This window comes from Thalia democratica, chromosome 3 (assembly GCF_965202585.1).
Source record: "Thalia democratica chromosome 3, ktThaDemo2.hap1.1, whole genome shotgun sequence".
NCBI classification, from domain to species: domain Eukaryota; kingdom Metazoa; phylum Chordata; class Thaliacea; order Salpida; family Salpidae; genus Thalia; species Thalia democratica.
Window position 1 is genome coordinate 37,734,137 of NC_139167.1, and position 144,179 is coordinate 37,878,315.

Genomic DNA, 144,179 nt, shown 5'->3' on the forward strand with positions numbered 1-144,179 from the left:
TGTTTCCACTTTTAATCCCTAATTTTATACTAGTAAAGATTTTAGACATTCTGACAATTTCATGTTATTAAAAAATTAATATTTTTTCCGTTGAAACATAATTTATAATCTTCAATACTTTGTTTGAGCTAATTCATATGAGCCAGTGATTTAAGCAAACTTTTAACTGCTTTTAAATTTTTATTATATTAAAAAAAAATTAATTGCAGTCTAAAACTTATTTTAATTTTTATTGTAATATTTGTTAAAATTAGTTATGTTTCATATAAAATTGTTGAATTATGTTAGATTTATACAGAGTAAATGAAGTTTTATTACAAATAAAAACATCATTTAAATCTCATTTAAATAATAAAAATCTCATGAAACAAAAACACAATTATTTATTAATTGTTAAAATAATTAAATAAAATAATTAGGAACATAAAAACATATTTATCAAATCAAACATTGAAAGTTGTGTTAATACTTACTAGAGAACGAAATAAAGAGTTTTTAGAAGCTTGCCAGATTCATTGTTTACTTTTGTGATCTTTTACATTCTACAATTAGATTAAAAAGTATGATGATTTTTACTTGTAACTTTTGTTTTGATGACCTAAAGTTTTAAAAAATTGAAACTGTTATTAAAGATAACCAGCATATAATTTAAGCTAGGTTTCATTAAATTTCTTATGTATCTTTACTCAAGGGCTTGAAACTTTTTTTTTAAGTACCTAAACTTAAATTTACAGGTGTTTTTTCAAGACTACAAACACGAATATTTTTCAAACGAAGCTGTATTATTGGCTAAAAAGAATTTTAAGCAAGAACTTAACAACATTGAAGAAAAAACTATGAAAAGAAACGAAAGTCTTAAATTCCCATTCACATTTTTGCTACCAAGCAAAATACCAGTATGCACTGATGGTTATACTAACAAAATCCACCCGGTTTTTTTTTTATAATTTATTTTGTATATTTTGTTTTCACCATCATTGTTACCCCAAACCCTTACCCTCGATTGGTAAGCGGTTCTCGAATTTGACTGGGTGGATTTTGAACGTGTCCTGCACTGATGTATAGTTACTACAAAATTCATTATAAACCATTATTTTTTAAATTTCTTTCTGGCGGGCCGCAATTTGCTACCTTTTTTGTACAACAACCTTACTTCTTTTTATATAATTTTAATACAGCTAAGCTTTTAACGTAGTTTGATGGTAAATATAACAATTTGTATATAAAGGTTGTTTTATTCTATACAAATTTTCGAAATCTAACTAAAGTTAACTTTAATACTTTAGACCAGTGATTTTTATAATGTTTACCTGTGAAAAGAATTTATTTTATTGTACAAATGAATTAACACTGATAGAATAAATATAAATAGGTAAATTTTCTTATTTTGATTTTACAAGCTAATTTTTAACACTTACTTTTAAACTTTTATCTTATATATAAATATAGTTGAAAAACTTTAAAATTTCAAAGTAAAATAGATGTATATGAAATTGATTAGGTTTACCTTTTTTTTTTCAGTAATTTACTGTGCACACCTTTTGAACCACTGCAAAAGACCATAATGTTGTAATAGCTAGAAACCAATACTTGTTTATGTCTAAAATTACCACTATCTAGAGATCTAGTCTATGACCTACATACTATTTTTTTTTTTGTTTTAGATGTCAGTTCCCAGGTTTGCATGTCATCGAATGATTGATAACTTTTAGTGAATTTAAGTATTTTCCAAAAGTTTTCCTTATCAATACAGGCTAAGGTTTAGGCCTGCGAGCAAGATTCGGCCTATGATGCAATTCTACAAAAACGTGTAAAATGGTCAAAGTTAAGCTTTTAATATTAAAACAAAACTTATTTTCTTAATCTAAGTTTAAACTCGCATTGGTGCTTACTTAACAAGTGTTTTCTTATACTTAATTAAGAAGTATTGCATTGATTTTAATATTAACTTTTTAAGTACCACGTCCCCCAAAGGACTTTTTATAGTAAGTCTGACCAATAACTTTCAATAGTAAACTAACTCCTGTTTTTTATAAAATATACAACAATAAAAAAAAAGTTTCAACTAAATTAGAAAACTTATCGGTTATTTATCACAAGTTTAAGTTTACAAAAAAAATAATCATTAACTAGTGTTATTTTAGTATTGTTCATTGAACGACAAACAAACGCTCAAAATATTTGGTCCTAGGACCTGGTGTACGTAGTATTTCATACTAATAGGTATTATTTCTTTTACAAAACTCAAATTCAAACCTTACTCACTTCTTTTTTTTCCGTACAAAAAAAGCTAGGTAGTACAACTTTACTAAAAGTTCTAAGTTTATTTAGTTGTTTTTCTAAAAGTAAACTAATTGGATTTGTCTTTTTTAAATAATCAAAATTTACTTAAGAGTACATTTTTGTCTCCATAAAATACAGCTTAAAACAGTATTTAAATATAATTTTGTGGTCAAAACTAGTAAAAATATTTAACAATTTTGTTATATTTTTAAGCAGTCTTAAAATAGGTAGTTTAAAATACGTTACTTTTTTTTGATGTTTTTACAAAAAATATTGAAGAAAACTTTACTTGAGACTGATTTGAAAAACTAAAGAGCTTGAGACAAAAGTCATACAAAATTTTTAAAATTATTTTAATTTCATAAAATAAAGCTCTCTGATAAAAAAGAGTAAAAGTCTAAAATACTACTGTTTACTCAACGTCAATTTTACTTATAAAAGTAAAATAAAAGAATAGTTTTTAAGGCTACGAAACTAAAAAAATCCTTTAAAACCGTTTTAAAAACAGTTCACTCCTAATTTAAAATCTAGCTAAGTTAAGGATCCGTTAAATCAAAATAATCGAACAACAGGAAACTTTTCTGTACACTGTTTATAAAAATAGATTCAACTGAAAAATATAAAAACTACAATAGCATTAATTTACTTCAGTAAAGCTAGTTTTATAAATTTCTTTACTATGTCACACTTATACTTCGACAACTTAATTATTTATTTTTTTAGGCGCTGAATATTTTAGGCAACTAAAAAAAAAGTTTTTAGTGTATATTGTTACTAGTACTAATCACTCAACGTAAATGTTTGCTAGAACAATGTTTTAGTTATTTTAATGTACAAAGTTATTTATTTTTTATTGTTATAACATTCAAAAAACACTTGTTATTACTTTGTATTTATAATGATTAAGCATAAAACTTTTAGAGCATCTATTATACAAAAATAGTTTTATTGGTTACCACTAATTATAAAATAAAATTAAATGTTATCAAAACCTTTACTAAAAGCCAGTTTGCTAAACATTGTTTTACTTAAGAATTGTATTTTATATTAAACTTTTATATTCTGTAATTTCAATTTAAAACTTGTATAACTATATTTTTTACATGGATTAAATTAACAGTGTTTTTTCTTTTTAATGCATGATTCCCCAAAGTGGATCGTACAGCCCATTGCAAAGAGGCTAGAGGGGGCTGTGACACGTAATGCAGCCATAAGAGGGTTATTAGATGATATATGTTCTACCAATTCAAACCGATTTTTAAAATGTATTCATTATTTATTTTAAAATCTTATTTGTTATTATTTCTTTATACTACCACTACTACCCCTAACTCTTACCCTTGGTTAATAAGCGGTTCTTACTTTCTCCAATTTGATCGGGTTAGAGTTGTGCATCTCCCATTTAGATAAATTTCAGGAAAAAGTCTTAATTTACACTATATATTCTAGGATTTATTATGAAGAGCAAAAAAACGTCTTAAACACATTTACAAAAGACTTCAACCTTACACTAGACATTTTTTGGTTTGTATTGAGTGGGAACGGTCTTTTTTTAATTTTCTGAAAAAGGGGCGTTTATGAAAATTCGTTTAAAAAATTCTGAGTAAAAATATTCTTTAAGACAAAAAAAATTATAGTAATAATCCGATAATTGCCACAAAACTACTCACGAATGGTATATTAAATTAAAACCAGCCAACTTCATTTAGTATATTTTTTTTTATACTAGAAACTCTGCTTCAGAAAATGTTGTATCAAAAAGTAATACACTTTGACGAATAAATTTTTGAAAGCTAGTCTTCTCTCGCATAAAATTGTTAACTGCAAAACTTTACTGTACTGCAGTGCTACGCTACAAAATGTAAATAATAGCTAAATAGTAGTTTACAAATAGGGGCTTCCCGTTTTTGTACTTAGTTCCCCTTTTTAATGGAAAGTTTTGTTTTCCCTTCTGCTGCAAATATTGTTGCTACACACTTAATGAAATTAAACACTCAATTTAAAGTTTTTATTCACTAACAACTAAACTGACATAATAAATAAGTTATTACTGTTAGATTTTTAAATTTAATTATTTAATTAAACGAAAATGAGATGAATGTTGTTCAATTTGAGCCCAGTGGACTAAAAAAAGGTTGATCAATAATAGGGGAGTGTTTTATTTAGGACTTCTGGTACTCCCTAAAAAGGTACTAAATAGTGTTTAAAGGGAAAAAATACTTTTTTGTTTGGTTAGCTTATGTCTAAAGCTTGCAGCACTGACCCTTTTGAATAAAAAAGCCTAATGTAAACTGTTTTTGAGTTGAAAACTTCTAATTTTTAGCTTAAAATAGAATTACATAAAGTAATTATCACAATAAGACCCCTATAAATAATATCTAGTGTAATTTCCAAAATATGGCCTTTCTGTGGCCCCTTTGCTGCTTGTGGTCCATAAGGAGGCCATATGGCTAACTATAGGAAACCCTGTTGTAGAAGGAAGAAGAAATATGATGATTTTCTACCATAAAATAATAGATTTTTTTTTTTTTTTTTATAAGGTAGAAAAACATCAGAATTAACTCACTCTCCCCTCTACAACGATAAACGTTTTCTGAAGGTCATGCAAGTGAGTTTGAGCTCATCACGTGTTATTCCACCTGCCCTATCTTTAAATTTACTAAGAAAAAATTTGACCATTTAATTAAAAAATAAAACTAAATCTATAAACAAAAAATGTAGAACTTTTAACTAACCAAAATAAAAAAATCTAATCCTAACCCTTTATTGAAAAAAACCCTGGTGACACGTCATTTGGCAAACACTCACAAGGTTAAAATCTCAACATTAAAAACCACAAAGTGTGGGAAAATCCTGAAGCTCAAATCCCCAAGCAAGTGCTGCCGACGTTCTGTACAAAACAACAATAGCAACAATCCAATTATGATATCACTGCCACCAAGTGATTCCACAATTAGCTGTTGAAAATTTAAGCAGCAATATACCATTAAGCAGTGTAATTCAAAAGCAATAGCTACTAAACTACAAACTCTAAAAGAAAATCTTATGTAATTTATTGCTAGCATTAAGTTAACACAAATCTTGATCAATATTTAAAAACTTGAGAAATAGTTTCTCTCTTAACAAACTTGTATTAGAAAAAATAAAAAACCTTAACACAAATGTTCCTTTATATATTTCAAAGTAAGTTAAATAACATAAAATATCTAACTTAAATTTATACAGAAATCAACGAGGAAAACAAAAAATATAACTAATCTAGTTTTTACACAAATGCACAAAAAAAAAATAAATAAATTAAAACAATAAAACAATATACTCAGGCATGTGATTATAAGCACTCAAGTTTCACTTCTTGTAGCAAGTTAATAGAAAATTTTTATAACCGCATTTAAACTTATCTTTTTTTAATTTTTTTAAATTTTCTGGGACACTAGACCAAAACCTTGGACCCAAATACCTAATGGAGTTTAGGCTAAGTCTTGTTCTAGGTCTTTCAGTAATGAAATTTAATTTTTTTGAAAATCTTGTATTATGTGAGTGAAGAGAACTAACAAGAGTAAAACTTTTATGCTCAACATCAAATCCAGTCATACTATTCTGCATCAATTTACAAACTTGCAATTTAAACACATCATTCAATTTCAGCAGACCAGTTTTCACAAACAGTGGGTTTGTTGGAGTCAAAGCAGGCACACGGCAAACATACCTCACTATCCTTTTTTGCATAGTAACAATTTGTTTCAAATAACATTCAGCAGCACCACCCCAAGCAGATATACAATATTGAATATGCGGATAAAACAAACTATAATACACCATTTTAAGTGTACTCACATCCAAATAGTACCTCAATTTTGACAACACAAAACAACTTTTAGACAGCTTTGATTTGAGAGATCTTAAGTGAGCCCTCCAATTCAGTTTTTCATCTAAAACTACACCTAAATATTTTATACTTTCAGTCTGTTCAAGAGCAAATCCATTTATATTTATTTTAAAATCACATTTTTTAGAAGTATTGTTAAAAAGCAAGAATTTAGTTTTTGAATAGTTAATAAAAAGTTTATTATCACGCAACCATAAATCAACTTTTCTCAGTTCTTCATTAATAACACTGTTCACACAAGCAGGCTCATTATGTTGGTAGCTTAAGCAGGCATCATCAGCAAACAATCTCATATTAATCTTAGTAGAAGAAAAAATGTCATTTATATACACAAGAAACAACAAAGGACCCAAACAAGAACCTTGAGGTATACCAACATTCACAATTTCACGCTCAGACACAACATTATTGATAACAGTCGATTGGCTTCTATTATATAAGTAGCTTTGTAGTAAATTTAACATAGATCCTTTAACTTTATAACCTTTTAATTTTGACAAGAGTATTTCATGATTTACCGTATTGAATGCTTTTGCTAAATCTAAAAAAACAGAACAATTAACTAACTTTTTCTCACCAGCCTCAATCAACTCATCCACAATCTGATTCACAGCAAGCTCAGTTGTACTATTTTTCCTAAAACCATACTGATTTTTATGCAAAACATCATTAGACACAAAAAAATTATTCAACCTCTCACACACCAAGGACTCAAAAATTTTTGAAAAAGGAGACAAAAGAGAAATAGGTCTATAGTTATTAACATCACTTTTTTTACCAGACTTGTAAATTGGTACCACTTCAGCATATTTAAGTGACTCAGGAAACACACCATACTCTACACATTGGTTAAACAGTTTACATAAATAAGGAGCAATAACTTTTGCACTTAGTTTTACAAATCGTATACTTGGAACATCGGATCGCACGCTTTTATTTGGTCTCATATTCCTAATGTACATCTCAATTTCACTATTAGTAAATTCTTTGAATACAAAATCATTACATACTGAACTAGTACAAAACTCAAGATTATTATGAAAGTCATTTTTTCTCTCATTTAACAACTTGTCAGCTATATTAACAAAACTTTTATTCATTAAATCAGTTACTCTTTTCAGGTCACTCACAATCTTACCACTCTCGTCAAGTACACCATTTATTTTACAGTTTGAAGTAGATTTAGTGGAGACAATATTATTTACAATTTTCCATAACTTTTTACTATTACCTTTATTATACTTAACTATTTGTTTAAAGTAAAGTCTTTTGGCTAATTCTATAACTCTATTAAGTAAATTTCTATATTTTTTAAATGAAACAGAAATTTTTTTTTGTTTGTCTTTTATTGCAAATTTGAACATTAAGTTTTTATTATTAATTGAATTAATTATACCCTTTGTTAACCAGGGTTTGGCTTTTAATTTTTGTTCTTTTTTATTTAATACTTTAATTTGAGCATGATGATAAACTGTTCCACTAAAAATAGCTTCAAACTCATCCCAACATTTATTCACACCTTCACAACATTCTGCATACAACCTCATATTTTGCAATTTCATTCTAAGGCTATTTAAGAACACCCCAACATCAAATGAACTAAAATCTTGAACATATTTCTGGTTAAAAGTTACAGTTTTAGGCTTCTCACAAACAATTTCACACACAACTGGCATATGATCGGAGACATTATAGTTCACCACACCAACATTTAAAATTTTGCAATCAAAGTTAGAGTACACATGGTCAATTAATGAATAAGAAGAAAAATCAGCAGAATACCTTGTTGGAGAATTAACAAATTGTTTTACACCTACACTAGAAATACTGTTTAAATAGTTAACAGTACAGCTTTGTTAGATGGTTGTAGTTTATACCTTACCTCCCATAATTTCAACAAAAACATCAGCAAAAGGCAGCAGAGCAGAAGCCTGGACTTTTGTATGCCATGAGACAAGCTCAAGTTTAACATGAGTGTTGATCACACCAATCCAATCATTAGACCACAAGCTTCCGGTAGAGTAAGACTGGTCAAAACCCGTCTTAGTTTGCCAAAAGCTTGTGGTCTGATGATTGAGTTGGTATGATCCACCCTCCCATAATTTCAGAGGGATTTTTTTCCGAAAGGGTTTTGACTACAAGCTCTAGAGGTTAGCCACCTAACCAAAGTTTTTTTGTAATCTTTTAAGACAATTTTAAACCTTTTTGAGGGCTACCAAAATAATTTTTTAATATTCCACTTTATTGATATCTCATTCAACTTAGTTTGAATATTATATACTCAATATTGTATTCAGTAGAGATGTAAATCTTATTAATTTTGAGGCTATATTAATTAATCTTAGTTAAGCTTTTTTTAGCTCAAAAAGGACTGAGCAAACTTATTAAATTAAGTCGCTTTACAGTATCTTTTCAATGTTGTTATACTACTTAACACAGTTTTTAACTCCTGCACACGTACCAATCAAAAGCAGCTTAAAGCGGATATCATCAGGGATGATAAGTTAGATGTTTTGGAACGTGTCCCATTTGGTGAACCTGTAATCTTGTGTCATCAGATGGTTAACACAAGGAAACAAGATGGGTCACCTAGAAGAACTGTAGATCTCTCACCTCCTAACAAGTATTGCAAGAGAGAGACACGTGCTTCAGAAACTTTGTTTAAGTTGGCACTCAGAATTCCAAAAGGAACATTCATGACTGTAACAAATGCTTGGAACGGGTATCATGGAGCTCCTTTGAGAGAAAGTAATAGGCATCTCACAACATTTATCACTCCATTTATTAGGTTTTGTTATACTAGAGCACCTCAAGGCTTTGTTTCTTCTGGTGATGGTTATAATCGTCGGATTTCAAGTATCTTATCTGAATTTGATAAAAAGGAAAGGTGTGTAGATGGTACTTGGTTTTATGATTCTGAATTAGAGTGTCGCTGGTGGAGAACAATAGATTAATTGTCAAAAGTTGGAAAAGCATGCATAACCCTTAATCCAAAGAAGTTCAAATTTTGTCAGAAGTCAGTTGGTTTTGCAGGTTTCAGAATTTCAAATGAACACATAGAACCTTTACCAAAGTATTTGGTGTCAATTCAGAAATTCCCAACACTAAAATCTACCACAGATATACGGAGCTAGTTTGGCCTAATAAATCAAGTATCTAACTATGCCAAACTTTTTAAAGTTATTGCACTTTTTAGTTATAGTAACTTTATCAGCCCAAAACACAAATTCATTTGGACAGAAAACTTGAATTAAGCATTTGATGAGTCAAAACAAATGATTGTTGATGCAATAAGAAACAGTGTACAAATTTTTGATCTAGGAAAGTTGACATGTCTAAGACCTGACTGGTCAAAGCAAGGCTTAGGCTACTTTTTTATGCAGAAACACTTCAATTGCAATCGCCAATTACCAGACTGCGGCACCACTGGTTGGAAGGTGAAACTTGCAGGTTCCAGGTTTTTAAATGGATCAGAAAAGAATTATGCTGCCATTGAAGGAGAGTCGCTTGCCATTGCTTGGTTGTTTGAGCAGACAAATTGTTTTACTAAGGGCTGCAAAGATCTTGTGGTTGTTACAAATCATAAGCCACTAGTAAAGATTTTTGGTGTTTGTGCTTTAAACAAAATACAGTACATAGATTAACAGATTATTTAGACTGAAACAGTGCACACTACCATGGCTTTTTGAAGAACAGTACATGCCTGGTAAAACCTATTTAGCTGCAGACGCTGCATCACGTTATCCTACCTTGTCAAGTGAAATTAATTTTCATGATGATGACTTGACTAATATTTTACTTCTTATTGCTTCATTAAGGGCATAGGGGGGGGGGGGGTAAACACCCTTTTTTGGTTTTTGATCTTATTTTATATAGTTTTTACTAAGTTACAAGATGCTTTTTACAGATTTTAAAAATTCAAAATAATTTTTGAGATATAGCCGGTCAAAGTCGGAGGCAACAATAGGTTTATTATGGGAGGCTCAAACTAAAACGGCAAAAACAGACTATTTCACTAAAAATCTATCTTCTCCTACGTTTTTTGAGATAACTACCTCAAACTTTCAAGAAACAATCCTTGATATATTTAGAAAATTCTGTCGGAAGGAATTTTTAAAAAATTGAAAAATAAAAATTTTATGAAAAAAATAAACAAAAAAAACAGTTTCTTTTTAGTTTTTTTATTATAAAATTTTTATTTGTTTAATTTTTTAAAATTCTGTTCCGACAGAATTTTCTAGATATTGCAAGGAACATTTCCTAAAAATTTGAGGTAGTTATCTCAAAAAATGTAGGAGGAGATAGATTTTTAGTGATTTCTAGTTATTTGCCGTTTTAGTTTGCGCCTCCCATAAGGATCCTATTGTAGCCTCCGACTTTGACCGGCTATATCTAAAAAATTATTTTGAATTTTAAAATCTGTAAAAAGCATCTTGTAGCTTAGTTAAAACTATATAAAATAAGATCAAAAACCAAAAAAGGGTGTTTACCCCCTATGCCCTTAAGTAATGAAGTACGCTGTTTAATTGCAACCACTTGGGAAGAAATTTTAGAAGAAACGCTAAATGACAAACTTATTTCAAGAGTTTTTAAGTGTATCTAAGAAGGTCAAAGTTTAAAACATGATGAATCTTTGTCAGCGTATTTTAGATACAATGGTGCTTTGTACATGAGTGATGGAGTTATACTTTACAAGGACAGAGTAGTGGTACCTTTAAGTTTACAACCTCAAGTTCTCGATATGTTACATTCAGCGCACCACGGTGTAATATCAATGCATGCTTGTGCCCAACAGATGGTCTTTTTGCCTGGCATTTTGGGCCTTTTGAGAAGATATTTACAGATTATCTCCAATTTGCTGGAAACAATTTTCTAGAATTAGGAGACAGATTGTCAGGTTGAACAGAAATACTTTCAACACCTAGCGGACCATCTCAAGCAGGTTCACGTGGTTTGATAAAGTGCCAGCGAGACTTATTTTATAGATTTGGAGTACCTAAGGAGAAATCAAGTGATGGTGGACCAGAGTTTTTGTCTAGTTCAACAAAGGAATTTCTTAAAACTTGGGATGTTACACATTGAGTAGATTCAGCATACTATCAAAGTTCAGATGGAAGAGCAGAGGTCGCTGTTAAGCAAGCATAAAGACTCTTATGGTCCAATGTTACTGAATCAAGTAGCCAAGATAGCGATAGATTTTTAAGTGCAATACTTCAGTTGAGGAACACCCCTGATAGCAACTGTAAAGTATCCCCAGGTGAAATTATACATGGACAACAGCTGCAAGATGGTTTTTCTTATTTAAACTAGCTGGACAAATTTTTTAAACTAGCGGTGCAACCTGTATGGAGGGTAGCATGTAAATTAAAAGAAGAGGCACTGCGTATAAAATTTGTCAAAAATGTAGCTATCAACCACAAAGCTAGGAAGTTGCGACCTTTGTAAGTTGGCAGTAGGTGTCTACTGCAGAACCAGAGCGGCAACCATCCTTGTAAATGGGACAGTAGTGGAGTTGTAATGGAGGTGCTTACACATGATCAATTTGTGGTGAGAATTGATGGCTCAAAGAGATTGACGCGAAGGAATAGAAGGTTTTTGAGGTTGTACAACCCAATCTCAACAAGTATTGATGCAAAGGCATTTTATGATTGGTGTCGATATCAACCTAGCTCATAAGAGGACAATGTAAGTCATAAATCTCCTGATTTGCTTTCAATGTTTTCAGATGGTTTGAATGATGCCAGAAATGACAAGACTAATGAAGCTGATGGGGATCATAAGAATGTTGATGAAAAGCACACTACTGCTCCTATGGTTCCCATAAAAAAGAAAGTACCACTTGCTCTGCGTAGGTCAAAAGACTTCAATGCTTCAAGTCCAGATTGGTGATATTAACAAAGCAAGAATGGATTGACGTTGAATAGGATGTGCTTAATTGTGTAGGATTTAATAGTAATACTTTTTATTTGTAATATTTTTGTTTGTTGTATTACAGTTATACTATTTATTTGATTAAAAAAACAACTTTTTTTTAAAGCTTTTTCTTTGGTTAAAGCCCATTGAAAAGCTTTTTGTTACTTATCTAGATTTCCTCATTTGAGCCTTGTTTTACCTCAAGTTTATTTTTCCTTAAATGAGCTGAAGGGGATGTAGAATTATTAAGCTTATGCTCATTTTAGTTTATATGTTTATACTTGTTTTGTTTCAGATATTTTACATTGTTATTAAATCCACTTAATTTAATAAGAAGTTATTCTTCAGTTGGGGTTGACATTTAGGTAAGTTTAACATTGACTTCAGCACCATAAAAAGTGTTAGGGCACCTTTTAATGGATTTAACATTATTAGTTACTAAAAAGCTAAACCTTTCTTGCTTGCAGATGTTTTTTTATTGCTGTCTAAATGCTCCATATTGCTAAAAGTACTTGACAAACACAGTTCATTAGTGTTGATTGCAAGCCAACCCACATATAGTTTGTATGTCTATCATAAATATATGTTCATTAGGGTGCTTGTAAAAACAGCAACCTTTGAGTTTATGACCATATAAGTTTTTACATTTGGCAAACACTCCAAAAACACCCTGTGCAAAGTTTTTGATGATTTGAAGAAATTTTGATACTCCCAAATTTTTTTTAATGAAAACCCAGGCAATAAAAACTGTATAAGACCCAAAAAATGTGACCTTAGAGTTTATAGCTGGATTTTTTTTACTAGTGGCAATTATCACAAAAACCCATTGTGCACAATTTAATACATTTTTAAGAAAGTTTTATGGAGGTACTTTTTGACATTAAAAAAAAAAAAGTAAAATCAGGAAAACTTACAAAAAAAGAAAAAAAAACATAAAATAAAGAAGTGCATTCTTAATTTTTTTTTTGTTATCTTAAACTGTGCACAACAAGCATTTGTGATAATTTCAGTATGTGAAAAAAGTTCAAGCTAAAAGCTCTAAAGTCTCATTTTTTGGTCTCATACAGTTTGCATTTTAATGATTTTTAGAAAATCAAAATTTTCCAGCATAATTTTTTTTTTAATGATCTAAATTTTCGCACACGATGTTTTTGTGGTATTTGCCAAATGTAAAATAATTTTAAGTTAAAAACTCAAAGGTTGCTGTTTTTATTGGCACCCTACTGTCCATAGTTACTTGAAACCAGAATATTTTACTTGTTTTTACAACTGACTTATTTACACTAACTTCATGTCCATTAAACTTTTTTTACACCTGTCAGTTATATCTCTCTGTCTTAACAGACTCATCAAAATTCTGTGAACTTATCCATCTATCAAAAGTGCATAGTTGAACTGCAATTTTTTACTTTTTAGTAATTTTTTGTCCTTTTTCAGTCTATTTGCCACATTACAACCTATTCTACCTACTTTAGTTTTTTATAGATTTAATTGTTGTTTAAACAGCAAAAACTGACATTGACAAAATTTTGCAGTTTTTTGATCAATTTTTGTTGCATTTTCTTTCTATAAACCAATTCTCTTGTTTATATCTTTGTCATCAAGGCTTTATGATCCTAGTACTTTCTTGCAAATACCTTTATCTACTAGTAAAGAACACCTCACTATAATATTACTCCTGCATGTATTTAAATACTGGCCCTGGCATACAGTTTTCATTATAAGCTATATACTATACAGAGTAGACATAAAAACTGAAAAATCAAACTCTACTCTATAAAAGTAATTTAATTTCTTGATAAAAAAGTACAATTATATCAAAACATAAATAGATATTAAAATTAAGTTATTAAGAGTATGAATCAGTAGCTTTGTTATCTAATACCATCTAACAGATAGTTTTTTAGATAATTATCCCTAGAAAGTTGCTATTTCTCTATGGATTTCCCTAGAATTTTTTCCTGAAATTTTAGTTGGAACCCTGCAAGAATACTACTTTGACTATTGCTACCAATCTCTATTGGCATATCCTTATCAATAAAATATTTTCTTCATTTAATGCTTTCTTTTAAAGGTTGGCTATTTCAAATATTTTTTCTTTGATCATTTTACATACTACTTGCATCACCAATGACTACAAGTTTATCAATATCTTGATGTGCGGCATTAATAATGAAATTGTCAAATTTTTTTTTTAAACTTGTTGTTGTCAGAGGTCCATACTTAATCTCAAGTATGCTTTTAGAAAGGCAATTTGATAGTTTCATCAGTAACTTTTTCCTATACCTCTTTAGCATAGTCAGATACATCTAGCAGAGTTGCAGGTGTGTCATAACAAACACCAACAGATCTTACGTGTTCAAAGTGCGTAATCAATAGGCAGGTTTCTGTACTTATTGTTATTAAAAAATTAAAGATTTATTTTTAACTTTAAAGTGTTTTTTAAGTCTTGGACAATTTGCAAAGGTAAATTTGTTTACAAATGTGTTTGCCATAAACTACTTACAACCATTTTGTAATCATTTTTTAAATCACAGTATTCCATTAATTATTTTTTTCTAGCAGTCTTTTGTAAGTAAACGAAAATTATTATTATAATATATTTAGTAAATTTTAAACATCTGACCATTAGAGTAATTCCTAAGTTGTAACATTGTGAAATGTTTTTCTTGTTCTTTAACTATCCTGTTATTCAAATGTCAATATTTGTTTATGAGCGGAGCTAGGAAGTTATTTTACATTGCAGAATTTTATTTCAATAGTTCACCTTATTAAAAAAAGATATACCAAGTATTTTTTTTCCTTTCAGTTGTAAGTTTCATATTATGAAGAGTTTATATATTTTTTAACATTCAGCTCCTTAAATATAAAAAAAAATTAAAACATTTTTTAAATAAAAGATTACTATGTTTTCATCAATGTTTTAAAATTATAAGTTTAGTCACTTATTTTCAATGCTATTAAAAACCTTTTTTTTTAAATTACTTTGTTAAATATTCCTCATGTTTTATTTTAAGAAAAGTGATTATAGTAATTTATTTGTTGTTCAAACTGTCTGTTGTTTGATTTTTTAATAAGTTAAAAAGTAATACACAAAAAAAGTTCTAATATAAATAACTTTTTTATTATAAAAAAAAAATTTTCACTGTAAATTTCTATAGTTTAAGCAATCAAATTAACTTCATTTTTTAAACAACAATGGACTGTGATGAAAATATCAAAGATTGTGATCAAGTTGAGACAATTGTATTGGATAAAATAGAGCTTGTTGACGAAAGTATTAGTGATAGGTTGTCAGTTGCTACTTTACCTGAAGGGGGTGGAATAATGAGAGCTAAAAAAAGGTAGTCTTCAAGGATCTAATTAGTCTAATATTTTCAATATAAGGACAAATAAATGATTAAGTTAATTTTTGGCACAAAGTGGCCCCAAAGTAAATCACAATAAAAAATAATATTTAAAGTCTTTCAAGAATAGTCTTATATTTCATCAATTATGGGTTTTAAAAATAATATTGTATAGTATTTTCAGTATTACTGCTGTATTAAAAAGTGAATTTTATAAACCACTGAGTAAGCACATTTATAGTTAAAACTATAGAAGTGGCAGATTTTAAATTGTAAAGAATACTCTATAGAGCTATTTGTTATCAGTAAAATACATAAAACTGTATAGCGTGACATAGTTTTAACCTGCTGAAAAAACTGAATAAATAAAGATATATACATTATTAGGTCTACCTATCGGAATACTAGAGATAGCTGTCAATACAAAAGGTCTTTGAAGAGAAAGTTGGACATCAAAGCAAAAAGTGTTGTTGTGGTAAGCATGCAGTTTGTGTTTAATTATTTTTACTTTATTATTTTATAGCCAATTAAATAAAATTCTCTGAAACTATTAAAAATAATATAGCTAATAAAACTATTTGTTCGTTTTTTATTAAACTTACATCTTAACTTTTTCTTTAAGTATAAAATACATATTGCTTTCTAACTAGAGACAATTTTTGTAATAAAAGATGTTTTCAAACTTTTACTTTTAAATTAAGTTTTCAAATGTTATACTAAGTTTTAATTACACAAAACTTAAAAGTTTTCTTTTGTATATAATCAGATTCTTAGTTTGGTTCTATGAATAGTATACACAACACATGTTACGTTTTGTATATTTATTATACTCAAATACATTGTTTTGTTTTATTCAGCATATATCTTCAATCAGTTTAAAATGTTTACATATTTATTTTACCACAAGTAATATTTTTTACACTTTTTAAGAAGTTCTCAAAAATTTACTGTTTGATGTAAAACTTCAAAGTTCTTACAGTCTTTGTTATTCCAGCTATTAATTAGGTTTCAGTAATTACTTAAGCTTTATTCACTTTTTGCATATTGTAAATTAAGATTAATTTTAGCTAATTAGATTTGCTAAAGCGCAATGATTAAGCAAAGGTTTAGAGCTTGAGTTTTATTTGTGTTTTTATTTAATTGATTAATCTAAATTCAAACATTTCTTCAAAGGTAAATTTGGAGTCATACAACAACTTTTCATATATTGAGTACATGCTGAATAAGAATTTTAAAGACGATGATATACAGGTCAGTATTATTTACTAAATTTTACTTTAAAATTTAAACACAAATGTTTTTTTCAAATTTTTTAGTTAAAATATTACTGTTAAGTTTTGGATATAAAACTAAAATATTTCGAGTTTTTAATTTTTATTATAAGGCAACTTTTAATTACATAGTACTTTACACAACTTATAACAGTGTAGTTTTTGAATATGTCAGCAGTTGTTGCTTTCAAAAATGACTGATTAAGTTTATATATAAAAGGCCATAAGGAGGGTTAAACCAAAAATAAACAATCAAGTATTATTGTTTTTTTTTTTATTATTATTTGATTGCAAACTGTATAAGTATAAAAATGTAAAGTCCGAAGTTCAGAATTTTTTTAAGATATAAAAAAACTAATAATGTAAAACTTTATAGAAAACTAGTATGATGTTAATACTAATTCCATTTCTTGAAAAATAACTTAAACTGCATCTTTTGTCAAACTAAAATAAATAAGTTATACTTTTGCCAACAACTTTGTCTACTAAATTCAATTGCAAATCTAGCAATAGCTTGCTGAGATTTCGATTTAAAGAAAATAACCCAGTTCTGGCTAGTTCTATCTAATTTATATTTGATCTCAATTTTAAGTTAAGATTTTCTATACAATCTGGCAATTTGATCTGGTAGACCATTAGTCTTATATAAAAAATATTCTTGATATTATTTTGAAATTTCTTGTTTGAAAAATAATAAATTGAATGTATTTTTTTAACATAAAAAAACAATATAAGCTTGATTTTTTTTTTTAAATTGGGAGAAGAGATGAACGTTTTAAGTATTTAAATATAAAACATTGAGATATGGAACATACAAATTCCTTGATCAAAGTTTTTGTTTAACTAATTATTATGTTAAAGTATGAATTTATACTTTTGGTGTTATTTACTAAGTACTGACAATAATACATTTATAATAATCAGTTTCAATGATGCTATGGTTCTTTTATCCTTCTGAAGTTTTCTGATCTTAAAAAAAATAGTTTGTAAAGTCTCAATTATACAACAAGTTATTATGTTTATAACAGGTGTACAGAGGTCTTAACATATTCGAGCTCTGCGTACTTTGCAGAACGCGCCACCTTGGCAACAGAATTAACTCATACATTTCTACCAAGTTTGATCAGGAAATGTCTTCGAGTTATGTTTTGTTGGAAAACAAGTTTTCAACTTATTTAGACTTTTCTCTAGATACATCAATGTTTGAGGTTTTTTATGTTATCTTTTAGATGTTAATTTAAAGTGAGACTACTTAGAAATGCCTAAGTACAAATAAGTACAATTTTATCACAAAAACTAATTTACTTAGCTTGCACTACTAATAAAGTTTATTTAGTTATTAGACACCAACAGATATTATTTTTGTTAAAAAACCTGATGTTTTTTCAAAAAATTCAAATACCTTTTGCTTTTAAGATTATAAGTGTTTCTTTTGCAATTGTTTTATTACCAGAAACAACTTTACAGGCTAACATACTTCAGTTGTATGACAATAAGAAAATGCTGCACATTTCTCAGTGCTTTATGATGCTGAACTGGAACGTAGGTCAAAATAAAATTGACTTTAATCATCCCTACTTTTTCCACTCTGTGCTCAAGTATATCAAAATGCATTGCTCTGATGTAAGTTGAATTTTTAATAAATTTACGATTAAAATAGTTTTATATTTAGAAAAAAATAATTAGTTTTAAAATATAATAGTTTTCTTTATATTTATTTAATTAATATTAAAATCAATTCAATCATCTTAAACTGTAACTGGTTTTCAGATGGTAAAACTGTCGTGCACAGATCCAGATTTCAAGATGGAACTTTTGAAACACTTAGTAAGAGTTTGTCCCCACATAACTGAAGTTCATTACGTTTTCAAAAAAACTTCTGTGAGTGACTTGTGTGTAATTGTGAATACTATCTGAGCTTTTATTAGAACACTTAGCAAGTCAGTGTTAATCGCTTAACTAAAAAATTGTTCTTATATAATTAAGCGGTAAAGTTTTTACCTACTCGATATTGTTGATTGTGTTTATATTTTCATACAGTTTAAAAAAGTTTTAATTATTAATACATATTGTTGACTTCACGTTAATTTAAAAAATTAAAATTTTTTTAAATTAAAGTTTAAAACTAAAAAATATTTTTGCAAGTTAAGTTTTTGGTATATCAGAAAGTTTGTTATGCTGAAATAGACTATGATGATAAACATCATAACTATTAAATAAAAAAAATATTTTTTAAGTAAAAATATAAGAATAATCAAACAAATTATCAATTTTAAAGTGGATTGCACAAAGTAAGAACGAAATTGAAAGATGCTGTGAAATATTCAAAGGGTTAAATCTGAAAGCTTTAAATGTGACTGGAAAGCAATTTAGTACTGCTGAAACCCTGTTAGAATAACATTTAATTCTTTATTTTTTGCAAGTATTTGTTTTCCATATAAAGCTGGATATATTTGTTTGCGAATACAGTATTTAAATAAAGTTCAAAAGTAAAATTAAATTTACCAAAAATAAGTTCAGCTTATCAGCACTCAATTATATGCGAAAATTAGTAAAATTTTTCAAAATTTAGCCATACATATTATTTTTTAATATTTTGTCGGTTAAAATGAATTTAATAAATAAATGTTAAATGTTATATAGTACCGTGCTGTCATTAAATCTACAAAAGTTAAAGATTGAACAACACGAATCTAATTTTTATTTAGATAAACAAACAATCAAAAATTAGCAAATGTGCGCTTTATAATTCTTAATACTAAGTTTTAATTTAAATAAACTGGTAGATTTCAATTCACATACCTTAAAAAGTTTCGATTATAACATTTATAATTACACGATTTTTTCAGACAATTGCTTCGTTATTTCTCCGAGCTTAAAACACTAGTGAGTTATTGTTTGTCACTTCACTTGCAACAAATTAATTTATTTAATAATAAGTTTTACTAAAAAATAACGAATTTAAAAAAACTCTAAATAAACGATGATGTTTAACTTTTATTTTATAAATACTTATGAGCGAAATACAAAGTTAATTCCGAGTGAATTTTTTATGAAACAACAGAATGGCAAACCTATTACTGATGATGTGCTGTGTCAGCTACCAGCAGATGACAAAAAGTTCAGTGAAAGTTGCAGGAATGACCTCGTCAAGTCCTTTGAAGATGACATGAACTGTAGAACTATTGCAGAGCAAAAGATGTAAGTTATTTGTATTAAATTCATCTTTGTAATTAAACAGATTAAACGAAAACAAAACTACAGTCACTATATCTGTAGTAATAACATTTAAAAACTGCAAGTTTTAAGAAGTAAATTTATCTTTGTTTTCTTAAATTTTAATTTCTACAGTGTCTAAAAAGTTTGAAAAATATTGTATCGGTATTATAAATTAAATGTATAAGTTGTACTTCAATACATTAGTTTTTTTAAATGAAAAATACATTAATAAGAAAATTATGTTAACCACTTATAAATTATCACTGTAAAGTGTAAGTTAATTAAAAAATAGATAAACAAATTTTATTAGTGCATTTTTGTAGTTGTAAAAACGCAATGAATTTTTATATCTTTTACTATGTGTTGTGTGATTTTTTTTAAATGTTGAAATCTGAATAAAATAAAATAATTTTTAAAATAGATAAGTAAAATTTGTTATTTTTTTAAAATTTATTATAAGACATAAAAAAGCAATTATTAATAAATGTCTGACTTAAGTATAACAATTTTAAAGCCAGTTAGTTTGTAACCACGATATTTTTTTTTACTAAATGATATTTCTAAATTTAATTTTTACTTTTCAGAGCTTCAGAAAAGCAATCTGAAGTAAGTGATTGTTAATTTATACTTTGTTAAAAGTAGTATAAAATTTAAGGATATATATATTTATTAATAAACAATGTCTATATTAGTATAACAAAATTGTACACAAGAGAATCAGTATAGGTAATTAAGTTATTTTTCAGTCATTAAATGGTAGCTGTTTTTAACTATAATAAACCTAAAGTTATGTTTTCGATTACTAAATTATACGTAATAGATATAACAAAGCAATTTCTGTCAAATTTTAATTTTGTTTTCAAGTATGGTTTATTACATGCAGAAGCAGTTTACACGTCCATAAAGTTAAAATTAACAATAAGCTACAAAATTTTACTATTTTTACTATCTTTTTTTACTATATTTTTAAAACGAGTATTTACTTACATGAAAATTCAATATAGTTTTAAAAACTTGTAAATTGTTTCTAATGATATAGTTGTTTTTATAAAATTCTCTACTAAATTTCATTATCTACCCGTTTAAAAACCTATTATGTTTAATAAGTTTACAAAAATTGTTTTTAATTTTACAGAACAACTTTTTGCTACAAGTTGAACAGTTGGGTCTCTAAACGAAAATGAAATAGTCTGCCGTGTTGAATACTTATATTTCATTCCATGGTTTCTGAGCAGTTTTTGTGATTTATTTCATTTTTTTATTGATAAAGCGATTGCAGAAGTAAAAAGAAAAATTATGACAAAGTATTGATGAAATGGTACTATTTTTTTTTGCCAATCTTTTTCCATACCTCTGATATAGGGATTGTTTTCATAGCCATCGTTTTTTTTTCAAGTAGCTCTAAACTGCTTTTCTTAATTAAAACGTTGAACGCTTTTCTATTCATTTATGATAACATAATGACTTAAAGTTTTAAGCCAACTACTTTGTTAGTTGTTACAACAAAAAACCTTGAATATAAAATTATGTGAACAGTATAGCACACTTTTAAGTTTTTATCTTTTCGTTTTAAAGATCTAGCTGCTTTTCTACTGTTTTGAAAAACTACTTTTTTTTTTAATTGAAAGTTTTTGAATTATATGTTTTTGAATCATGTTGATTAATTTTATACAAATGGTGAATCACGTCTGATTTTTTTGTTTACAATTTCTAACATTTTTGATGTTTGATTTCAATACTAAAGTGTAAGACAATTCAAAAACAAATCTGATAAGTTTAAGTTTTATTGAAAATAAAGTTGTAATTTAAATTTTTTTTATTTTAACTTAAAATAATCTAAGGCCTATTTTTATAGTGGCCATCAAATATATTGTAAAGATTTTCATTAATTATTATTACCTGAAAAATAATTTTTCTCATTTAGTTCATTTTTTACGAGCTAGTAAAACACTTATAAACCATAATTGAGATGTACTCTTAGAAAAACGTTGAATAAAAAATTTTGCAAACAATTATTAAAAATGCATAATTTTGTTTTTAAAACAATAAAAAGTTCAAGTTACTATCTTACTCATCTTTAAAGCTGCGTTATCAGATTGCACTGCAAATAAAAAGTTAACGTTTAGATCACGGTTTCCGAGTTTTTTTTTTCTACTTTAATTTTTTTTACTTTGGAAAATTCGGTTATAGAAAAAAAACGAGGTCAATTTCTTTTTTACAAAAGACTTGTTAGTTAAAATATATAATAAAAAACAGAATACATAAAAGATTAAAAAGTTATTTTATTACCTCTAACTATTTAAAAACTTATTTTATTATGTATTTTTAACTTTTATATTATAATTAAAATATTTTTTTGTACTATTTAACTCATTTAATGACAAATTCTGTTTGTTTATTTTAGGTGTAGAAAAAAAAAACCTTAAGTAAATTGAAAGTTTAGAAAAGTTTTATATTAATTATACTTGTAATAACTTTATCAATAAACTGAATCTATAATGTTTGTTTGGACTTTTTTTTACTACAAGCGCTGTTGAAAACCAAGCATACTTTCTGCAAGTATAAATGAATTACATTCTCAGGGTTGGCAAAAAACTTGGAAACCTGGAAATTTTACATGTTAAGTAGAAAAATTTTGATTTGACACAAAAAATCTACCATATAGATAAATAATTTTGTCATCATCAAACATTTTTTATCAAAAAACACATTTGAATGTTAAGCTTTACAGCATCTTTTCAATGTTTTAATACTATTTAAAACAGTTTCTTAACTTTAAACTAAAAATAGACCCGAAAACTTGTACTTTTAAAAACCTGGGGGAAATTTTGAAAAACTGGAAAATATTTAGCAACCCTGCATTCTGCAAGTTGTCTTTTAATTAAAACAGTTTTTGTAAACAACATTTTTTCTACAAAAGCCTACAAACTTGTTGTTACTTTAACTGTGGTTACGTAATATTGTTTAACTGATATTATTTCAATTAAATGATTACAAAATTTTTTATGTTGTAAACTTTTTTTCTAATTGACATTGACCCTTATAAATGTACAAACCACGGAAAATTTTGTATTATAAAGATTGTTCATTATTTATAAAAGGTTGCTGACCCGTTATTTGACACTTGTCATAAATAATAGTTATTACAGTGATTGAAAAAACAAACTGTTAATTTAGAAACAAAAAATAAATAAGAAAGTAGTAAAATAAATTATCTACTACTTAGCGGCTTTTTTCGGTTAACAATCAACGTGTCTATTACGTTTTATCACAGTTAATACTTGTTAAAAAACTTATACAAATAAACAATAGGTTTCTAATAAAAATCATTACATCATAAATTAGCCTTAGGTAAAGATATCAGTCTATGAGTTTTTTTCAACCCAGTTGTTAAGTTGTTATAGTGCATTATAATCTATTTTAAATCTTGACAAAGTTAATCTTTTGTTTAATGTGGTAAGGTTTTCTATTAAAACACTTACTTTATTTTTCCTAGTAGAGTCATCTGAACAACTAAGCATTTATTTTTATAGTTTTATACATTTTAAAGTACTAATCATTTCTTAAGCACAAAACTTGTGCACAATGTACATTCAGTTGTATAAACTATACAAGGAGTAAACAAATCAGAGCAACTTTAAGAACTGTTTTTAGATTTTTGTAGCTTTACTTTTAGCAAACCCTGGTTATTATTTTGATAGATATTATTTTATCCACAACAGTTTACTAGCTTATAAAAATAAGTCTTTCAAATGATAATTTTTGATGATTTGTTAGTAGCAGAACTTTTTTTAAATATCTCCAAAATACAGGTTATTTTTCGATATGTTTTAAGGTATTTCTGTAGTAAATAAACATAAAAATAAACTCTGATGCAAGAAGTATTTTTTGTAAATACTTATGTCCTATCACATTTTAGTCATTTAGAAAAAAAAAAGATACTTTATAAACAAGCAGAAAACACGTTTTATGTCATTTCGCTAAAAAAAGACAGATTGCATTCATTTTGTTTCCTACAAACTTACTTTTAGTTTATTTTTTTTATTTTTGGTTTCTTTAGCTATTTATGTTTTTTTTAAGTCATACTTAAAGCATTTTGTGCATTAACTTTCAGTTCATTTGTCAAAAATTTAAATTGCATTTCTATTCAATTTAGTTTTGTGTACAAGTTAAAATATTGAAACTATCTTCGATTAACATTCACTTAATGTTGTGAATTAAACTTTGTTTAGAAATGTTGAGATTTATAACAAGCTCAAAAGAAGTCAAGATATCTATTTACAGTTATGAAAGTAAACAAAGTTGTTTATTAAAATTCATTATATCAAAACAAGCTTAGATGATAAATGAATTATTTAAAGGTTGTTTTTATATACTAATGTGGGTACGTAGAATGTTTTGTGGTTGTTAATCCAAGACAAACCACTACTTACCGTAAAAAAAATCTCATAAAAAAAGTGGTAATGTGCTTACTTTATGTTTTAAGTCTAAAGTGTTACTTTGTTTAACATGAGTGTTGTTTTGATAAAAAATGATGCAAATTTAAAGGTGCTTGTTTAGAAAGCATTATTTTGGTGAAACCTAAGCTTGAGAGTTTTTTTTGTGTTAATAAGCTCAGGCACTTTATTTATATAAATGTTTTTTTGTATAGTAACTTTTAAAAAGTAGTATGATCTACTTTATGGTATTGCAAAAAACAACTTTTATTAGAAATTTAGTTTATGTTAGTAAAAAACATTGATGTTTTCATTAGTTCGCTTGATTTGAGTATGTGAAGCTTAGAAAAATTTGCACTTAATGAGTGGAAACACTTCAAGAACAAAAAGTTTACGCTTAAAGTGTATTTAATGATAAAGAATATAAATAAAACGCAGTTCTTAGCAACACACAAATAATATTGTTGTATAAAAAGGCATATTTTCACTAATACAATGTAATAAATTAATGAAGTATGCTCTTAAAGGTAAATTATTAAAAATACCAATCTCTAGACTCTGTAATCTTGAGAAAGTTTTTATATCAAGGTAGTTAACAATCGTTCAAAGTTATACAAAGTACTATAATACTGGTTGCTTGTGTTTAAAAATTTAAACTATAACTACTTTTCTAAGAACTTAACAAATAAAATCTTAGTTTATAAATAAGTTCAAACTGAGAACTCTTGTTTATTTAAAAGCCTTTTACGTATAAAATGTATTATTTCATATTACAAAAAGTAATATTACTAAAGTTTACCAATTATATAATTTTTCTTTATGCTCCAAGTTTGTTAATCTGTTCTTTCATTTAATAAAACATATATTATTTTGATATACAGTAATTATATTTATCGAATTGGCACGTGCTTACAGAGTAATTTATCTTAAAAACAATTTAATGCAGTTTTGATATATTAGCTAGGCTACGGTAAATTTTTTCAAAAAATTAGTATGCAAATCGTCGTATATACTACCGCTTAAGCATAACTAACATCGATTTACTAAGTGGTTTGTTATAAAAAAAGTTATAAAAGACGATGGACCTAAACAAACTTAAAACGTTGTTAAAAAAGTATAAAGGCGAGGAACACACTTAGTTTTGTTTAAGTGAATGAAATTAAATGTGGCATCTTAATATGTTATATCCTTTTAAAGAGTTCGTTTTACAAAATTAGTACATTTGAATAAAAAAACATGCTTTTTATTTGAAAAAAGTCAATTCATAAACTATTTTAGATAAAAAGTTGTTTTAAAGCGTATATGCTTTCAAGAGGCTACTCATATACTACATTTATATGAATTCAAAGTTGGTTTTCTGAAGCTTAAAAGTTTTTAAATTATTGTATAAAAACAAACTATACGATAAAGATAAAAACAACGTTTTTTACTTTTAGTTTCAATTTTTTTAAACATTTGATTACATAAAATATACTTTTATAAGGAGAAAACTGTTTTTATTAAATTAGTTAAAAATTCAATTAATTAACTTTGTTTCAGTTATTGACTACTTAATATATATTTATATAGAAAGAATATTCTTTTTAGTAAATTGTATAGTATTTCAACTATTCTAAGTAATTCAATTTTTTTTAACAACTAAATTTAGAGAAAATCAAGTTAAGTAAAAAAAAACTCTTAGTTTTCAATAGATTATAAAATTATTATTACTTTAAAAAACATTAACTCTAATATAATGCACGATACACAAAAAAATGTAACTGTTTTGCATACCAGTTAAACTGAGATGGGTAACTTATCTAGTTTTAAATTAGAAAAATTTTATTGTCGACGAGACTTGTTAAAAATAACTTTGCAGGCCGCGTAAGTTTAAAAAAAAATCTATCAAAAAATCTATAAATTTGGCATAAGTGTAAATTTGCAATAAAATAGTTATTTAGAAATATTTTAAAGACCACTAGTATTTAAAGCACTATTGTGTACTAAGATAAAAATTAAAAAAAATTTGAAAATATTTATTGTTTAAAAGCTTAGTTTTTTTCATTTGTATGATATTTTCCAAGCTACAAAATACATCGCGGACCAAATATTTTTTTAGCCGGTCGTACGTTGTTCACCCCTAAGCTAAACCGTGCTATTCTTAGTTTTTCAAACTTTAATAATACAGTAAAAAGTTTTAAAAGTACTATTCAAAGTAAAAAAAAAATAGTAACACCTTTTTTGCAATAATCAGTATGTAAAACCAATATAGACAATAAACAACCTCAATTATTTAGTCTTTTTTTTAATAGTTTTTAATCATATCTTTATTGTATTTTAGTTATCTTATTTTAGTTTGAATAACGCATAAAACACGAGACCACAACAAATGTAGTTTAAAAAAAATACTTTAAAAATTACTTATTTTTTAAATGAAGGTTTTGTTTACTTTGTGTTTATTTGTTTCAATTACTAAAATAAACTTAGCTACTTGAAAAGTATCTGAAAATCAAAATTTTTCTTTAAAAAGTTACTTCAAACTTTTATAGCAGTTTGAGTATTTGAACAACCTTAAATTAACTCATTTGTTTTGAATTGCTAAAACCTACTTTAAAAATTTTGCAAACATATCGCTATTATTCAGAAATGTTCAAAAAATGTTTCATTAATTTTCGAAGTTAGCTTAGTTTACTAAAAAAACTAAGCTGTGCATAGTCAAAATTCTGCGTTTTAAATTATTTGCTATTTTTGAAATGAACTTAGCTATTTAAGACAGTATCTATGATCTTCTACGATGAAATTAAAAGTAATATTTGTTCTGCTATCTTTATGCTTTCGTCCATCAGTAGCGAATGCGTGGCAAAAATTAATACCGAAACCTCATATTATAAAAGTGACGAATGATGTAAAAATTGCGGTTGGGTTCGGTTTTTCAAACATGGTTTTAATAGAAGGTTTGTTTTGAGCAAGTTTTTTTGTTTACTTTCATTTTACTGGTTTTGGTTTTTTACAGGCAATGACGGACTGATTGTTGTTGATACTCTGAGCTATCCAAGCAGAGCACGAGTTGCGTACAATTACTTGAGGGGAAAAAGTAACAAGAAACTCAGTACGATAGTTCTCACACATTTCCATCCGGGTATTAAAAATTTGCATTAAATATTAAGTTTTGCTTATTGCTTATGTAAGATTTATGTTAGAAGTTTTTTAAACATTGTTATAAAAGTAGTTTTGTAATAATGTTTAAAAAACTTCTAACATAAATCTTATATAAGCAATAAGCAAAACAAAACTTTATGTTTTGTTTGTTTGCTGAATAACTATAAAAGTAAAGTTCGTTTACATGTCAATTATTTAGAGCTTTGGCAATTAAAAAAAAACAAGTAAAATTCTTGTATTAATCATTGTTTAAGCTACTATGGAAAATAATTTTAAAAGATGTCTACTAAACTAAAAATACTTTAATATAGTAAAAAATAATTTATAGGAATAATTTCTATTTTACATTAAAACTAGAAAATTTAAAACTATTAGTTGTTTAGACAATAACTAATAATAAGACTATTTAGAAAACAAGATCGGAAATTTGTAAAAAAACATTATAATTTTATAGTAATTTCTATTAATTTGCGGATTTTTAAAATAAATTGCGCGTAACCAAACGAATATAAATTAGTGAGTTCTTTAATTTTATCAATATGTGTTTTATTAATATACTTAATTTTTAGACCACATTGGGGGTGCAAACACATTGAAAAAGGAGTTTGGAGATAGCAGCACTAAAATTTATTCGCATTTTTCAATGGAACCGGAAAGAAGCAAGTATGGTTAGTATTTGTTTGTTTCATTAAACAATTGTTTCAATATTTTTTATACTACAAACGGCATAAACACAAACTGATTGTAATGAAAAAAATTGTTTAAAAAACTTTGTTATGAAAGTCTAATTAAGTAAATAAAAAAAAAAGTTTTAAGAATCTTACAGCTTAAAACTTTTTGACTTTATCATAAAATTTAGCTTTACTTCTGTGACAATTTTTTTAATTTAGTGTGAAGCCTATACTTTGCTTATGTTTAAGATGACTTGCTCCTTTTTTTTACACCAAAAAAAAATATTGATTTAAAAATGACATAGAAACCAAACAGATTGTAAACTTATTTTTTTATATAAAATTTTATAAAAATAATTTATTCTAATCTTTGAATCTATTGATCCAAACATTATTTACCTTAGTAAAACTCCTTTAAAATTTTTATACTTAGATCTTTATATTAAAACAGTGTTGAAAATAAAAGGTAAAAATGAGTCTTGCATTATAGAAAGTAGAACTAAAATAACACCTGTGAATTTATTCACTTAATCATGATTAAACAATGTGTGAAAACGTAACTAACATTATACATTAAATAAAAACATAAGCCGAAAATTTAAATATTCAATTTTAAATCTTACTTTGCTTAATTAACTACCAATATATACTATTAGAGATATTAATAAATCGTCAATTAACATAGAAGAAATTATTTTCTTAATATAACTAATTTAACTTTTTGAAGCTGTTTTCATCTTCAATATTTTAATTTTTTTAAATAGTCTTATAGTTCTTCAACATTTAAAATTCAAAGCTTCAATCAGTACTTAAACATAATGCATAAAATGAATTAAAACTATTCAAAAGAATGATAAATTATAACACTAAGTAATTTTAATCGTTTCAATAAACAACGGAATATTCTATTAAAAAATGAAAAATAGTTTGAGTGTTTTACTTAAAATAACAAGACTGCAGTCTAAACCCGCTTCTGGTAAAAAAACTATGTCAACCGTACATGACTTTTCAGCAACTACAATTTCTAAAAGTAGACAAACAGAATAGAAAAAAAAACATCAAATTTATATGTTATAAATTATAAGCCAACAAGAGAAACAACTAATTTTCCAAAGTAGAGATAAAAAAAAATATTGTTAATTTTCAAAGTAACTTTATTGTTTTTACAGTTGCATTTGTTACAATGATGTAAATTATTTTTGTTTTTATATATTTAAGATAAAAATAAAAATCAACTAGTATTGTTTAGTGGTTTAAAAAACATCAAAGGTTTTGTAATATAAAAGACTTTTAAGAAAATTGACTAAAACTGAGATTTAAGTATTTAATAGAATTAACTGTTTACGAGTATAGTAAGAAAAAAAAGATAAGAGACTTAGAACTTAATTGAAATAAATTTTGTAATTTAAAACTTTTTTCAGCAAGACTAATGGAATTTTACCAGAACAGATTAGTAAAGCACAGTGGTAAACTCATGTATACAAATACGTCAGAATGCAAAACAAAAAACTTGCCTTGTCTGGATGTAGCACAGGTTACAAACTTAATATACGACGGACAAGAGTATACAATAGAAGGTAGTTTAAAACAAAAGCATTTTAACCACATTTTGACTATAAAATTAGTTTAAGAAGTTATATATAGTATTTAAAATAAAAATCGTATAGAATGCTTAATTTTTTTGTTTGACTTTGATTAAAGGTGTATATTGTATAACTTTTAATTTAAAACTCAAAAAGTCTATAAATGTTAAAAAAACAACAGTATTTTTACTTTAACAATAGTATCACTAAACTTTAAGTTTTTTAAAGTTAAAACAAGCATTGTTTAAAGGTCAAATCGCAAAACTTATTTTTTTAAAATTACTTTAGGTAAAAGAATGGTCTTCTTTCGCACGAAAGGAGAAACCGAAGACCACTTGACCGTCTGGCTCCCTGAAGACAAGCTGGTCGTAGTGGGCGACAACGTGTACCGCTCCTTTCCCAACATTTACACATTGCGGGGTTCCCCCAACAGGGACGCAGTACAATGGTACAAGTCGGTGTGGTCCGTCCAAGACCTCAAGCCCGATTACATGCTGATGTGCCACGGACTGCCGGTGCTGGGCCGCGAACAAGTCGAAAAAACCCTGATTGTTTACGGGGACGCGATCAAGTTCGTCCACGACCAGACCGTCAGAAACATGAACCTCGGTAGGAGTTTGGACGCGATCGTGAAAACGGTGAAGCTTCCTGAAATATTCAAGAAGGAACGTTTTCTGAGGCAGATCTACGGCAAGGTTGAGTGGTCGGTGCGGGGGATTTACAATGGGTACGTGGGTTGGTTCGACGGGGAAGTCGGGTCGCTCGCCCCCGTTCCCGAGGAGTTGCGGGCGAAATACACGCAAGAACTCTTGCTCCTGCCCCAAAAGGGCGGCCCGGTCGAGCAGCTGATCGCGCAAGCAAAAGTTCTTCTTGCGCGCTCCGAAAAGAGTCTGGACAGCAAGCACGACCTCGCGTGGGCGATGCACGCGTGCAAAATGGCGGGAAAAATTTCAGATTCCGCGAAAGTGAAAGAAGTTGAAATCGACGTAACAAAGGCTCTGATGAAAACTTCAACCGGCAACGTGGTGCAGTACAACTTGTACTACACCAACTTTGTCCGGCTGACGAAGAACGTCGATTCGACCAAGGAGTACTTGAACCCGGTGAAGCACTTGCCGCTGAATCAGGCGCTGGAGGTTCTGCCGCTGAGGTTCAAGGCTGAAAGCTGCGTTGAAGATAAAAAGCAGAAAGTTTTGGTTGAGATAACAGATAAAAACATGCTCTCGGGATACATTATGAGAAACTGCATTATTGAGCATGAAGTTTTTGTTTCCAGGCCCCTGGATATTGAATCGTACACCGTCATGCCGATGAGTTCTGAACAATTTCGAGAAGTGTTTTCCAAGTCTTCGAACATTAACAGCTTAGGTCTTAAAAAAGAAGCGCATGAAGTTTTGAATTTTTTTATTAAATCTCTTGATTAAGAATTATGTTTATTATTTTTGACAACAAGTTCGTTTAGTTTTTTTGTTTAAAATAAAATTCTAAGTTATGCTTTGATGAATAAAGTTGTTCGTAATTTATTACAAAAAATTGTAGTAAATTAGTAAATAAAATCGGTTACTCTAAAATGATCTGAAAAAATTATTTTAATCAAAATATTAAACTTTTGCTGCTGGTTTTTGCTTGTTTGTGTTCTAAGAATGGTATGTTATTTCAAAGCTATAAATTCTCTTTTCAAAAAATTTCTTGTTAAATGGAAATGTTTACTTTGATTATAAGTAACTTAAGCACAGTTGCTATATATATTTTTTTCTATTAGTTTATAAAAATCTTCAAAGGGATTTAAAAGAGTTATTAATATATAATAGATATTGATTAGGACTCTCAAGAACTACTTATTTGAAATTAAAAAGTATACAGCAAGTAGAAGTAAACTGGTTATTAAAAATATAACTTTACTTTAAAAAAACTACCATACTAACTTGTTACTGAGTAAATGTTTAGTTTCTGTTTAAAATTATTTTTTTCAATAAAAATTTACAGTTAAAAGATGCGACTTACTTAATTATTACCGCTTTATATCTAAATTAAGATCTAAGTAAGAGGTTAGCAGCTATTTATAAGTAACGGGCCAATTACCCTTTAAAAAGTTACTTGCAGGCCGTATTGTAAAGAATAAAGTCGCGCAGCGAATATAATAAATAATTGTAGTTATCAATAAACAACAACTTTTTTTAACCGAAATTGAGGTATAATGTGCAATATAAAGTACTATGCACTACAAATTTATAAACTAAGAGTCTGGTTGTAAGTTTTTAGTAAAAATATACTTATTTTGAACTACTTTTTTAACCAAAATTAAACCAAGCGCCACAAATTTTTGCTTGCGGGTTGTAATTAGAGTTTGCCGAACACTGTAGTTTTCTCTAAGCAGTAATGTAGTAACAAGCTTTTTATTTTATTGTAGCCTATAAAAATAATGTAAAACATTTTATTAAATATTAGTTTAAATTTAGATAAAAAAAAAACGAAGTTTACTGAATCAGTTGTTTTGATATATTTGAGTATTTAATCTAAGAAAATGATCAGTTTAAGATAGAAATAAAGTTTTAGAAATAAGTTTTCAAAAGACACAAAAGTTTATTACAAATTGATGATGTTTTGCTTTAGTAAAAGTTCTAAAGGAAAATTACATCTATAGATCACAAAAGAATATTCCTTGAAAGCTTATTAGAACAAACTTTTAATTAATTATTTATTTCCAACAAAGGTATGTAAAAAAATGAAACTTTGAACTAAAATACGAATGTTTCAAAATCATTGCAAAAATATTTTGTTTGAATAAAAGATAATTAAAAACTAGTTTAAGTCATCATTTAATATAACATGTACTTTTTACTTTATAAATCACAATAAAAGTTAGTTCTCGACTTAATGATAAGGAAAATGATCGATTTAATTTTTAAAATTTTATTAACAAAGCAATGTTTCGCTCGTTTGGTTTAGTTCAAACGGGTTAAACATCGTTTTGGTAATAAAATTTAAACATTTGAATTGATTTAATATATTATGATGAGTCTAGCTATGAAAAAAACTTTAAAGAAACAAAATGCACAACAGCAAACGAGCCAGTATATCGGAAGAAATTTCATCGGAAACTTCAAGCGAAGTGCTACGACGCGCCAACCCCGTCGGTTGCTCACGAAAAATTCCCTCAGGAAAGCAGCGACGACGAAGCGCCCCAACCATCGGCATTGTACGGTGGAAATTTTGGAAAAGGTTTCGGTCCGTGGAGGTCCACGCATGAACCGTCCACAAAACACGTTTTTCAATCGGCCCAGACTGCACCATAATCAGCAGCAAGGAGAAGACCCAAAAAGCCCTCCAGAAGTCCCTTTTGCCGAGATTCCCGCACGTGATTAAATTTTTTTTTTCTATCACTATTACCTCTAAGCCTCACCCTCGGTCGGTATTTTTTGGTTCTTATAATTTGTTTTATAATATTTTATTTGTTTTTTTTTATTTTTTTTGATTAATAAACTTTATCAGGTATATATTTTACACTTTCGTTTTCTATTACTATTACCACTAAACACTAAACCTTACCCTCGATCGGTAACTTTTTTTGTTTTTTGTTTTGCTCGGAGTTTATTTCTTTTAGCTTTCTTTTTTTTTTGACTATCACTGTTACCCCTAACCCTTAGACTCAGTCGGTAACTTTTTTTTTTAATAGTTAATTTTTTATTCATTTTTTTCTTTTTTTTAAACATTTTTTATTCTTTTTACTCTCGTGCAAAAATGACCCTTCGTGCAAAAGTGACCCTCCATGCAAAACTTTCTTCCTGCAATAGTGTCTTCGTGCATATTTGACTCGTTCCCGTTACTTTTACGAATAATAGCTTTAATTTATTAATATTTTGATCGACTTCAAAATTTAGTGCGTATTAAAGTAAGTACAAGTAAACTGTGTCAAGTAACAAAGGTTGTGTTTGTAAACTTAAAATTAGCAATAATATTCTTAAATCAGAATCGTCAATCATGCGCTAGAATAAAATTTAAGAAATAACAGTAATAAAATATGATAAATATTTCTTAATGATTTTATAATGTTTATCAGAAAAATTTTTTAGGCAAAGCAAAACAAATATCAACACATAAAACATAAACATTAACTAAAAATACCAGTAAAAAGAGTTGTTTTAACAAATCAAATTATTTTATTCGGTTTATGAAAAGGAAGTTAGTACGGCTGCCTAAGCTTTAAAAAGTTTTATATATAAGCAACCTTCTCTGAAAAAAAACTTATTTTCTTTTAGATCTTTTTTTACAAAATAAAAAAAAATGATTGAAAATAAAGTAAGATGTCACAATTTCAAAATTAAAAACTCCATTTCTTCTTTAGTATAAGGTTAAATTCATCATTTACAACATGTATAAATGAACAAAGAAGAAAAATGTCATTAAATAGATAATGTTAGCTTACTTTCAGTATGTTGAATTATATGTTTTTGTAATATACTTCCAACTTTTATAGTTTAGTTAGAAAGAAGGTTCGTTGTAATTTAAGAAATAAACAATTATATAATTTAAAAGAATAAACAGTTACAATTAAACAAATTGTTTAAATCAGTCTTAGTTAATAAGCTTCATCTTATAATAAAGCTAAGCTTTAAATAACGGCTTATAGTTATATTTAAAAACAATTTAATTGATATTTGCTTTTACCAAGAAATAATTTAAATAATCAATTATAATAGTACTAAAACTTAGAGTTTTAAACAATATATGTATAATAAAATAGATTCTAAACAAAAATAAAACTGAATAGAAACACATTATGAAGGCTTGAGGTAGAAAAATACATTAACCTCCTATCTTTTTATTTTGTATAAACCAGTAGAAATTAAACCATGCTAAAAGTGTTTATAACTAGTGTTTCTATTCGTACGTCGTATAATTAGAAGATAAAAGTTTATGTACGATGAAACTCATACCAAAAACTTAATTAAAAAAAAAGCGTTTTAAGCAATATACTAAGTGAGTTTAAAGAAATTTTAAGTAAATATTTTAGTTGATAAATAACTCTGTTTCAAATTTTAAAAAGTTTAAGACATATTTTTCTTAAACATTTTAACGAAAATAAATGACAAAGCGATTTAAAATGTAAAACTTTGCAAAACTTGCAAGAATAATTTAAAGTAAATTTAAAAAAAAATTACGTAAAACTATAAAAGTTCCTTTTTGTCTAAGAAAAGTTTAAAGAAGTTTTTTTAGTACTTTACTTTATAAAAGTTACAACGTTGCATTACATATTAAAAAAATGTTTTAAAAACTTAAAACTATTATATTCCTAATAGAATTGATAAGTCTGTATAAAAGACAGATATTTAGACATACAGAAAAAAAAACTATGGGTAGTTTTTTTGAAACAACAAATACAAGCTATATTGAATAAAAAAACTAAAAGTTATATTTGGTGTTTTAAGTATGTAAACTTATTGTATGTATTTTATTTATTCGTCTTTGTTTGAATCTTCAACTTTTGAATTACTGTCTTTTTGTTTTATGTTTACATTTTTAAAATACTTTCTTACAGCAAGTCCAAGAGTACTAGTAAATATTAGTACAGCGCCTACTATGCTGTAAACATTCGGAATATTGCTGAATAACACTACCTAAAAGTTTGTTTAGTGGTTTAGTTTGTTTTGAAAACTTAAAAACGCTGCAATGAAATAAACAAAACAAATTAAAGTATTTTTTACAAAATACTATCTAATTTCTAGTACGCTTTAAAAAAATAACTGAGAAGCACAAAACGTATAAATAACAACTATTTAGAATGAAATTTTTAAAGTGAATGTTAAAGAATGAAAGGAATGATTGTTTACGATTATGACTATCTTTTGTTGATATTTAAAAAGTTTAGACACCGCAAGGCTGTTTTATGGACAGATAAACGAATAAAGTGCTTGAATATAAAAACAGATTTTACTGCAAATTAAATTTACAGCAGTTGTAGTTCATAATTAACACTTAAATTTAAGTATTTAATATGTAATTATTTTAGATAACTAGCTTTAAAATCAAAAGTATACCTTACACTAAGCTTATTGTAAAATTATATATCAATATATATATATATATATATATAATATACCTTACTAAACTTAAATGTAAAGTTTCACTACAGTTTCTTTAACAAAAACAAATTATTAAACATCACTTCAAGAACTAAGAACAATATTTATTAAAACTGTTTATAAAATGCACTTTTGTTATGTTGCTGAAAGTTCAAAATAAACAATATAAATTTTTGTTAAAACATCTGAGAAAACTCGAACTTTGCAAAAAAAAATAACCCACCTGCACAATGTATGTGAGTATGATTTCTATGGACCTCATCACTCCAACTGTGCTCGGTCGCTCGTACTGCAGCGACTTGGTGATTAGAAACTGACACGTGTTGCCCAGCAACCCCAGTGAAAAGAACAGCGGCAGGTCCGCCAAGCAGGGTATTACGTAATCACCTTCGACGTAGAAAGCCACGCCAGCTATGACGCAACAATGCACGACGTAGCTAAAGACGCTTACTAACGGCTCCACCTTGCCGGCGGCTCTGATAATCGTCAGCGAGCATCCGAGAGTTATGGCGCCACCCAGCGTGTAAAGAACACCGCTCAACTGTTCGGGGTTCGGCTCGCTAGAGGTGCCAAACACAAACTCCGGCTGGGCAATCAGCACAACTCCGGCCATGGATATGACTGCAACTGTCACGTCGAACTGTTCAATTTTGAGGTTTGTTTTATTTATTAAAAATTTATTAACTAAAGTTAGTTTCGTTTTTTTTATTATAAAATTTTTCTTTGACGTTCAATAAGTTCTTACCAACGTGTACGACTCCTTGAGAAAAATCCTGGCAAACACTCCTGCGAAAATGGCGGAACAAAAAGAAATCGCGATGCAATCCCCGATTGCGATCCTTTGAATGCCCTGGTACAGGAAAAGGCTGACGGCGGACGAAAATATCCCCCTTCCGATCAGGAGCAGCTGTGTGCGACGCTCGGGCACGAAGATCGAGTAATTTCCCCTCCACTGATTGTAGCTGATGATGGGGAGGAGTGTGAGAAACTGGACGCACGAGCGCGCGAACAGTTTCTCGGCGGCGGGGGTTTTTACCAGCTTGACGGCCGTGTTGGATAGGGTCATGTTGATTGAGAATAACAAGCAAAAGAACAAGCCCTTGTATTTTCTCAGGGGATTTCGGGGTTTTGTTTCATTTTCGAGTGTTGTTTCGGCAGAAGCTGTCGACATGCTTTTGTGGAGTTGTCTATCTGTGAAATTGCATGTAAAATAGTTGAACTGGTTGTTTTTAATGTTCTTAGCTCAAACTTGTTCTAGACCTTTAGTTTACCATTGAGTTGCTTATTTAGTTTTGAACAGTACATGTTTTTTTTTTGATTTTTAAAAACTATGTTTCAAACTATATCTTAAACAGCCTTTTTGTACAAAAGTATATTTAAGCTGTTTTACTTTGAGCTTTCTTAAGTAATTTAGTTAATAAAACTTACTAAAGTTTGTTAAGATAGTTTAAAGTGTTTTTTTCTGTTTCAACTAATTAAAAATATATTCAAATGATAAAAAGCTACAAAAATAGTATCAAAATATAGAATACAAACTATAAGACTTAACAATTAATCATGATTTTACAACTATAAAAGAGACTACATAAGGTATATGTACAACTTTTAACAGCTACAACAGTATCAAGCATCAGTAATTTTTAAGATAATCGTACCTGAACTCATTCTAAATAGCTTTCTTTGTAGTATTTAAACTTTTACTATATAAACCTTCAAAATAGTAAAAAACAGTTATTATTACAAAAAAACTTAACAATAAATTTGTTCTTTATTTTTGAATAAAGAGAGTTATGCTTTTTTAACACTTTAGTTTTTTTTTTGCAGTTATTTTAATCTTTTTATTAAACATACATGCTACAGCAAGTAATGAACTTTATTCTTTGAAAAACAAATACTTATCAAGTCAAACGTTATTAAAACTCACTTAACTAAAAATTTATTGTTCTGCTTTGTTTGTTTATTACAATTAAGCAAAAAACTTAACAACATGTTTTATATTCAAAATAAACAACAAACTTTGTACAAACATTGTGTGATAAGTGTCAAATGTGTAGTGCAATAGCAACAGTAAAAAAACTTTCCAAACTGTAGTTTAGTAAAATTTAAAAAAATATTTACACCAAGTCCAGAATTTTATCTTAGATTTTAGTTCAAAACTGTTAAGTTTATAAAATGTGCAATACTGTTTTTTCTTAGTTCATTTATTGAAAACCACTTCTAATTTAAAAGAAAAATACATATAGCTCGTTTTAAACTGTATAAGAATATTATATTTTATGTAAAATCTAAAAAAAAAATTATTTATTTTTCATAGAAAAATCTTTGTATTAAAATGTATAAAGTATTTTAAAATATAATTTAAACTTATTGCTATGTATAAAACAGATTGTTGAAAAATATTTTGAACTAATTTTAACACAGAAATAAACTCAAAACATGTAATTGTGAATTCAAATTAGTTAATTATTAATCTTTAGTAGACTACAGAAAAATACAGTTTCAAAATACCAATAGCACATATATTAGTTATAAATAACGTTGAGTGTTTTAAATTTTTAAAATAAATTATATTCAAAAAACTAAAATAATCACATTTATAAAAGACCTTAAACAATGCCAACATCTGATCACAAAATGTTTATACATTAAAAAATAAATGTTCAAAATATAGATTTAATCGTTTGCTAACAAAAGATCTATGTGAAAAAAGTTCACTGGTATATAAATAAAAACAAATTATACAGTAATCTTCCTTTATTATACCAACATGTTTTTCTGTTTATTTATTAATCTAAGATTATTCTTTCCATTATAAACCCAGTTGAAGTGTGTTGATTCTTTAACACACAGAAACATATGTTGGTACAACAAAGGAAGATTACTGTATAATTTGTTTTTATTTATACATTAAAAAATAATATTATTAAAATGCTACTTATACTGTAATAATAGTTAAGCAAGTCATTCGGAAAAAATCTTTTATTTGAATAACTATATTTTTCTTTGTTGCTACCTTAATAGTCTTTGACAGGGACGTAGCTAGCTCGAACAAGTTACGAATCTGCAAAAAAAAAAACAACAAGGGCGATGAATAATGACGTAATAGGGGATACAGGACAATTAAATTTTCTTAATAGTTATAACTAATTGTTTTTAAACTAAAACTATTCTGGTCCTGCTCGAGTTTCCCTTGCTCGAGTTGACCTGCTCGAGTTTTTTTTACTCGATTCGCTCCTGCTAGAGTTCAACTTGTCACTACCGGTCTTACTGTTCTCGCGTTGTAGTTAATTTTTAACATCGCAAGATCATGATTTTTAATTCACGTTCTTTGACAATTTAAAATGATTTTTTATAATGCATTGCTTTTTGATATAGAGAATCTGAGCTGAGCTAAATGTATATAATTTAAATGTACTTAATTTGTTTATTTTTAGACACTAAAAGTGCTTAAGTGTGTTTTTATTTTAAATTATCTATCGGTAAAGCAAAACTAAGTATAAAAAAGTATTAAAAGCTAAGAAGGCAGGGTCGTTTTAAACTAAAGAACTGAAACAAATGCGCGTTTTTTTTTTTTTGAAAAATTGTATATTTTTCTGCAGATTTACAGAAACGTACCAAGCTACGTGGCTGGTCTTTGATACCATCTAAGAACTAAATTTTGATGTTTTATTTTCATTGCTCAAACTATCCTAAAGCTAAAACTTGTACTAAACCAAATTGAATTTATTATTATTATTTTTAATTTCCGTATTTAGTAATTTTTAGTTTAAATTCAACTTTGAAGTGCAAAACATATTTAATAACTTATAACTGTACAAACTAAATTGAAATTTTCATAATAAAATATTTAAGTACTTTTGCGCTTTTTTATTTTCGCATACTTCTAACTTGGTACCTTACTATTGGAGTATTTATTTTTGCTTTGTCTAGAAATAGGTTCACAATATAAAAACTCGGATAACTCGAATTCAGGTTATTCAAATTTTTATTTTTTTTAAAGGGCAATAAAAAAAAAAATATATATATTTATGTATATTTCTAAAAAGTAGAAAATGGGTATGTAGGTTTTATTAATATCTACAAATACATATATTTCTTTAAGTATTTAACAAGATTGGAGATATGGCTAAAATAAGTTTTAAAGTATAGCAGCTTTTAGTAATTATCAAAATAACTTTTAACAATTAAAAAAAAGTGTCTATAAGTGTCATTTCGACCTACATACGCTTTTATTAATAAAAAAAAAATATAGTACTTTTTCAGTTGAAGCACTTCAAAATGTTTTTGATAATTTAAATTGTTTGAATTTTAATAGTCACGTAGCCCTAGACATTACAATGAGTTACATCGTAAAGTAAAAGTTACTACAATATACACTTTTATTACAAGGTATTTAAAAAATAAAATACACAAAAGTTTAAGGAGCATTTACAAGAGGTCTCGGAGAAGGAACCTTTTGGGCGGGAACAATATAAAGATATGGAGCGAGGTTATTATGAATAGGATAAACAGCAAAATAAAAAAAAAAGGAATTTTGTTTATTCAAACTTATTCTTAAAATTTTAAATGTTACGTAAAACTTTTAGTAATTTTTTCTTTTTCTTGGATATTAATAAGTATTAGTGCATTAGTAAAAAAAACAGATAGGTTAAGTCTCGAAACCCGGCCATGTTGAATCACTTGAAAGGAATGTTGAGCGAATTTAACCGGAAAGCCCAAGACCTGAACGAGTCCTTTTGTTGATGTCACGGAAATCCCCTAATATTTGCTGAGTTAGCATAAAAAAGTTACAAAAAAATTATGTTCAAATTAGTTTTTAATATGTTTGGGTAAGGTGGGTTAGGGTTACGGGTATAAATAAACAAAATAAAATTATTTTGGGTAAGGTGGGTTATAGGTTTAAGGGTATGAATATTAAAAAAAAAAAATTTTTTTTTTTAAGTGATGATTCAGCAAATATTAGGGGAAACACCTTTGCTTTAAAATCGGACCTGACCTGAACACAAACAAAGTGGCCATAATCGAAAACTTCAGCAACTTCCTGTACGCTCTGTTCATTTCCGCGCTAAACTTGACAATGACGACGTGTACGACGTCATTGGAGGCTTCAAGAAGAAGAGCGACGGAAACATTGAAATAAAAGCTACCAACCAGCTGAGGTTTGAGTTTGTTAAAATTTAAAACGCTCTAATTCATTAGGGATAAAGTTTGAAAAACATATAGTAGCACCGACATCTCACGCTGCTATTTTGTCTTTATTAGGTTAATCTGTAAGCTAAAACTATAAAAACCCAACTACAGGTACGAAGTGGTGTATGTCGACTCGTGCTTCAAAGACGACATGGACAGCATCGAGCTACATTCGGAAAACTTCGTGTTCAGCAGCGGAACGAGAAAGCACTACGTCGATAATTGTAAACAATACGAAAATCACAGCTTCGACCTTCTGCACCAGAGGCTGAACTTCTTGAGGTGCCTGGCCACCGGCAGGTTGATTGAGTAGCCACGTGAGGAAGATTAAGGACACGGGTTACTTGTACACTGGAGTGCCTCAGTAAAAATAAAAATTTAAAGATTCACAGCTGTTACTTTCATGAATTATAAGCTTTTATTTATTTATTTTCTGATCAATTTCAAAATTTAGTGCGTACAAAAGTAAGTATACAAGTAAACTGTGTTTAGTAATAAAGGTTGTGTTTATAAGCTAAAGTTTAGCTTGTGAATGAAAATTGTCAATCAGGCGCTAGGGCTAGAGAAAAACTTAAAAAATGAAAATGATAATATGTGTTAATTTTTTTTATTGACTTTATAATTCTTATCAGAAGAATATTTTAGGCAAAGCAAAATGAATAGCAAAACATGAAACATAAACATTATCTACATATACAAATAAAAAAAGATGTTGTTAAGAAATTAAATTATCTTATTTAGTATATGAAAAGGAAGTTAGTACGGCTACCTAAGCTTTAAAAATTATATATATAAAAAGCTGATTTTTTATTAAAATCTTTTATTACAAAAAAAAAGTAAGAATGATTGAAAATAAAGTAAGACGTAACAATTTCACTGACTAATCTTAAAATTTTAGTTAAAAACTCCATTCCTTCTTTAGCATAAGGTTAAATTCGTCATTTACAACATATATATATGAACAAAAAAGAAAAATGTCATTAAATAGATAATGTTAACTAATTTTGAGTTGGTTTACTTATATGTTTTTGAAATATACTTCTTATTTTTATAGTTAGATTAGAAAAAGAGTCTTGTAACTAACGTTGTAATTTAAGATTTTTGATGTTAAAATAAAATAAATAGTAAGAATAAAACAAATTGTTTAAATCAGTGTCATTTAGTAAGTTTTATCATATAATAAAGCTAAACTTTAAAAAATGGCTTTTAATTATATTTAAACAGAAAATTTTATTGATATTTGCTTAGACTAATACAGATTTTATTGATATTTGCTTAAAACAAAGAAATACTTTTAATAATCAATTCCAAAAGTACTAAAAATTCGCTTTTTAAGCAATATATTTATAGTCAAAAACATTTTAAACAAATAAAACTGTAAAAACACATAATGAACACTTGAGGTAGAAAAATACATTAACCTCCTATCTTTTTAGTTTTATATAAACCAGTAGAAATTAAATCATGTTTACTAAAAGTATTTGTGATTAGTGTTTCACCTTTAAACGTCAAATAATTAGAAGATAAAAGTTATGTACGATAAATCTCATACCAAAAACTTAATTTAAAAACAAAAAGAAATTTAAACAATATGCTTACTAAAATTAAAGGAATTTTAAGTAAATATTTCAAGTGATAGATAACTCTGTTTCAAGTTTTAAAAGGTTTAAGCCAGATTTTTTTTAAACATTCAACGAAAAACAACGACAAAAGGATTAAAAAATTAAAACTTTGCAAAACTTATAAGAATAACTTAAAGTGAATTAAAATTAATTTAAAAAGTAAAACTCTAAAAGTTCCTATTTGTTTAATAAAAGTTTAAAAAAGTTTTAGTATTCTACTTTACGAAAATTTCAACGTTGCATTACATTTAAAAAAAATAAAATGTTTCATAAAAAAGCTTAACACCATTATACTCGTTATCGAATTGAAAATTCTGTATAAATATCAGATAATTAGACATACAGAAAAAACTATGAGTAGTTCTTTTATAACGACAGAAACAAGCTATATTAAATAAAAAAACTTAAAATTATATTTGGTGTTTAAAGTATGTAAAGTTACTGCATGTATTTTATTTATTCGTCTTTGTTTAAATCTTCAAATTTTGAACAACTGTCTTTTTGTTTTGTTTTTACATTTTTAAAATACTTTCTTACAGCAAGTCCAACAGAACTAGTAAATATTAGTACAGCGCCTGTTATGCTGTAAACATTGGGAATACTGCTGAATAACACTACCTGAAATTTGTTTAGTGGTTTAGCTTGTTTTAAAAACTTAAAAACGCTGCAATAAAATAAATAAAACAACTCAAAGTTATTGTTTACTAAAAGCTATCTAATATTTAGTATATTTTAAAAAATAATTGAGAAACACAAGACGTATAACTAATAATTAATTAATATGAAACTTTTAAAGTTAAGTGTTATTGAAACATATGAATGATTGTTAAAGATTATGAATAGTTTTAGTTAATATTAAAAGGTTTAGACTCCGTAAGGCTATTTTATGTACAAATAAACGAATAAAGTGCTTGAATATAAAAACAGATGTTATTGCAAAGTTAAATTTACAGTAGTTTTAGTTCACAATTGAAACTTAATTTTAACTACCATTAGTATTTATGTTATATAACTAGCTTTAAAATAAAAAATATACCTTACACTAAGCTTATTCTAAAAATATCTATCAACATATATAAAAAAAACACTACTAAACTTGAATCAAAAATTTGACTAAAGTTTTTTCTACTAAACTATTAAGCATTACTTTAAGAATCCCAAAAAAACACTAATAACTATATTTTTTCAAACTGTTTATAAAACATGTGCTTTTATTATGTTGTTGAAATTTCAAATCAAACAATATAAATTTATGATAAAGTATCTAAGATTACTTGAACATTGCGAAAAAATAACCCACCTGCACAATATATGTAAGTATGATTTCTATGGACCTCATCACTCCAACTGTGCTCGGTCGCTCGTACTGCAGCGACTTGGTGATGAGAAACTTGCTAGTGTTGCCTAGCAACCCCAGTGAGAAGAACAGCGGCAGGTCCGCCAAGCAGGGTATTACGTAATCACCTTGAACGTAGAAAGCCACGCCAGCTATGACGAAACAATGCACGACGTAGCTAAAAACACCCAATAACGGCTCCACCTTGCCGGTGGCTCTGACTATCGTCAGCGAGCATCCGAGAGTTATGGCGCCACCCAGCGTGTAAAGAACCCCGCTTAACTGTTCGGGGTTCGGCTCACTAGAGGTGCCAAACACAAACTCCGGCTGGGCGATCAGCACAACTCCGGCCATGGATATGACTGCAACTGTCACGTCGAACTGTTCGAGTTTTAATTATTTTTTCATAAGTTTATCAAGCGAATTTTCAAACAGTATTTTTAGTTATCAAACTTTTTTTTTAAATAAATTATAAGGGTATTTTTGTAACGTTCATTAAGTTCTTACCAACGTGTACGACTCTTTAAGAAAAATCCTGGCAAACACTCCTGCGAAAATGGCTGAGCAGTATGAGATCGCAACACAATCCCCGATTGCGATCCTCTGAATGCCCTGGTATAGGAACATGCTGACGGCGGATGAAGAAATTCCCCTGCCGACTAGCAGCAGCTGTGTGCGACGCTCGGACACGAAGATCGAGTAATTTCCTCTCCATTGATTGTAGCTGATGATGGGGAGAAGGGTGAGAAACTGAACGCACGAGCGCGCTAACAGTTTCTCGGTTGCGGGGGTTTTGACAAGCTTGACGACCGTGTTGGATAGGGTCATGTTGACTGAGAATAACAAGCAAAAAAGTAGGCCCTTGTACTTTTTCATGAAGGGGGATTTTGTTTCATTTTCGAGTGTTGTTTCGGCAGAAGCTGTTGACATGCTTTTGCGTAATTGTTTGTCTGTGAAATTGTGTGTTAAATAATTGGACTAGTTGTTTTTGATATTTTTAGCTCCAACTCGTTCTAGAGCTATGATATACCATAGTATTACTTATTTAATTTTGAACGAACTTAAAAACTATCATTTTTTATTTAGACATTTAACTATAGTTTATTACTATAAAAGAGAGTATATAAAGTATATATAACTTTTAGCAGCTACAAAAATATCAAGTATTAGTATTTTATAACATAATCGTACCTGAACTCATTCTAAATGGCTTTCTTTGTAGTATTTAAACTATTCCTGTATAAACCTTAAAAGTAAAAAAAGAAATTTAAAATAACAAAAGTACTTAATAGTAAATAAGTTGTATATTATTTTAATAAAGAATGTTGTGCTTTTTTTAATCATTTTAAGTAATTATTTATTTTATTCTTGGTTATTTTTTGCAGTACTTTTTCTTAAACATACAAGCTACAACAAGTAATGAACATTTAAAAAAGAAACTTATTTAGTCAAATGTTTTTAAAACTTACTTAACTAGTTTTTTTTTTGTTCTGCCTTGTTTTTTTCATTACAACTAAGCAAAAAACTTAACAACATGTTTTATTTTTAAAACAAACAAATAACTTTCTACAAACATTGTGTGAATTGTGTAAAACGCGTAGTGCAATAGCAACAGTAATAAGACTTTCCAAATTTTAGTTTATTAAAGTCTAAAAAATTGTTTATACTGAGTCCAGAAGTTTTATCTTAGAATTCAGTTCAAGACTGTTAAATCTACAAAATGTGCAGTAATGTTTTTTCTTGGTTCATTTATTTGAAAACTAGTTTTAATTAAAAAAAACGCATACATTTCATTTTATGTTATAGAAAAATATTAAACTACATATAAAATCTCAGTTAATTTATATGTATACTATTTACAATTTTTTATAAAAAAATATTTGTGTAAAATTTTATTAAGTGTTTTATAACATAACTTAAGTTTAATACTATGTATAAAGTAAATCATTATAAAATAATTTTGATCTAGTTTTATAAACTAAAACAAATAAACTAAAAGTCTGTATTTGTGAATTCAAATTAGTTAATTATTAATTTTTAAAAGACAACGAAAAAATACAGTTTCAAAAAACCAAAAGCACATATATTGGTTACAAATAATGTTAAGTGTTTTATTCTTGTAAACTTAATTATATAGAAAAAAATTAAATAAATCTCATTTAAAAAAGACCTTAAACAATGCCAATATCTGATCACAGAGTATTTATAAATTTGAAAAAAATACTACTTTATTGCTACTTATACTGTAATACTAGTTAATTAAGTCATTCGGATAAAGTCTTTAATTTAAATTACTATATTTTTCTTTGTGCTACGTTAATAGTTTTTTATGTTATATATAAACTAAGTTTTGATGTTTTTCGTTCACTACTCAAACTATTCTAAAGCTAAAACATGTAATAAATCAAATTGAGTTTGTTAGAGTTTTATTTCTACTTTTTTATTTGAACTCAACTTTAACAACAAAATTTAATACTTTTATACTGTATAAACTAACTTTAACATTTTCATAAAATAAAACTTTAAGTACTGTGCACTTTTTCTTCTCTTATTTGTAGTTTGGTACCTTAATATTGTGTTAATTATTTTAGCCTCGTCTAAAAATTGCTTCACGACTATAAAAATTCGGACAATTCAAGTTTCCACAATTCAAATTCTCAATTTTTATGTTAAGGGGAACAACTCAAAAAATTATACATATTTGTTAAAGATGCGTATTATCATGAATACCTACAAAAACTTTTATTTCTTTGAAACTTTTTAATTATTTTTGGAGATACGGCTAAAATAAGTTATAAAATATAGTAATTTTTAGTAAAAAATAAAACAGTTTTCAATATATTTTTTTGCAAAAACTAAAAGTGTCTGTAGGTATTATTTAGACCTACATACGCTTTTATTGTCAAAAAAAAGTACTTTTTGAGTTGTAGTCCTTTAAAAATATTTTGATAATTTGATTCGTCCGAATTTTTTAAGTCATGTAGTCCTAAACATTACAAGAAGTTACATCGTAAAGTTAAAGTTACTATGCTATACACTTTTATTACAAGGTATTTAAAAAATAAAACACACAAAAGTTAAGGAGCCTTTTATTACGAACAAGCTCTTCTCTAATAAAGCTGTGAAGTATTTTAAACTATACTTAATTTGTTTTTCTTCTAAAAGTTTCCAAATAAACGTAAAGCTAAATATATATTTATAACTAACTCTACTTAATAAAATCAAATGTGTTGCAATTACTTTTATGATTTTTTTTTTGTAAACTCATCAAACAATGTGCAACAGTTAGTTAAAATAGAGCTATGCAGTCTTATAACATTACTTCTTGTTCTACGTTCAAAGTTTGCAGTTATAAAACATAAACTATCACAAGACGTGATAATATAGCATGAACAGTATTGATTTTTAACAATCAAGCTTAAGTTTAAAAAAATACCTTAAAAAAAGTACAACTTATGGTTAAATCTGATATTTGTTTTAGAACTAGTAGTTTCAGTGGTTTTCAGCACTTTAAATGGAGTTTTATGTAGTATATCTAATTTTTTAGTGAGTTGGATTATTTGTTACTCGTGAAGTTTTATTTATAATACATACTAAATAAAAGTAAGTGAAAAATTGTTTTTTGTTTCATACACTCTTTAAAGTTTGTTAACTTAACTATAGGCTTTGTTTAACTTTTGTTTCTTGTTTTACTTTTTGATAAAAAAAGTTATATAATAACTAAAAAAATTAGTTAAAAAAATGCCATATTTTCTATCATAAGTTGTATTCTAATATGTACTTTAAAAAAATACATTTTAATTATTCTTTCCAGTTATAGCATGGTTTTTGAATAATTAAATAAGTAATCTAAAGTAATACAGCAACTAAAGGTTTTTATTTTGTCATACTAATAATATAAACTTTATCAAAATAAAACAAAAGAATCTTCATGATTTTAAATAACAATTGTCTCTTCTTATGCGATTTGCTACTAAAAAATAATTATTATGTATTGAGCACTACGATACTAAAGTTAAGTAGTTAATTAAAATTATGTTATATTATAATTATCTTCTATTGTTATTGTTTATTGAAAGACAAAAAAGCGGTCAAAAAGTTTGGTCTACGGACTTGGTGTACGAAGGAACCTTTCGGTTATTGAGCCGTACCCAACACAATTTTACAATTTCTTACAAGCTAGTAAAAAATATTTTTTTGTAATCTAAGTTGATCAAATCTATAGAGTAAATTGACTGATTACTCTATTTTATAGGATAGAAAAATAAATGTACCAAAAACTACGTACAGTTTTATTAATAATTGTTACTGAGACCTAAAATTTCTGTTGGAGAGCCTTTTTATTTTCAAATCTCTCTTGCAAAATAATACATATACATGCTTTTGTTTTAAACAGTTTTCGAAATTTTGTTTTATTTTTATCGTTTATTTTGAAATACTTATTGCTCATAATCGTGATATTTCAACAAATATTATGCAGTAATTTTCTAGAACAAAGCATTTACTAAAGCACTCCAAGTTCTTGCTAGATAAATAATAAATCAAATAGTCATACTTAATAATGAAAACGTTGCAAATAACGGTTTTACTAAATGAAACTAAATAGATAAAACGAATCTCGGGCGGCACTAAGATTTTTTGTGTGAGTTATCACATACCTATTTTGTTTAGTAAAAGTCCTTTTAAAACAATTTATTTAACACTGTACTAACAATTGTGAATATTTCTTATACAAAGTAAAACTTAAAAAATAATTGTTTGTATCTATATAAACTACAAACTTTTATTTTACATTTAATTCAAAGTTCTAAAGTTCACTTAAAAAATAAAAATGTCATTTGTACAGAAAATTTCTAAATATTTTAAAATGATATTACAATTTTTCCTAGAACCTGGAATTTTGTCGTTGTGTACATTTAGATCAGAGTTTCCCTTTTTTTTCATAACGCTCCCTTTGACGAACTTAAAAAGCTATCGCCATTTCCGACAATATTTTCCAAAAAAAAACTACCCTTAAATACGCCTAAGATTTTTTTTTTGCAATTCAGCTTAATTTAAGAATATCTATTTTTAGTTTCAAATTATGGCCTCATAGCCACCTTTGCAGCTTATGGCCTTCTTTATTTCTGAAGTGGCTCTGATTTAGTTACTTTTAATTAATGATAGTATTTGGTTCTGAGTTTAAGTGTTGATTTAATTAGCAAAAGTTTTATTGTAATAAAATTTTGTGATTTTTCTATTGTATATATGTACATTATCTTTTTAATTTTCAATGGTTTTTGTATGCAAGATTAATTTTTAAAATTAAATAGTCAATTTTTTTAACTAGAAGAATAAAACTCACAACAAATTGAAAACATCAAGCTAAAAAACGTGCGTGATGTTTTGTTTTAATACAAAGCTTTCAGGGGGACGGGTCATTTTTTCACGAGGGGTCACTTTTACACGAATAAATTTTTGCACAGAGTGTCAATTTTGCACGAGAGTAAAAAAAAACTAATATAAAAGTTACCGACCAAGGGTAAGGGCTTAGGGGTAACAGTGATACTTAAAAAATAAAAATATTAATAAGAAAAAGAAATCTACCTAGGGTAAAGGTCAGGGGTAACATTGATAATAAAGAAATTATGAATATAAAAAAAATAATTTACATTAATAATAATTCAGAAAAAGGGTAAAGGACAACAGTGATAATTAAAAAAAAAGATTTAAACCTGTGCAAAAGTGTCCCTTAGATCATTTTTGACACCTACCCAATTTTCAGATGCTACATGTTAAGAACAGTTGATACAGTTTTTTTTTGAACAAATTAACAATTGTGATATAACATTTATTATAGAGTGTTGAAGATTCTTGAAGTAAAATTGCAGTATCTGGTCTGAAATAGCGCATTATCTCAACTAATTTATATATACTAGCAATTTCAGTTAATTATCTTGTAAATTAGTGCAGGATTTTAATTTTCATACGCCTTCTTTTTGGTTATAATTTAATTATTGCATCATGAGATTTTACATTTCAAACTAGTTACTCAAGTTCATTTTGTTCTGCTAATTTGCTAAAAGCTTAGTTATTTTCTGTAAATATAACAAGTCTGACAAAAAACAAATACTTTTTACTTTTTATACATTCAACATAACAAAATTTAACAATTAAACAAAACAATAATTTTTGCCCCTTCAATATAATTGATATAAAGTATAAACTCACAATTTCCATGTTTAGATTTAAGCACAAAAAACTGTCTTTTTATTTATTTTGAAGTCTAGAACAAACTTTTTTCAACTTACTATCTGTCATACTGTTCACAAACTATTCACATTTGAAAAGTTTACAGATTTTTTTTTCAACTAAAAGTTTATACAGCATATTTTAGTTTAATGTGTCTAGTTTATAAACTATTTCTTTATTTTTATACTGGGTTAGTTTGTAAACTATTTCTTTATTTTTATACTGGGTTAGTTTAAATCGTCCTATAGCCCGTTAAAAAAGTGGTTGTACGCACGAATCAGTGCTTTAATTATTTAACTAAATTTATTTTTCAGCTTTGATTTGATATATATTTAGTACCAGGTCCAAATTTCTAAAAAATGCTCTTAATGACGTATATACATAGAAAAGGTACGCATCCGCTTAAGGTACGCACTCATACAAAAAATTAGTAAAATAAATTATTAAAAACATTATTATATATCATAACTACTTTAAAAATTCACTAGTTATACTCTTTTAAATTTTAACAACGTAAACCAATTTAAAGATTACTGCTAAGTAAATTAAGCTTAATATAATAAAACATTAACAAAACAACGTAAACCGGGCTTTAGTTTATAAAACATAAAAGTAAATTTAAAAAAATCAAAACTAATTAGGTACAAACTTTAATCAAAATATAGCTCTAGCTTAAAATTACAAAACTATCTTAACTGAGCTCCTTAAATATATAATTCATAATCAAAGAAAACATCGGCGAGTCTAACTGAGCCAAAGCCTGAAATTGTTTTTGTTGAGAGACAAGCTCAAATTAGTATAAAGGTTTATTATTGTTTAGCTTTTTTTTTAATTACAATTTTAAACTATCCTTTCAACTTCTTTAGTAAAATAAAGATTAAAAAAAAAATCTTTTAGAAAAAAAAGGAATAAAAAACTAATAGTTTTAATAAAACTACTACAACGACTTAAAGCTTAAGTTTTAATTTTTGATGCCAACTTCAACATTTTTCTGCAACTAATAGTAGTACAAAGTACTAAAGCGACCGTTTGATTAGATCTCAACAATGTTTTAATGCGACTATGCCTGCATGATGAGTCCTAACAAGGACGAAACCGGTCGTAAGTTGTCTAGGATGCTGTTGATGGTTGTGTGGTAAAATTCATATTGTTGATGGCGCAAAACATCTTAACTATGATCGATAGATGACGGCCGAAATAAATACTGGTTGCTCGTGATTAAAAATGCTTAATAAAAATATCTAAGTACTTAAATTCATACTTGGATATTATAAATAAATTCATTTAATGAACCTTGTTAGGTATAAAAACAATTTTTGTATTAATTATTTTAGAATTTTCAACTAATTTTTAATTAAAAATTTAAACTGTTTAGAACTCATGAATTTTTATCCTATATTTTATAATTCATAGATTTTTCAAAGTTCCGGAATTTGTTCCCACCTCGACTACAATCAAATAAGTATTTATAAATAAAATAAAAACATGCAGTTCTACTCGAGTAGCGAGTATACACTGTAAAATTTATTAGCAGTATTTTCTTAAATTTTTAGAAGTTGATTAATCAATATGAAATATAAATAAAAGTTACATGATAGCTTACATTTTTGATTAGATAAATAATGTTACAACTAAAGCTATTAAAATCACAACATAAAAATTGTAATAATACGTTATTTACTACTAAAAAAACTTGATAAAAAAGCAAAGACGTACTGGTTGTTATCGAAATCATGTAAAACGTTAGGTAGTTTCAATTTGGTCGAATTGTGTAATTGTTACTTCAAGATCAAAAGCATCAGCAGTGATAAACAATCAAAAGCACGCACGAATGGACGCTAGGTAGTAGTATTTGTGCAACAAACTGTGTAAGCAATTTCTCACGCGTCTACTCCGCCTTGACGAGGTTGTCACCGTTCGGCTTGTCTCCCTTGCTTCTGTCGACGTTTTTCAGATACTTCCTCACGGCCAGCCCGACGGCGCTCGTCAGGATGAGCAGGGCGCCGACGACGCTGTACGAGTTTGGAATGTTGCTGAACAAAACTATCTGGAAATTTTGTACACTTTTAAGTTTTTGTGTACCACATTTTTATTACTTAAAATAAACAAATAACTGATTTATACTTTCACAAATTTAAGTTGTTAAAACGACGTGTAAGTTTTGTTTGTTTACTTTGATAACGTTTGACCTGTAGCCTTGCAAACAACTTGAGTAAAATAAAAACTAATGTAAGTAATCAAAGTAAAAACTGTCATCATTCAAATATGATTGCATCTGTATAATGATCACTGAGTTAGTTTCTTTTATACTCTGTTTGCTGTGACACTACAGATAAAGTTGGCCACTACTTTATTAGTATTATTTATTAATTCAAAGTTAGTTACTAATTAGTTTATATTGATTTTTCTAATCTTGAATCAAAATACTTGAGATTATTTTAAGCTAGAGTAATTTAATACTCAAGACTATCGATATTAAAATGTTAAGTTATTATACTCCTAAGTATTTTAATATATTTTAATATAAGTAAGTACCTTAGTATTTACCAACTACGATAAATATACCACAAATTGCTGATGACCGTTTTTATCATGCGGAATTGAGGTAGTTGAACTAGTATCAAAAATGATAGAAAAAATTATTTACGTATAGGAAACTTAACTGATTATTTTTAACTCAATTTTTTGTTAATTGGTTATTCAAATTTCTAAAAACTTTTAAAAACTATACAAAAACTTGCCTTGTATTGCTTAAACAGATAAAGTCAGGGTGATCAAAAATTCTTTTAAAATCCAGAATTTTAGATTTTGTTCTAACTTTCTGGTATATTCATTTACCGATACCTTTTTACTCTGATTTCAAATTTGAAAGATTTAGGATAAAATAACTTAAATGATATTGTAATATTATTTTTCTTTTTTATACAATTGCAACTTATATTTATTTTTTTTTTACTTAACTACTTTGAGTATTTGTTATAACAATGTTTTAAAGCCTTAGTATTGTTTTAGCATAAACAGTAATTTTACTTAGTCAAACTTAAAGTTGGTTCTGAAGCTTCTGTTTTCTTTAATAACATGAACTTTCTTTTAATTAAAACTATTTTTTCTAATGTATATTAGTACTACTTCCATAACAGGATATAGTTGCTCAAAAATGTTCAATAAAACACTATTTTTCAAAGATCTATAAATTTCTTCACTTAAAACGAACAGCACTTGGAAAATTTAGTAATTTTTAAAACTGAAAAGGTATTTATGATTAGTGATAGGTCCCTGTTCATTTTTTGCAACTATTAACATTAATATATTTAGTTTTTCAAAAAGTCTTTAGACTAATCTTAATCACCCTGAGTTTTTCAAAAATTTAAAACTAGCCTAGAAGTGTGGCAATCCTGTTAATAGTTGTAGACAAAGAAAGACTTATTTGACTTTTATGATTTTTTTTTACATCTTTTTAGTGTGAAGTCACCTTATATACAAAACCTTTTCGACACATTTACTTTAGTTTTTTATATCTCAACAGGTACTTTAAAGTTTTGCCTGTAGATATTAATCTGATAGATAAGAAAAAATACACAAAACAAGATTAACTTTAATAAGTCAGGTGTACTTATTTCATAAAAAGTAATTATAAAATAATTTCAACAAAATTGCGAGGTGTACACTATCTTTTGTAAAAGTTAAAACTCTAAGATACTCACAGATTTTCAATAACGAATTGTTCAAAGTTTCAGGATTTTACATGATTTTTGCTCCAACTTTCAACACATTTCAGAGTTTTTTCCTAAAATTTCATGTTTAACGGTTCCCACAGTACTCAAGGGTTAGAAAACAGTTTAATCTCAACGCGCTTTTTTGTTTCTACTACTAACTGAACAACTGGCGGCAAAAATCGAGTGATTTTGTTGAAACGAAAAAAAAAAGTTAACCTGCACGACGTAGGTGAGTATTATCTCGATGGACCGCATCACCGCCACCGTGCTCGGCCGCTCGTGCTGCAGCGCCTTGGTCACCAGGAACTGGCACGTGTTGCCCAGCAGCCCTATGGAAAAGAACATGGGCAGCTCCGACAGGCACGGGACGACGTAGTCGCCTCCGAGGTAGAAGGAAACGCCGCTGATGACGCAGCCGAACACGGCGTAGTAGAAAACCCCCACCCACGGCTCCAGCTTGCCGCAGCCCCTGATGATGGTCATGGAGCTGCCGATGGTGACGGCGGCCCCCAGCGCGTACAGCACCCCGCTGAACTGCTCGGGGTTGGGCTCCGAGGACCTGCCGAAGATGAACTGGGGCTGGGCGATCAGCGCCACCCCCACCATGGATATCATCGCGAGGCCCACGTCGAACTGTGTGGAATTTATTTTAATTTATTTTGTGCGTTTGCTGAAATTAAAGAATTTAAAAAATAAGATATAATTATAAACTACCAAATTTACATAGTTACTATGATTAGCATGTAGGGTTAGAATTTTCAACATTTAATAATGTCTTTCTAAAAAAATAACTAAGTTTAAGTTACAAAAGTAAATGCTTAATTAAAATTAGGCCCAACAACATGAAGATGTAAAATAAAATCTTAAATACTTTCTTTAAGTCGCAAAATTATTAGATTACTAACTTATAGTTAAGAAACAGCAGGACAAGTCAAGTTATAAATTTAATAAGGTTTACTTGTAAAAAAAAAATAACTAAAACAGAACCGTCTTACCAGGGTGTACGACTCCTTCAGGAACATCCTGGCGAACACGCCGGCGAAAATGGCCGAGCAGAACGAGATGGCGATGCAGTCCCCTATCGCGATCTTCTGCAGGCTCTGGTACAGCAGCAAGCTCGCCGCCGACGAAGAAACTCCCCTGCCGATCAGCAGCAGCTGGGTGCGGCGGTCGCTCTGGAATATCGTGAACTTTTTGCTGAACTCGCTGTAGGTGATGAAGGGGAGCAGGGTGAGGAACTGGACGCAGCAGCGGGAGAAGAGCTTCTCGGTGGCCGGCGTGTGGACGGACTTGACGACTGCCGAGGTGGCCGTCATGGCGAAGGTGAACACGAGGCAGAAGAGCAGGCCGGCGTACCGGGTGAGGAAGGGCACTTTTTGGCGTTTTTCCTCGCCGGCGCCTTCCGTTTGGCGCTCGGCCAGCCTTTCGTGAAGCTCGTTGTCTGTGATGAAAATACTTCTTCAGTCATTAAGTAAAGTTATGAAATAATTTTTTATTTAGTTTTATTTATTAAATTATTATACATTGATGTTATTATATATTTCTTAAATAACATTTTTGTTTCAACAGTACTGGTGTTATGACCTACATTCTTTATAACCACATAATACTTTTTGTTAATCTATAGTAACTGAATTTTTTTAAACTTCAAACATAATTACTCTTACTTATTTTTCATTACTTATATAGTTTTTGACTAGGTACTATTTCAAGTTTTTCTTTAAACATTTTCAATATAGTGTTATATTTTACCAAACTAAGATAAAAATATGAGTGTAAAACAGCGTTTCTTAAAGTGAAGACTACCGCTTGTAAGGGGTAATTTTTGCTTTACGGGGCGTTAATCAGTATGGCAGCGAAAATTAAACGGATACTTAACTACAGTGTTGCCACTCGTTTTCAAAAACATTTTCCAGATTTTTAAAAGTAAACATTTTTGGGTCTATTTTTATTTTTAGTTAAGTTTAAGATATGAAAATGTGTAAATAGTATAAAAACATTGAAAAGATACTGTAGAGCTACTTTAAATATGTTTTTTAATAAAACATTTTTTTGATGATGACAAAAATGTTTTATTCATATGATAGATTTTTTGAGTCAAATCGAAATTTTGAATGGAACATGTGAAATTTGTTAAAATTCCAGGTTTTTTTTGCCTAAATTGTCAAATTCCAGGTTTTTCCAGGTAAAGTGGTAACCCTGTAACTAGTAAAGGGTGATTTTTTTTTTTAATTTTCGCCAATGTTTATGAGGGTGTTTATGAATATGAGCTTGGGAATATAAAACGACTAGTTTATAATTTTGCATGCATGGTTTACTTGATAATAACAATGAACCACACTTATTTTAACAGTCAACGCTTTATGTGTAGAGCTTATAAATGCACAAAAAAAAAAATTAATTAAATTCAAAACAAACTTTTGCAAAAAGTTAATACAAGGAAAACAACTTTTTGGGAAAAAAATATTTAATTATTTAAGGAAACTTTTTTCACTTTTACTTCGCCCGGGCCAACTAAGTGATGAAAGCAATAGCCTTAACCCATATAGCAAAAAATTATGACTTTACATAGCAACGAATATAATTATGACTTTCCACAAATCATAAATTAACTATCAGGAACATTCAGAAAAGTGCCATTAAAAGTAAATTAGCACCAGTTAATTTTGCTAATAGTACTTATTTATTGTGTTTACATCTTTAAAAAATATTTTTTTATTGCTTCAAAGTTGTTTTCTGTATAACTAGTGGGTTACAGTTTCTGTTTTTTAATTCATTACAAGCTTCGAAACTATTTGACCGTAAAAGATAGATTAAAAATGTGCTTAAACTTGAAAAATAGAAAAGTGTACAAAAACTGAGTTATGATTTTAATTTAAAATAAAACAATGCTGTTTTTTAACCTTTTATGCGTAGGTTGTACTAAAAAACTAATGTTATTACTGACTTTAATATGTCTTTTTTATATTGTTAACATAAAAATCTGTGTTGTCGTTAAAAAATAAGAACAAAAAATTAAATTAGATTCAAATTAATACATTTAATATAATACTGTATTTGGATCAAAAATCAAATTTGTTAAGCTTAAGTCAAAAAATACTTATTAAAACAGGTCAATAAAAAAAAAATTGTATAAAATTTTTAATAATATATTAGGGAGTGAAAATGTACCAAAAAGTAGTTTTAAAATAAAATTTAAATAAGATTGATAATATTTTTTTTTAGTTTTTAAACCTATAAATTAGTCTAATTAAAATAAACAAAAACATACCTGATGAATTATTCATTATTAAATTGTGCAAACTTTTCTTGTTTCCCAAAAATTATCAAGTTTAATTTCTTAACCTGAAATTAATCAATAAATATTTTAGAAAATTAACTTTTAATTAACGTAATGTATTTAAGTTAATGTTTTTTTAGCTAAATTCATCATACTTTATTAAAATTATCTTTTTTGGGTATAAAAATTTTTCAAGTTTATATCTAAAAAAATATGTTTTGGCTGTCACCTTTAGCTACAAAAGAATACATTTTATGTACACATTGTATATAACTATTACTTACTGTACTTATATATGTTGTTTTGGTTTATACAACAACAGTTAAACATTCAATCAGAAAAATTTTAACAATAAACTTTAACACTTATAAAGAAAAAGAAGTCAACGAAACAAATAAAATAAAGTGTATAAATACGACCTACCTATTCAAAAATAAAAAATATATACAGTTAAAACACACAAATAATAAAACGTTTATAGAAATAAAAATCGATAAACTGCTTAGTCATTACTAACCTCACAATAATTGAAAAACATACTATTGTCATGCTAATAAGTAAATTGATAACTTAGATATGTTGGCAGAAAACAACTTGTCAATATAATCACAACTATTATAAAATTTTTGTTTAGTAATATAATTTGAAAGTAAAACAACTTTATGATTCAATTAATGTTAAAAGAGTTGTAAAAACAACAAAAAAACACTCAACCTTCCTAAAGTAATTAGTAATTACTAACTAAATAAAAAGGTAATTTAATTAAAAGTGCACTTTTATGTCTATTTATTTGAAAATAATTTAAGCCTATAATTAATTATCAGTAACAATATAATACTTAAAGATTATCTACTTATTAATTAGTATTTAAAACAATAAAAGTTTTATTAAACTTATAAACAAAAATATAAGCACAACTTTTTATATAAATGTTTTAATCTTAGTCAATTCTTTACTAACTGTATTTTAAACGTGTTTTCAAAATAATAAGTGTTTTCTTATGCTTCAAAAAAAAGTAATAATTTTGATAAAATTACATGTAAAAGAAATAAAAAACTTATTTAAATTAAAGCTAGTTTTCTTTAATAAAATACTGACTTATTTAAATAAGTTGAAACATAAGAAGTTATGCAAAAATATCTCTTAAATAAGACATTAACAATTACTGAACTTATTGTACAAAATTTAGAGTGCCTATAAAATTGACAAATTCAAATACAACTATGAAGAATATTTTTAAAAAAGTATAGAAGACAACAACTAGAAATTTTATATAACATAGAACAAAAATATTTTTAGTTTAATTTTTTGCTTTACTTTTTAACTGTCTTTAGTAAATTAAATATGGTTTTAAAAATTGCTTACACTACTTTCAAATAACCTATAACATTAAATCAAATAACTTAAAATAAAAGTAAAAATAAATAAAATCATTAACTAACTCTACTAAATGATTGGTTAGGAACTTATCAACTATAATAAATAAATTATTATAGCTAATAAACAGTAAATAATTATAAAAATTAAATTTGGCAGATTTTAAAAAATGATTGCAAACAAGTTATCAGTTATAAGAAAAGAAATAGTTTTAAACTTGTTTAAACATAAAATTTACAAGCAAAATAATACATTTTATTCCTGTTTTGATTCTTTCAAGCATTTTCTCAAAGCAATTCCGAAAGCACTGACGAATATCATTGAAGCTCCAATTATACTGAAAACATCCGGTACATCGCTTAAAACCAATACCTGTGCAGATATTAATATACTATACTAAATTTAAAGTTATTTTGAAAATCTATAGTTTTAAAGCAAACTACTATTTTTTTATGTTTTTATTCAAACAACTATATTTTTTAAGTAAATATCATGTGGAAGTACAGTTAAAAGTAAAAATAGAAACTTGTTATATGCTAATATTTATTTAAAAAAATATAAAACAAAAGTTCTAAACTCTTTAATACATATTTATCCTTATTGTGTCTTAAAAGAATTAAAGAAAAGTAAATATTCAACTATGCAATCTTACTTGCAACAGAAACACTTGAAATATGGTTGTGGACCGCATCACGGCAAAAGTGGTGGTGCGCTCGTACCTGAGCGCCAAAACCAGAAAGGACTGGCCCAGCATGCCGGTCAGCCCGATCAACAGCAGGAAGGGAACTTCGCTGAGGCAGGGAACTTCCAGCTTGCCGGTGGCGAGCAGCAGCGTCAGCGATATGACCAGGCCGAAAAACGTAAAGTAGAACACCACCAGCACCGGGTCCGTCCTCCCCAGCCGCCTCGTTATCGTGAACTGCAGTCCCAGCATGAAGGCGGCCAGCAAGGCGAACGCGATGCCCAGGTACTCGTCGGCCCCGTACTGCGAGTCCTGCAGCCGCGCGAAGACGAAAGGCGGCTTGGATATGAACGTGACCCCGACGACCGACAGGCAGGCGAACAAAATGTCCATCGGCGTGTAAGGCTCCTTCAGCCACACCCTGCTGATGAGGCCGGCGAAAAATATGCTGCAAAACGAGATGGAGGAGGCGTCGCCCATCGGGATCCTCTGTATGGACTCGTAGAAGCACAGCGTCGATAACGTGGTGCTGACGCCGCGCAGTATCAGAATTCTGAACGTTTTGCTGGAGTCCCCGAAAACGCTCACGCTCAGCTTCGAGGACCTGTACTGCAGGAGGGGCAGCAGGAAGACGAACTGGACGCAGCAGCGGATGAAGAGCTTTTCCTGGGCGGCGACGGAGGTGGACTTGACGAAGAGCACGTTCGAAGACATGCACAGCGTGTAGAGGAAGCAGAAGAACAGACCTATGAACTTGCAGGATGGAGTTGATTTTTCTTTCGTTTCATCTTCGTTTTCATTTTCTAAACATATTTAAATTATTTTAAAAGTAGTGATTAACTTTTTTATATACGATCAATTATTTTATAGTTAATTGAATAGTAAACTTATGTTTAAAAAATTTGAAGTATTTTTAAAAGTAGTTAAAATAATACAGTAAACCCCTGCTTGCAATCAAAAACAGATATTCTGAATATGATATACAGCTTATAAAGTTACAACCAAAGTTGAGCAAAATAATAAGTAAATGAAAAATAAAAATTGTAAGTATACAATGAAAAGCATTTTGTCTTTAGCAAGCAATATTATTTCTTAGTTAAAACTACTTACAAACAAAAACTAAACGTACCTATGTTTCTATCCATATTGTTGAAAATATATTCTTTGATTAAGAAAGTTATACATAAAGACTAAAACAATTTTATTTATTAGGTGTTTCAAAGTATTATAATTAAAAATCTAATACAAATTACAAAAAAGCACCTATACATCAAATCTTTCAAAACGCATTATTAGAACATGACTTTTTATAATGATTTATATTTACTAAAAAATATTTAAGACACTCATCTTCAAATGCAGAACTGTATAGACATTTAAAGTTTTAAACCGAATATGTGCCATAAAAAACCAAAGCAAGCGTTAAAAAAATTAAATAAAAAAAATAATCACAATTTACTTTAAGTATATGCAAAAGTATCTATCAATAATGTTTTCAATTAATTAAAAAACAATTCTTTAATACTTGTGCACAAACTCCTTCACAGTTAAGTCGTGTGAATATGTATCAAAGTTAAAAATTGAAAGCAACAAAAAATATTATAACTTAAAAAAGTGTTGAATTAAAGAAAGATAATCACTTTCAAACTATTGTTAAAAGTTTTTAAGCAAGAATATTTGATTATTAAGTTAAAATATAAACACTTTAAAAAAAATACACTAATCAGGAACAACAGTATCAATTCATAGACTAATATTAGAACATGAAACTATTTCATAGAAATCATGAAACTTATATAATAGAAAATGAAAGGAAAAAATAATAAAAAGAACCAAAGAATTTTTTTATCTTTAATAAAAGTTTAAAAAATAATCCATAAAATACTAAATTATATACATAAAACCAGAAAAAAACTCTTTTCTAAAGTAAAGAATAACTTTATACTCATATTTTTTTTTAAATGCTTGACATTATTGACCAGATTTACAGTTTAAAAAATTTAAATGTTTAGATCACTAACAAATTTTAGTTTTATTGAAATTTAATTGGCTTTTAAATTAAACTTTAACATAACTAATTCAGTAAAAAATGTTCTTCTAAGGCTTGGAAAAGAAATCTTACTTATTTCCACGAGTTGGTCTAATTTAATCAATATAGTTTCAAGCTATTGAATAAATGTTATTAATAAAAAACTCTAAATAGTTTATAAACTTTTTTTTTGATAAACAAGTTTGACATAAACGGTGCAAACTAAAAATACTTAAAAAGACCATTACCTGCGAAAACCTTACTTTGATCTATTTTAAAGAAATATTTTTAGATTTTTCAAATTTTATTCTTTAAATAATAGATAGGTTATAAACCTATTCAGATTTTTTAGAAAAACCATTTAGAGAAAAATAATTTTTTAAAGAAAATAAATTTTTTAGAAAGTTTTAGTCTCAAAATTACTATTTAGGACAATCTTTTAAAAACCAAACAAATGAGCGTTTTAAAACTATTACAAAAGTAATTTCAAAAAATTTAAAACTTTAACCTCAAAACAAAAAAAATATTTTTGTAATTATTAAATTTATAAAATTCTGACACTACAAAAGTAAAAATGTTTTTACAAAATTGACTACATCTTAAAAACTAGTTCTAACTCGAACAAAATAAAAAAAAGTCCATAAGCTTTGCTTTGATATATAAGCAAATGTTAATTTTTGTAAATAGGTTTTTAACCCAATTATCTGACCTCAATATCGTTTTTAGCATGTTTTTTTTAATAATAAGAAATTGGTTTACATTAAACAAATTTACTTTCTGGATAAGTGTATTTCAATAGCAATTATTCCTTTTTTGACTCTTTCAAGCATTTTCTCAGAGCAATTCCAAAAGCACTGATAAAAATCATTGAAGCTCCAATTATACTGAAAACATCAGGAATATCATTCAACACCAGTACCTAAAAATGAATATTTCAATAAAACCAACAGGAAACAGTTATTTATGAATAGTAGAAGCTTACATAAATTGTTTCAAAAATATATTAAAACAATTAATAAACTACAAAAGTAAAAGTTTCGCCTATAAATAAATTTAAAAACATAAAGGATAGGAAAAATAACTTAAAAACATAAAGAAAATTAAAAACTTCACTTTTCATTTTAAAAACAAACCCTAAAACTTAATATAAAATTCTAAAAAATTATTTTGCAAACTATGTATTAATTGAAATTAAATAAGAAATTTTTTATTTAATTACTTTTTGTGTAGAACTAAAAAATTGTACAATTGTTAAATAGTTAATTTAAAAATTACAAAATAGACACCATTTTATGTGATAATATACTTTAGTGATTTGTTAATAAACAAATTTTCTACCAAATAACAAGTAAAGATAAAATTTACAATATTTTTACTTTAAATTTTGTCTCAAAAGTAAGTAAACTGAGTACTATTTTATAACAATAAGTTTACTCTACAGAAATTAGTTACAATGATTAAATATTTGTGGTGTTTTTTGTTTCAATTTCAAAATAAATTGTTAAAATAATTTTGATTTCAATTATAAAGGATAAAGTTTTAATCTTTTTTTAGATATTTATTTAAAGTAGAGAAAAATAACAAACTAACCTGAAGTAAAAATATTTGAAAAATTGTTGTGGACCTCATCACAGCAAAAGTAATTGTACGCTCGTACCGAAGAGCTAAAACTAAAAATGTTTGCTGAAACAGTCCAGTTATACCTACTAAAACCAAGTTAGGAAACTCATTATAGCAAGGCATAAATAGTTTATCAGTTGCAAGTAACAATGTCAGCAAAAGAACCATGCCAACTACTGTAAAGTAAAATATTACTAAAACTGGATCTGTTTTACTGAGTTTGCGAGTTGTAGTGAACTGAAGTCCCATTAAAAAAGCTGCAACTATGGCAAATGCAACTCCCATGTACTCTGTAGAACCATACTGTGAGTTCTGAAGCTGTGTAAAAATAAAAGGGGGTTTTGATACAAAAACAACACCAACTACTGACAAACAAGCAAAAAGAACGTCCATCAAAGTGTAAGGTTCTTTAAGCCATATTCTTGCAATTAGACCAGAGAAAAATATGCTACAGTATGAAATGGAGGAAGCATCTCCCATTGGAATACGTTGTATTGACTCATAAAAGCAACAGATAGACATGGTTGCAAAAGTTCCTCTTATCAGTAAAAACTTCAAAGACTCTTTTGTATTTCCAAATAAGCATACTTTCAGCTTTGTGGACCTATACTGGAGAACTGGTAGCAAGGCAATGAACTGTATGCATAATCTAATAAACAATTTTTCTTGTGCAGGAACAGTTGAGGATTTTACAAAAAGTACATTTGCTGACATACACAGTGTAAAAATGAAGCATAAAAACAGTCCCAAAAACTTCCATGGTTGAGTTTTTTGTTTTATGTTTTTACTAGTGCTTCCAATGTCTGAAATAATGTGGTTGAACTTTTATTAAACATTTAGAACTTAACAAAGTTGTAAAAATGTATAAAACTGAGCTGTTCAAAAATTATGTCTTGGTTTAAGTAATTTACAAAGATAAGAAATACTTATCGAAACAGTATAAATAAACTTTAAAACAATAAGGCAGAAAAAAGCCATTAGCTTTTTTTTTTGACTTTGACAAGCATGTAAATTTATTTTTTGAAAAAACTTAAAAAAATAATAATATAATATTATAATCACAAATATGATCTTCAATTAAAAAAGACTCTTTTTTTATTAACAGTGCTGTAATTTGTTTTAATGAACTACTCTTTACAAGATTTTATTTAACGCAGCTTTTCATTTATTAAAAAAGTTCTGCTGTATTCTAGCTAATCAAGAATTGAATGAACTGTAAATATACATTGAAACTAAGTTAATAAGTAAAAAACTTTTGATTAACAAAATGTATAACATGTTAATACTCTATCATTTCCACAAGTTATCAAGCACTTTAATTTGTCAAGATTTTATTATAGATTATGATATACTAAATAGTTAAGTTAAAAAATAGCAATAAACTAAAAAACACTTAAAAAAACTATTAATTCAAAAAATTGTCTTAGTAAACTTTGTCCTTATAAATTAAAAAAAAAATAGAATGACTTATAGAATAGTTTTGTTAATTTAATTTTTAAATTAATTTGAAAACTAACTTAATTATTTAACCAAAAAAAATATATTTTTTTACGTAGACAAAAGCTAAAACAATTTTAAAAGCTTTTTGGAACCAAATGGGGCCAAGGCAAGGATAATTTTAAAGAAAAAATTATTTAAACTCCTAAAAATAACAGTTTTTTTTTTCTTAACCACTATATTTTATTGAAGTATATTCCAACAAGTAATTCAAACAAGATTAATTTTTAAGTTGTTTTTCTCTCAACCAATATTTTTAGTTAACTAAAATAATTTGAAATTTGTTTATTATATATATATTATTTGTCATAATTTTCAATTTAATCTTTTAAAAAAAAAAAAAAAAAAAAACATTAAAATTAACCAGAAACTGATAAGAATTCCTCATTTTCTTTCATCTTTTAAATGCAATTACAGTTATTTTATCAAATATTTAGCTGAAATTTTACTTAAGACACCAACAAAATATTAAATAGATACTATTTTAAAAATCATTTGCAAACATATTCTTATACATAACAAGGGCGTTTTAAAGAAAATTTGAAGATTTGTCAATAAACAGCAAAGAATGTACAAAAAATTGCTTTAAATATTATATTTAAGTTTTTTAATGATTTTAATTTGTATGAAAAAATTCAAAACTAAATGAAATGAATAAAATACATATATATCTTTGAAGTAATAATTCTCTTAAACATAATAAACATTATTTGCTAAAACATTGTTGTTCAAAATTCCTAGTTTTTCCAGTTTGTTTTTTCTCAAATTTCAGGTTTTTTGTTGCCTAAAATAAATTTTTAGGTTTTTCCAGAACCACAGGATTTTTGCCAACACTATATTTACAAGGAAAACTTGAAGATTTGTCAATAAACAGCAAAGAATGTACAAAAAATTGCCTTTAAATATTATATTCAAGTTTTTTAATGATTTTAATTTGTATCTACTGTATTTACAAGAGCCCTGCTTTAAAAACAAACTAAGTTGTGGCTACATGTTCTCCAAAAAATTAAGCTATGATGTGTAGTACTATTGCCACAAATAAAGATTTAGATTTTTACTGTGAAGTCATAATTATTGTAAAGATTGTTATAAAACTAGTTTGACATAAAAGTGTGGTCTGATGCATTGCTGTCTTAATGATAGCTTTAAAAACTCTCTGAGTTTAGTTGCAAAATTGATTGAACCCCAGAGCAGGACTGGGTTATCAAAAATTTTCTCCAAGTTTTTAATATTTTTTCCAGGTTTTTCAAAGTACACATTTTTGGGTCTATTTTTAGATAAAAATTAAGTTTAAGGTAAAAAACTGGTTAAATAGTATAACACAATGATCGATATCGCAACACTTCTATAAATGTGTTTTTTAATAAATATTTTTTTGTCTTGACAAATCTTTTTTATCTATATGATATATCTTTTGTGTCACTTAAAAATTTTACTAATTAAAATGTAAAAGCTGTTTAAAATTCCAGGTTTCTTAGTGATTATTGTTCATAAATTTCTAAAGTTCCAGGTTTTTGTGGCCTTAATTGTCAAATTCCACGTTTTTTGGCAACCCTACCCAGAGTTGAACCCATTACAAAAAAAAACTCAGAAATAAATTAAAATAGGATTTGAAATGTTACATTACCATGTGTGCAGTAATCTTTCTTACAATTCAGAAATACATTTCAAACTTCCTTTAACTGCCTAACAGTAAGAAATGTTTGCAATTTAAACATAATGGTCAATCTTTTTTAATTATTTTTTTAATGCTTTTTAACAACATATTCATCTTTATTTAAACTTCTGATACATTTTATTTTAAATCAAGAATTGTAAGAAAAAATTTTAAGAATTTTAACCGTGGAACATAAATTGTAGTGTTTCAATTGTTTTGTAACCACTATTTATATAATATGTTTATTTGAAATTTATTAGGCATTGTTGCATCATGTTTGCTATAATTTCTTCTGTTAGGTTCTTTACCTAATTACAATAATTATTTATGGGTGTAAAAAGGGATGGTATTGTTTAAAAATTTTAGACAATTTGTCCTTTTTGCTGTTATCTCAATTTTTGATTTTTTCACAACTGAACTATTCACGTATAGCTTATTTTATAATCGGCTATTTATATTTTTATGGTAATGTATTGTAAAGTACTATTTTGTTAAAAAGGTTTTCAAAACCACCTTCCGCTTGTATAATAGGTAGGTAATGTAGTCACTCACTAGTCAGCTTTTTCTAGAATATTTTCATAGTTTATGTTAATTTGATAATAACTATCACGATTAAAAAACTGTCTTGATTCAGAAATTTACATTGAATGATAAGATATTCGATGTAGATATACATAAAGAAAAGACCTATTAAATATGCTTTGAATAAAGAATTTAATTAGTTTTTAAATGATTGTTTTTTTTACCGTACAGAGTTTTTGTAAAACTAAGGTAGCATAACTGTGTAATAAAGTTACAAGAAGTGAGTATTTTTCTTATAATAGTAGAGTAGAGTTGCAAAAATTAATCGATAAAGTTAGTTATGACTTCTGAGTATTATTTTGCTGATTAGCTTCATGTAGATCTTCAAACTGTAAGCATAGTTGCTAGATTACTAAGAGTAGATCACCACTCGATTACTTCAGCATTATATATAAGTTGAAATAAGCAAATCAGAATACGGAGTTCTGGTAACCGTGACTGTAAATCAGAAGTCAGTAGTTTTTTATAATACCCTGGCTTGTTTGAGTATAAAAAGTCCTTCGCTTCATCCCATAGTTATAAAAAGTTTAAGGTTGAAAAGTACTTTTTTGTTTTAAACTTCACATAAAATTATGTCAGAATTTCTAGACTGAAACATTTTTACTTACAACTATTTTCCAAAAGCGTACTTTTAAACTTTTTTTTGTAAAGTAATGAATTTTAGTGCTTTAAACAAGTTATTTTTGATAAAAAAGCTGCACGACGTATATTTCCGTTCAATAAACTTTGATTATTACGACCCTTTGACTACAATTTTACTATTTAAATTAGATAGTACTTTAATTACTCTTTTCTCTGGAACAAAAAAAAAGTTTCATTCTTAAGCAAGTACGTTATATAAGACTCGAGCTTGATTATAAATATTGTTTAAGAAGTTGGTACAAAGTAAAAAGTAAACAAAATTTCATTCAAACAAAAAATGAAAACTAAATACTTCATTCTAAATTATAAACTATTTATGAAAGTTTATCGAATACTTACAAAATAGATTAGGTGTTGGCAATCGTCAAAGTAAAGTAAAAATATGTGGACCGCAATGTAATTTTCAGTTGGAAGCATAGTTTTTTCAAGAAAAAAAAATTATTAAAAAATTTACAACTAGACTCCTAGCTTAAAAAATAGTAAATACTAGTGTTTTTTGATGACAAATTTTCTGAACACTTTAATTCATAATAGATTTTTTTTTAATTGATTACTAGCTTTTCTTAACTAACTACTGCCGACAATAGAAATCTTTGTAGAGAATACGACCCACAAGCAACTTTTTTTTCAAAAAGGAATTTCGTTACTTATAACGGGCTGCCGACCTTTACAGTACATGGCACAATGCACATTTAAAATTTGTCAAGTAAATATCATACCTTTTAATAGAAACAAAACAAAATCACTTAATACATTTGTATAAACATCAAAAAAATTATAACTTTTATAAAAAAAAAAATTTTTTGTTTCATATTATAAAAAAACAAAAAATGTAATATTTACATTCTGTACTTTACCAAAAAAAAATTAGAGAAAAATTTCATTGAAGTTTTTCTATATTTATTTAAAAAATCAAAATTTTTATATAAGCTTTCTTAAATTTATTTTTATAAACCTATGAAAACTATATTAAACAAAAAAAATTCGAAATATAAAAATTGAAATACTACTCTGTACTATTTTGTTTTCTTTCTTGATTAAAAATACTTTTCAATTTACTTTGGTTAAAAACTTAGTTTTAAAACTAAATAATTGAGTTTCAATTTTTTGGCAAAATCTATTTTAAGTTCTAGAAATAATATAACTGTAATGTTTTATGCTGTAGTTTGACTTAAACTGATAACATAGTAAATATATATAGTTTTTTATCCATTTAACTTTAGTGCTGTGTTTTTTTAATTTGCAATGTACTAACAGCCTATCTATACACATTACATTCCGTAGCCGTAGATTTATAATAACATTTTTATTCTATCTTAAAATTAGCTAACTAATTTTCTATTTTAAAATTGTTAGTTTGTAGGATTTCTTAAACGTTTTCAGTAAATAGTTAAATAAAAGAAAGGTTTAGCTACAAAATAAATCGAATTTCGAGTGTCGTAAAAGTTTATTGAACAATATAAAAAATCAACACTCAAAAACTTTGGTCGAAGGACCTGGTGTATAGGAAGACGTTTTGGCCATCAAGCTACACAGCAAGTTAGATGTAAACCAAGAAACTCAAAATACTTACAAATTTTAACACTCTTTTATGAATAATAAAAAAATATATATATAACTGTAAATGTGTGTAATATTGTAAAAACTGTTTTTGTAAATTAAACTTTGATGTGAAAAATATTAAATTTTTGTTCTAAAACGGCTTAACAAAGTTATACAGTGTAAATTTAAAGCATAAATTACTGCAAAAATATTACAAACGTTTTTGTCATCATAGGATTGTAAACATTCTAATTGAGATTTTTTAATAAATTTGAAGCTTTTATATTTTAATTATTTTATAACTTAGTTATATGCTTAAAAAGTGATAATGTAGAAATTCTACAGTAACATAATACTCACCCGTTTTCCTTAAATGTATTTGTTTTATAGTTTAGTCAATCAGTATTTCATTTTTTTTTATATTAAAATTATTTCTACTTTTAAAAACTTATAAAGCAATTTGTCTGTAGTAGTTCGTGAAAAATTTACTTTTAAGACTAAACTTATTAAATTTACACTTACAGCTATTTTATGTAATGTTTTGTTAACATTACAACTTTTTTCCTTGTTTTTGTAGCATTTTGCATGGCTTTACTATTGATTGTAAAAGTAAAGCAGTAGAAATTTATAAATATTTTTTTAACTTATTCACACTACTTATAGTTACAAACATTAAAATTAGTATCAAAAAATTTATCATTTGTTAAATATTTTATACTTATTTTTTTTTTATAAAATATGCATTTAAAATTTGTTTTGTATAGTAACACTGGTTTAATTTTTGTTGGAAAAAAAAAATTCAATTTAAGCATTATAAGCTCAACTGTTTTCAAAACAAACGTTTAATACTTAAAGGCTTCTTTTATAAACGAATTTTAAAACTTAAAAAAATATATATATATTATTAATACCATTAATCTACAATAGACTTTAGTATATATTCTTATTTCTAATAAAGACACATATACCTACATCAGCTTCTATTCTTTCATTACAGTATTTTATTTTTTACAGAAGCCCGTCGAAGTGTGATAACTCGCTTGACACACAGAAACATGTGTTAGTGTAATAAAGAAAGAGTACTATTTAAACTTGTGATTATTATAATTTCAGTCTAAATACTTGACAAAATCTTAATGGAAAAATAAAAAACCTTTTACATGACAATTTTAGATTTAATGTTAAGTAAATTGATTTTTATAGCTATAAAAATAATTCAAAACTAAATAATTTTAGCCTAAAAGAACACATAAAATTAGTAAAACTTTAAATTCTTATACACTATTTGAAAATAGATACTTTAAAGCTAAGCAAACACTTTGTTATGACAATACTTTAAACTTAGTTAATGTAACTTTGTTAGATAGCAAATACTGACCGGATTATTTAATTTAAATAAGTCAAGTTCAACTGTAGGCAATACAAGCAGAACTTCAAAGTCTAACACTGCTCTTTGCCTAGGCCAAACAATTGTGATGCAATGATCAATAACAGATGCTTGGCTACGTCACGAAAAATGTTAATTTTAATTAAATTGTTTAATTAATGTTTCCAAAATTAAATGCCAGCAATATTAGGCAAGTGTCGTCGGTAAATTTCTTACAGTTGATAATTCCTTTATTTTAAATTTTAGTTCACTTAAATTCACTTAAAACCTAACAAACAATTTTTTATGTTTAAACTTTGAGCGAATTAGTAATTTAAGGACTTAAAACATAAACAAATCTAAATGTTTAAAAAATAAGCTGTCTTTATTGTTGAATTAAATAAACGATTATACAGTAGTGACATAAGTAAAGTTCATTTTGTTGTTAGATTTTTAAATACACAAATTTATTTACCATTGTAATAATTAAATAATATAGAGTAACAATTTGCTTAAATTAAAAAAAAAAGTAGAAGCTTTTTTTGAATTATTTAAAACTTAAAATGCACACTTATGACATAAAAAGAAGTTATAAACGAAAGAGCACTTATACTTTTATTGTATACAAACCTTGTCTTTGCTAATAAAGAAAACATTGAGTAAATAATAAGTAAATACAACGCGGAATGTCAACGCTTTGAACAAATGTGTCGAAACAAAAGTGGCTGACAGAAGATATATTGAATATCAGGCTTCGAAAAAACAAAACGACTCATGGCGTGTCTAGCAGTTCACCCGAAACAGTACAAGGAAAACAGTACCACAAAAAACTGCACACAAAAAACGAAATATTGCAGAAGAATTCCATAGATTAACAACGCAAAACAGAAGTCTATTTGATTATACAGTCGAAAATAAGTTTACGTAAAATTTTTCCACCGCTTGGCGTCTATCGCGAGGCGGCCATGTCCAGCAGCTCGAAGTTGCCGAGTTCGTCTTCGGGGGAAACACCCTCCTTGGAGCTTCCTTGCTCCTGGTCCGGGTCGGAGTCCTCGTCGGCGTCCTGAAGCTGTGAGTTGGTGGAGCGGGTCATCTGCTGGCTGGGCATCTCCAGGTTCGTCTTCTTCACCTGGGGCTTGATCTTCTCCTCTTCTTCCTCCTCCGCGGAGCTGGTGCTCGCTCCGTTCTGTTGGACGAAGTTGTAGTTGGTGGACTCGTGCGGCATGAGGATGGCGGGGGCGCGGAAGAAGTAGCAGAAGGGGTAGACCAGCAAGTTGATGTAGGATGAGGAGTACAAGTCGGCGTATCTCATCACCTGGTGTAAAAGTTGAGAAAAAATTACAAAACAAAAACATTAGTACTACACCGCATTCAGTACTCAGTTTTTTTTTTTAATTTGAAAACAATAATGGAGAAATTATCTTTTAACTTAGATCTTTTATATTTATCTTTGGTAAAGCTTTGGAAAATTATACACAAAATATATCAAATCTACATCTCTATTAATTAGTCTAAATTTCCTAAATTAAAAAAAATATATCATCAACACATGATTGATCATTTACCACTAAAGGCAGTTATATTTACAAAACCAAAACGCGCCAATCTTTTAATCATTTAACTTTAATCTTTTATTTTTATCTTTGGTAAAGATTTGGAAAATTATACACAAAATATATTAAATCTACATCACTGTTAATTAGTTTAAATTTCCTAAATTAAAAAAACACACTATCAACACATGATTGATCGTTGACCACTAAAGGCGGTTATGTTTACAAATACGAAACGCGCCAACCTGCGAGGCGAAGAAGGACTGCCTGTTGCCGCTCCTGAAAAGCGACCCGAATATCCCGAACTGCTGGTCCATGTCGTGCGCCACCCGCCTTATCTGCTCCTGCAGCGAGTGGATGTTGGGTCGGTCGCAAGAGGCGCTGTCCAGGTCCCTGTAACGTTCACTACCACATACAACGAATGCTCGGTTAATTGAGGTGTCATGTTTGTTTTAATATTACTAATTTCGGTTGTTGAATTGTTTAAAATTTTCGTCAATAATTTAACTTGCATTTTGTTTAGTATTTTTTATGTTTTAAGATCAATAAACGCGAAAAATTTAAACACTTATTTTTACTAAATGTTTTTTTATATCTTACAATTTAAATGTATCATTATTTTTAGTTTATTTTAAATATACAGTGATACAGTAAAATTCTAGGCAACAGTATGTAGAATTTGATATTTTAAAAAACTTTTAAAAAGCTTTATAAAATATTTATTTTAAGTATCTTAAGGTTTTTCGATATCTACATTTGTTAATATAAATCAATGAAAATTTTAATACTGCTTATTTCTATTTTTAACTTTAAATTTATTGAGAATAAAAGTAAGAACGAACACTTTTTTAATTACTTTACTTTTTACAGCTGTGTACAATAAAAAACTTTTAAGCTTTACAAAATAACTTTTTCACTGTACACAGCTGTAAAGAGTAAAATTATTAAAAAAGTTTACATTTTTACTTTCATTCTCAACAAATTTAAAACCAATAATAAAAAAAGCAGTAATAAAGTTTATGTTGTTAAACTAAGTCGTAAAGTAATTACAGTTATAACATTTTTACAAAACCAATTAGTTATGATGTTTATCGTTATTAACTTAATATTTCTTTTTATCCTTAACTTTTTACAGTTATTTGAAATAAATCAAATGTTTTTTTTAAATTAAGTTTAAGGCAGCTTAATTAACAAATTGATTTAAAAATTTACAATTAAATATTTTGCTTAACTGAATTTAATTTCTTAAACTCTGGCCAAAACAAAAAAAAAGCTTTAATGAAAGCAAATTTTAATACAAAAGGCCATTTGCTTGCCGACAAAACGTTTTTGTAATAAAATACGAACGAAAGCAACTTTTACATGATTTTTTTAAATTTGTAGCTATGTAAGAAACTACACACACAACATAACATAAAAAATAAACAACTACTTTTAACACGCAAACCTGTACTTGTGACCGATCTGGACGTCCAGCTGGTTGAGGTGGTCGTGCTTGTCCTTGTTGCTGTACCAGATGCCCATCTCCCCGTCCATCTCCGGCACCACCAGGAAGGTCCTCCAGCCCCTGCGCTTCTTCGACTTCAGTATGTCGCCGAATATGTGGTCGCCTGCGCGCAAAAAAAAAATTGAAACAGTTCCTAATGATGTTTGAGCGTGAAAATATTTGATTGTAAAAGTTTAGTTTTGTGGCATCGTGTTAACAGTGTTTATTGGCTCGTAAAAAAATATGTATAAGCAAAAGTTTTTGAAAAACAACAAGTTGTTTTTTATGGTTTAAAGTAAGGAAAGTCTGCATGTTGATAATAAAAATTTTGTGAATTAACCGTTAAACTGTTGTACAAAACCCAAAACAATGGAAATCAAAAACAAGTATATGAATAAAAGTAGCATCCAGCTTTTTGTTTTTAAAAAACAACGGAACAGTAAGTCTTCAATTTTTTTGTATACTGTTTTTGACAAAATACAAATATTATATTCATTTTATTAAAAACGTTTAAAAAAGATTAATTTTTTAAAATACAAGAACTTAAATTTTGTAGAAACCCTTTTGCAATTTAGTGTTTTATAACATAAAAAGTTTATTATTGTAAAAACCATTGAAAAAGTTAATGTTTAGAAATATAAAATGGTATACATGATGTTAAATTAATATTTTGCAGCTTTAAATAAAAATATCTAGTATTTTAAACGTTAGTTTGGAACACCTCATTTGAATTGCTGTTATTTAAATAAAGTTGTTTTTATGCAATGATTAAAAAGTTAATAAGTTATTTAGTAAAAATTATTAATATTTAAAAAACATATCTAAACTTTACAAAACTCAGGTTAATACCATGCCAAACAAAAATTTTCTAACAAAAACTTCCAGCCAAAACTTAACATATGAAACTTTAAGTAACAAAACAACAATAACACCAAAGGGCTTAAAAAGTTTCGTACAAACCGATGTATAGAATTTCTTTTCCCTTGGCACCGAGCAAGTCGCAGAGAGTGTCCGACGACCCTCCGCTGTACACGGAACCCTTCTTGAGCTCGCCCGTGTAATGGCCTATGTGCAGGTTGCCCGTGTCCTGTGGGGTGTTTTCACTATTTACTTGTTTTGTACCAAGTTTTGTAAAACAAATGTAAACGTTTAATTTATTTATTTCAACTAATAAAGTTCAAGGCGAATGTTTAGTTTTAAAACATACATACATTAAAATAGTATATAAAAGGTATTTTATGTTTTATGACATGATGATTATCAACTCGAAATTTTAAGTAGTGTTATTTTTCTATTGTTAAGTGATAATGAATTTACAAAAAAACCATTTTAAATTTTTAAAACTATAGATAATTATGTGGACTTTAATTGACTATTTTCAAATTAACTGTAATTAAGATATTTTTTCTAAACAAAAAAAAGTATGATCAAATCATAAGATTACACCAACTTAAAACCTATAGATTAAAACAAGAGGTTTAAATAAAATCTCTCTTATACAACATAATCTTATTTTTTGATATATAGTAATATTTAAAATACCTTAGTTGAATTATTTAAAACAGTACAGTAAAAAGTTTTGGTTTCAAATGTTTTATATAAGCTAAAAATTTAACTTGCTTATGTTTAAACAAAGCTCAAAAAACTATATTGATAGACAATAACACTATAATAAAAAATTGATAAGCTTAGAAACTATAGTTTTGTTTTTTGTTTGTAATAACTTATCTTCATACAGTAAGCACTTATAAAAAAGAACAAAATTTTTAAAACTAATGTACTTTGACCAAAACAAAACATCAAGTAAGATGAAATTTATCAAAACACAACAGTAGTATACATCACACAAAATATCTTTTAAGTAATAATAATTTTTTATGTTTGTTATACTTGCACTGCTTAAATCTAATTTCTACTTTTAAAGAGATAACGACTACAAACAGTATCGATTACCGATAAACAAACAAAGCAAGATTAAAGCACACCTTGCAGATAAAAAAGAAAACTAAAACTAGAAGTAGGGTGTAGGTTAGAACTAAATTTAAAGGAGTTCTAGTAACTAATAAAGAAAAATTCCATAAACTCGTATTTTTAGTTTTATTTATTTTTTAATCTACTAAAAGATCTATTTTTTTTCTATTCGTTTTTAAAAACGGCTGTAAATAAAAATTCAAACAGATAATACAAATACTAATACTACTTAAAAGTGACTACTCAAGCGATCTACTTATTAATTTCAAGTTTGTTTGTTTACAAAATCGATTGTAAAAAAAACTATGGTAATGTAACAAACAGAACGTTTTAAATCTACTAAAAGATTAATTTTTATTCTATTTGTTTTTAAAAAGCTGTAAATATTGGACCAAACAGAACGCACCGTGTTGACCTCCCTGAGCGAGGTGCCTTCAGCGAAGAACTTCGGTTTTCTCGAGTCGACAACAACCACGTCAAAGTAAGACATCCAGCTTCTGTGAGGCGTGCCGGGCTAAAACAGATAAGTTCATAAAGAGTGTTATTTATGAGGTTTGAAGTATGGAATACAATTTGAAGCTTTTATTTTAATAAATCAATAAAAACAACAAACTTATTAAAAAAGATTATGGTAATTTTTTTGTTTACTTATTTTCAGAACAAACTTATAGAAAATTTGAATTTATATTTTTAATTAATGTACAACATAAACAAAATCAAAATTAATTAGTACAATTTAAAAAACGTATAGAAAAACTTTTTATTTGGAATATCTATTAAAGTAATTAATTTCTTTTAAGTATGATTGAAAATTTTTATTGAAAAAAAAGCAAACACTACAAACCTTATTCTGAAACAAAATGATTGAAATTCCATAGGTGAAGCGAAATCATGAAAAAAAAATTGATATTACATGAAAAATTTAATTTTGTGCAAAAACTACATATTTAAAAAAAAAACTACAGCAGTAACTCTTAAGTAGAAATTTATATTTGAAACTCTATTTGATTTTAACGAAAACAACAGAATATCTAAAAATTTAAATTGAAGTTTAGTTAAAAGCTACTTTATAATTATTACAACTACGGCAAATAGAAGCTATTTTTTTAAAAACTACTGCAAAACTTCAAAACTTGATACAAGTATAAAAGAAAATAAAAGCTTTTGTGTTCAACTTGTAGTTAAAACCATACAATAAAAGCTAATCACACATCCATACTGGTTTAAAAAATAATAATAAATTGATCTGACGCACGCAAAAATAGTAAAGCAAAAATATTTTTCTACAGAACCCCATTTGGCGTATTTACGTCTTAAAACTTTTAATCTTGAAAAATCTAGCAGCTTGCCAGGCTTAAGCCTGAATAATTAAACGAGTCTGCACGGAGAACTTTCTGCAAAAGTCGCCCTCTGAAAAGCATGCGCTGCTGCAAAGACTTTAGAAAGCATCTAAATTCAAATTGCAGTCTGGCCGCAATAAAAAGCGAAAAACACATTGCGCAAAAGTTAAGTTGAGGTCAAGTTTGAGCGCTTTGGAGTTGTGAGAAAAGTTAAAGAATTTCTTACGCGAGCAAACATGTTATATAAATTTCCGCTGGTGGTTTAGAATGTGTGTAAGGTTAACGCCACAACAACATAAAGCTCAAAGTTTCTTTTCTAAACTTTCAATCGTGATTAGCTAACACAGATAGCCAGATCGCGCGACGCTGACACATTAAAAGCTTTGAGCTGCGATTTGAAATCAAAATGACCGCTTATGCACTAGTTGAACATAAAGTTGTTGGCAATCACTACAAAGTGCTAATAACAAACAGTTTTTCGTAAACTCAAAACAAACCTGCGGTCCGTGCTCAAAGTCAAAGAGGTAGGTCATCACTTTCTGTTGATTATACAAACTCTAAATGATAAAATTTTACACAAAAGTTAAACAAAATAATTTAATAACATGGTTTTAAAAAACGCTATAGTTTAAAAGAACACAAAAATATTGAGATAAAACTAAACAGTTTTCAATAATATTTATTCGCGTAGGTTGTTTTTGAGTACTTGTTACTATTGGTCAGTTTTATTTGTAGTATTTTCTACTTGGCTGTTTATTTACGTAAGGCCTGAATACGCCCTTGTTTTTGTAAAATTCAAGTATCTTTTGTTTACCGAAGTTTTGACGCATATGATATTGTTACTGTAAGAAATTGCCTTATTCACACAAAAATATATGCTTATTCAAAAAAATTAAGTAAAGTATACAGCTAAATAAAATTTACAACCTAAGAAACTACAAAAGATAAAAAAAAAGGTTAGCTTTATTTGTTTAAACTATATTTCTAAAACAAACTGGTTGTGTGGGTCCGACTAAAAAACTAAACACCAAAAAAACTTTATGCTGAATAACAACATAACTCTGTAATAAGTTATGAAAGACTAACATCAGTGTATTTGTACCCGCTGTTGGTGACCAGGAACACTTTTCCGTGCTTGGACATCCGGTCCAGCAGCAGTGGAAGCTTCGGTTCTTTTTTCACGTACCTGTCCAAGTCGTCCATTGTCCGTTTCTTTAAATCGCCCTGAATTTTAAATAAAATTTTAGAAAACTTTGAGAAACATTTCAAAATACTTAACTGCTTTTCCAAGTTGCAAGAAAAACCACAGCTCTTGGTATCTTACAAAATTATTTTATAAAGTAGTGAAAAGAAAATATTGTACGAAATAAAGAAAGTAATAGCATCAAAGAATTCATAAAAATTACATAGATTGTTTTAAAAATTTTATTTTATTTTATAAATTTTAATCGTAAGTTTAACTTTTATACACTCAAAATTTTTGTGGTTATTTGAAGCAAACTAACTTGTATGTGAATGTAGTCCACAGCAGATCTGATATCAGAGTAGATAGTTTTGTAGCTCATCAGCCTAGAACCAATTTTGATTCCATTCAGGGTCTGTGTTAGTTGTATGATATAATGAAATATACAGCAAAGTTATACAATTTTACATCTTATTTAAAAAAAGCTTAATGAAATAAACTTAAATTACCAATTAAAGCATCTTTGTCTGTTTGTAAGTGATATTTCAAAAATATAAAAAAAAATTAAATTAAAATATTCTCAAATAAAACATGTAGATTTAAGGTTTATCGGTTTAAAAATAAAGTATAAAACAATACATAGAAATTAAAAGTTAAATAGAACAAATTAATATTTTATAATAATCAATATGGTAAACTTAAGTTTTCAATGTCATAAGTACTTCATTGTATTTAGTAACATTAATTTTTGGAAACTACTTATAGAAACAATTTGTTTTACACTTAATATTTTTTATCTTTGTTTTTATAAATGTAAACAATACTTTAACAGAAGGAAACTTAAATCTAAGAACATCACGTAATTATCTTAACTTTTAACAGCTAAAAAACATAAACACAATAAAATTTATATGACCATTATACTCTTAAATTTACAAATGAACGAAAACTTTTTTCTGTACATATTTCTAACAAGAACGACTAAAACTTGCAAGATATACCGTTTTTATTTTAGTTTAAACACAATCGATTTATTAAATAAACTAGGTTAAGGCGGAACGGGATTTATCATGAACTTAAAAACTTTAAAAAGGCATGCAGTTTTAAAGCACGTGATGAATATTCAGTAAAGCACTTACAAGCTACTCTTGAACATATGCATATCCGCTATTTCATATTTATATGAAAATGTTCAAAATTTTGATATGAAAATTGTTTTAACTTGAACAATTTTTTAATAAACTACATAAGTTTAAAATAGAAACATTATTTTTTACAATTTTTTTTTAAGAAATACAAAATATAGCTAAAGGTGTAAGATAAGAATAGTTCTTACTATATTACTATTTTTTGGTCACATTTTGTAAACTTCAATACTTTTAGCAAGTAAAACAGTATTTTTGAATGATAATTAAAATACTTTGTTCAGGTTTGCCAAATTTTTTGAGAAATTTCTTTCAGGTTTTCTGAATTTCTTCCTGGTTTTAAAAAGTACACGTTTTAAAGTCTTTTTTTAGTTTAAAGCAAAGTTTAAAAATTGTGCCAAGTATTATAACAACATTGAAAGATACTGTAAAGCTACTTTAAATAAGTATTTTGTTTGAAAATTTTTGATGATGACAAATTTTTTATGTCTATATGGTAGATTTTTCGTGCCAAATTAAAATTTTACTATTAACATGTAAAAATTATTTAAAATTCCAGGTTTTTAAGTTATTTTTGTTCAAAATCCCAGTTTTTTTCAAAATTTCTCAAATTCAAGGTTTTTCAGAATTCCAGTTTTTTTTTTGCAACCTTGTTTATTGACAAAAAATTATCTTTTATATTATGTTGTAAACCGTATCTTTTAAAAGCATTTTTCTAAAGTTGGCCAAACACGGCAAACTTTAGCCTGATAAATATTTCAGACGGCAACAGCACAACAACAGGTTCTCGCCTTCTCGTAGCTTTCGTCGCCGTTCACAAAGTAGTCGATGATGCACGCTTGCAGGTATATTTCGGGCAGGTTGAACAGCGTGTTGAATATGTAGAACCTGCCTGTGTCGCCCACCTCGATGAACTTGTTCGGGTACAGTTCCAGCACCTCGTTTCTGTTGGAAAAAACGTAAAAAATTGTGAAATTTTCACCCGATTTTTATCTGACGAATTCTTTATCTGAAACTCTTCTCAGAACAAAGTTTCAAGTTTTTATTGATCGCTTAGTTGTGTATATAACAATAGTTGCTTTATTAACTGAAGTATATGCGGACGCTTTGTTAAACATAACACTATATTTTAAAGAGCCTTTGTTTGTAATTTGTGCGGTTCAAATAGCTCAGATGCTAAAAAATATCATCAAAAACAGCTACTGTTTCAATGTGCGTCGCTAACAGATAGGAGAAACGATTGACAGCTTGTTTATCAAGTTTATACTTAAGCAAACACAAACTTGACTGTAATTCATAAGTAAACATGCAGTTTTTAGAAACATTCATAATTTCTGTGTTAATCTGCTAAGCTGGAATTTAAAAAATAAAAACACAAACTACTTGAGAGAACATATCAACAACATTTTGCGTCAGTTAGCTAATTTATTATAACAATGTTATTGTAACAACTAAAACATATTCTCAAGTTGTTTAGTTGCTTAAAAAATACAAATAAATTGATATGATAAAAAAAATTTTGAAACAGTTTGAAATTTTTAGTGTAAACAGTTTTTTTAAATTCTATGTAATACTTGAGATAAGTTTATATTTAACACTAAAAATGTTGAAAAAGTAAAAATAAAATTTTGTACAAAATTTTAAACAACTAAATTGACAATAGTAAACAAACTATTTAAATATAAGTTGAGCAAAGTATAAAACCACTTACATACTAAGGAAGCGGAAACCTTGTGCACAACTTAATATGTTTCCATATGTATCTACCTAGATGAAAAAATAAATATTAAAACTCTTATAAATACTAAGTTGTTCGTTATAAATAAACACAACACGTTTTTATTTCATAAAAGTTTTTTCTAGTAAGTAAAAGAAAATGTTTTTATTAAAAAAAAAAACTGTAGCAAAATATAAAACAGTTGCTAGTATATTTCTTAGCAGTTATAAGCTTTAATGTAACTGTTTAATATCAAAAACAAAGTTGTTTTTTAAACTTGTTGCATTTATTTTGTACAGCTAAGCATACAACTGACTTATGAAAACACGCAATGTAAACTGTATTTAAATTATTTGTCTATCAGCTATTAATCAACTTAAACATTTAAACATAATTCACTTTCATTATTAAATTTAAGCTAAAAAACTTTAAACTAATTTTTACCTTCCTTTTTTTTTCAATGCGCTAATTTTACAAAACTTATAACTTACTTAAAATACTGAAAAATATGTATGGAAAATGTTAGGAAAAGTTATAAATTACCACAAGTGTAACAAAATCTGTATTTAAATATGTATAAAACAAAATTTTAAATTAATTAAAGCTGTCTAAAATATATAGTTACATATAAGATATTTTTATATTTATATTTCTGAATTGAATACACAAAATTTTAAGTTTTTTATCTTAAGTTAAATAACCAATCTAATTAGTTTTGACATTTTTTAAATGAGTTTTCATATTCCTGTTTATAAATAACATATAAAATAAAATGTATTCTACAAAGTAAAATTACTTTTATATTAAACTAAGAGTGAACTAAGATACAGTTGTTATTGTAATAACGCTCTATTTTGAGACATGATGCCACAAAGTGTGCAATTTAATCTAATAAACTTCTTAAAAAGATATTGCAATGCTTCTTATAAATTCTTTTTACGAGAAACTAAAAACCTTGATTAGAGTTCCAAGCGTCTTGTCAAATATCAATCCACGCAGGGGGAATTGAGCATCATACGCGTATTTTCGCAAGGCCTCTGGGTAACCGCAAGCAATTAGCCTGTGTGCATGTGAAAAGTGCGCAATAACAACAAGTGCAGGCAACAGTTTAAATATTCATGAAAGTTGTTACTCTAACTCACCTCTCTCTGACAAGTTCAAACCCAAGTTCTTCGTAGGCTGGAGACTTGTACACGGCAAGCGTGTAATCCATGTCAAAACCAAAGCATTTTATTTTGCCAAGGTTCAAACTTCTGTTGACGAACACTCTGCAGAAAAACGAACCAGATAAAACTAAGTAGCCATGGGTGGTGAAGTTACACGAAAAGTAGCGTTTCATTACTTAAGTTTTAGGTGTGTCTTTTTGATATGTAAAATAATTGTGGAAAAAAAACTGTGAATAATGTTAAAAGCTTTGAACACGCAAAAAGGTTATTGAAATAAATATTTTGTAAAATTTAATGTCAAAATTAAATCGAATTTTTTTATAATTTATTACATATTTCTATTGTTTGCATAACTAATTGCAAAAATTACAACTTGTTTAAAATTTATATAGTGTACATGTATATACAAACCCTTAGTTAAGTCTAAACAGTTATTAAAAAAAATAATTACAATATTTCTAGTATAAAAATTTCTAAGCATATAAACAAGAAAACTAGTTTCTTAAAGAAATACATTTTAGAAAAATTTTAATATTTACTTTAAGATCATTTTAATGTTCAACATTGTAATGTTGAAAAATCCCTTTCATCAATATACATAATTGAATATGTTAAAAACAGAATTTTAATTACTTAGGTATTTAATTTTTGACGTTTTTAAATACTGACTTTTGAAACATGAATTTACATTATAAACAAACTATATAAAAAATAATTGCAAAACTATTCAGTAAGTTTGAATAAATTAAGAAAATTAAAAAAAAAGTACAACTTAACTAAGTAAACAATTTTAATAAACTTTAATTTTAAAACATTTTTTTTAACAAAACAAAATTTTTAATGTTTTTTAATAAATATTTAGAAAAGTTTTTTAAAGTAATAAAGTTTTATGTAAGTTTAAAACTATATCCTACCTTATTTTGTCAAAAAAAAATTAAGGTGAAATTCAATTTCTAATTACCACAATTGTATTTTTTTTTTAAATCGGCAAATATTTTTACAACAAAACTGTTTAAACAAAAACATTAATGCCAACATTTGTAATCAAAATAACGAAAAAATAAATTAAGTTTAAAATTTCAAGCTTCTTATTAAGCAAGCAAAAAAAGAAAATTAGAGAAAACTTATTTCAATAAAATTAATGAATATATAACCTGGATTTAGGCTGTCTCTTGTAATTATTTAAACCAGTTCCAATTTCTTCATTTGCATGTGAGTTCTATTTTTTATTTCATTTATGAATTATAGATTAAAACAAAATTATGTCAATATTTTTTTTGCTTTAAATAATGACAATTTAAAATTTGAACAAGCTGTACAGCAAATGTTATAAAGTATTAATTTACTTTGTGAAATATAAGTAGTAATAAATAAGTTTAATTAAAACTTTAATTAATAAAGTAAAGCAGATATTTAAAAACATTAAAAAACTAACCATTTTCTTTACAAATAATATGCTTTTAGTAAAACAAAAATTTAAAATCTGTAAAAAAAAATATTTTAACAGTAATTAATTTTTAAAACAACAAATACTACTGTTTTAATATTTTAAGTTTTACTTGGTTTTAAATTAATTTTGAAAACAATTTAATTAAGCTACAATTAATTTAACATAATGTGGTCTTTTGTGCCTTCAAAATATGTGAAGATATGAATACAACCCTGCCTCCATAATCAAAACATGTATTATAAAAGAACAAAAACCACTAAATAATAACAAAAAAATAACAACAAAATAAATCCAAAAATAAGAACAAACAAAGCAAAAATAAGTTGACTTGTACATAAGTTGTTTTTAAAATAAGCTAACTAAAATTGAAACGTCACAATGTGTTTTTTTGTGTGATTCTTTTAATATTTTATTTTGTTCTTTATTTCGTTCTGAGGATATGAACAAAGCGTTGAAACTAAGTAAACGATTCGAAAAATAGTTGTTTTTTTATATTATAAATACATTTGATATTATGTATAAAACTATTTGTAATAATTTATATATTAATTTTATATAACTTTGAAAGTTTCAATATTTATAATCTAACGTATGTACAAAAACTAACATAGTTATAGTAATATTCATTCAGTACATTTAGATATACACACATAATTATTTTAAATAATAAAATTACTATAACTTGCAAAAAAGTATAAAAAGAGAACTTTTACATGTCATGTTGATAAGCAATTTTGTCACTCTAGAATAGTTACATTAAAAAAAAATCTTGACATTATGAAACTAACTTATTCAAGATTGTAAATGTACAACGTAGCAAATTTTGTTATTGAAACTTAATCTAATTAGTACAATGTTCATTAGTTTGGAAGTAACTAATAGTCAACAAAAACTATAAAGAAATCGTTTTTATCATTTTGTAACCAGTTATACCAATTATAAAGTAAAATGTTAAATTTTTTATTTAATTTGTAAACCATAACTTGTGATTACTTAACATGCATATTTTTAAAAAGTTTTGATTTTAAGCACTAGTTGTTGTTATGATTTTGTATTTAATTTTATAAACTACACATTTTTTTAACAACTTTAGCCCTCTCTGTTTTAAGAACATTCTAAGACTCTGGTAATTTTAAAAAACTTAACAATTATAAAACAGCTAATATAAGTAAGACTGGTATAGATTTTTTTTTTTCAACAAATAGCAAAGACAGTTTAATTTTTTTTTAAATGCATTTTAAGTTACATATGAAAAAATTCCAGTTGAGTATGGATAAACTATAAATACTTTGATTTTAATATAAGAAAAACTTGCTTACCATTCTACAGAGCGATATGTTATACAAAAAGTAAAAACAAACAAAACCTTTTTTTTTTTTTTTTAATATGAAAAGTTGACTTAAGTTAATCTAAAAATATAATAAAGACTTATTTAAAACTATTAAAAATAATTTGTCTTTCTTTTTAAGAAGCAATCAAACTTCAACAACAAAATGAAACAACCATCATTAGCTAAAAGTAAAATATTAAGAGTTTTTTTTTCAATCAAACTTTGAAATTTAAATAATTTTTTTTAACAATTTATAAGTTTGATTTGATTTAAACCTATATGAAAAATAGTTAGCAATAGTCACTTAAACATAAGTTATAACTATAAACAACAAAAAACTACATAAAATATTACAAATTAAATAATGGGTTTAAATGTTTTTTGTAAGTCTCTTTGGAGTGCATAGCTTTAAGAGGTATCAGAGATATTGATATGATAAGGTAGCCATATGTTTTAAAGTTTTGGATTGAAGTAAGCTAAACTTTTTTAAGCAGAATAGTATGAGAGTTACACATATTAGGCATAGTTTTCAAATATTTTACATAATTCAAAATACAGAAATAACAAAATTAAAAAATGATAATTGAAATAATTTTTTAATAAATCTAACATTTTAACAACTAGTTAAACAACAATTCTAATAATTAACTAGAGTTTTATTATAGCAAAAAACTAAGTACAATTAAGTACTAATATTGTTGAGATGTAAAGAATATATATTAAAACTGAAACTAATAATTGTTAAAGTAAAAAAAAACCGCTAGAAAATCACTATTGATAAAGAAATATGTTACTAAGAAAAAACTCTGAAAAATTTATAAGGTTGGTGGTACTTAAAATATTTATTAAAAACTATAAGAAAAGACATAAAAACTTTTGAATAGCACAACTTTCTTTTTATAAAGTAAAGTTTGCCTAAACAAAAATTACAGAAACATTAAAATTTAAATATAAAATAAGATTAGTTTGAAAAAATTTCTTTAAAAAAATAAAGTTAGCATAAACAAAAATGACAGAAATATCACAACTTTAATATAAATAAGAGTAGTTTGAAAAATACCTTCTTAAAACTATTTTACTATTTAACAATTTGATAAAACCAATAAGTGTACTTACTGAAATTATAGTAAAAGAGTAGTAGATATACTTAAAATTATAATTAAAAGACAGACCTTTTTTATTCTTTACAAACTTATTTATAATTCTTGAAATAAATAGGCCAAATAACAAAATACAAAATTTTTAAATAAAGTTTTATAGAAAAAAAAAGAATATTCAACTTTTATTTTATTTAGGCTTAGGATAAAGAAATAAAATTTAAGTAAAGAAAAGTAATTTAATTGAATTTAGATTTTCTTAGTAATGTTCCAAAAATATTCATTTGCTTAAATACAAGAAATAAATGTTTCACAATAAAAATATTCTAATCTCATATAAGTCTTAGACTTAAAAAATAAGTTAAACCGGTTTACATATCTTATAATAAGCACATATGTTGTATAAATTTATGTGCTCAATAAAGCTTTATTTACTTTCTTGAAATAAACTAATTTTAGTCAAAATCTAAACTGTTAACCATTAAACAAAGTTTAACTTAAGATGGCAATTACTTATCAAATTAATCTATTTTTTAACCTAAATTTAACTTAAAATACTCAACTTACTCACAAGCAAACTATAGTAATTAGATACCCACTCACTCAGATTTTAACTTCCATGAGTCTAACATTGAGTGTTGAGTTTTTAGTGAGGTGAAAGTAGTATTTTAAATATAAAAGTAAAAATAAAAAAATATGATAAAAAAGATAAAATCAGAGTTAAACAGAATAAATTGTGTATGAATAATAAACTAATTAGTATCTTAAAAAAGTGTAAACTGTAAACAAATTTTTTTAATTGAGTTTTATAAATATGAGCTAAAAATTTTATTCTAAAATAATTTCAATAGGTTGATACCTCAAACAATGTTACTAATATCTTCTAATAAACTGTGATGACCTCCTGTTGACTATTGCCAATGTTTTATTTGATTACTTTGAGACAAAGTTATATTTTCAAAGTGATAATCATGAACTAGCATCACTTCACTACAATGTTTATTTACAAACTTACTCACTTGTGGCGTAAGATAGCTCGTAAAAGTGACATCGAACGAATAGAATATATAATGTTTTGTTATTTATCTAAAAAATTTTTAAGTGCTTTAACGATCTATTCTTTTTTTCAAAATTTAGACTTACAAAACTAATAAGAATTATATTTGTTTTGAATTTTATTTATCTCTTATTGTAAACTCTACAAATGTTTAGTCTACAGTCTACTTTATACTAAAGTAAAAAGGTATTCTTTTACAAAAAAAAAGATATTGTAAAAACAATATTTTAAACCAAAAAGAGCCTAACTCCAGAATTTGGAGACTCTAGAACCAGATTTAGAAATAAAATTTGTGAAAGTTTGTTCCAAAATAAACTATTATTTTGATTCACATTTTTTCTGGTTTTTAGCAAAAGTAAAAAGTGATTTATCTTTTAAAATAGTACTTTAAAGATTAACTTTTATTTTAAGTAATAATTGTTTAGTTTTGTTTTATGTAGCTTTTAAAGTTTAATTTTTCTTTTAAGTAATACTTAAACTTTAAAACTTAAAACAATAATTTGTATAGTTACTAAAAAAATGATGTTTAGTCTTTGTTATCTAAAATTATTACTCACAAGCTCGATTTTAGTTTGAATAGCTGTATATGTCAAATAAACACTTGATAAACATATTATATTAAAAAACGGAATTAGTTTAAGGACTAACTTAGGACAGTTTTATATATATTAAAGCGTTATAGTCAGTTAACCACCAAGCCCGTGTTATACATACAACTAAGCACATACCATCGTTAGTTTTATCAATAACATATATAATGATATAAAGCGTTTTCTCTGATTCTCATAATCGTGCTTCATTTTCCTATAAACATTTGTGTTTATGCGACTGATTATGACCTTAAGAAACGTAGTAAGAACACAATTTACTCAAACAGATTCAAAATTTTATTATAACAAAAAACTATCTGTTTTTAAAAAATATAACTTTCTTCTCAAAATTGCTTAAAGTTTAGATAAAATCTTCAGTTTTTAATAACTTATATATTAAAAATTTTCTAAATTTAACTACTAACTAGTGAAGTTTATAACTATGTTGTTGTATACTTTGAAGGGAGACAAGTCAGTTTTGCACCAAGGGTCAGTTCTGCACGAATGAAAATTTTGCACCGGAGTTAAATGTAAATAAAATCTTAAAAGAAAAAAATAATAATACATAACAACAAATTTTCAAAAAACACTGACCAAATGTAAGAGTTAGGAGTAGCAGTGTTAGTAAAAAGTAAAATAAAAGATAAGTTAAAAATCAAGAAAAGTAAAAATAACGTAAAAATTACCGACCAACGGAGTAAGGGTTAGGAGTAACATTGATAGTGATTTTTTTTTAAATAAACAAAAAAATCGAGAAGAAAAATTGTTACCGACCAAGGGTAAAAAGTATAAAAGAAAAGAAAACAAATTAATAAAAAAATATAACAACAAAATAAACTTTCAACCAGTTGAAAAGTGTCTTCGTGCAAAATTGACCCTTCGTGAATTTTTAACACCATTTTTGTTTAGTATAGGGCAAACAACGGCCCGCGAAAGAAAATTCAGCTACCCGCGAGCATGTAGATGTGGTTCGCTGAACAAAAATATACTTTACTTTGATTTTTTTTTTGGTGATTTGTAGTAACTTGATTAACTTAGTTTTACGTCCCTGTTTAACGTTTTAATACCATCAATAATTTTACTGCTTTGACTTAAAACTATGAAAAAGAAAGGTTAGCTTCCTAGAAATGTTTGTTATCTGTTTAGAATATATTAACTTCCTTCATACAATAGCAACTGATTAACTAAAATAGAGTTTTTAAATTACTTAGAAAAGTTAGTTTTGTTTTACATACATATTAAATAGATAAACTAAGTGCAAATATATTCGGTTGTTCACTGTAATTAACTAACATATTTTTTCTTGTTTAACTTTTTTTTCAATGTAATTTATACTTAAGTTTCTCTTATAAACTTTTTGTCACTAAATTTGATATTTGAGCGGAACAAAAACATTTTAAATAACATAATAACAAGACATAATATATATAAGTTTATTTACTGTATATTGTTATTTTTGTGTGTACAGAATTTTTTTAAATAGAATAAGAATATGGCATAAATACAACAGTTTTTGTTGAAAACACATTTTCATTTTTAAAAGTAATTTTATTGTAAAATTAAATTAATATCTATTCACACCAATGTATAAAGATGCTCACTTTTACATTTTTACTTACTTAACTTAAATTTTACTTAATTTAGGTTCAATGTTAGGTTAATTAGCCTAATTTTTTATTATAATTGTTTTTTACTTTCACTCATTTAAGTGCAGAAAGACACAATTCAAACAAAAAATAAAAACATTAGATAAACAACTTTTCGGTGTAGAATACTTTTTTTTTTTGATATGTGCAAACTGAATTAATTTCTATGCACTCAAATATACGCAGTTTCTTAACAATTTTAAGTGTGTAAACAAAGTATGAATGACATAAGGTAAAACTTTTTTTTTAGAATACATCATTAATTCTTAAAAGTAAACCTTCAGTGCACATAAGCTAGTTTATATGCACATTAACGTACATACACTGATGCTAATTTTTGAAAACAACTCTTAAATAATACTAAAGTTGTCACACACTTAGAAAACTAAGGATATTTTGAAACTTTTGAAAATGTCAAGATGACTCAGAATATTAAGAATATCTAAAAAAACTTAGGGTGACTCAGGCCAGTTTAGGTTTTTATAAAATAATCACGATAGTTTTAAGATTTCTAAATTTCTCATACTAATAATTTTCTCAATTTTGTTTCTCAAGCCAATATTGTTTAAGGACTTAAATTTATTAATATCGGATAGTAAAAAAATGTTTTTAAAAATAAAAAAAGCTGACTTAAGTCACTCAGAGCATATTTGTTTGACTAAAAAGTAACTAGCATGTAATAGGTAAATTAGATTAAGTATAGTTTAAGTAAAATTTTCTATTAAAAATTTTTCTACATTAAGTATTCAAGTGTGTACAGACACACCGAAAAAAGTATATGACATAAGTTAAAATAGCCTTTTGTTCAGTATACATTTTAGGTACACCACTATACTAATTCAACTATTCAAATTCCAACATTTCGAATTCTAAAAAAAACATTTTAAGGGGCAACAACTCAAAAACAATGTATAATCAAATAACATTAAAAAACGTATGTAGGTCTTATTAATAACTAACAGCCTTTTTTTGTTGTTTTTTAAAGTATCTTTTATTATTTTTAGAAATGGTTAAAATAAGTTTTAAAATATAGTAATATTGAAGTATCTAAAAAAATATTTAAAATTTTGCAATAAAAAAATTATTAAGACCTACATACGTATTTTTTATTTTTTTAATTATGGTCTCTTGTATAAATTTTTAAGAATTTGAATTTTAAGAGTTTAAATTGTCATGTAACCATACTTTTTTTTGTAATAATGTTTCTTTGTAAACTAATTTAATTCCTAAACATTGCAATATAACATACAAAGATGTACTTATTTCAAAATAACTTTTTAACGTATAATTGATTTAGGTATGTTCATTTTATTAAACCTGTATATTGTTAACTCCAATAGTTTACACTTATTCTTTTTTAGATAAAAAGTAAAGCAGAGAAAAATGTCAATAATGCTCAAAAAAAAATTACTTCAGTTGGGTTATTAATTTTTATACTTTAGAAAAGTTATATTAGAAACTTATCTGTCCTTTCAAAGCTAACTTATGATAATTAAACTTTTGTGTATCGCTGTATACATTTATTTAACTGTTAATTTACTTCAATTCTTCTTTATTTTTTGTATTTTAAATCACTTAAAAAAAAACTCAAGTGTTTGTGAAGTTTCTATTTATACTACTTTAAATAAATCTTCGAATTCTAAAAAAAATCTAAAAACTGTAGTTTATAAACTGTAATTTTTTTCTAGCCTAGCTACATATTATATAACTTTTTATGACAATCACATTTCAGGTATTTAAGCTTAATTAACAGCAATTCTATCAGTTTTTAGCATTTTCAAATTTCAATAAACTTATGCTTGTTTGATGTAACTCAGGTTATTTTAACGGCAATCCTGTATAACACTATATTGATAATAAAGTTTATTTCAGAGTTTTAAACCAATATTTGCGTTATAAATTTTGTTTTAATTTTTTTTAATACAAACAGGTATAAATTTATTATAGTAAACTAGTTACAAGATTACTGTATTTTTTAAAGAATGCAAGTTATTTAGTTCGCAAAAACTATTTTCAATAAGAAGTATTTAAAAATAAATATGAAAAAATAGTTTTTTCTATGAAATATTTATAAAAGTGACCTATAACTGTTTTTTAAACTCGGTTTTTATTGCAAGTTAGTAGGCAACTAAAAAATTAAGTAAAAAAAAGTTATTTAGTGTTCTAAAAGTAAACATTTTATTAACATTAAAGTATATTATTGAATGAAAGTTTTAAGCGAATAAATGTGTACAAATTATTAGGTATATGTAACTAAAAGTCACTTAGTTTTATAAAGTTATAAACGTAAAACTTTTTTTGTGTGTCTGACTAAAACTAAAACCAACAGACTATTCAAATGTCACTAAAATTGAAACTGCGACCAGCAAAGATTTTCAAACTTAAAAGTTTGGCCCGTGACGACCAACTGCCTGCCGACCCCTGGTATAGAGTATACCTATTTTTCCCTTCAAGGAATCTGTGGTCCCTTTCTACAAGATTACTCAAAAAACTACCATCAAAAGCACCTAACACTTTTTTTTCGCTTTTCGTCAACAACTCCAGAATATCTAGTGTAAGTTTTAAATTATGACCTCATAGCCTCCTAAGGGGCCACTTTGCCCACTTTTAAAAACCCTGAGCTAAGTTGATCATTTCTATCGCGTAAAATATTTAAAATAATCTTAAAATAGTGAAAACTAACATAAGTTTTATTACAAATTATACATCTCTACAATTATAATTTTTTTAAGGAACTCAAAAACTAATTTACAAACCTTGTTTTAATTATATTAAACGGTCAAACAAAAAAGACCATCTTTTTACAACTTTTCTAAAAACTTTACCTATAAAACTAAATATGCATAAAACTAGACTTTTATTTTATTTAAAAAACTTTAAACAATTTTAATAAGCTATAAAATTTAATAACAATTCATTTGAAATATTGTAAGTTGTTAGGTTAGGTATAACCATAAATAAGATAAATAATGTTAATATAATTTATAGATGAAAAATCATTTATTATACATTGTGTATTGTAACTATTCGAAAACAACAAGACATAAAATTTTCTCTTTAGTTTTACTAAAATTGAGGAAGGTTCAAGCAACTAAAGTTTGTAAGGTTTCCTATTTCTTCACAACGTTCTTCTGACCATTTCTCATTCTCAACGTCATATAATGCCACAAATGATTCCCTACCGCACATAAAAACAATTTTTTTTCCGATAGACCTAGCCATAGACCACGGTCTTGCAAACTTTTTCAATTTGATTTTCAGAGCAACAAACCTGTCGCAATGAACGTCAAAAACTTCACATTGCGGTTCGCTATCTTCCCCGTGCGTTCCTCCGACCGCAAATAACTTGTTGCCAATGGCAACCAGACTGTGAAAACGCCTGTCTGCGATCATGCTTGCCATGTAAGTCCACGCATCAGCCACATGGTCGTACGTTTCAACAGTTTTCAAATACTGGCGCTCATTAATTCCACCAGCGGCGACGACTTTGCCGTTAAAAGCAGTACAAGACAGGTCTAGTCTCCCCTGGTTCATGCAAGAGACACTTTTTCATTTCACTCGATCATCGCCAGTAAAATCAAACTCCAAGCAGTGAGACTCGACAACTTCTTTTTTCAAATCTTCACCGCCGACGACGTACACTTTATCCATGAAAGCGCAGGCGTGAAAACTAATCAAATTCTCCAGATATTTCGGACGTTCCGGTCGCAAGTCGACCCACGTTTTGTTTGCAGGCGTGTACTTTTTGATGCTGAACGGGATTATGTCGGCATGCGTCAGCTTTTCTCCTTCAGCCATGTTCAGACAGTAAGGATAGTGCGCCCCGTGAAACACGTGAACTTGGCCCTTCACGCTCACGATTTTCGCGCTCGCCATCCCGGTTTTCAGTGGGGCGAGCGCTGTGACGTTTCTGAAATTCCTTCCTTCTACTTGAAAGCATTTCAAATTGACCCTGCTGCCATTTAAGACATAACCTCCAAGGAATATAAAACTAAACTCTTTTTGTCTGCAATACCTGTTCGTGTAGTACCTACTTTCTTTGTTTCGGTATGAAACTTCATCTTTGTTTAAATATTCTTTGATCGTAGTGCTACATTTTTCACTTCTTGAAAGTGAAGACATTGCTTTTAAAGCATGCTCTAAAGCGTGGTTGGAAAGTAATGGAAAACGAACTTTAAATAAAAGATCGTTCGCGTAACAGCTCCTTTCTTTGACTTTGTGCTCGAGCCACGAAATTACCGCGTTTAAAACTTCCAACTCTGAAGTGATATTCAGCTGACAACTGGAAAGTATAAACTTTATCCTATTGAAGTCTAGTTCTGAAAAATTTTTTGTTTCACAAACACATGTAAAACAGCGCTGTATGTAGCACAAGGTTATTTTTTCAAGGTTTTTTAGTCTTAAAAAACTTGCTAACTGATAGTATGTGGCTACGTTGGTTAGATTCAACTTTCTTTTGATAAACTCAGTAATAATATTTTCATTTTCAACCTCTGTATTGCAATCATCTAGCGACTGTTTTTCTAAAAATAATTGTACATTTTAAAAGGATTTGCTTTCATATTTTAAAGACAATTTAAACAGTATTGAAGTATAAGTTTCTTAAATTATACGTTTTTAATAAGCTGTTTTCAAATAAGCGAATCATTTTTCGATGTTTATTTAGGGACAATAAAAGCGCTAAAAATATTTTGTTCTAGAACCTGGTGCACAAAGAACTTTTCGGTATTGACTAGCACATCAATGATACCTTTTAACGTCCTTTTCAGGAGTGTTTTAGTTTATGTAAACACAGTAAAATATTTTAGTTTATTTTTCGTAATTTTTTCGTAAGTGTTTTATTTTTTGTAGTTTCAGTATAGGAATTTCTTAAAAATATTTTTTTTAGTTCAGTTTTTCAAGTTGAAACTAATTTTATGATAGTAAATAAAACAGGTGTAGTAAAACCTGCTTTTAAGTACTTTATAGTAGCAGTAAATTGTTGTTAAAAAATAACGATAAAACATACGGTTTATTCAAAGTTTATTAATCGTATTTTTGCATAACTATTTATATACTAGTTAGTAAATATATTTGGTTGTAACATTATAAACAGCTATCATCTAAAACATCTCATTCACTTTAGTAGTGTTAAAGTACGTTGAAATTTACGATTATTAATAAAAAAAGAGATATTTGTTCTACTTAAATATTTTAGCTAAATTTTTAAACTTTTATCCTTGCTTTAAAAGAAAAACCACTTATTACATCATTATTGGTTTGTAAATAAAAAAGTTTTACTGCGTTCTGAGATATTTATAATTTCTTCCTTACTTTGTTTATTTCTAATCGCTTACTTGCTTTTTGAAACACAATTAATAAATAAAAAATGTTAAAGATTTTCTTAATCATTGTTTTTAACTATTGGGTAGACTATTTAGTGCTGTTGCAATAGTATTTAAAATTTATAACATTAAAATTAACGTACGGTTAACCTTTAAAACTAGTTTTGTTGATCACATATAAAGTACTATAAAAAATTGATTGTATACTTATAAAGACTGAAAAAATGATAGATTACTTAAGGAAAAAGTAAATTTTAGAATCAATTTTATATAAAAATTTGAGACAACAATTCATTTTGCAGTATATTTTATTTTTTGTGAACTAAAAATTTTTCTATCTACCCTTTTCAATAGATCTTGTAGATAACTAAATAGATTTTTGTAAAATAGTAAAAATTAATGAAATTGTAAGATTATGCAAAATGAATTGTTGTCTCAAACTTTTATATAAAGTTAGTACCGAAAAGAAAGAATTAATTTTATGTCTTTAATGATATAAAAATGTTTAAGATATTTATTTATTTTTATATATCTTTAAAATTAGGTATTTGTTCGTTTAATTTGTACAATATAGTCAATCTACAATATAGAAAAATAAAGCAATCGTAAAAAAATACACATGTAAAATATTATTTATAGCAAACTAAATGTCATGAAATGTAAAGTTATAGAGGTATTTTTTTAAACTACAACAAAAGTTATAAACAGAAACTTTAACTGAGATAAATATCAACAATTACAATTTTAATTATATTTGAAACTCATATTCAAGTTGTTGTAACACAAAACAAAAAAATATCAAAAAATAAATGTAAACAGTTCTTAAAAGAAAGTATTTTTACGTGGTTGCCTTTATTACTAAAACATTTTGTTGAAAGTGTTCAACGTACACATTTATATTTTTCATACAATGTATGTTCTTCACAACAAACTTTCTTCACCTAAAGTCCTAAACTATATTAAACTTGTTTTTTTTAAATACTAGTATACTTTTATTTCAAATGTTTTGTTCACAGCGCATTCAATTTTATAAGTGTTTCAGAATAGTAATTTGTAAAAATTATAAAACTTGTACAAATATTTTTGGTGCACGACTATTCAAATTCGGACAATTCACATTCTTAAAAAATAATACTTAGGCCCACAACTTAAAAAGTTGTAAAAATAAAAAGTTTTAGTTGTAATTGATACCTACAATCCATTTTTATTTTGTAAAATCTATAATATTTTTTGATTAATGATTAGAATAAGTATTTGAGTGTAATAATTTTCAATATTTTTAAAATTTCATATTTAATAATAATTTTATAAATCAAAAGAAGTATTTGTATATATTTATTAGACCTACATACGCAATTTTTATTTTTATTGATAATATGTTACTTTTTAAGTTACAGACCTTTAAATAATTTCAAATAATTATAATTGTAGGAATTAGAGTTGTCGGAATCCGAATTGTCATGTAGTCATATATTTAAAAATTTAGCTAAGAAATAAGTAAAACTTTACTGAGAAGCTTTTACTACATAGTGGGCTTGCAAGCTAACATTGACTTTTTTAGTGACTTAAATATCTACAATTTTTAAATGTACATACAGTGCTGCCCCACTTATCCGGCCATGTTTGGCAAGCTTTTTTTGTAAATATAGCCGGATAATCCTTTGGCTCTGTTTTTTTTAATAACATACCTCATTAATATTGGGCAATGCATATAATAAGACGTACACTTAATTACTGTTATTTAAATTTACTTTAACTTTTTCAATAAACCAAAGAATTAAAAAAGACTAAAATCAAACGAAACTAAACTATGTAAATTTTAAAACTATTTCAACGAAAACAAGGTCATTTTAACTAATATCAGAGCTCTTTCTGTAAAAGGAAAGAATGAAGGTTTGTCTGACATAACTTTTTTGTTTCTTAGCACAAAACTCACAGAATTGGATAAGTTTTAAAAACTTTCTGGTGTGGTTTTTGTTTCATCCGGCCGGTTGTGTACCATTGCTTAAGTAACGCAACGTTCTTAAATACAACACAGCTGTTGCAATAAAAATTGTTCATCTCAATAAAAATTATTCACCACAATATAAAATTTGATGTTTGGAGTAGCCCCGGTTTGATATTCTTATAATTATATAGCGCGAATTATTTGAGTTGTAGATATATATAAGTTTTTTTTAATAAACTTATTATGTTATTATAGACTGCTTCCATAGTTATTGAAATCTAATTATTCATGTTTTTAAATTAAAGTATTTATTTTAGCTGATCAAAAGTAAAACTTTTTTCTTGACTAAAACTGGCCGGATAAGTGCGGAACTGGATAAGTGAGGACCGGATAAGTGAGGAAGCACTGTAATTGAATAGAACTGGACTTAATGTTTTGAAACTTTTTTTTCTAAAGTAATTTAGAAGTTAGTAAGCTGAGGTGTGACAAACATTTGCTTATTTTCAAGTTAAAGAAGGGCTTAAAGTAACAACAAATATTAAAACTATATAAAAAAGAAGTAAAAAGGATTAATAAGTAGCTCAGTACTTTTGTATAGTATTTCAAGCCACTTTTGACAAAAATTGATAAAGTTTAAGTAAATGTTTAACTGAAAAAATCAAAAACTTTTTCTATTTAACATTAAAGAACTTGAAAAAAAATATTAAAGTACAAAAATAATCAAAACCGGCTTTTAAAACAAGAAATACAGTACAATCAAACCACTTAATTGTTGTTTTTAGTCACCGAAAAAGTCTATCTTAGCTTGACTTATTTTTAGCCCACAGTAAGAAATTAAGGTTTTAAACCTCTAAAAAATTAAAAACTTAGTAATAATAAAAATATGTGGACGTAGACTAAGTTTTGAAAAGGGCAAGAAATACAAAATAGTACTTAAATTTGTACAATAACATAAACGCTCAAAGTATAAAGTTGTTTATAAACTTACCTCCTCCAACTAATGGGTCATATGATGGTATACTGCGAGAACTTGGCCTTTTTTTAGTTTGATGTTTAAAATTATTAATCATCAAGGCTTTGATGCAATCTTCCCTAGAATAGAATATATCCAAGGATGTTAAGGTTTTGCTTTTATTACTTTTTGAAGCATTTGACATAGTTCGTTTTACAAATTCAAAGTTTGTTAAACTGTGACAGTTTTCATGAATGCTATCAAAATTTTCACGTTCGATTTTCTTTTCTTCAAACATTTTTATTAAATCTCTGCTGATAAAATCTTTTTATTGGTACTTTAGTTATAGATAAATAGTTTTAGTAATTGCTCTTTGTTTCTTCCATTTTAAAACAATCATTGTATTTGAATGGAATAAAAAAAATACCTTTAACCAACAAATTAAAGTAGTTATAATTACTTAAAGCTGTAAATAGAAATATTTTAACTTTTTTTATTTTAAACTAAAAGAAGTTTTGGTGTAATTTGTTTTTGAAACAAAAATGACGACCAGTTTACACGCTTTCTCGCATGCTTATATTTTCTTTTTGTATGATGTTTTATACATCACCTTTTAGCTTAATGTATCTAGTTTCCAAACTATTAATTCTTTTACTTTGGGTCCGTATAAATGGTGATGTAGCCCATAGAAAAGGAGTCCTTTTGTTGATGTGACTGAAATCCCCCAATATTTGCCGAGTCAGCATAAAATTAATATTAAATATCATTTTTTAATTAGTTTTTAAAATGTTTGGGTAAGGTGGGTTAGGGTTAAGGGTATAAATAAAAATTGATGATTAAGCAAATATTAGGGAAAACACTTTTATTTTAAATTCTACCATTTGATACATTATGGTTTTTTTTAATGTTTTAGAAAATCTGACAGCAAACGAACAGTTTTTTCTTAACATTATTTATAAATATAAAACAACACTATTTTTTTGAAATTTTTAGCGTTTTTTTTTAATTTAATAATTATAAGCTACTTTCTCTATGAAGTACAAAACAAAAGCAAATGACTCGATCATAAAACACTTTCTCTAAAGATTGCTTTAAAGAACACAAAAATAATTTAAAAACATAACTAGATGCTGTTTTTCGTTAATATTACAGCTTAAATATAAATAAAGTTAAAGAGAACTAAAAGTACACTTTTTATACGTAAAATATTTCTGTTAAAATTACTAAATAGTTTTCAAGTTGTTTTTGAACTTTAATTGACTTCGTGTAGAAAAAGATCTCCAGTTAATACACCACAAATACTTGAACTTCTAAAAATAAGCTTAAAAACTATATTGAGTTTAAGTTTATGTAAAGAAGTTTTTTTGAAACATTATTATCCCTCTGATAAAAAACCTAAAGGAAAACTATGACATTTCAAGCTAAGGTTATAAAAAAATTTAGTATTTTTAACTTGAACGATATTTTGCAGCATCTGATTTTATTAACTTCTATCTTTCTTTATAGTTTTGAAATAGAATCTAATACAAAAATATACAAAGTTTCAAATTAAAAAGAATATTTACAGAAATGAAAAAAAAAACTATTTAAAACCATTTTAAAAAATTTTTACTTTAACCTTTAACTTTTAGAATAAGTAGATATGCTTCAGATTTTATTTTTTTGTGGAGAAACTACAACTTACTTAATTTGAATATATTTTTTAACTCATAAGGGTTGCAACACAATCAGTATACTCAGGATAACTCATGGTAATTTAAAGTTTTTCAAAAATACCAGGATAAATAAGGCTGACCCAGAATAGTTTGGTTTTTTATAGAAAACTCAGGATAGCTTTTTCGGAAAATACTTTTCTAAAAGCTCAGGAAAGATTTTTTTTTTAGATTTTAAATGAGATTTAGTTGATTTAATTTTATAAATTTGTTGTTCTTTAACCAATTTTGTTGAGAAACTTGATTTTTATTATTTCTGAGTCATTTTTTTATGGTTTGAAAAAGATTCAGGATGACTCAAAACAACTTTTGATTATTCAGGACATTTTTTAATACTCAAAGAGTGGCAACAAGGTATGGTAAAATTTGAAAATCTTTAATTACAGCTGTTTTATCGCTATAGTAACCAAAAAGCATAACTAAAAAATTAAAGCTTTTTATTTTTACATACGCTACATTTTATTAAATCTCATAAATTAATTTGTTATTTTACTTTAAAATTAATGTTTAAAATAAAATAAAATATTTTTCTCCGCTATAGTTTAAAAACACTTAATTATGTCCAAAAAATTTACTAAAATTTCAATAACTAACATCAATTTTGTGTTATATCTTATTATTATTATGTTTTTTTTTATTATATATTAGTTACTGTCACTAAAAAAGTATTTTAAGACATATCCCTTTTTGTTTTGTATAGATTGTCTTAAGACTAATTGCTTCACTTCAACTTGTATAAACTATTAGTTAAATATTACCACAAAATTAGTTTTGCAATTTTGTTTTGTTCGATTTTTGACATAATAAAGTTTTAAAAATAAAGTATTTGTTGTATAATAATTTATTACGTTAAAAGTAGTTCTCTATTTTTTTTTGTTTTACATGTGTACTGTTTATTTTTCGCCCTGGTTAAAACAAAATTTAATTAGTTTTTGTTACTGTGTACCTGAGGGAATTTTGCTAGTAGTGGAAATCTCAAACCCATCCAAAGTGTGTGGACGAGCATAAAGTTATTGTTATAGGAAAATTTATTAATTTTTCAAAAAACATAAAACTTTAATGTCAATTATTTTCCTTATCTTAAAAGCTATCTAAAATTTTTTTTTTTATTTTAGAGAACGCACCTTTGCCTTTAATTAAAAAAAAAAATTATTTAATTTGGGGTTGGAATTATTTCATGGGGTCCCTCCAAAAAAAAAGGTTTTTTTTCGTTTTTTTTAATCAAATGGTATTAGAACCAAAAATAAATACTTTTTGTAATTTTTTTTTTGATTTCCCTTAGTTTGCATGTTATAAAAACTCTTAAATAGTTATTTTATAAATAATGTTAATATCTTTTACGATTTGGCCGATAATGTGAATTACATCAAACTAAATTAAAATAAAATAATTTAATTAAATTTGTTGTATATTCACATTCTTATTAACTTTTTTTTTCCTTTTATCAATTTTTTATCTAGGAAATGGCCAAGGCAAATGATAGTGTAATATACTACATTTTGATTTTGGGCCAAATCGTAAAAGATATTAACATTATTTATAAAATAACTATTTAGGAGTTTTTATAACATGCAAACTAAGGGAAATCAAAAAAAAAAATTAAAAAAAAATATTTATTTTTGGTTCTAATACCATTTGATTAAAAAAAACGAAAAAAAACCTTTTTTTTTGGAGGGACCCCATGAAATAATTCCAACCCCAAATTAAATAATTTTTTTTTAAAATTAAAGGCAAAGGTGCGTTCTCTAAAATAAAAAAAAAAATTTTAGATAGCTTTTAAGATAAGGAAAATAATTGACATTAAAGTTTTATGTTTTTTGAAAAATTATTAAATTTTCCTATAACAATAACTTTATGCTCGTAGTGTGTGGCAACCTTGCTTAAAACTGTTCTGTATGATCTTAAAATGTCTTGAGACATCTTGAATTTTTAAATGCTTTAAATAATTCTAAAACAATTTAATATACAATATAACAATTTTCAAATTAAAAGAAGTTTTTGAACATATTTGGTTATAAAGTATGATATCAGTGAAAATTTAACAACAATGTCTCATTCAAGATTAAGAAAAAAGGGTTGAGATTTTTTTAAGTTCACAAAATTACCCTGAATATTTTATAAAAACACCATACTAGCCTCAAAAAATTAAATGTAAAAAAAAATTAGCCTGAGTTACAATGAGGTTAAAAGGTTTCAAATTGTTTTGAGTTTTCCAAAGTGTTTTTAACTTTAAACGATTTTTAGATATCTTAAGTGATCTTTAGGTTTTTAAATATTTAAAGAGTTATCCTGAATGTTTGTTTTTTATTTTCATAAAATCCTTAAATATCTTAAGTTACCCAGAGGTTTAAAAATTTTCAAATTGTCTTAGATATCTTGGGCTTGTGGCAACCCTTATTTAATGTTGTACTTTCATTTCTACCAGACTGATTGCATTGTTAGAGGGTTGCCACTTTACCTGGAAACCTAGAGTTTGACATTTTAGGCAAAAAACCTGGAATTTAAGAAATTTTGAAAAAGACCTGGAATTTTGAACAAAAATCCCTAAAAAAACCTAAAGCTTTTACAATTTTCACATTTTCAGTAGTAAAATTTCAATTTTATCTAAAAGTCTATCATATAAATAAAGATTTTTGTCATAATCAAAAAAATTTTTTACAAAAAACATATATAAAGTAGCTTTATAGTATCTTTTTAATGTTTTTTATACTATTTAACACAATTTCTTACTTTAAACTTGATTTAAAACTAAAAAAAGACCCAAAAATAGGTAATTTTAAAACCTGGAAGAAATTTGGAAAACCTGGAAAACATCTTGAAAAAATGAGTGGCAACCCTGATTGTTATGCCATAAAGGTTATATATTGTTATTTCTATTCAACTTATTTAGTGAATGTATTTGTGCATTTTCTTCTTTTTAAGAATGGTAGCAAAGACTCTAGGAAACAAGTCTTAAATACTTTGTGCTGAGCTTTAAATAAACCTTAAAAATAGGAGATAAAGTTGACTAAATTAATTCTTCTAAACCATATGATATAATATAATATGATAATATGAAATCACATTCCCAAGGTCTTTTACTTTAATTTTTCAAGTTTCGATTCTTTTACTTACTAATTACAGGGTGCCACTGGTTTTTGAGAAATTTATTCCAGGTTTTCTGAATCTCTTCCAAGTTTTTGTGTCTACTTAGTTTAAAGTTAGGTTATAGGTTAAAAAATGTGTTAAGTTAAACAACATAGAAAAGATGCTGCAAAACTCTCTAAATGATTTGTTCACAAAAAAATTATTATGACAAAAGTTTTACTTTTTTCTATATATTAGATTTTTTGTGTCAAATCAAAATTTTACTACTTAACATGTAAAAATTCTTTAAATTTCTATGTTCTTCAGTGATTTTTGTTAAACATCTGGTTTTTTGTTTTAAATTCCTCATATTCCCATAGTTCTCATAAGTTGGCAAAATTTAAATTGTTTAGTTTTTAATCTTTTTTTGAAAAAAATTCAGACCATTTTTTTAAACATCAAACTATACTTCATTTTTTCATTTAAAAATAATCTTTTATCAATTTTACATTTAACATGACTGCCAATCTTTGATTCCAATAAACTGTCCTGAGTAATCATGAGTTTTTAAACACTATTAAAAACACCTACAATAATTAAAAAAAAATATTAAATAAGTAATCAATTACAATAATCAAGTTTTTGAACAGTTTGGTTATAGATAATAAACATATTAAATAGTGAACAAGTGAATCTCATTAAAAGTCTAGAACAGGGTTGCCACACACTCAGGGAACTCAGGGAATTTTCAAACTGTAGAAAATCTCAGGGAAACTCAGGGAATTTTGGCATTTTTCTTTTAACTCAGGGAAACTCAGGGAAGTTTTGATTTTTTCACTAAATTTCAGGGAAGTTTTTGAAAATCTCAGGTAAATTTTTTTCTAGATCTAGAATGAGGTTTAGTTATTCCAGTTTCAATATTTTGTTCAAAAGTAGTAATTTTTATTATTTAAGTGGTTATTTAGAAATTTTTAGCCTTGCGGCTAGTTCTTCAATATTCTTAGTATTAACATTGTAGTTTTTTTAAGTTTTAAATTTGTATTTACTTAAGTAAAATCAAACAGTTTAGAGAAATGAAAGTTGTTGTTAACTATTCATTATTATATGTATGCATTTAAGTGAGTTCTTCATGTGAAATAATCATTATAGTATAATTAAATTTTGTCAATTAAAATGTCAAACAAATTAAACTTTATTCTTTTATGTAGAAAGTTAACTAACAAGTTTACACAAAGTTGTGCAAAAATTTAGTTTTTAATTTTTAATTGGTTTAAACCTTTTAAGATTGAGTTTTTGAAAACATATTTTTCATAAATTTAATGCAGAAGCATACACATACAACCTTCCTTTTATTATTAAAGAAGAAAAATGAGAATGAGGTAGTAATAATTTGTGTTAGAAGAGAAATTTTTTTTTTTAAGATTTGAAAAATACTCAGGGAAACTCAGGGAAATTTAAGGTTACTCAGGGAAATTTTTGGTCACTCAGGGAAGATTTTTTGGCTCAAAGAGTGGCAACCCTGCTAGAAGCAAAATAAACTAAATTTTTAAAAACTCTAAAAACTGTTCAAAGTTTTTTAAAAAAACTACAAACTTACCTAACTCTTCTGAGGTTTATAAATTCAAACCAGCCTGTTTTATCCTGACTAGTGATAAAATTAAAACAGGAAAAGGTATCCTGAGAACCCTGAGTTTGTAACTTCCCAATTCAAAGTTGTTGCTCACTGCTCATCAATGTTTAAAAATATTTTACTCAAAAACTAAGAATTTTTTATTGAAATAGAATTAGAATTCTGAATTAACAAAAACAATTTGAAGTACACTTTAAAAATATCTACGCTATCCATGCCTAACATTTAATTTGTAAACACATTTTATAGTTTAAAGTATGATTTCTTTAATAACTAGCTAAAATTTTACAGATTGAGTTAGTTATCATTATACCTGTATTAGTTGAAAAACTTAAAACATTTTATTTGTAAATCTTTATCAAAAATTTATCTTAAATGTGTAACAACCTAGTTATATCTGACCTGAGTGACATAAAACTGTCCTAGGTTGTCCTGAATTTTTTTTAGTCCTATACAAAATTTTTAAATAATATTTTTTTATCAAAACTCTTCAATATCAATAAAAAATAAGTGTTTGAAAAAAATTGGCTATAAAATAATATACCTTTAAAAATGAAATTACAATTCATGATATAGAAAAAAAGAATTAGGATTTATAAATGTTAAAAAATGTTTAAATTACCCTGAAATTTTTTTGAATAACATCATACTGGCCTGAGTTATCCTTAAAATAAAAAAATAGCCTGATATTTTTAAAACTTCAAATTATCCTTAGCATCTAACTTTTAATCAACCCTATTTCAAGCTCTACCAGCTACAACTGATTTTATTATGACATTAGAATTTTTGTATACTGTGTTATTTCAATATTCACTATTCAAAAAATCATTAAAATACCACAAGCATTTATTTTAACATAGTTGTAGTTTTTCATAAAGCAGTTGTTTTAGTGAGTTTATTTTCAGATTTTTTTTTCAATGGTATACTCTAGGAAATAAATCTTAAAAACTAAAAAGCTAAGATTTGAAGCAAAGAAAATAACTTAAAAAAAAACGGAAAAAAAAATTACCAGATTTACCACCATTTTGCTTTTGAGATTTTTCTGAAAAATGACCCTATGCAACTTATATGGAACCTTAAAAATTCAACCTTTAATTTTTGTTAAAAAAGTTTTTACACGTAGCAACTATCACAAAAACACATTCTATATGTTTGAAGACAATTTGGAGAAAGTTTCATGGAGGCACTCCTTAGTTTTCTGTAAGTTTCTATCATTTAAAGTGATCCTAAATTTACACACAAAATCAAGAAATTCCTCCATGAAAATTTCTCCAAGTTGTCTTAAAACGTGTAGAATGTGTTTTTGTGGTAATAGCTACATGTAAAAATTTTCCAACTAAAAATTTATAAGTTTAATTTTTAAGGTTCCAATTAATTTACAAAGGGTATTTTATTAAAAAAACTCTCAAAAGCACAGTTGTGGTAAAAGCTAGAAAACTGTTTTTATGTTTATATTATATGATTCGCCAACTGCCCTAGTCAAAAGTTTTCATTTTTTATTGGCAGTAGATACACCCTATCAAAGATTCCAAAAGTAGCTTAAACGCTGAAAATATGTTCTAAATTCAGCTTTATTTAACAACAGCTGTAAAATTATTATAAAAACCTTTTAGTTAAACTAAGGTTATAACAAGATTTAGTTTTATTTAGGTAAAAAATATTTTGCAGAAACTTATGTTATTAACATATCTTATTACTTTATAGTTATAAAATAGAGTCTAATACAAAAAGATACAAAGTTGTAGAGTTAGATAGCATATTAATAGAAATGGCAAAAAGAGCTATTTTAAAACTCCCTACTTCCATAGTTTTAAAAGCAACCAATTTTAAAATATTTTTACTATATCCTCTAACTTTTAGAATAAGTAGATATGATTTGAAACTTAAATTTATGACTGAAAAACTGAAATATGATTAGTTTGAAGATCTTTTTAATTTTATAAAGGTTGCCACGCACCAAGTATACTAAGGATAACTCAAGCTAATTTGAAGTTTTTAAAAAATTTCAGGATAACTCTAGATTTTTTTTTTTTTTTCAACTCAGGCTGACTCAGAATAGTTTTATTTTTGTAGAAAACTAATGATATTTTTTATAGAAAAGATTTTTTTCTAAGCTCAGGACAGAATTTTTTAGATTTTGAATGAAATTCAGTCGATTTAATTTCAACACTTTTTTATTCTATAACCAATTTTATTGAAAAACTTTATTTTTATTATTTTGAAAAATTTGTTTTATATTCATTTGATTAAATACAGGATGACTCAGGACATTTTTTAGACACTCAGGACAGTTTTTTTACTCAAAGAATGGCAACCCTGTTAAAAAATTTTTTTTAATAATTTCAGGGTTGCCACACACTCAGGGAACTCAGGGAATCTCAGGGAATTTTCAAACTGTAGAAAATCTCAGGGAAAAAACTCAGGGAATTTTGGCATTTTTCTTTTAACTCAGGGAAACTCAGGGAAGTTTTGATTTTTTCTCTAAATTTCAGGGAAGTTTTTGAAAATATCAGGGAAATATTTTTCTAGATCTAGAATGAGGTTTAGTTAATCCAGTTTCAATATTTTGTTCAAAAGTAGTAATTTTTATTATTTAAGTGGTTATTTAGAAATTTTTCAGCCTTGCGGCTAGTTCTTCAATATTCTTAGTATTAACATTGTAGTTTTTTTAAGTTTTAAATTTATATTTACTTAAGTAAAATCAAACAGTTTAGAGAAATGAAAGTTGTTGTTAACTATTCATTGAAAAGTTCTAATAAACTTTTTATTTTTAGTTACTTATGTAGTTTAAAAAACACTATGTTGTACTATTAGTTCTTATTTTTTAAATAATAAAGTTATTTGTTATTTGTTTACAACTACTTGTTTTCAGTAAAAAAAATTAAAATGAATACAGAATAGTGTTGTATTACTTTTGTTAAAAAAATAGAGGTTAAATTTTTGTTTATAAATAATAATTATAAAAGTAGTAGCAGTAATGGTAATTAATTTTTTAGTGTGAATGTTTTAATATACTTTACAACTTTTTTGCAGATTTAATTTAAAAACTTTTTTAAGTATTATGAGTTAAGTACAGTTTAAAACCTTGTTTAAAAAAAGTTGGCTTTTTTTACAATAATGTTAAGCTTTTAAGTTTTATTTACTGCATTCAGAACAGTTGCTAGGAAAGACATACAAGTCATAATGAAGTTATTATGTATGCATTTAAGTGAGTTCTTCATGTGAAATTATTATTATAGTATAATTAAGTTTTGTCAATTAAAATGTCAAAAAAATTAAACTTTATTCTTTTATGTAGAAAGTTAACTAACAAGTTTACACAAAGTTGTGCAAAAATTTAGTTTTAAATTTTTAATTGGTTTAAACCTTTTAAGATTGAGTTTTTGAAAACAGTTTTTTTCATAAATTTTATGCAGAAGCATACACATACAACCTTCCTTTTATTATTAAAGAAGAAAAATGAGAATGAGGTATTAATAATTTGTGTTAGAAGAGAAATTTTTTTTTTTAAGATTTGAAAAATACTCAGGGAAACTCAGGGAAATTTAAGGTTACTCAGGGAAATTTTTGGTCACTCAGGGAAGATTTTTTGGCTCAAAGAGTGGCAACCCTGTAATTTTTATTGGTTTTATTTTTTGTGACAACAAAATAAAGCGTGAAAAATATTTCTTTCAGTGTGAAAAATTTAGTAACAAGGCATTTAACTATTCATTAGCAATTTTATTACTTTATCAATTTTAGTGCTTTAAAAAGATTAATTTATTTAAATTGAGTTTTTTCTCCCTATACACTTTGATCAGTTTAATGTTTTAAGTTTTTATATAGTTTTAAGATGTTTCATATACATATATATATCTTCAAAAATTTGATAAAAATTAGATGCTAATGAATTACTTGGTCATTAAGTTATCTTTTTTTATGTTTCTGCTAAAAAATAATTGAGCTTTTTTAAACTAAATTGTTGCTGTTTTGATGTAAACCATATTAACCCAAAAAACTTGTTATGAAAAATGTCACAATTAGTTTTTAAGAGAAATTTGCAAAAAACTTATAAGTTTTTGAATTTGGTTTCATTAATTTCCCTAATTTTTAGTAGTTCCAAGTGTCAAACCTAACTTTTCAACATGGTTTCCACAACTTTGAAATTTTCCAAAAGTTTTATGCTAAAAATTTACACATAAACCACTAGAATTGTATTTTTGTTTAGTTAAAAACTATTTTTTAATGATAAAAACGTATTTTTTTGTTCTAAGTAAAATATGTTTTGTGAAATTATATAATGTAAATGACTTTACAGTAGTTGATATTTATCACACTTTATTTTAAACTAAATGTTTTTCTTGACATAGTAGTTTTATTTTTGAGTTATTATAGTGTTTTAGTTTATTTTAAAAATAGTATAAATGGGTTTAAGATCAAAACTATTTACAAACATTACTAATGCAGATGTTCATAAATTCCAGCATTTTTCACAACTAGATAACTTGGTCTATTTCTCTCATTATTGTCCTAAGATTATTTTTTTTTGGAACCTTTACATAAATTGTTTATAAATTGATATATTGTATTATGGGCATAGGGGTTAGTAAATTTTTTTTATTGCAATTTGATCTTATTTTATAGAGTTTTAACTAAGCTCTTTACAGATTCTTTTTACAGATTTTGAAAAAAAAAGTTGAATTATAGCAGGTCTAAGTTGGAGGCAACAATAGGTTCCTAATGGTAAGCGCCAAAAAAAAAAGACTATTTCACTAAAATTGTATCTACTCCTTTGTTTTTTTATATAACTACTTTAATCTTTTAGAAATGCTCCTTGCAATATTTAGAAAATTCTGTTAGATAGAGTTATTAAAATTTTTTTTTTTTAATAATTAAACAAATAAAAAACAGTTTGTTATTTTGTCTTAAATACTTTTTAATATTTTTTGAATTATTTTTCAAAATAGTTTTCTAAATAATGCAAGTGAAATTTCCTGAAAGTTTAAGGTAGTTTTATAGAGGTGATAGATTTTTAGTGATTTCTAGTTACTCTATATTTTAGTTTGTGCCTCCCATATGGAACCTATTGTAGTCTCTGACTTTGACTAGCTATATCTCAAAAGTTATTTTTAAACTTTTGCGTTTAATTTTTAAATATAATTTGAAAGAAATTTTAAGGTATAATTTAACTAGACAGTTAAAAGTTGTTTCTAAAGCAATGAAAATATCATATAAGAGGTTCAGCCTTACTAGTAAGCTAATAAACAAAAACCTAAACCCACAAAGAGGCTACTCAGATCTAGTCAAAAGAGCTGCTATTTTGAAACAACTAAATCTTATTTGTACATGACGTAAGGCAAATTGTCATATTAGAAAAAAACTAAAGATGCAAGTACAACACCCTCTGTTGTTGATGAAGGTGAGAGGCTGATACTCCAGCTAGCAATTACCATTACAAGCAACATATAATTACAAGTATTTAATTGAGTGCAGCTTTGATGACACTGAAATTCAAAATGAAGACAAAATTCTTCTTTCAAATTGTTTAAGCATCAAATGGTGATAAAACAAGCAGGACTAAGTTTGACCCAGGAGCACTCAGCTCTTTTAGTTAGTTTTTGTTTTAATATTATATTTATTTTTAAATAACTCAGCAGTGTTTGTAATTTTTCTATTTTTAGACCATTTTACCTAATTAAAAGATACACTGGTCTTTTAGTTAGCAGGGTTGCCACACACTCAGGGAACTCAGGGAATCTCAGGGAATTTTCAAACTGTAAAAAATCTCAGGGAAACTCAGGGAATTTTGGCATTTTTCTTTTAACTCAGGGAAGTTTTTGAAAATCTCAGGAAAATTTTTTTCTAGATCTAGAATGAGGTTTAGTTAATCCAGTTTCAATATTTTGTTCAAAAGTAGTAATTTTTATTATTTAAGTGGTTATTTAGAATTTTTTTAGCCTTGCGGCTAGTTCTTCAATATTCTTAGTATTAACATTGTAGTTTTTTGAAGTTTTAAATTTATATTTACTTTAGTAAAATCAAACAGTTTAGAGAAATGAAAGTTGTTGTTAACTATTCATTGAAAAGTTCTAATAAACTTTTTATTTTAAGTTACTTATGTAGTTTAAAAAACACTATGTTGTACTATTAGTTCTTATTTCTTAAATAATGAAGTTATTTGTTATTTGTTTAAAACTACTTGTTTTCACTAAAAAAAATTAAAATGAATACAGATTAGTGTTGTATTACTTTTGTTAGAAAATAGAGGTTAAATTTTTGTTTATAAATAATAATTTATATCCGACATGTCTAATTGGAATGGGTAAAGACGGTTGTGTCAGAAACTTTACAAGGTTGGTCCAACAACTTGTCAGCATGAAGATACTAAAAGCAAAAGAGGGTGATGACAGCATTAATTAATACATTGATTTGTTAAGTTCTTCTAACACCCAAATACTTTTTGAAAATTTTCTTGAAAAAAGTCACAGTTTAGACACCTTTTATTTTGACACACTCGATATCCCAAGCAAGTATAAAGATTTAACAAGAGTCCTTGAGGCTGTTTTTGTGCTTCACAATGGCCAGGCAAGTGTTGAACGGGGCTTAAGCTTAAATAAGGAAGTAATATCAACTAATATGGGAGAGATGACAATAAGGTCCCGAAGAATGATCAAAGATCATCTATATGCAATCTTCTAGGGCCCAATATTTGGCATATCTTGAGCAACAGCGCTTTGCTAATAATGTTCCAAGTAAAGGTGATGCTTTGAGCAAGTTAGGAAAACAAAAAAGTAAACTTACAAAGCAACTCAAATGTTTGAATGAAGACTATGACAAATATACTGCAGATGCCAACAAACAGTCTGATTTAGAAGCAATGAAAGAATTATTAGCAAGAGGAATAGCTGCTAAGGACAACGCAAATAAACTTGAAAATAAAATTAAAACTATTGATTTAGAATTTGCATACTTAAAAAAACAGTATTAAGATTTTTTTATTAGGTAATGTGAAATTGTTTTAAAATCAAAATTATGTTTTCAGTTATTTAAAATAGATTGTGTATGAACATCTAAAAGACATAAAAAATTTTAATTTTAGATTATTTTGTATCAGTTGTTAGGTATTAAGTTGTACTTTGATATGAGATATTTCTTTAGCTATTTCTTTAAACTTTCTTTTTGCAGGTTTTTTACAATAATGTTAAGCTTTTAAGTTTTATTTACTGCATTCAGAACAGTTGCTAGGAAAGTCATAATGAAGTTATTATGTATGCATTTAAGTGTCTTCTTCATGTGAAATTATTATTATAGTATAATTAAATTTTGTCAATTAAAATGTCAAACAAATTAAACTTTATTCTTTTATGTAGAAAGTTAACTAACAAGTTTACACAAAGTTGTGCAAAAATTTAGTTTTTAATTTTTAATTGGTTTAAACCTTTTAAGATTAAGTTTTTGAAAACAGTTTTTTTCATAAATTTAATGCAGAAGCATACACATACAACCTTCCTTTTATTATTAAAGAAGAAAAATGAGAATGAGGTATTAATAGTTTTTGTTAGAAGAGAAACTTTTTTTTTTAAGATTTGAAAAATACTCAGGGAAATTTAAGGTTACTCAGGGAAATTTTTGGTCACTCAGGGAAGATTTTTTGGCTCAAAGAGTGGCAAACCTGAGTTAGTTTAAAAAGAATATATCATTTATCTTTTATAACTTGTTTGTATTTTTCTACTAATTTAACAGTATGATTCCAATTTTTCCAATACATATTATTTGTATTGTTTTTCTAACTCTTCGTTTTGAAATATATATAAACATTATTTATAATTACAATGGATTTACCAATATTAAAAAAATATTTTTGAGTGATAGACAAGTTTTTGAAATCCAACTACTTATATAAAAAGTTATAAACATAAGTAAAACAAAGCTTTTGTACTGATACTTATAAAGTTTTAAATATTTTACTTAACTTTTCCTATGCTCTTTTAGCAAAGAACCTTGAATTTTTATAAATATTTCTTTGCATTTAAAATAAGCATAAAATATCTCAATTAAATTTAGATATGATGTTACTTAAATGCAAAACAAAATCAATAAATTTTAAAACTTTTGTATAAAGATTTTTAATTTCATTAGAATGCTAATCCAAGTTTAAGTAAAAAAGTAGAGATTGAAAATACTCATAATTTTTCTATTTTAATTTGCTTTTGCTTTGTGGCATATAATACAATTTTCTGATCAAGAGAGCTACAATATTTATTTTTGGTTGTTTTAGTACTACTTCATGAATACTGTATAGGTTGAGTTGAAGTTTAATTGATACTTAAGAATTGAAAAAAAAAAGTTATAGTTTGATCTTTTAAGTAAATTATAATTTGTTTATTTACTGTTTACTTAAATTTGAAAACAAATTTTGACATAAAGCTGTTTAAAATCCGATAGCACAATAATTTTCTAAAATTGTAACAAAACATAAATTTACAATTATAAATAATAAAATATTTTATATATGACTTATAAATATAAATGAAATAATCATTGTTATATACCAGTTATTTCATTTCCCAAAATGTTTGCAATTTTAATTATAATACATTAAAAAAACATGCTAGGGTAACTTGAAGTAATTTGTTCTAAATGTTATTTAAAAAAAGTTTGAAAAATAAAATGTTTAAGCTTTTTTATATTTACTTAGTTCAGTACATGTTTATTATTTATCACTAACAGTTTTATGTAACAAATTTTTCTCTTAAATAATTTAATTTGTTTAAAATGTTCATAAAATGTAGTTCTTTTGTTTTTTCTAGATGTAAGAGTAATACTGTTATCACTAACTGTTTTGTCAAACAACTTTAATAATTGTATAAACTACTGCTTTTTTAATTAAAATGTGTTCAAATTTTTTTTTGTTTTGTTTGTTTGTTCAATTTTTTATTAAAAACATAAATTTCTGTTTTTTTTATTTATAGTCCTATCTATAAAAAATCAAACATATAAAAGATTGCATACTGTAGCAGTTAACTTTTTGAACAGATTTATGTTAAAAAATTGATGCTTTTAATAGATTTTTTTTTTAAATTTCGATGTTAATTTTTAATCAAAAAATGAATTAAATGACTTAAAATAGATTAAGTTACTGTTTAAAGCAATTTGTTTTTTAATTGCTTTAGAGTTTCTTAAAGTTTTAAGTCATTATAAAAATCTACTAAGTTATTACTGATGGTTTTTCTACTTATTTTTTTTTAATAATGTTTCATTTAGTTTTAGTCTATTTATTCTATAGTTTAACTTTAAATGTAAAAGTATACTAACTTTGTATACTAAGTTTATTAAAACTTTCAGAAATAATATACAGTTTCTTATAAAGTGTGTCAACTTATTTATTTTTTGTTTTGTAAAAACTTATTTTCTTGTTGATTTTTTTAATTTACTAGTTTTAAAGATATGTTTAAGCAAAGATGTTGTATAAACCAAGCTCATGTAACATTTAAAAATATTTTTTATTCAAATTGTATTTTTGGTAAACGTCTATTTTCGTTGAGATGTTTAAAAATATTTAAATGCTTAAACTAAGTTAAATTATTACCTTGTACCTTGGAAGTTTCATTTTTAATAGAAGATTATGTTATAACTTTTGATGCTTAATTTTTTTTATCTTAAAATGCTCTTTAAGCTGTATCTTTCAATCAATTTTGCTTATATTAAATTTTAAGTTATTATTTAATTTTTCTATTACAAAGACTTTTATAAAATTTAAATTTTAAAACTACAAATTCAACCTCTACTTTATATGTGAAAACTTCATAGAAAATAGTGTGAAAAATTTCTATTTGATTAGTCTTTTTAATATCATAATAGAATAAGTGATTTTTTTTTTTTTAATATTTTAAATTTATACCAAAAATAATGATAAAAAACAGTTAGATAGAAAGATTGAATAGTATTAGCTTTTATTTTTTTTATGGATTAGTTTTAAGAAATACCAATAAAGCTATATTTAAGTCTAATAGCTTTAATCCATTTGTTTTTATTATTATGATGAACAAAAAAGATTAAGAGACCAGCTTAAAATTTGAAATAAGTTCTTCTAGGTGTTTTTTATTGTAAAATAAGTCTTACTGTTTATAAAGTGTATTTAAATTTTTCTTTTTGCTATTTATTTAAATTTTGATTATAGTATTTAATTAAAATAGCTTCGCTGATCAGGGTCAAGTTTATTTCTATTTTTTTTTATAGTACCAAAATTGTTAAAAGTTACAATTTAATTTTTACAAATATTACAATTACTAATGTGGTCAGATACAACTGTTTTACCATTTTAATGTAAAAAATGGTGTTTTAAAAGAATGTAGAAATAAACTTGAAGACCCTGATCAGCGAAGCTATCTTAATTAAACACTATAATCCAATTTTAAATAAACAATCAACTAAGCCGGGTATTACCCACACACCAAGAATTTTTGATTATTAGATATATATTTGTTTAACAATGTATAAATATTTATGTAACATGTAATTTTACTGTGGTTTATAGTTTTAATATATACAGTAACCTCTCGCTTATTTACGCACATTGTGTCCACAGAAAAAACGCTAAAAAATATGAGAGATCGTAAAGATACGAGAGGTACCAAATATACTTACTATAATGGCTGTTTTTTGATATTGCTTTTAGTTAAAAGCTTCCAGTTATGTTCTTCCAAAGCTGTAACTGGTGCTGGTGAGCATTACGAAGAATTGAAGGCAACGTGCGAAAATTTTCAACGCTTGCTGTGCAAAGCAAGTGTTACAGAAGAAGAACTTAAACTAAAAAAACGTCAAATGAAAATTAGTGATATGTTTACTAAAAAAAAAAACAATTGAGATTTGTGTTAAGTGTAAGCTCTATACTTATTAAGTATCACTGCTACTTTTTGCTAAGAAGTTTTTTATATATAGGGCAAGAGTGCTGTATTATTTATTCGTGTTTTAATCTCTCATTATTTAACACATTCATATTTCTTTTATAATTTATACTTAGTCTCTTATTTTTAACAAAATTTCTGATATACTGAGGTATAACTAAGTGTTTATCAATTAGTCAAGGAACATAAGTTTACAAAGTCTGAAGATATATAGAGGTAAGTTAGCATTTTTAAATCGAAAATATACAATAAACCTAGTTTGTAAAATATTTAAAAAAAATAAAAATAATTGTTTTTGAATTTTTTAGAATTCTTAAATGCGTAACGTCACGAGTGCGTAAAGATACGAGAGGTCACTGTTTATACATCTTATTACTTAATTATTCGTGTATACTAAGTTGTTTAACACTAATTTTTAATTATTTTGCACAGTTTTTTTATTGATAATGACTGATGAAATGTCGAAACGTCGTCTAATAAACTATAAATTTGCAATGTGTATCTCATTCTCTTTGAGTTGGTATTTGAAAACTCAAGTATCCCCTCCTGTATTATTATAGTTTATTGAACGACAAAAAAAGACGCTCAAAATATTAGGTCCTAATACCATGTGCACAAAAAACCTTTCGGTTATCGAGTCGCACACCACGGATACTTTTTAACAACTTGTCCAGGACTATTAAACATATTAGATAGAAATTACTCAATTGATAATAATAATTTAAAACTTATATTAAACTTAAATTCACTTTACTTAAAATTGAAAAGAGTTAAACATTAAGAAACCTTTTTTAATTTAAAATCTAAACATAATCAGCAGTGCGAACTCAATTCTTGCAAATTTAACCGACTGTGCGAACTCAGAAAATGTGAACCTAACTGGCAGACTTCTGCATTTGGAAATAATAAGTATAAACAAAAAAACTGCCTACAACTTTTAAATCAGCTAAAGAATGATACCAGAATTTGTAATTTTTGGTAGCAAGAATTATTGTTTTAGTATTTAGTTATAAAAAAGTTAATTTCCATGAGCTGAAAGTTTATAAGAATAGCACTATAGTAAACTTTTATATTTGTAGGCTAAATCATTTACTGAAATTAAAAGACATTTAAACTTAGCTCTTGGGCTATACTTAACGCTTAAAAAATTACATACATTAATCCACCCAAAAAATGATAAGAGGGCAAAAATAGCTGAATAATTTTGGCAACTATGCACCCTATACTGTGTACTTACACTTTACATGTTTCAAAATTTTAAAAGCAAAAATGTATCAATACAGTAACCTTTCGATAAAATACGCACTCATTTGGTTACAAACTCTCGTTTAATTATGCATTTTAAATGTTCAAAAATAAAATTGTTAGTACTGTTCAAATTAGACTTATGCTATGTATTGAATTAACAATATACTTTAATTTTTATTCAAAATTTCAAATGCTTACTCAACTCTCTGTATTCTTGACCCTAAAAATTATGTTCCTTGACTGATGGATAAACATTAAATACTTTTTTTGCACAGCAAAAGTTAAGAAATTTCGCACTTAAGCTCTTCGAAGTGCTCATCAGAACAAACTACAGCTTTGGTAGAACACAACTGTGCGTTGAAGTTGATGGACCTTACCAACATTAAAACCCTAAGTTTTAAATTCTTCTTCTTTCTCTCCAAAACTTTGTTCATAAGTTTTGTGATGAACCTTTGAAGTTCTAGGCATTTTAGTGCGTTAAACTGCATTGTAGGCCGCTACAACCTCGTCTAAAAAATTTCTAAAAGTTAAGGAGTGGTTTTTTTGTCAGTTGTAATAAAATTTTTGACATCTTTGTTTTGTAAAACAATGTCAAATTTCAAAACCCTTTTATCAACCAATTAAATGAAAGTGGTTCGTCTTTCATATAAGCATTTCTTACCGTTTCTTCGATGTTACCTTCCACGCATCATAGACTATCATAGACATCATATTTGTAAACAATAAATACAGTAGGTACAATAAAAAAATTTGCGAAAGTCTGCAGAGCAGAAGCCTGGACTTTCGTATGCTGTGCGACTAACGGTTGTTACTGACTGATAAGACTTAATTAAGACGAAACCGGTCTCGGTCTACCGAAGGCTTTTGGTCTGCTGATCGAATTGGTGTGATCAAGCTTTTTTTTTCTAGTAGGTACATTTGCTATCTCTCATTCAGTTACGTTCTCTCGTTAGATTAAGGACTTTTGCGTAGATTCGCGAGAGTTGACTGTAAAATCATTTTATATTAATAGATTACTTATTTTTAAGCTAAAATATAAAAACACCTAACACCAAAAGTTTTTGTTGGTGTGCCCTATGGTCGTAAATTGCCTATTCTTAACATATGTTTTTATTCTAGCTAAGGGGATGGGCGATTGCTCAAGTCAGCGAGGACCGGAATTGTATAAGATAATCTTTAAAGGCTGCGTAATTTTGAAAAATTAATAAGTAAAACAACGTTTCCAAAATAAATCAATTAAAAAGGCACTATTGTGTACTTATAGTTATATTAAGATCTATTTAACAATATTGTTATAAAATAAATCAATTTTGTTTGCTTTACACAAGAGTTTTTTAACCTAAAAAGTAAATCGCTGGCCAAAGCGCTTTTTGTTAGGGGGGGGGGGGATAGATTCGCGGGCCATACATTGCCCATTGTTTCTAAATTGAACTAAATTTCTAAATGAGTTTATTTTTATATCTACAATATCTGGTTTGTTGATTTTAGTTTAATTAACTTTATTATAAACTAGATGAAAAATCCAACCTTTGAATTTCCAGCTAAATCTTTTTTTTTGCTTAGTTAATATCACAAAAAAACACCTTGTGCAAAGTCTTAGCTGATTTGGAAAAACATTTTTAGAGTCCGTTATTTACTTTCTAAAACAACCTTAATTTAAACTCTGTTGTATGGGACATTCAGTTACGTTACTCAAAAAATACAACTCTAAAGTTTTTAACCGATTTTTTTACATTTGCCAATTATCACATAAACACATTGGACAGAATTTAAGACAATTAAAAAAAATCAGGGAGGATATTTTTTTTTCAAAAAAAAAACTTTCTTTTCAAAATAAACTATCAAAAATGATAAAAAATAAACAAATTAAAGAAATGCCACCGTTAAACTTTCTTCAAATCGTCTTAAATTCAGAACAATTTTTTTTGTGAAAATTACCGCTTGTCCCACTTTTTGGGTCCAATACAGTTGTTTTATTGCCCAATACAGATGGTATTTAGAAAACAAAATTATAAATTTCATAAAAATTTTCTTAATCAGCTAAAATTTTGCTCAATGTTTATTTCATAATGTTTCCCAAATGTAAAAGTTATTTTTAGCTAAACTCTCAAAGATCGTTTTTTAACCCTAGTCTACAATCTGGTTTATGACTACTTTTTTAGATACAGTTTTATAAAAAAAAGATGTGCACAAAAGTTTTTAGTATAACTTTTAGAAGTGTTTTAAAATTAATTTAAGAGTATATTTAGTGATACAATTCATTATTATAATGTAATAGATTGGAGCAAAAAAATGTATATACTCCTTTTAAATATAGTTATATACTAGTTAACAATTAGACTTTATATTTGTTTTTATCGACAAAAGACTTTGAAAACTACAGTAGTCTTACTTCTACTTACTACAGTAGAACATACCAAAAATGAGTGCTCAACGGGATGCTCGTACACGAAAAGATCAACTTTTTTTATTTAAAAGACCTAATATTTACGTTACGAAGTAAAGTAATCTAAAGTTTTTAAAAAGATAAAAAAAACTTTCGATAGCGAAGGTATTGAAAACTGTTATAACATCAAAATTTTTAAAGTAAAGGTGACAAGTTCAGAAACAATTTGGTAGTATGCAGTAACCTGCTTTTTAGGTACACACTTCCGATTGTATACGCGCTTTTTAGCCGAAAAAGGGTGTGTTCGAAATTTTTTTATTTTATACTTAGAAATATAAAAAACAAACATAAGAGTAGTAATAAAAAGGTATAATTTTTATAAAAGAGTTACATTCTATTAATTTCAAAAAAACTAAAGAAAACAGCGAAAAAAAAACTTACAAATTGTATAAAAGTCTTGTACTAAATACAAACATATTACAACTTATGTTTTTTCATGGGGTAGGCAAATTTAAATTGTACTATTCGTTATTGTTGTTAAATAAATAAGTTGTAATATGTTTGTATTTAGTACAAGACTTTTATACAAACTGGTTAGACCCCTGGTTTATACAAACTTTTATGACCATCTAAATGATTTTATCTTATGTTTTTTCATGAGGTAGGCAAATTTAAATTGTACTATTCGTTATTGTTGTTAAATAAATAAGATAAAATCATTTAGATGGTCATAAAAGTTTGTATAAAGATAAACGAAAAAAATTGGCAGTTCAATTAACATTTAAATTCCTAACATTAAAACACATTTTAAAAAAACTTATAAAAACCAAAACTTTAATTTAAATAAAAGAAAAACATTGAATGGTTTATTTACATTTAAACACATATACCCTATATTTGAAACATAAATGAAAAAATTGTAAAAAAAAGATAACTTATTGAAAACGAGCATGTTTTAGTTTTAATAAAAATCTAGTTTAATATGTGATTGAGTGAATATCGAAATAAAGAGCTTTTTCTTTGAATACTTAAAAAGTTTATGTTTTATTAAGCTTACAACACAAATATTTTTATTCATCTTGAAGATTAAGTTATTTATTCAAAAACGATAAAATTAATAGAACTAATATTTTACAAACAAAATCTTCAAATATTAATAGATTTTTCTCCAATATCATTTACTATTGCTAGTATAGTTATTACGAAAATGTTTTTAAAAACATCTACTTTCAACTATATTTCACTGTTTATTTTTATGAAAGCTTAAGGAAAATGTTCTTTTTTTATTTTTTCTTAACTTTGAGTTTTTAAGTTTATAAGTATTGCATAGCCATAGTTGTAGATTTCTGTTAATTGTTAATATTGTATAGTATTAACAACTCGAAGCCATTGAAAAACGTCGAGATAAATCAGTTTAAAAAAAAACATTTTAAGAAAGTTCCAAATCTAAAAAATGATTAAGCACCAGAACAAAGTTAGAATCCAAGCTCAGGTTTGTGTCCATAAAAACTGATCAGTGATAAGGAATAGAAGCAGTGACATCCCGAGCAGCGAGGGGAAAATCACGAGCTGGTACAAAGAAAGTTGAAGAAAGATGCTTTCGTTTTAAAAATATGTATCTGAGAGTTTGTGAAAACAAAACCGGAACTGTTGGAGTTTATCCGGTCAAAGCAATCCGATTGAAACGTGAACTTTTAAATTTCTTCTGAAGGCCTTGATATGCATGACTTCAAAGATTTATGCTAAGTGACTACAACTACGTGGTTATATCAAAAGTGGGCGTTGTAGCTGTTGGTGTTGCCAGTAGCAAGAATAGAGTTAAATGTAATCAAAATAATTTCGGATACAGGTGTTTCCTTGTACGACAAGAAAAAGGTGCGATGGAAAATTGCACATGTTTAAACCAACGGAGCAACTTTGTATGAGTTGCTTTGCAGAGTGCACACTCGTTGAGTTTGTTTTACAAAAAAGAGTTTACTGGCTTGTTTAACAAAAGTTTTGTGTTGCTAGGATCACGAAACTAAAGTGGAAGTTTTGTTTGAAATATTCAAATTAAAAAAATTAGTAAACTAAGTTTATTGATAAGTTTCAGTGTTTTCAGTGATCTATAGTTCCCTACTTAGTGTAAATAACTTTTGATTCAGTATTTTTTTCAACTATTAAGTGCAATTTTACTTAAAAAATGTCCAATATAATCACTAAAATTTTATTTTACTTAGTTGACTGTATATAATAATGTTGTGTGAATCTTTTAAACCTTGAAAAATTCAGTTCAGAGAGTTTTCAAAACAATCTTTAGACCCCTACACTACCTGGAAATTTTTTCTTTTACCATTTAATGGTATTTTAATATTTTTATTTAAGTTATTTTATACTTTTATATCTATATAGGCCACAAAGTTGATTCTTGATTTTTTTGAAATTTTCAGCTCAGAAAGATTTTAAAACCATCAATAGAATCCCTGCACCATCAGGCAAACATTTAATTATGATTAAAAGATATTATAATTTAATTGTATAATTCAATTTTTATTTTTTCTGAATTTTTAATTTTTATTTTAGTTGTTTTATTTTATATCTGTTGGCCACAAAAAAAACTCTTGATTATCTCTGAGAGATTTCAAAACCATCATTAGAATCCCTGGTCCATTAGACAAACATTTAATTATAATTTAAAGATAATTCAACTTAGGTGTATATGTCTAAACATTTTTTTTAGTGAAATTTAAATTTTTATTTAAGTTGTTTTATTTTTATATATCTGTTGGCCAAAAAGTTGATTCTTGATTTTTGAAATTTTCAGCTTAGAGAAATTTTTAAACCATCATTAGAATCCCTGCACCATTAGGCAAACATTTAATTATAATTAAAAAATAATAATTTTATTGTATAAGTCTGAACAATTTTTGTAGTTAAATTTCAATTTTTATAGATTAAATTACTAGAAAAAATATTTTTATTATAAATAGATATATAAATGTATAGAGTTTAAAACTTAAAAGAAAAATTTGTGAGAATTCCATCTATACTAACATTTAAATCAAAACTTCTAAGTTCATAATTTTTTTCTGTTTGCTTTAGTTTTAATTTATCTAAATTTATTAAAGTAAAATAAATAAATAAAAGTATAGTATTTTTCTATTACTACCTATTTGTTTTTTTAAGTAGAAAAAAGCATTTCAAACACAGTGTTTTTCGGCTAAATATTGCGTACTTAAGTGGCATGCATTGCATACCTAAGAAATGCGTACTTAAGCGGCAAATTAAGAACAAAAAAAAATTTTGAACCCTTTGAAAAAAGTCTAGATGCGCCCCGCTTAGTTATTATTTATAAGTTAGGGAATTGTTATAGTTTATTTGCGTATTTTGAAATACCATACTAATACTTATAAACCAATTTTCCGTAGTTTTAAACACAATTTACATTTGTAATAACTTAACTAAATAAACAAAATGTTTTTTTTTTCTGTTTTTAAATTATATTTATTAATGGTTTTTTGAGAAAGCACAAATGTGCAATAATATGCACTTACTTTGTTGATTATTCATACTTAGTTAAAAAAATTAATTGCATATAGCGAACAAAAAAATCTTTATAAACAGTTTTTACGGTTTAGTTTTTTCTTTTAAGCATTTATAAAAAAACTTTGTAAGTTTCTTTTTTAACATCATACATTTTCACATTAAACAATTGGCATTTAAATTAAATAAATAAAGTACATTAAACCTGAAAATATATAAAACGGTACAACAACACAAATAAATAAAAAACTGTTTAAAAAACTATATATTTAGTAAAACTTAATGCATTGTTTTGATACAAAAGTTTTCTTATGTCGCAATTTGAGTTGTTTTGTATTTATATCAAACTCAAATCATTTCATTGTTTACTAATCGAGTAAAAGATTTAAAAATTGTTTATACTTAAAACCTGAAAATAGTCTTTACAGCTTGTAAGAAATTTTAAGATTCGTACAAACAATTTTGTCAAAATTTCGAACATGTTCGTTTAAATTTGTTTATTAATCATTTAAAAATTTTCTGTAGTTAAAAATTGTAGATAGTCTGTTTTAGAAGACTATCTTTAATCTTGTAGATAGACAATTTTTAAGAATTTTTAGGATTTATATAAACAATTTTTTGAAAACTATAAAATAGTCTTTAAAAAAGCTGTAGATCTCAATATTTTGAATAAAACGTAAACATTTTTTTGTTACATAAGTTAAATTATACTATTTTATGACGTTAATAAAATACAACTTTCTAAAATCATGTTAATAGACAAAAAAAAAATAAATAAGTTACCTGTTATTATAAACAAAACTAGACATATTACAAAAAACGAAATAGTCGCTTGTAAAAATCACGGTTGTGACGTAACAATCTAGTCGAGCTATTTCCTTGGAGGCGGGCGACTGGAAGAGTTTCTAAAGCAAAAGTTATACAAAAAAATGATAAAAAAACGACTGGGTAATGTTCCTGCTTGAGGCAGACTGAAAAAAACAGCCGTATGAAGTAAACAGTATGTTTTAAATATGTACTATTTTCATTTTTGTCTATATTTTGTACGCACGTGTTTTGATTTTTGTGACTTTTTTCTTGAAGTACAAATATTTCTTTTTTCTAAAAAGTAAAACATTTTTTTTCTATTTAAGAATAATATCATAAAAGATCAGATTCAAAAATTTTAACTTTAATAATAATAACAGTATAATTTTATTGTCCAAAATCCATGTTCTTAAAAACTCACTGTATAATTGTTTTTTTACTGTTATAATAAAATTTTAAATGTATTTTTATTAAAGATGGCAATTAAAGTAATACATCTTCATGTCAGATTTCAGTCAATTTCAAGATTGTGTTAGGAGGTTCCTCGAGAAATTATAAACTTCAACAAATTGTTTGGACACCCAATGTTAAGGTTTAGTTCAATAACAAATTGCTTAAAAACACTTAAACAGGCTTTAAAGTATTTAAACTTTTCAAGTTTTGAAATTGAAAGTTCTTATAGCGTTTTTTCATTATATGAACTATTAAAATATGTTATTGTTAAAATGGTTATCTTACAAATCTATAAAGTGAACACAAAAATTGTTAGTTAATTTTATACTACTTAAGTCGAAACTTTTGTAACAGTAAAAGTAAAATTATGAAAACTAACCAAGTTTAATAAAGTAATCAATATACTTTTTCGTATTTTTGTTTCAAAATAGAGAACCTAATAACTATTAATTAAACAAAAGAGTAAACTGGGTAATGTTTTTTTTTTTGTGTTGTTGCTACTTTGTTGGTACTTTATGGTTGATTTGATACGTTTAGTTAACTAATGATTTGACATACTTTTAAAAGTACAATTTAAAATAACCGTTTATTCTTACTTGTTAAAATAAAAATAGAGTGAAAATAAAAAACGATTAAACATCGTTTAACAGTAAAACAAACAGCCATAAAATATAATTATAGAAAAGTGACAAAGTTTAAGTATTTTACTGTTTAAAAGTATTTGTTGTTAAAGGATGAAATAGTATTTGAAAATTTAATTGCTTCAATACTTTATTAGTAAAGTACAGGGGCGTGTCTAAATTTTTTGTTAGGGTAGCATAATTATTTTTTGTTCAAAAAGACAGTAATTTTTACATCTTTCTTACTTTTTTAGTATAAAATAGAGAATGCTTTATAAAGTTGATAACTTAAAAAGCTTTCACACCCAAATTTAATGCCTGTAAGCAATTTTCAAGCAAATAAGTTAGCTGTTAGCGTAAAGAGGATTTTTAAAAGTATTAGTTAAAATGTAGTAAAACTAAGTTTTGTAATGGTACTCGAAGTTTTCGATACATTTTTGAAGATTTAATTGTGTTTGACAGTTTGATTACTGTTTTGTAGAGGAACATTATATTTCAATGTAACTTAAACTTTAAACTTGTTAAGAGGTAAGGAAAAAAAGTTGTTGTTAAAGTTATATAAACTTTATTGCATTTAAATAATTTGTGCTTCTTTTACAGTTAAGTTCTATAAGCAAGGTGGTTACATGACATTTTAAGGTGCGACAATTAAAATTCTAACATTTTAAATTCTTGAAAACTATTCATTACAAAATAAAGGCTACATCACGGGCGTCGCGTGGGATGTTGCACTGCCGCAACTGCACCACCTTAAAATTTTGTAAGAAAAAATTAAGTATCTATAACGTTTTCGTTATTTTTTAGAACAAAATCTCTAATAAAACTTCAATTTAGAAAACGACCATTTTGCTCACTTCACTGCCGCAAACTCTTAGCTGACTGCCGCAAATGAACTCAAAACAGCAAAAATTTTTCAAGAATTACCGCAAAATCAATATCTTGCGGTAAGTAAGCTAAGTTGAAAATTCCCTGAAACAGTACAGGTTTAAGTATCATTCCACAAGTTATTGTAAACAAAAAATGAAAACAAAGCTAAGCAGAGCACAGGCAACTCGAGAAGAAGCAACTCGAGAAGAAGCAACTCGAGAAGAAGCAACTCAAGAAGAGGCAAATCGAGAAGAAGCAACTCGAGAAGAGGCAACTCGAGAAGAGGCAACTCGAGAAGAAGCAACTCGAGAAGAAGCAACTCGAGAAGAAGCAACTCGAGAAGAGGCAACTCGAGAAGAGGCAACTCGAGAAGAGGCAACTCGAGAAGAAGCAACTCGAGCAGAAGCAACTCGAGCAGAAGCAACTCGAGCAGAAGCAACTCGAGTAGAAGCAACTCTAGCAGAGGCAACTCAAGTAGGGGCAAATCAATCACCTTCAACTCAGTTTTTTTTTTTCTGCACCACCTAAGAAAAATACCACGCGACGCCACTGGGCTACATTACAAAAAATAATATATATATAAAAAAATACGTATGTAGCTCAGGCTAATACATAAAAACAAAACTAAACAGTTTTTGTTTTTACGTGATTAAAAAAATGCCATATTTAAAAACTTATTTCAGCCATATCTCTAAAAACATTTAAAGATAATAAAAGTAAAAGTTTAAATAATATTTGTAGGTATTAATTAGACCTACATACGCACTTTTTTTCTCAACAATATATTACTTTTTGAGTTGAAGCCCTTAATTTTTTTTTATATAGATTGAATTATTAGAACTAGAATTTTCAGAATTTGAATTGTCTGAAATTAAAGAGTCGTGCACCCAAACCAGAGTTATAAAAATACGAGTGCTGTTATGTAAGGAAAGAATTGAATCGTAATAAACTTTTGTTTATTTGAATTTAAACTTCATTCTCAAGTATTTCAATCAACTCGCTTTGAGAAGTATGCTATCTTTTTTTTTTCTTAATTAACTTAAACATAACAACGAATTTTTCGTATTTTGGTGATACAGTAAACAATGTATACATAGTTTTAGTGTTCGTTAAAATATTTCAAAAACTATAAGTTATCATGTATCATCACCACAAATTACTTTATACTATAAAATATTTGTCATAAATGATCATTTTAGTCTACGATTTAGTTTCCAGCGTTTTACATAAAAAGGGCTAAATTTTTCAATAAAAATTTGCTCGCTGGCCTTTTTATATAGAAAAAAGTACTACCGCGGGGTATAGTTATTTTTTTAATAGTAAACAAAAAAAAAACTGTCTGAAAACAAAACTAAAATGAATTCAATAAAAATAGAGTAATACTAATTGCTAATAACTAAATAAAGACTCAAACTATAAGCTTTGTCATAAAAACTTATTTTTTTATTGTTTTTAAAATGTACGTTTTTAGCTAATAAGTACATCGCAAGCCGTAGTATGCCGTGCTGACCCACGCCATAGGCTTACATTTACAAGATAAGACAAAAATATTTAGTATATTCTAAAGCTAAATATGAATGTTTAACAGATAAGTTGAAATGTTATGTTTAGGAAACAATAATATTGAGAGGAGTTAGTATTTAGTCTATAGTTGGTAGGAGAATGAGAAGATATTTCTAAAAAGTAGTTCTAGTTAAAGATATATCAATTTTATTATATAAACAAGTTTTACTTTTTTTATTGTACAAAAACTGTATTTAGTTTGTGTAGATATCTAAATCTAGCTGTAGTTTCTTTTTAATTTATTACTAAATATGTTCTATTTAGTATTATGCATTTAATACCTTTAATCTCTTTTAGTAATAAATTTTCATCACATGTATTGCATACTGTTTATTTAGTTTTGAGTATTTGTTTGTAAAAACATAATTCTTTTAAAAGACAAATTTCGTAATGTGTCCTATAAAATTTTGAATAAAAGACCATTTTAGTACATTTGATAGTTATTTTGTAGAAGTAGTTCATTTTGTATTAATAAAATAAAAATAATTAGGTTGCTAAGTAGTTTTTTTTTTAGTCATAGTAAAAGTTTACTTTGTATACGTATACTTATTTTAATTTACAATTTATTATGTGTATTGTCATTTTGTCTTATTTATAACAAAATCTCACAAAGTTTATTATCTACTAATATATTTTTGTTTTAAGTAAATTAAAATATAAAAAAAGACAGATGTGTTTTCAATATTTTGTTATAAAGTATTTTCATCTAAATTATTTTCTATATACCAGGTATTTATTTTGTTTTTTTTGAATAACAGTTAGCAATTTGAAATCACCTTTTGGTAAAAATATTTTCACGAAATAAACTATTTGTATAACTGCTGAACATAATTCTTCCATTTTGTGGATTCCTTTAAGTTGCTATAACAAACAGGGTTACTAAGTGTTTGGCTAAGTCAGTTTTTTTGGAAAAATTGGTAAAAGGCAGGAAAAGTCAGTTTTTTTGGCCTTAAAATTACCAAAAGTCAGTTTTTTAGGTTAAAATAGCTAAATTTCAGAAATTGTCAGTTCTAATTTACAAAACTCCTTAATTTTAAAAGCCTAAAAAAAATAAAAAATAAAAACAAAATCCTTAAAGTTAGACTAAAATTGAAAATATTTTTATGGAATTTTGTTAAAAAATCAATAGTTTCCAAGGCCTTCAAATAACAGAATTACATATTCATTTACATATTGAAACTTTGATATATAAACAAAAGTCTAATTTTGGAAATTTTAAATTAGACTGTTTTGTGTTATAATCAGAATTACTAGGCTAAATAAAAAAGAGACCTGACAGAAAGTTTTTATTTTGGATCAAAAATGTGTACTTTATAAGAAGTAAGTTCTAAAATGCGTATCTGTCAAAATATGTGTACTCAAAATAAGTCCATGTAAGGCTAATAAGTCAAAATCTTGAAAAGTCAGGCTAAATTTACTAAATTTTGCGTGGCAACCTTTAAAAAGTTTCAAAATAATTTGTTTTGTTATAACTGTTTATAAACCTAAAGAATACTAATATAATTTTATTTTGATGACTTCTAATATCAAAATAACAGATGATATTGGTTACAACTTGTAATTTAAAAAAAGTTAACTTTCTGAGAAAATAACTGTCATCAAAATAGAAAAAAAAAAGAGAGTTTAAGAAATGTTATTGAAAAAATATTGATCCATTAAAAAAATACTGAATTGAAATTGAAATTTAAAATTCAAACAAAAAAAATAAATTTTAGAAAATAAATTAACAAAACTCTAAAATAAAAAAAATATTTTTGCAAAATCGTGAAGAGCATGGGGGTTTAATAAAGCACTTTTTTACATGTTGTTTTCTTATAAATTTTCTAACTAAGCTGATAGTTAAGCTAATAATTTTAACGATTATAACTGTTGCAAATACAACCTTGTATATATATTTTTTTTTGTTGTTTTATTATTAAAATTGCTTATTTGTTTTCGTGTAAAATTTTAAAAAAAATTGTTGAACAATGCAGTTGCTACTTTTTATAGAATTATAACTAGGAAAATGCAAAAAATACTAGTCAAATAAATTGGACAGTTTTTTAGCTTTAAACTTACCAGTTATTGTAAATAACAGAAGTTGAAAAGCAGAAACTGAAACAGAGTAGATCAACCACAATTTTTTCATTTGAGTAAAAGTTTATTTCAAAAGGTTTATTTTTTTGCGACCTTTAACTTAGCTCGATTAGCAGTTTTTTGCATTTTAAAGAAAATTTCTTAACTTTAATTCCAATTATTTTTCAGATCTTTAAAGCTAACTAAGATTTTTTTTATTTTAGAGAACGCTCTTTTTTTTTCTTTAATTAAAAATATTTATTGGATTGGGGTTTGGAATTTTGAGTTCGGCCCCTAAAAAAAAATGTTTCTTTTATGTTTCTACTCCAATTGATAGTTTAGCCAAAAGAAAATTTTTTTGAATTATTAATTTGCTGTGTTTTCAAGGTTGGGTGTTTTTTTTAAATTTGTAGTTTTTAAATAATATGCACAAATATGCCCGATTGTAAATTTCAAAGGTCCTCAATTTTCCAACGCTCACTGAAGCAAAAAAAAAAAATATCTTAATACAGTTTACTATGATTATTTTAAATGGTGCACGCTTTTTTTAATCTAAACTTTGTTTATGTAAGACATGACCCATGCACGTTTTACTAAAATTATCATTATTTGAACATGAAATCCCTCATAAAAGAAATCAGATTAACGACAGTATGACTTAGATACAAATTTCTTAAAATCTAAAATACCAATGCGTAGTTTTACTTTAAATAAAGTTGCAATTTGTACATAAAATTTTCTTTCTTTGTAGTATTTTCAATTTACTTGCCAAGTCTAATTAGGGTTTTTTTTTTTTAAATATTAGTAAAAATAGTTTCGAGCAGACATGTTAAAAAGCTCTGCTTTGTTTACTCGAGCGTGAAATTACTAACTTAAAACAAACCAAAGTTTATACGCTTCATTGCTGAATTACCATAGTAACTATTAGCATTTTACCAACTCTGGTTTCGAGTTTAATCCAATATTTTTTTAAATAACGTTAAAGCTAAAAGAAATGTTATAATACTGGGTAGGTGTCAAGTATGCATAAAGGGTCATTTTTGCACAAAACACCTTTACACGAAAACACTTTTTAGCGAAGGGTCACTTTAGTTTGGAAGTACATTTTATCACGAGGGCTCACTTTTGCACAAAGACACTTATGCAGGTGTTGAAAAAATTTTGTATTATTCTTATTAATTTTTCTTATTTTTACAATCACTTTTACTCCTTACCTTAGGTCGGTAGTTTTTATTTATTAACTTTTTTTTAATAACAGATTTTGCTACTTTTAAATATTTTTATATTTATTATCAAAGTTACCCCTAACTTGTTTGGTAACATGTTTTAATTCTTTTTAATTTTCTTTTTATTTGTTTTTTTTTGGTTTTTTTAATATTTATACTCTCGTGCAAAATTGTCTTCGTGCATATTTGACCTGTTTCTTGTAATAGTATCTGTATTTTTTTAATATAATAAATATTTGTTTAATGTAAATTTTATTCGCCTTATACTGTTAACTTCAGGTTTAGAGTCTTCTTTAAAACTAATATTCATTGGTAAGCTAACATTTTTTAAGTATTTTAACTCAGTCAAAAAATTATATTTTTTTCAATTCTTATACTTACTTTAGTTTTCAGTTTTAACTAATTTTTTTAGAAAAATAATTTTCTATAAGTTTTGCTTGAAACTCTCTTTTTATAACATTATCACCTAGGTTACATTAGCAATTTAATTTAGTTGTATTAGAAAGGCTTCATATAACAAAAAAAAAATAGAATTTTTTTTTCACCACCTAAAAAAATTCCACGCGACGCCACTCGTCACAAGCTGTAAGTAAACTCTTGCTTGTTAGATTGTTTAATTCAATCAACCTTGGTTCAAAGAAAGGTTTTTGTAAACATTGAAGTTTTGTTTAAGTTGTTTTTATCTTATAACTTTATATAGTTTTTAGTTAGTGACAATGACTTTATATCTTTGTTTTGCTCAGTTTAGAGAAGCAGTAGATGATTTTTTTTACTGGGTGCACGACTATTCAAATTCTTAAGAAAAAATTGAAAGGGCCACAGCTAAAAAAGTAATATATACTTGTCAAATATAAAAATTACATATGTAGACCTTGTTAATATCTACGAACCATTTTTTTTCTTTTTACAAAATGTTAAATGTTTTTAAAAAACGTTTAAGATTTTAGCAGAAAAGAAAAAAGTTGCTTGTAGATACTAATAAGATCTACATATGTATTTATTTTTTTCAAATTAATAACACTTGTTGAGATATAGTCTTTTAAATATTTTTTCAAGAATTAGAATTGTCGGAATTTGAGTTGGCAGAATTTGAATAGTCATGTAACTTTTTTTTTACTTATATTTAATGAAAATATCATTGATGTGTATTAGTATTCTTTTCATTTTTGTTAAAATGTTAAAACTAATGTTTTTTTTTAAGTATAATTCTAATATACCTTATAAATACTGTTTAATTTTTTTTGCAAAAGTTGTAATCGAATTCATACTAAATTGTTTTTCAACCTACTCCACTAATTTTCGATAAAGTCCATTATATTTTTTAAAAACTATTTGTTAAAACCTGAGTATCAAGCAAATAAACACACTCAGAAAGTTCAGACTAATATAGGTTAGTACGAAGCATTTAAAATAGGTATAATTTCAAGATTTAAAAAAGTTTAGACTAGCTACACAATTTGGAAAATCTCAACAACTTAAGTTTAAAAACAAATATTTTTCCAAAGTTATAATTCAACGTTTAATGATTAAATTCATGTCTAAAACCAAAGTTTTAAAACTATAAAGTAGGACTTACAATTGTTTTCAAGACTAAATTAGGCAGTATTTTTTATACAAAGACTACCTAGACTCTGGTAGCATTTACTTAAGTATAAATTGTTGTAAATCTAATTACTTTTAAACTAATTGTAAAAACTTATTTAAAAAAAAGGGAGGCTCTAGGATTTTAAGTTGGGACAGCTATGGTTTAGTTTTTTGTAAAACTGTGTTTATTTATTTGAAAAAATACTTAATAAAATAAAATAAATGTTAAATGTATTCTAATACCATTTACTATAGTTTAAACATATTTGAGTATCTTAACTAAAAATATTAATTTTATTACTATTTAGTTATTGGTCGTATTTCTTAACATTATTAATTCTTATAGTATTTACTTTCAATTCTAATTTAATATTCTCATATAATACTAATAACTGATCATATCATTTTAATCATTTGTATACAATAATTTAGTGACAATCTAACTCTTTTTTTGATCTTAATTTTGAATTACTAACATTTAAATAATTTGATTTATTGAAGTATTTTAGTAAGTTTAAAAGTTTATTTAATGTTTAAGTTAAAGTTTAAAAATGATAAAATGTAAAAATTATAACCTTGGTAGCGTGTAAGTTTTTATTAAGAATTACCAATAATTTTTAGTTATATTCCAAATTTAAAATAAATACAGAAATGTCACTATGGCTATGTATAAGGATTATTAAAACTTGAAATGACATGATAATAATTGAAAAAAAAATCTAATATCAAAAGGAAATTTTATGCTAAATCGTGTAAAATATTTTTTTTTAATATTATATTATTTCTAAATACTATTTTACTATAATTAGTAAAAGTTTGTAAATTTATCTTTAATGGTTTAATAAGTATAGCGCAGTATAAACACATAGAATTGAACATACTTTTTAAAAAATTTTGGTTTTTAGTATAAAAGTATGTACAAACATACCATATTAATTTAAATATAATTAATATTATCTTAATATAATTAAATTAGAATTGCTTAAACTGTTTAAAATTTAATCTGATTTCAATTGGCTTATAGTCATTGAAGTACATAATAACTTTTTTGTTTTAAAATAGAAACAAAAAGCATGATCTGAACGTCCATATATAAAAAAAAAAAGTCATTTTGTTTATTGAAGCAGATATCAATATAATTACGAACAAAAAAGAAATTAATAACTGATAATTGATTTTAAAATAAATAATATATTTTTAAAAAACTTTTTTTAAATAATTTTTAAACAATCTATAAATCATAAGAATTGATGACAATTTGAAATTCATAGCTTATAAAAATGGATATGAGAATTTCAAAACTTAGTCCAATAGTATCTTCAGAAAAGTTTAAGAATAAAACTGATGAAAAGAAAAAAGAAACTAAAGAAATTATTAATTTTGATAAAAGTTCTAGAGGTTTTATAAGCTGTGGTTTCGTGGAGTTTTGCAAAAATATTTGCACTAAAATTTTGGATGAGAAACATTTACAAACTCGTAATGGACTACATAAGTCAGGTAGTATACTAATTTGTAAAACAAATTACAGGTAATAGTATCTAAAACATGTTATATTTAGCAAAAAATCAAAACATTTCTCAATACAAATAAAAAATAGAAGGCAGAGTTTAGTCAGACTTTGCTTCGATTAGACAGAGTTATCAAATATAGCAAAGTCTATTTAATAGTTCACTTAATGCAAACTAAGAAAATTAAAGATATAAATAAAAAAATATTAAAATATTTGAAAAATTCAATTTTTCAGATATAAAAATTTAAATTTTAAGTATAAATAATTTTCTAAAACAATTAAATACATAGTAGCAAAATTTTAGCTTTCAATACACAAAATAAACAAGTATATCAAAGTATATATAATAGTTCACTGTTTGTAATCTAACACAGCAAAAAAATGTAAAAAAAATGAATATAAAGACTTAATAAATTGAAATTTTAATAAAAATAAATCTAAAAACATTTTTAAACAAGAAAATGTTTAATATTAAAAAAATCAAATTAATATTTTATAAAGATCTAAGAAAAACTATATTTAATATTTTACAATACTTACTTTATTATGTAGTTTTTTTAGCTTTGTTTTACTATAGATCTGTAAAAATTTGTAGACAGAAATTTATTATATAAATAATGTTTTAGTAATAATAACAGAACAGATTTCATACCATTTGAACTGCATTCTTTAATATTAGAAACATCTGGTGTTGGTCTGCCATTTTTACATTGATATTTTTAAACTTCGATTATTAGCTAATTCAATATTTTTAAAGTATTGCAAAGTTCTTAACAATATTAATTTTACTACTTTCCATACTTGTTCTAATAAAAATCTAAAAGATAACCAAAACTATTTTTACCATATTTTGTATACTTTTTACAAAATAAAAACATCAATTTAATTTAAAGAAACCAGGTTTACCACTATTTAAGTTAAAAGAAAAGTCCTGAGTTAATTAAAAACTGTTCTAAGTGTCCTTAAACTGCCGAAGTCATTATGAACTTTTACAAACCCTTAGTTCAGGGGTTCCCAACCAGGGGTGCTCGCACCCCTTGGGGGTGCGAGGCAGCATTCCAGGGGGTGCGAGATGGCTTTTCATTTTTGTATGATAAATAAGGAGATTTTCAGTCTCTGATAAAGTTTATAAAGTTAAAAAGTACATTTTGTTATAAAAATTAGTTTGCGATAATTTTCTGAATAAATTATTTTTTTTTAATACGTCATAGAGCAAGAGCGCTTTTCTAGAAGTAAATTTATTTTACTAATTTTATTTAATAGCTGTTAGTTTAGAATTAACATTTCAGTAAAGTTTTCTTAAAGATTTACACCTGCGAATTTTAATCATCTACTCTTAAAAAAATTTATTTTCTTAACTGGCCATTAATTGTTTAAAATAGTATATGAGCTAGCATCTATTTTAATTGAAATAGTTAGATAAAAATTAGTACCTTCAGCAGTTTTTTTATTAGCTGTTTAGAACAGGTTCTGTTAAGTCTATTACATTTATAATGTAATCTTTAATTAATCTTAGTTGTGCAAAAAGTGGTGATTAATGATTTAACATCAGTAAATTGTAAAGTTTACAGCAATTACTGTATGTTATACCATTTAAGAAAACTTGTTTTTAGCTTTAGTGTAACCAATTTTTATAGATCAGCAAAAGTATTCAATGCATCAACTTTATTTCCATTCATTCCTTTTTTGAACTTAAACGGTTTACCTTTTTCAATGTACTTTTTTCTTTTTCTTTTTCATTGTACTTTTTTTGTATTTGCTTTTATACATATCTTTTTACATGATTAGTAATTGAATTTTTCTTAAAATACATTTTATTTAATTAATATTCAATCATGTCAAAGATAAGGAAGTGGAATGATAGTTATGATCAGTTTGGTTTTATTTGCACTGAAACAGTTGAAGGCCTACAAAAACCGCAATGCATGTTATGTAACATTGTATTTTCGAACTTAAATTTGAAGCCATCTAAGTTGCAAGAACATTTTAACAAACGGAGCAGATATTTTTGGTCATGATTTTAAGTCATTAAAATCTAAAAGGATCCGCTATGACTCACGAGGAACACTTTCAAAGTTCGGTTTTGTAACTGCTGGCAAACCTCTTTTATTGGCTTCTTACCATGTGGCGTATAACATAGCTAAATCCAAAAAGCCTCATACAATTGCTGAAGAGTTGATAAAGCCATGTGTGTTACAAATGACAGAAGATGTTCTAGGAAAAGAAGCTTCAAAAAAGCTTGAGTTAGTGCCACTATCTAATTATATTATTCAAAGTCGAATTAAAGATTTAAGTACGGATGTCTTGGATCAAGTCATTGCTGAAATCAAAGCTAGTTCTTTAAAAGTATAGTACACTATCATAAAAACTAAACTACAAACTATAAATTAATGAAATCAATGATTTTATAATCAAATTATTAAAAAATAATTAAAGCATATAAGGTTAGGGGTGCAAGATCAAATTAAGAGACTTTAGGGGTGCGGGGCATCAAAAAGGTTGGGAACCACTGCCTTAGTTTATTGTACTTTTACAAAATTAAAAAAAAAATGATTTCTTTAACTATGGGTTATAAAACAACAACGATTCCAATTAAATTAACTGAATCCCATTCAAAGTCAATAAAAAAACTGTCCTGAAATTCGTTAAAATCTGAGTTTTTTATATAAAACAACACTATATTAGAGAGTAATAACATTTTCCATCCAGGCTCAAATCTTACTCTATTAATTCTCACCCGGATCAATTCCTACCTGAATCAAACCCTACCCGATCAATTCCAACCCAGATCAGTTTCTATCCGATTAGTTCCCACCCGAGTTGTTCGTCACTTTTGCACAGATTACGTTTCTGCACAGTTTAAAACTTTATCAATATAAAACTTTACTTAAAATAAGTTAAATTGAATTTGAATTTCATAAACCTTAAAAAAATCAAATAAATGTAAAACTATCAATAATACAAAAAAAAAAGACAACTAATATTCGTAATGTTTACTGAAGTTTTTACGCATTACGCGTTTCATCAGAACAATATAAAGTAATTTTTTAAAGAAACACAAAAAACACATTATGACGTTTAAAGTCAATTTGAATAATTTTAGTTACTAATTTTTTTAAACAATTTTGTACAAGTTAACTTATGTTTTTTTTAACTTGTTTTTTCTTATTTTCATTTTTTGTTGCTATTTTTATTATTGACCGACGTTTATTTTTTTTATTATATTAGATGTTTTGGTTGTGGAGACAGGGTTGCTGTTTTTCTTTTTTTTTATTTTAGTGTAAAATATTTTTTTAAATTTTCGATTTCATACTTTTCTAGGCTCAGACAAACGAAGTGTCTTGTTGTTTTTCGGTTTTGGGTAAATTCTGCAGAGAATTTTCAATTTCAAATTATTGTTTTTGTTTGCGTCTTTTAATTTACATATGTAGTTGGATAACTCAGTGTTGTGTCTTTTTAATTTACTATTAAGGCTTACCTTATATTTACTGTATCTATTTTTGAATATTGTGCTTGTTTAACCCACGTAAAATTTTGTTATGTAGTATGTTTTTATAGTAGCTCAGAAAATTATATTGTTTGCTAGGCAGTTATTGTCTATCGGCATTTTTCTTGCCTGCAGTTGCAGGTTTTTTCTTGCTGGTTGAGGTGTAGATTGTTAAATATTTTTTAATGTGTTTTAAAGTTTTGTTTTGAAATTTTCAACACAGCTATAAGAAATTTTAAGTGTATTCCTGTTAAAAATTATATGATATGAGTGGTTTCCGTCAAGATGTTTTTATTTTTAATTAAGAATTAATTGCCTACTTTAGTGGCCACAGTTAGGGAAAAACGGAATTTTATTTTTATTTTTTTCACTTTTTCTTTGTTTTTTTGTTTTTAAGATTAAGTAACTAAGATTATTCAGATTAACTTAAACGTCATAATGTGTTTTTTTGTGATTCTTTAAATAAATTTTACCATTTACTTTATTGTTCTGATTAAACGCGTAATGTGCAGAAACTTAAGTAAACATTACGAATATTATTTGTTTCTTTGTATTATTAATATCAATCTCAGCTTTTGCATAGAAAACCTTGACTTTGTCAATTAAAGAAAAAATCAATTTCTTAAATGTAAAACTATATATTGATTTCTATCATACAAAAACTTTATTTTATTTAGTATATAATATATTAAAATGAAAATAAACTTTACTAGAAAAAAAGTTTATGGCTAATAAAAGTTAATTTTAAGTAAGATATTTTTAAAATTTAAATAAATCAAAAAGTATTCGCTTTTTTGATTTAAAAAATACACTTTTATTAAAATCAATTTAAAAATGACTTTGATTTGGTTTAAAGTCAAAAATACAACATAAAACACATAGACGCACAAAATCACACACGAACCAAGATTTTTGACAATAGTGTTAAAATATACTTATAAAGTTTAATTTAAGAAATGTCAAGAGTCTTTACATAACTTTTTATTTTTATGGTAAAGTAAAACAATAGTTAGATATTTTTACTTATTTTAGCTAGTTTAGAAATATAATAGATTGAGTAATCTTTATTTAAAAAAAAAATTTACTTATCATTACATCATTGCAATTTGCTTAAACTTGTATGTTATTGCACGTTAAAACTTTTTCAGATGTAACTTAAAACTATTAGCGTATGTTAGTATTTTAACAAAAAGTAAAGTTTAGTATAAAAAATTTTTTAAAGTACTTTAGTTTATAGCTGTTTGTCTTGTATCGTGTGTAAGTGCAGTTTTAAACAATAAATACTTTTTTGTTACAAAATTTTTACCTCTGTGTAAATACAGTAATAAAGTTTATGATAATTGTTTTATATCTTACAAGCTCAATTTATTGTACAACTTAAAAGTTATTTGTTTTAAAACATGTGTACTGATTCTTGTTTTAGTGTAACTTTTAGTTTTTTTGTTTTTGTTTTAAATTAAAGTTGATGTAACTTTTAAGTTAGTCATACTTAAATATTTTCTTTTATTCATTTAAAAGGATAAACTACAACTATTAAAATTTATTTATATATATTTTTGAACTATTTTAGCAAGTAGCAATCTTAAAAATTAAATTTCAAAAAAAGTTTTAAATATGGTATAAAAATTTTTGGTTAACTTCTAAGTGAAATAAAAAAATATATTACAATTATTGTAAGCAGTTAATTTGTGTTATAAAATTATGCTGATATCAATTATTTTTTTTAAGTTGTTGCATTATCAGCGTACTAAAAAGTGTAGATATTCGGACCTGGTAAAATAAAAACAATGAATATCAAATTAAAAATAGAAAAGTTTGTCCAAAAAACAAAACATAAATTAACTTTTTTTTTTCTTAATTTTCGATGTTTTTGTAATAATTTTTTATAACGTATATTTTTTTTATTCTTAATTAACATAGTTTTTAATTAGCTTTTAGTTTATATAGCGTTAATTTAATTTTGTGTCAAATTTATTTTAATTTGTATTCATGTTTAGTTTTACATTTATACGTAATTATTTATATTCAGGTAAAATTACACTTAATACAATTTTAGTTTATCATTTTTTACAAATGTATTTTGATAAACTTTGTCAACTTAGTTTTTGCAAAAAGTAGCCATGCAAAAGTAACGACTGGCACAATATATGGCACCAGTATAAAATTACTTCATGCAAACAGAAAGCTTTGTACAAAGTGCAGTCATAAATATTTGGTAATTCGTGTAAAAGTGACACCTATGCAAAATTGGCACTATGCAAAATAACTCTCCGTGCAAAAGTGATGCTGTGTAATTTGACGTGCGAAATTGATTATGTAGGAACTGTTTGGTTGGAGTTGATCGGGTAGAAATTGTTTGGGTAGGTATATTGATCTGTTAGGTATTGATCGGGTGGTAACTGCTTGGGTGAATTTGATTGGGTGGGAATCGCGAGTTTGAAATGAGCGGTTCCCTTATTAAGTCAGCCTGAGTTTGAAAAAAAACCTTAAGTAGTCTTAAGTGTGTGGCAACCATAATATAAAACCAGTTTTTTAAAAATTTCTGATACAAAAAAAGTGTTAAAATAATAAAATTTTGAACATCAATTTTTTTTTTTTGAACTTCAAAAAATATACAGAATTTTTAAATGTTCCTTTATTTAAAACTATTTTATTAAAACTTTAAAACAATTTTTTTTTAAATGACATACAGATTTTAGAAAAAAAACCTTTAAAATAACATGTTGAAAGTTTTTGACTAAAATACAAAAAAAATATCCTTTACAGTTTAGGTAAAAAACTTCTTGATTAAATATTAAAGTCTGTTTTCTACAAGTTGTTTAAAACTTATTACTCAATTTTAATTTTTTTTTTCAAAAATATTTATTCAAGCAAAATTTAGAGACCCTTCTTTTGTAACATTTGATTTTAATATCTAAATACTTATTTAATTTATACTTAATGTTATTAAAATTTTGATCGTTTAGCAACCAATATATAATTAAATTAATTTCATTATATACGCTACATAAATGGAGAATAAACTAACTAATAAAAATTAGAGTCTTAGGGAATGTTAAAAAACAAGTGAAAAAATATATTAGACTGATTTGCTACAAAAATTGATAAATATTTTAATTCTACTTGTTGGTGCAGTCACAATTTTTTATTTGTTAATTTTTTAAGTTAATAAGAAACTACTTTTACTATAAATTTTATGTTAACTGAGATTTAACTTAGTCTTTTTGTACAGTGAGGTTTTTACTGTATTCACAGTATGCAGTTTTTATTTATTTTATTATATTTAGTTTTTATTGATATAACATATATATTTTTTTGTCTTTTATCATGTATTGTGTTAGATTTTGTTATTTTTATTTTTACTTTTAAATTATTAATTTGATTTTTTAATATATTAAGTAATTTTTAACCAAATTTTAGTATTTTTCCTTGTAAAAAAGTCAATTGTAATTTTTATACTACTACGATGCGCATACATATCTCAGCTTTTTTAAAATCTTAATTCGTATGAGGTTCATAAATCAAAAGAAAAAATTATGGTGTTTCGCATCAAAGACGGTACGCAGTTATTTCTACGCACCGGCTATGTATATTAGGTAGTCAAAAAATTCGTTTAACTTTTCGAATACTACCTAACATGGTTAATTATAAAACAAGTTAAGCAGGGAAATTAAATACTGAATGGATAAAGATAATACATTTAAACTTTTTTTTAGAAGGCACACATGCGCCAGTGTCCCTCCTCACGCTATATATATAGGGCCCCGATATATACTTAAAATTTAATATTTTTGTTTTTAAAAAAGTTTTAACTAATTTTTTATGTTGAATTTCGTAAAAATATACATATTTCCTGTTTGTAAGACTTTATTGATAAATGAATTAAAATTATGATAAACTGAAACAAAACATAAAAAATTTAACGTAAAATCACAAATCTAAATTTATAGCTAGGCAACTCTAACACAACAATCAAATTTTTTAAAGAATAAATGTTTTTATCACAATAAAATATAACTTTTGTTTATTTATTTATATAATCATAATACATTTATGAATTTTAAATAAAATTCATTATTTAAAATAAGTTGTTATTAGCCTGTATTTATTTCGGCCATCATCAACAAAGTTGAGATGTTTTATGCCATCGAATATAAACAATGAACTTCACCGCACGATCAACAACAACAGCATCCGAGACAATCCTCGTAGGAACCGGTCGTAGGATTGTCTCGGATGCTGTTGTTGATCGTGCGGTGAAGTTCATTGTTTATATCATTAAAATAAGTTGAAAATGTATATTCAGTATAACCTTTGTTTATAAAGTTTAAAAAAATTTTTTTAAATAGATGTAAGAAATTTTTTTTACCAATACTAGCAGTAAGTGTAGAAAATACATACTATTTTTTCTAAATACTTTTAATACTAAATTAAACTTTTTGATACAGCAAAGCAAGAAACAAAAAAATCAGTTTTTATTTTCAAACTGAATAAGCTCATGCTCGATGAAGGTGTAAACATTGAAGTAATTAAAAATTTTGAAGATAAACTTACTATCAAAAACGTTACAACTTTTTACAACTTAGCTAAACTCTACAACTTATCAAGTCTCGCGGAAACAACGCTAAACTACATACAACGTTGCTATACAATGGTAGTTGAAACCCAAAGCTTCTTAGAGTTAAGTTTTAAACTAGTTATAGAAATACTTTCAAGCTACGAACTAAATATTCACTCTGAAATCGAAGTAATTAATGCAGCTATTAACTGGTTAAAACACAAAAAAGAAGAACGTATTAAGTATACAAAACAGTTGTTACTAACAGTTCGGTTTCCATTACTCTCTGATTGTGCACTAAATAGTATTTTAAATGAAGATTCTCTATTCACAGAAAAAAATGATTGCGTTAATTTACTAAAAGAAATGAGAAAAATCAAAGATAACTTTCTCAAAAGTAAGAAAAAGAGATACTATTTATCTAGGTGGTGTAACCAAGAAAAATTTGTTACAATACTTTTCTGTGGTTTTGATGAAACTTGCTTTAAAGTAAGGAATATTGTTAAACACACAAAAATAAATAATTTCACAAGTATAAAAATTATTCCTACAACGATTAGTAAGCAGTACTGTTCATCTTCAGCTTGCATAAAAGGAGAAGCTTACTTAGTTGGAGGTGTTGATGCTAATTTGGACTTGATAACGTCTGTTGTAAAATATTCACCTGACACTAAAACCTGGACTAAAGTTGCTGATATGATTGATGATCGTAGATGCTATTCTGCTTGTGCATTCATGGACTACATATTTATTTTCGGAGGGGAACAAAAAGGTATCTCTTATGCCATGATTACTCTTAATTCCTGCTTAAAATTTAATACTACAGATAAAACATGGAAAGAAGTCGCAGGAATGAAAGAAAAAAGAACACGTTCTGGATGTGCCGTATTTGAAGGAAATATCGTAGTTTCTGGAGGACGGAATGATAATGGTCGTATGATGTTAAACTCTGTAGAATTATATGACGCCATTGCTAACAAATGGTCATCAATGCCAAATATGGTTCATCGTTATAACTACCACAATTTAGTTGTTGCAAGAAATAAGTTGTTTGTTATCAGTAAACATGGTGGAGACTGTGAGGTATTTGACAGGTCTTGTAAAAAATTTGTCAGTTTTAAACCGGAATTTAAATACGACGGATTTAGTAGAGTCATTTCGATTGGAAATAAAGTTACAATTTTCTACGATAACACATCTTCAATAGTTTTTTATGATGTTGGTAAAAATGAATGGTCTGAAGAACGTTTTGAAGTTACAGAAAGCCTTGATAGTTATTCCTGTGTAAAAGTACCTAGTCATTAGAACACTTTTAAATAAAAATTATAGCTTTTTATTTGTATTCTATTTAACAAAGATTTAAGTAGTATAGGAATACCGTAGATTTAAATGTAAGTTTTTTGAGTTATTCTAAAAAAAAAACCTAAGCTTTTAATTCTTTATTATTTTAATTCTTTATGAACCAAATTAGATAAAATTACTACTTATAATTTAACAATACGTGAAATTAAAAACATATCTCTTATAAATGACTACCATTATGCTTAAAATATTTTATTTAGATTTAAAGTTGTTCAATAGAAATAAGAAATGCAAAACTTTTTAGTGTTCTTTTAGTTTTTTGCTTCTAATAACAAAATAAAAAGATTTTAGGTTATGTCTGATAAAGTTAAATTTTATGTTTATTTTAAGTAATTATTTTTCGACATTAAGTTTACTAGCTAATTAGTTAAGCTTATCATTAAATAAGATAATGAGCTAAACTTGCAAACATATTTAGTTTTTATTTATATAGAAAATTGTAATAAGTAAAGATTGTTATTTTTTTAATTTATATTTAACTTCAAACGATATATTTCTTTAGCTTAAAAATCCGAATCACCAGTACTTATTGGGTCTGCAACAATAAGCAATTTTAATTTTTTTAAGATTACTTTAATTGACTATATAAAAGGTTTATTTTATTAACGAATATTGTTAAAACTATGTTATTTTAGTATTTTCATAGTAAAATTCATAACCACAATTTATTAAAAATGACGCATGTTTTTCTTTGTTAAACTAATAAAACAGTTTTACCTGTAGTTCTGAAAAAAATTATGTACAGTAATTTTTCATTGAGTACCCATTTTTAAGTAATTTTCAATACATTTATAATTCGGAGCAAAAATTTTGAATTGTATTTGTATTGATTAGGTACGAGCTTTTTTGCAACAGTGATATTGCTTAACCACCACATTGCAGAATTGTGTTGGTTAAGAAACGAGTATAAAGCCTGCAAAAAAGTTTTGGCGCTTTAACGGTATTTAGATGCGCCTGTGTCCTGTGCCTGTCTACTTATGTTGTTACTTATGTTACGCGAACCTGGCGATTAACTGACTTAACGCGTTATAACAATATCGGTGACGGTCACTTAAATTAATGTTTAGAGTTGACTTAGCTAAATAACTTAGCTAAGTTGATTTATAAAACACAACTTTAACTTATGCTATCATTTAAACTTAGCCTAATTGAATAATAAGATTGTTAGAATGCTTAAACCAATAGTATAAAGAAATTGAATCTTAGAAACAAATATGTATTTACAATGAATAAGCACTGCGATAAAACAAAATATAACAAACTACTGACAGAATGATACAATATAAGCTACTTTGGCTGAAAAGCCAAAGTAAAATGAATCACTAATTTATAAAATGGCGTTAGCGCCAAGCTACAACAAATCGAAACGTAAGCAAACACAAAGCTTGGCGACTAACCCAGTCGGGCGTAGCTTCAGCCGTTAGATAATGAGAGAAAGAAAGAAAGCCACTTTCGACTGCAAAACACTATCAAAGTGTTACATTCTGTCTACTTATTTCGTTATTTTGGAATTTCCACTAAGGGTTAAGAAAAATATTGTCTTTAATTCTTTTTAAACTTGTAAAAAACACTAAACAACTTCTAATAAAGAAGCATAAATGAAAAATGACCGCCGACTGTCGTCGACATTTATCTGATTATTTGTAAAAAAGTATTACTTTACTATGGAAATGCTAAAAAATCCGTTGATGACGTACAGATCTAAAAAAGTTTTGAACAATTTACAAAATGACAAAAAGCTAAAAAAAATTTCAGGAATTCTTCATTGATAGTACTCGCTCCCCGTTGTTTTCCCGTACACGCTCCTCGTACATGCTTCGTTTCCTCATCTGTTCTCCGCTTCGAGCACCGTACGTTAACTGCTGATGGTACAATAGATCTCTGCCTCTCTTTAGCTGACTCATTGTGACTTTCAATTCTCGAACCGTTTTCGTGCGAAAGTACAAATAGAGTGTAAGTAAACTACTTAAATTAATATAACAACAAGTAAAAACATAAAGAAGATACTTTTTCAAGTATATATAAAAAACTTGAAAACATTTATAGCTTCAATTTAAACGAAATATGTTCTACAACCTTTAGCATAATAAAAACATTTCACATTTAACACGAGTTAGTTGGCAACACAAGCAACTACATGCGTTTCAAAAGCTTAAACTTGTTTTCGTAAAGTATATAGCTGGTGAACTTTGTACTTATTTTTAAAACTTTAATATTCTCGGAAAGTTAAAAACAAGTTGTTTGTTATAGTTTAATTAGATACCAGTGATGTACCAGACTCACTATCCGGATCCGGCCGGATATTGCCATTTTTGTCTGATATCCGGATTCGGCCGGATCTTGATATGAAAAAAAAAATCTGGATCTGGTTTCGGCCGGATTCTAATTTGAAAAAAAAGTCCGGGTCCGGCCGGATCCTAATTTGAAAAAAAAGTCCGTATCCTAACAGAGCATAAAAAAGAGCATACAGAAAAGTATTT

The 144,179-nt window shown here is 26.4% G+C and overlaps 7 protein-coding genes across 8 annotated transcripts; 2 read left to right on the forward strand and 5 right to left on the reverse strand.

The window, feature by feature from the left end:
- Window positions 1-15,252: 15,252 nt before the first annotated feature.
- Window positions 15,253-21,605, forward strand: LOC145831816 (uncharacterized). Its single transcript, XM_082939157.1, has 11 exons — window positions 15,253-15,429; window positions 15,820-15,907; window positions 16,606-16,683; window positions 17,732-17,911; window positions 18,171-18,326; window positions 18,474-18,584; window positions 18,982-19,091; window positions 19,553-19,589; window positions 19,768-19,904; window positions 20,507-20,528; window positions 21,058-21,605. The coding sequence occupies exons 1-11, from the start codon at window positions 15,284-15,286 to the stop codon at window positions 21,094-21,096; spliced, it is 1,104 nt and encodes a 367-aa protein (XP_082795283.1). The 5' UTR covers window positions 15,253-15,283; the 3' UTR covers window positions 21,097-21,605.
- Window positions 21,606-27,275: 5,670 nt separating this feature from the next.
- Window positions 27,276-33,046, forward strand: LOC145832253 (linear primary-alkylsulfatase-like). Its single transcript, XM_082939573.1, has 6 exons — window positions 27,276-27,291; window positions 27,351-27,476; window positions 28,066-28,164; window positions 29,589-29,744; window positions 30,039-31,118; window positions 32,814-33,046. The coding sequence occupies exons 1-6, from the start codon at window positions 27,276-27,278 to the stop codon at window positions 33,044-33,046; spliced, it is 1,710 nt and encodes a 569-aa protein (XP_082795699.1).
- Window positions 33,047-35,206: 2,160 nt separating this feature from the next.
- Window positions 35,207-36,899, reverse strand: LOC145832254 (solute carrier family 35 member G1-like). The gene is made up of 3 exons (XM_082939574.1): window positions 36,579-36,899; window positions 36,057-36,473; window positions 35,207-35,368 (listed from the first exon to the last, which is right to left on the reverse strand). The coding sequence occupies exons 1-3, from the start codon at window positions 36,897-36,899 to the stop codon at window positions 35,207-35,209; spliced, it is 900 nt and encodes a 299-aa protein (XP_082795700.1).
- A 6,202-nt stretch (window positions 36,900-43,101) lies between these two features.
- On the reverse strand, window positions 43,102-44,911 carry LOC145832255 (solute carrier family 35 member G1-like). The gene is made up of 3 exons (XM_082939575.1): window positions 44,489-44,911; window positions 43,946-44,362; window positions 43,102-43,263 (listed from the first exon to the last, which is right to left on the reverse strand). The coding sequence occupies exons 1-3, from the start codon at window positions 44,909-44,911 to the stop codon at window positions 43,102-43,104; spliced, it is 1,002 nt and encodes a 333-aa protein (XP_082795701.1).
- Window positions 44,912-51,728: 6,817 nt separating this feature from the next.
- On the reverse strand, window positions 51,729-60,468 carry LOC145832256 (uncharacterized). Its single transcript, XM_082939576.1, has 6 exons — window positions 60,397-60,468; window positions 59,238-60,070; window positions 58,867-58,957; window positions 54,924-55,369; window positions 54,145-54,561; window positions 51,729-52,259 (listed from the first exon to the last, which is right to left on the reverse strand). Exons 1-6 carry the CDS (start codon window positions 60,410-60,412, stop codon window positions 52,101-52,103), a joined length of 1,962 nt encoding a protein of 653 aa, XP_082795702.1. The 5' UTR covers window positions 60,413-60,468; the 3' UTR covers window positions 51,729-52,100.
- Window positions 60,469-62,051: 1,583 nt separating this feature from the next.
- LOC145831602 (solute carrier family 35 member G1-like) lies at window positions 62,052-63,715 on the reverse strand. The gene is made up of 2 exons (XM_082938908.1): window positions 62,887-63,715; window positions 62,052-62,215 (listed from the first exon to the last, which is right to left on the reverse strand). The coding sequence occupies exons 1-2, from the start codon at window positions 63,628-63,630 to the stop codon at window positions 62,099-62,101; spliced, it is 861 nt and encodes a 286-aa protein (XP_082795034.1). The 5' UTR covers window positions 63,631-63,715; the 3' UTR covers window positions 62,052-62,098.
- Window positions 63,716-70,574: 6,859 nt separating this feature from the next.
- On the reverse strand, window positions 70,575-83,266 carry LOC145831456 (cytosolic purine 5'-nucleotidase-like). Of its 2 annotated transcripts, XM_082938721.1 has the most exons (14): window positions 83,199-83,265; window positions 82,918-82,982; window positions 81,740-81,865; window positions 81,552-81,657; window positions 80,592-80,647; window positions 79,672-79,825; window positions 78,058-78,150; window positions 77,639-77,776; window positions 77,050-77,091; window positions 75,619-75,726; window positions 74,202-74,328; window positions 73,203-73,365; window positions 72,001-72,148; window positions 70,575-71,517 (listed from the first exon to the last, which is right to left on the reverse strand). In XM_082938721.1, the coding sequence occupies exons 1-14, from the start codon at window positions 83,199-83,201 to the stop codon at window positions 71,152-71,154; spliced, it is 1,695 nt and encodes a 564-aa protein (XP_082794847.1). In that variant the 5' UTR covers window positions 83,202-83,265; the 3' UTR covers window positions 70,575-71,151. The 2 variants fall into 2 exon arrangements, with proteins under 2 accessions (XP_082794847.1, XP_082794848.1); XM_082938722.1 differs by lacking the exon at window positions 77,050-77,091 and having other exon boundaries at window positions 83,199-83,266.
- Between the last annotated feature and the right edge of the window lie 60,913 nt (window positions 83,267-144,179).

Bases quoted from the DNA above. Each gene is read 5' to 3' on its own strand.
- LOC145831816 (XM_082939157.1), top strand. From the start codon at position 15,284: ATGGACTGTGATGAAAATATCAAAGATTGTGATCAAGTTGAGACAATT. The intron at 15,430-15,819 runs GTAGTCTTCAAG...ATACATTATTAG, and splicing joins ATAATGAGAGCTAAAAAAAG to GTCTACCTATCGGAATACTA. The intron at 19,905-20,506 runs GTAAGTTATTTG...TTTACTTTTCAG, and splicing joins ACTATTGCAGAGCAAAAGAT to AGCTTCAGAAAAGCAATCTG.
- LOC145832253 (XM_082939573.1), top strand. The intron at 27,477-28,065 runs GTATTAAAAATT...CTTAATTTTTAG, and splicing joins TCTCACACATTTCCATCCGG to ACCACATTGGGGGTGCAAAC. The intron at 31,119-32,813 runs GTCTTAAAAAAG...AATGCACAACAG, and splicing joins TTCGAACATTAACAGCTTAG to CAAACGAGCCAGTATATCGG.
- LOC145832254 (XM_082939574.1), bottom strand. From the start codon at position 36,899: ATGACCCTATCCAACACGGCCGTCAAGCTGGTAAAAACCCCCGCCGCC. The intron at 36,474-36,578 runs GTAAGAACTTAT...AAAATTGAACAG, and splicing joins TCAAGGAGTCGTACACGTTG to TTCGACGTGACAGTTGCAGT. The intron at 35,369-36,056 runs GTGGGTTATTTT...ACAAACTTTTAG, and splicing joins TACTCACATACATTGTGCAG to GTAGTGTTATTCAGCAATAT.
- LOC145832255 (XM_082939575.1), bottom strand. From the start codon at position 44,911: ATGTCAACAGCTTCTGCCGAAACAACACTCGAAAATGAAACAAAATCC. The intron at 44,363-44,488 runs GTAAGAACTTAA...AAACTCGAACAG, and splicing joins TTAAAGAGTCGTACACGTTG to TTCGACGTGACAGTTGCAGT. The intron at 43,264-43,945 runs GTGGGTTATTTT...AACAAATTTCAG, and splicing joins TACTTACATATATTGTGCAG to GTAGTGTTATTCAGCAGTAT.
- LOC145832256 (XM_082939576.1), bottom strand. The intron at 54,562-54,923 runs GTAAGACGGTTC...AATTCCACACAG, and splicing joins TGAAGGAGTCGTACACCCTG to TTCGACGTGGGCCTCGCGAT. The intron at 52,260-54,144 runs GTTAACTTTTTT...CAAAATTTCCAG, and splicing joins TACTCACCTACGTCGTGCAG to ATAGTTTTGTTCAGCAACAT.
- LOC145831602 (XM_082938908.1), bottom strand. From the start codon at position 63,630: ATGTCAGCAAATGTACTTTTTGTAAAATCCTCAACTGTTCCTGCACAA. The intron at 62,216-62,886 runs GTTAGTTTGTTA...ATTCATTTTTAG, and splicing joins TTCAAATATTTTTACTTCAG to GTACTGGTGTTGAATGATAT.
- LOC145831456 (XM_082938721.1), bottom strand. The intron at 81,866-82,917 runs GTTATATATTCA...GTTTTTCTGCAG, and splicing joins AAGAGACAGCCTAAATCCAG to AGTGTTCGTCAACAGAAGTT. The intron at 77,092-77,638 runs GTTAGTCTTTCA...TATAATCAACAG, and splicing joins GCGGGTACAAATACACTGAT to AAAGTGATGACCTACCTCTT.